Raw genomic sequence first — 144,179 nt, 5'->3', positions numbered from 1 at the left:
AATTATAATGTATTAAGGCAGGGATCCTTTTAATGTTTTGTGTGAAGCACTTTGAGCTCTATTATTACAGCTCAGCTGGGCCGGGTCAGTCATCCACAGGCAGGGAATGTTTCTGCAGGTTGGATAAAAACCTCCAGAATGCTTTCTTTCAGCGGGTCAGCAAGTGCCATTATATTTCTTTTTTTATTTGCTGATACAAGGAATTTTGTTGTTTCGTGTTTGTGTCGTGTTTGTGTCGTGTGTGTGCGTGCGTGCATGCGCCTGTGTGCGTGCGCCTGTGCGTGTGTGTGTGTGTGTGCGCGTGCGTGCGTGCGTGTGTGCGTTGCTTCAGCTGTCAGTTCTGCCACCAGGTTGTGAATCAGTTCCCCTCTTTCCTTAGCAGAGTGCCAAGGTGACAGTTCTCTTCTCACCCTGGCTAAGGTTAGCTGAGCGAGGAGACGACACAATAGACCGTTTGTCAGCCTTCTGATTGGTCCCTGAGACTCCCTGCCTGGCCAACCAGAAAAAAACATTCACTTTTTGCTATCGGGGGTGGAGTTTGTGCAGTGGAGAATGTTAAATGTGGCTTTCAAAACTGTCCGCAGTGCGCGACACGGCGATCGCCCGGTACGGCCGCGATCTCGGCCGTGATCTCGCTCATCATAATGAATAAGCTTCAACAAACTAGTTCACATGGACCATATCAATGGTCTAAGAGTCACGATTGGGTACATATATTTTAAATGGGCAGAATTACGAAAAGCCAGCCTATTATGTGAGGTTAGGATTATAGTTCTGTCCTCTTCCTACCCAGGATGCAATGCGCGGTCTATTCTCTTTCTGATCCAGAGGATTAAACTAATTAAAACATTTATTTTCGGGGGGAAAACTACTGTTTTGCTATGTAATTACTGTACCTTTTTCTTCCCTTTTTATTAATATCACGTAGATGTGTTTTTTGTGGTACTTTATATAGCTGTAATGAGGCTATGAAGGGGAAAAAAATCCCATCCACTACCACTATAAAAGAATCTGCAAAGAGGATTCTGTCCCACTGGGATTAAACAAATTAAAACATATATTTTCGGGTAAACCCCCTGTTTTGCAATGTAACTACTGTACCTTTGTCTTCCCTTTTTATTAATATCACCTAGATGTTTTTCCTTTGGTACTTTATATAGCTGTAATGAGGCTATGAAGGGAAAAAAAATCCCATTCACTGCCACTATAAAAACAATCTGCCCAGGGTCAAATGTCCTATCATAGTAACAGGGCAGAATGGGGCGGGATTTGCAAAAGGGCTTATTAACTGAACTGTGTGTGTGTTTGTGTGTGCGTGCGTGTGCGTGCGTGCGCGCGCGCATGTCAGTCCCTAGCTTGTATGCAGACAGGGTCCTTCCTGTTTCGATTGTCCCTCTGCCAAAACATTGTTGTTTGCGAGACACCCTAGCATACACAAACATACGCGCACTGCACACTCAACTCACTGTGACTTGAATAGACAGAAAGTCTTCTGAGCAGACTCCTTCCTCATTGCAGGCTTGGAGTCATCTCTCTTTTACAGAGTAGATTCCTCAGTGTTTAATTAAACAATTATGCCATATTTTCATGTCATACATACAAATTCATACATATACATATACAAATACATATTAACACTTTAATACATATTATACATATGTCAACATAGTTGATAGGAATTTGTCTTGGTTCACTCTCAGATGTAAAACATAAGACAGAACAAGGACAGTGTTGCAGCACACCATATACAAACACCCAGAAACACAAAAAACAATGGGAAACAATACCCAGTAGCACAGATATACATATCGTCACTGTCGGGCAGAAACCTTGTATCTCCAAGTTTCAAATTTGTAATTTTTTTCGCAAAGTAAACCCCTGCTTTAACATTGAAGGCCATCACACAAAAGTAGTGAAAACAGCAAATCTACAAGCGACGATATACATTATTGAATTGAATTGAATTGAATTGAATTGAATTGAATTGAATTGAATTGAAATACATGCATACATACATACATACATACTGTACATACATACATACATACATACATACATACATACATACATACATACATACAATAGGGAAGTTGTTAACAAAACTCTCAGGAACTGGGCCAACAGATAAAGGCCCTCCTCCTGCCTCCATCCTAATGCCCCCCTGGGGGCAGATATAGCAGAAGCCAAACGAGGGGACACAAAGGTAACAAAGGTTCTCGCAGGACAATGTGTCGGTGCTCATCAGGGTGACTGTAGCAATGGTAGATGCATGGCTGAATTCTACACAATGAATGGCCACCTTAGATCAGTTTCCAAATGTTTTATACCGCATGACTGCATGCACATGCAAGCTTGAAAAATCTAGTTTTTGTAAGTTGCATGTCTTTTTTTTCCTTTTTTTTTTAAAGCTTATATTTTTAATTGAATTGAATTGATCAGGGGCGGGGATCGACGTCTTTTTGCTGGGCTATTGAGGTGATCAATTCATTGATCAAAAACAACCATTAAGGCTTGATGGTGTGTGAATGTGAAACCCAACAATATGGCGCAGCGTAAATTAACATGAATGGCCCTGGCTGCATATCAGTGGGTTGTGTAACCTCATACTGATACTGCAGGGGTCTTCAACATTTTCAGGCCAAGGACCCCTTAGTTGAGAGAGAGAGATGAAGCAGGGACCCCCATAACCCTTTCATAGATTCCATATAGTTTAATCGTTTGACAGCACAATCATGAGTTTATTTTTGATTCATGTCAATTTCAGATATTTAACCACTTGAACCGTCAATACATAATAAACTTGACCTTTCACTCTGTACTTAGTCTGCTCTCCCCCCCCCCCCCCCCCCTCTACACCAAAGCTTCCCCCCCCACCTCTACACCAAAGCTCACAACGCCTCGCAGTGCGAGGCGTTGTGAGCTTGTAGATCTGCTATTTTTGGCTAAAGTTCTCAGAATATGGACACTATAGGGTTCAAGTGGTTAATATAAAAAAGGAGAAAAAAAAAAGTTTCTATCACACAAAGATTTGGAGGCCCCCGTGTAGTAACTCTGAGGACCCCCTAGAGGTCCCGGAACCCCTGTTGAAGACCCTTGTGATACTGCATAGGTCTAATAATAAACTACATAAGGTAATAGACAGAAGAGAGAGCAATAAAGAAGACAGCAGAATGGCAAGAAATGAATCTGGTCATATCGAAGGGAAAATGTATTGGTCTCATAAGTAACAACTAAAGTTAAAGCGACCACTGTCGCGTGTGTCTGTCACATTGTCACCAAACAAGTGAGAGACACTCTGCAGCAACAATGCGTTTGCATGACAAGCGGTGGCTGATTGATTTACATCCCCTTAGATCAAGGCCACGTCAGAAAGCCCTAAACGAATAAACAAAGACTGCAAACCGGTGCCACAGTGGTGACAACATGATTACATTGTCTTCTCTCCTAATATCAATAAATATAAGTGCATACTTATACAATTAAATTCAATTTAAAGGAGCTTTATTGGCATGAGAAAACATACATTTACATACAGTTGAAAATGGGGAACATAATACAGTATACAGTTGGAGGGGGTACAGCATTGTGTAAACAGAGATATGTAGCATTGTGTCATTTTATACAGGGTATAAAGCTTTTGGAACAATTAGCAGCATTGTTTTTTTCTCAATACAATTTAAATAGTATAAGAAAAAGAAAAACTCAGATTTAAAATGTGTTTAAAGGTAGCAGCTCTGTTTCATACTGTACAGTATACGAAGTAGGTCTAGATGTCAATCAATGGTTTGTAGTCCTTAGGGTGTTGTGGCTTATCAGGACGTGCCCGTTGTGTTCCAGTAGCCTGGCTCAGCTAGACAATCCACCCATGTTAAAGCAATGAGGGGATGTACTGCATTTAGTTAGCTGCATTAGTATACAGTAGTCTGGCCGAGCCAGTCTAGTTTTCCAGTGTCTAGCCTTCTTTTATCGCAACAGTTCACAAATCTTGCTGCTGTCATATACATACAGTACATACATCATCAATTAATGTATGAACGGACAAGACTTATACAGTGTCAAGCAGCCAGTGCAGCAAGTTCTCAATATTCTCATTCATTGCAACAAAACACAAACCCAAGCATTCCTGTCGGCACCGACACAGAGGAGAAATAGCCCAACACTCGCACTTATTCTGTTATCTCTGTGTACGCGTACAGCCCTGTTGCTATTACTAACAGCAGGCTGTCCACTGATCCACTTTCTTTGTGACAAGTGTTGATTATAACACAGAGCCAGCAGCCCATGCCTTTCAACACACATGTTTCAGATGCCTAACGCCTAAATGTTTAGCACGAGTCCAACAAATGGCAGCTGCTAGGTTTATCCTTGGTTGTACTACAGAGTATTTAAATTAAGCACTGCAGTCCTGTCTGATTACCTCTCCTCATGACTGTGAGTTAGACAACATGCAGCATGTGCTTTTTAAAGGTACAATAAGTTATAGAGATAAGCGACCGTCAGGTCGCATAGACAAACTTTAGAAGGCAATGGTAACCAAATAGGAGGGAATATGGGAAATGGGACAGATCCATGTTGATGACATGACTTTAGAGATACTGTGTACCGCTTTGTGTGGTTTTAGGGCAAAATCTGTAGGAGCAGTGTCCAAAGGTGTCTTGCAAGAATCGACCTCATGGTGGCGCTAGAAGAGGGCCATGTGAGAAATGAGAGGTTGTGGTTTGGCAGCCAAGGAATGTGTGTGCAAAGTTTGGCATGGATCGGGTCAACGGTGCTTGCTGGAGATGAGTTGGGCAAAAGTGTGACGTGATGGACAGACTGACTGACAGCCGGTGGAGGTTTTGATAGGCCTATATTGTGATAGTCATTGCTGTAGAGAGTTTGTTCCTGTTATTGCCCTATTTGGATGTGTGTGTGAATGCGTGCGTGCATGCATGCGTGTGTTTGTTTGTGTGCTTAGCACCCAACAAATACCTACTGTGCTGTTTTATTATTGACTTAACTCCAACTAACCACAACAGAAAAGAGAATGTCTGTTTTTCTACAAACAGTCAATATAATCCAGGGCTAATTGCTGTGTCATCAGATTGGTTTGGGATAAAGAACCTAAAGCTCAAGTGACCCCATGTTTAATGAGAGAGGTGGAAAGTAAGTACATTTACTCAAGTACGGGGGCGGATTGTTTCACTATTTCTGAAGACTTTTGTTCTTGAGCAGTAATGGGTTTGGACACCCAGCAGCGACCATATCCAATTTTCCAATTAACTACACTTGACATCTGACTGTGAGTGAACTTTGCACAGTTTCTGGGTTCTTCTGGTGTGCATGAAAAATGTAGGCAGTAGCTGGCACATTGCCTGCTACCGCCTACCCTTCTTGACATTAAGGCTTGTCCTGATAGTAAGAAGTTCGTAAGAAGTAAGAAATCCTTCCTGGCAAGATCATTAAAAAGTTACTTGTCGTGCCCGCTGGACTACTGGTCCAGGTGCATACCACTTAGGCATTGCCACATAGGCCCTATGTCCTATCATAAAAGCCCCAAAATAAATCTTCACTTTTCTAGCAGCTTTGTACTGTATGCAGATATGGACTGCCCAAACTATGGAGTGGAGGATGGTCAGTAACAGTCCTTTTGTTATTCATTCTCTCTCAATGTCTGACTCCTGGCATTTAATGGTGCCATTCACCTGGCAATCGATATGATAATTTGACCCGGGAGAGTGTTTTCTGCAGGTGATTCAGTCCGAGTGTATCAAAGGGTGCGTTCGGAAATGCGCACCGGGTGTGGTTAGGGTTAGGGGTAGGTTTATGCATAGTTTTACTGAGGTTAAGGTTAAGGTTAGGGTTAGGGTTAGGTTTAGGCATAGTTTTACTGAGGTTAAGGTTAAGGTTAGGGTTAGGGTTAGGTTTAGGCATAGTTTTACTGAGGTTAGGGTTGGGATTAGAGTTAGGTTTAGGCACTCACTACACCGAGCATACACCTGGTGCGCATTTCCGAACGCACCCTTTGATACACTCGGACTGAACGACCTGCAGAAAACACTCTCCCAATTTGACCCAGTAGTGATCGGCCATGTGACTTTTGTGCCCGGACAAGTGAATGGGAGATGTACTTGTCCAGACAAGTGCCTCAAGAAGTTAATGTCAAGCCCTGCCTTTGAGATCCAATATGAGTGTTTCTAGGACATTCCCACACTTTGTTATTGTTTGTAGACTATATTTGACTATGAAGCCTACTGTCTCAGTCATTACTCATGCACTTTCAAGGGAGAGTGTCGAAGAATGACCCTTGTTCAAAAATATACTTTCCTGTCTTTGTTAAGTGGGATAATAACCCACCAGCTCCTATCAGCTTTGAGGTTGACAGTACAATGACATCATGGTGTCCACGTTTAGAGAGATCTCTTTATAATAACCTGCTGACCTTGCACTATTTCTGCTCCCATGGAAGGAAGGAAGTTAGTCTGGGGAATAAGGAACTGCTACTCCAAGTCACAAATCTGAGGATCTGTTTCATACAGCATTTTAGACCGGGTACACACATATCTGTGTAACCACTTTAACCATTATTGTATGCTTTAAAAAGAATTGCAGATATACAAGCTTGTAGATCTGCTACTTTTGAGAAATCTCGAAAATGTGCATATCTTTGAATGTATTTGTTTTCAAAGCAGAGATTTGAAACGCAAATCCCTCTTTCTCTTGGTACCTGGAACTAAATATTTTCAGATGGAGGTCTGTGGTCAAACACATAGGCCTAATTCCTTCCTTGACGTGAAAAGGCTTGAGAACCACTGACATAGAAACATGGGTTTTTCAGAAAACTGTTAGGATTCAGAGGACTTTTTAGGTATTTTTCAGGCCTAAAATGGTTTGAATTACCCTGTTATGCTGTTTTATTTATTTAGGGAAGATGTTTGTTTACCAGGCCTGGGTCTTAAACCCTCACTCACAGTCCCTGTGAATCGCTCACAAAGCATTTTCTCATCTCTGCAGCTCTGCCTCAAACAAAACAAGCGTCTCAAGTCAAAGTATCATCAGCTCGAGTGTCACGATGGTCTGATAACACTCGGAACATGCACCGCGCATACTGTCAGCTTTTTGTCGTCAAAGGTCTGATTTCGAGGCCAAATCTCACCTTACCGTCAGTGTGAAAATCAGGAGGGTATTCTGTGCTTAACAGTGTGCTGTGATTTCTGCTTGGTTTTCTGAGTGTGAGATTTGACAGTTCCCATGATGGGTCAGGCAGGCGGTGCATGCATGCAGCCCACTCACACGCCATCTGAAGTAATACACAAGACCAGGGGTGTCGCACCAAATTCTGGGCCCCGGGTGCAAGGATTCACTGCGTTGTTTTGTGCTTTAACTGTTGAAAAATAGCTGATATACAAGCTCACAGCGCGGCACTGCGAGCTTGTAGATCTGCTATTTTTGAAAAATCGTGAAAATGTGTCTTTGAAATATTTCAAATCCCAAGGTTTTTTGAAAAGAAAAAACGTTTCTACAGAATGTCAGTGGTGCTCTAACTTTTTCATGTAAAGGACCCCCCAAAAATGATATGTTTTTGGCCACGGACCGGACCCCCATCTCAAAATATTTCGTTCCAGGGACCCCCCCCCCAATCTGCTATTTTTCACTAGCTAAAGCATAACATAATTAAGGCCCCTCCACCTTGGGCCCTAGTAACTCAGTCCCACTCCCCCCCCACCCTTGTGACGCCCCTGCACAAAACCCCCTCTTCCCCCCTCTCCAGATTATGCAATTCAACTGTGTTTATTCGCTCAATCATCCGCTTTTTATCCCGCAGCGGTTCCCACACTACATAAGCTACACCTTGAGTAACAGAACCTAGCCCCTTTTTGGCGGCCGTCCAACTTGGCATCCAGTCACAGAAACATACGGAGCATGTGTGCGTAGCTGTCTAATAAAATTATCTGCGCCCTCAGGCAGTGAAACTGCACTGTGTCCTCGCTGTCGGTTTCACTTGCCCTGGGAGACAGAAAAACGTTTTAAGTTTAGGCTATAATGAATATATGTTGTAGCTGAATGTAAAACATAACGTGAAATGGTGACTCACTGTCAACTATAATGCCTGTGGAAAGATTTTAATGTAGAACCACGTTATAATAGACCTAGTAATAATAATATTGATAATAATAAAACAAGCACCAGTATGGTAAATGGTGCATTTATATAGCGCTTTTATCCAAGGTGCATTACATTCACCCATTCATACACAGATGGCGGAGGAAGCCATGCAAGGCACCAACCTGCTCACCGGGAGCAACTGGGTTCAGAGTCTTGCTCAAGGACTCTTTGACATTAACTCAGGAGGAGCCTGGATTCGAACTGGGAATCCTTCGGGAACCCTTCGTGCCCTAATGACGATTTCTCTACCCCTGAGCTATGCCGCCCCCAAGTATGATCCTACTGACTCACCTACCAGCGGGTGCTTAAAGGTAGGGTAAGTGATTTCATTGAATTCAAATAATAACTAAATGGGTCTGTGTTCTGATAGTACCAGGGCCGGACTGGGACATGCACAAATTCAGCTCTGTCATGGCACAGACCAGCCCACCACAACCTGCACGAACCGAACGATCTACAAGCCCATAGGTCCACTTGTATAGTCGGCCCACCGGGCATATGCCCGGTATGCCAGAGGCCCAGTCCACCCCTGGATTGTACTAAATTTTCTCAGCCTTATCTCCTGTGAGGAGAAAAAACCTTCCTCCAATCTCCAATCATGGTCGGGTCACGGGTGGCCTTCGTCCTACTCCTTCCACCCAACACTCCCTGCTGACAGTTGTGGCCCCAGCCCGAAGCATTACGTGCAGTGACAATTATCACCTGCTTCTCTGCCCCGAAACACGGGACACAGTGTTCTTGTAGATGTCTTGATAAAGCTGGATGCACCACAGTGGATTCAATCCCACAACCTTCACAGTGGGGCCTTTTCCACCGGCAAAGAACCGGTTCTGGTTCTTTCTCCCGCCTATTGGATGAACCAGAGGTGAACTTTTCCACCGAGAACCGAGTTGGTTCCGAACCGTAAACGTTGGTTTGGAACTGGAACCACAAAATCCTTGGTTTTCCAGAGCCGTTTCAATCTGGTGGAAACGCAAGCCGGTTTGCAAGAACGAACCACGGTTCCCAAGAAAGTTGAAGCGGCACTGGTTCTGGAACCGGTTCTTTGGCGGTGGAAAAGGCCCCAGTGGTGGGTAGGCACTTTATGCCATCCGAGCGCCGTACTAGTGCACAAACAGCAGTGTTCCAAAGTAAACTTCTAGCGAAGTAAAATTAATAGCCTCGTAAAACAATGGCCCAGTATTATTTAGTGCACTGTTTCTCAACAACAGGTCTCGTCTGGGGACAACCTGGGGTCCAAAATGAACAAATGGAACCAAATGGACACTTACAGACAGACTCATTTGGTTCCATTTGTAAACTCGCAAAGAGTTAAAAAAACACTGAGTAGATTGGGGTCCCAAAGGGGGAAACATTTTATCAAACTGGGGGTCCACAGTCAGACATTTAAGGGTAAAAGGATAATACAAAAAAAGTCTGAGACTTTCCATTGTGGTCCCATGTATTCAATTCATCAACGTTCATTCATTTAGTCGCAATTAAAGCAACTTGCAGCTGCATGCCAAATTGATTAGTTGAATACTATATTAACATTGTGTAAAGTTTAAACAGTATAGGCTACAGTGGTAAGATTTACAGTGATTGTGTGGCTTGTTTCCATCGTCCTGGGTTCTCAAGACAAGGAATATCAATAAGACATCAAGGCTATAGAGAAGCAATGAACACAAATGTAGGTCATTTCTGGGGGTAAACTAGAACATATCATAGCGCCATACAGCATCTAAGTTTGCAGTCAATTAGCATTAATTTACAAACTTCATTTAATTCAAACTCAAAGGAGCTTTATGAGCATGAGAAAACATACATTTACTTTGCCAAAAAGCAAACTGTGATTTAAAAAATAATAATAGCCAAAACTGCAGCTTAGAAAAACTTTAATACAAGGCCACAAAACCTTTTCATCTGTACGTGGTTAGGAAAGGGTAGCTTGGTATAAAGCTTTTGAAACCAACAAATAAGCACTTTTTAGGTATTTTGTGGTCACTTTATAAAACGTTTTTGTGACAAATAGCAGCAATTTATTTATTTTAAGAATTTAAAATAGTAGACTACACAAATAGAAGCATGCCGTTTCCCAACTCATGCGGGACAGTGTTTTTTCTCACACATATGTGCAGAGAGAGAGCGTGTTTTATTGGCTTTGAGGAGCAGAAGGGGAGGGCCAGAGTGTGCCAGGAAGCTTCGGGTCTTTCTCTCTCCTTCATTGAGAATGCAGGAGTCACAGCGTCCACATCTATGAACCGAGAGAGAAGACGATTCAATCAAGTGGATTTATACCTGTTTTCACGGAGGAGAGGATAATAACTTTCTTTCTTTTTTTTGACGCTATCGTTTGGGGGATTTAAAGGGATTTGCGGATCTATGCAAACCCCACGTGTAGCCCTACTTTTGTCTAGCTGAAGAGGAGGAATGTATCGTTTCTTTGTGAAACTAACATTTCTGATTCCAGTCATCGTCGTCACCCAAGGTAGGATCAGAAGTTAATTTTGTATACATTTTTTTAAATTTAACTTTAATTCATGATTCATTTGTAAACTTCATAAAACGTATAGTTGACTTTGATTGGCGTAAAACATGATTAGAGCAAGGGCAGCTTTGTGATGGCATTGGGGGATGAAGGGTTTTTGGAAATTCTTTAGTGGCCAATAATCCTTTGAATAAGTGCTTAAATGTAGCCTAGTCTAGGCTGGCTAAACTTACCTATATGCCTGCTACTAATTGTGAATTCAATTCCTAGATTTAAGTGTAACTATTGTCTACAAAATATTCTAAATCTAAAGTAGCGCTTGTTGCTCATGGAGACAACTGTTGGAGCGCCTGTGTGCTGCAGCTTGCAGCGGGTCTACACCGTTTTTGCGCTCATGACTTTTTGTAGACTGGCTGCAAATATTGCAAAAAGAAAGTTAGTTAACTTAAAGCCTTATGTGTGCAGGGCAACAGGTTTAATGTATAGATTTAGCATGATGGGGAAACAGAAACGCTGTAGGCTAGTGCGTTTGTTTATTTACTTATCATTAAAGAGTTGCCTCTTTACGCACGGCGCGTAATTGCAGTTCAGCCTTATTTGTGGTACTTATTAACTGGTTGTGGAGCCCTATGCACGTAGCTGCTCTGTTCTAATGGTAGTAGTAGGCCTATTGCCTACTAGTCTAGTACAGTGGTTCTCAAAAAGTGGATTCCAGGGACTCTGTGGGTTCCTTTATGGTGGTCTAAATTGACCCATACAAGTCTGTAACTCTGACGGTGTACAAATGGACCCGTCAGGGTCCATTTGGTTCCACTTGTACACCGTCAGAGTTAAGAGGAGACCTTGAAATGTAAAGGTTTGAGAAATACTGCTCTAGTAGGGCTAAAAGAGAATGTTTGCCATCTAGAGATAATAGGATGAAGAAGTTTGTCGGCGGTGGAGGAGGGGTGGGATGGATGGATGGGGGACATTTGTCTCTGTGTGTGAGAGTGTGTGAATGCCCTGTGTGTGTGTGTGTGTGTGTGTGTGTGTGTGTGTGTGTGTGTGTGCGCGCGCGCGCGCGTGCGTGTGCGTTGGGGGCCTGGGGGGTTGTTATTCACGTCTGCTGGTAAACAATGCCACTAGGAGAGTGTTTTATGGCTCGTGCTGGACTCTGATTTCTTTTGTTCCCGCATCTGAGCCCGAGCAGCTGTTGCGCTTTTCCCCCCGCAAGCGTGCCCCCCCTCCTCCCTCCCTCCAAAAGCCACGCACCCACGCGCGCTGGGCCACGCAACACGCGCGCTGTGGGCCCACACGACACCACACCAGTGTCCAAGAAGCCTTTCCTCCTGTATCCCCCACGGGCATGCATGCATATATGCCCCCCATGCACGGTCTCAATTCAATTAACTTGTGTCAGGTGGTTTTCCAGTTCCGGGCTCTATATACAAATGTCATTGCAATGACATTGATAGTCTTGCATGAGTAGACAAGTCAAATGTCTTGCTGCTATCTTTTTAAAACCTGTTGCTCATTTGTTTCAGTGGTTCTCAAATATTTTCACATTACAATATGATACCCCATTTGAAACCATGTTGTGCCAATAAAGACCCCATAAAAGAATGTTTACACATCTTTCAAGATTTCCCACTAATATTCATAAATATAGCAGATCTACATGCTCACAATGCATTGGCTGCTGTTGTGAGCTTGTAGATCTGTTATTTTCGAATCTCCAAAATCTCGAATCTCCAAAATGGGATTAGTGGTTATACATATTTTGATGCTATATTAACACATTTTTGCTGGGGACCCCCTGGAACCCCACTGGGTCCCCTGGGAGTCCCCCAACCACACTTTGAGAACCACTGGCTTATATTTTATGGAGACTAGGCCTATTATTATTATTTTTTATTTATTTTTTTTGCATTATAGCCGACTAGACAGCCACACTCAATGACATGCGTTGTGTTATCGATTACATATCTGGTGTAAAATGTATTGTGAACCTTTCCCCTCTCCAGGTTTAAGATGTACTCTTCCCACTGAATCGTGCCTGAATGGAGGCTGGTGTGAGGCCTCCTCCAACAACCTAAATGGAGAATGCAAGTAAGTACAGCGTGCATTGCAAACAAGAAACAGCAGCGCTTGGTATGTTTAATTGTGACATTTGGTAAACTGGCATTCTGTTTTCTTTTTCTTGGGGGAGTGTTAAATGTTGTGGGCTGGTGGGCTAACTAGTCGTGGATAATTTCATGAGGTGTTTTGGCCTTGGTGGAGTGGTGTCTGGTAGTGTGCTACTCCAGAGTGTTCTTGTGTAGAGAGGCAAAGGGCCACCTACTCTCTCTCTCATTCCTGTCTTTGAGGCTCCCTGTGCCCAGCAACCAGAGGCCCTAGTGGCAGGGTGACCAATTATTCTCCAAACCCCCAGACCCTTAATCGCTTAAATCCGATTTCAGAAATGGCTCGCTGTGCAGCTACTTTCGACATGTTTTTTGAAATGTTTTTATTTTCACCTGGTGTGGGGGACAATTAAATTATGTTTGGCACTATAGTGACTGCACCTATTCAACAGAACGGTACAGATGGCTAAACGTGTACTGTACACACTCTAAACAAGTGTTGTTATTTTGACTGTGGTGAAAAGCGGGACAATTCAGTAGTGAATGTTGAGAAGCGGTTTTAGAGAGATTTCTCGGGACACTCTGCTTTGAAACCGGGCCAAACCGTCTGGTCACTGTTCCCAGCCAAGTGGTGGAAATAGTAGTCACATTCTTTACTTAAGTAAAAGTATCAATACTGCAATGTAGATGACTAGATGTACTCTGTTACAAGAAATAGTTCGGAATTCAGAATGTACTTGGAGCTACCAAAAGTAAAAGTACAAAATGTTTGAAAATAACCGATCTACAAGCTAATGATGCAACAGCGCGTTGTGAGCTTGTAGATCGACTATTCTCAAACATATAAAATGCGGCTAAAGTGGTTTATGTATGTTTTATAATGTATCGCATGAGGACAACACAAAGCCTTAGTGAACACAATTTTACTGTAAAATCATGAGGGTTGACCAGTAAAAGGGTAGTCCAAAAACAGTGTTAAATTAACCGCCAAGTATTTAATAGTATATGGTCTGAAAATGTCTCTTCAGACCCCTGAAGTTGTTCTGCCTTCAAATATTTGCATTTTTTGTGAATTAAAATCACTCCCTCATCTTTCAAACCAATTACATTTCACAACCATCTGGCTTTCAAATGGAGATCAGATCACAAGGGGTGAGGAGAGGACGAGGACGAGGAGGAGGGGTGTCCATTCATTTTGGAGGAGGGGGGCTATTAGAGTTGGAAGGGGTGGGGGTGGGTTTGTGGCGTAGGTTTTTTGGTGTGTGTTGTGGCGTTTTGGGGAGGGGGGGGGGGTGACCGTGGCGTTCTGGGAAGCCCAGCTCAGATTAGTCACACAGCGTTCCTCATGACTATGGGGACAATAGGTGGACGGACGGCGGGCGAGCCCCAGCTGTCGCCCGCATGAAAGACCAGAAAAACAAGATTTAGGACTGGACGCGTCCTCTCTCTGTGCTGGCAGAAAGGGCTCTTGCATTCATTAACGAGGGGGGGGGGGGGGAGGAGAGAGGGGGACCTTTTGTCTGGTCACCCTACTCTCACCTCTCCAGTGCTCTGGAATGAGGCTTCTCTCTCAAGGAGTCTTTTCTTTTGGGGGAATGTGTGTGCGCCGCGGTGCGGTGCGGTCACACAAGGTTCCGTATAGACTCTCCTAGGTGGGTATAGACTCTCTTGGGCGGGTACAGGCTCTCCTGGGCGGGTACAGGCTCTCCTGGGCGGGTACAGGAGAGCCACAGCAGCCCAGATGAAAACACCATACTTGGGAACAGTAGTGTAACTTGAGTACACTTTTGAGTTACTTCTACTCCACTATACATCTCGGATCCAAATATTGTAATTTTACTCCACTACATTTATTTGAAAACTTTAGTTACTAGTTACTTTGCAGGTATAAATTATAATAATTGGTATCCCCATTAGATGCACTTTCTGTGTGGAGTTTGCATGTTCTCCACGTGTCTCCTAGGAAAACATGCAGTAATCCTGGTCTCTATAATGCCTCCCCCTGGCCAGCCGGGGCGCCTGATGGAGGGGAAAGGAACAGGTTGGAATAACATGTTCCTTCCACACGCTACGTCCAAACCGGGGAATTCCCCCCTGTCAGGTGAAAAGAAGCAACTTGGACTCCTCATGCATAGAAGGAAGCATGAGGTCAGTCCGTTGTCTCCCCAGGCACGGCAGAGGGAGAGCAGAGCCCAGGATTACATAGGCAATTGGCGCTGGGTGAAAATGATCGTTACAAAATCGTGGGATAAAAAAGAAAAAAAAAGATGCACATGTATGAAGGCTTTAATTACAATGATATGACATACACAGTTTGTGTCATTTAATTACTTCAACCCTGCATGGTGTCCTTATTTTGGGACATTGTCTTAAATAGGTAAGCATTTTTTGTTGTCATTTTCAGTTGGGAAAATAGGGATAAAGTGGTTAAAAGTGTCTAAAGGGTGGTCTTCCCCTAAAGGGTGGTCTTCCCTGAGGGCATCTGCTCATGGCAGGTGCGTCTTTGTCCCGTGCCTCCCACAAGGGGGGCACGCACTGAAGGGACGCCCGCTCCCTAACCTTCATAGTGAAGATTAGTTTAACTCTTGACGGTGCAAGATGGACCCGAATTAACCAACCGGATCACTTTCACAGTTAAATTGAGCCGAGGAGGATTCTACTGCGTGGGTACAGGTCCACAACTCAATATCTGAACACCCCCCCCCCCTCCTCTTTCCATCACTCACGCACACGCCCAGCTCCTTTCCCTGTCTACAATGTTGTCATTGTATCTCTGGATATCTGCTCAGTCCAATTAAACACAGACAGGATGAGCATCACCCCTCCCTCCCTCCCCCCCAGTTCTTCCTCTCATTAATCATTGGTCGTCACCAAGCCAAGCAGCCGTCAGTCACAGCGTTGCTCTGGGGGGGGGGGGGGGGGGGGCTCGGTGACATTGCTTTAGGGGTCAGAGCGGAGCAGCGCGCGCCGCGCGGCCTTGCCTGGGCGGGACGTTCACAATGATCCTGCTACAGCAGTGTTGCCTCAACCTTTTTCCTGCCAGGGCACACTTTTCATTGCCACAAGATCCCAGGGCACACCTAGATATACGGTGTTTGTGGCTATTTTCGAAATCTTTGCCTCATTCTCGTATTATTTTACGATTTGGCCAATGTTTTACCAGTTTTTATATGGTTTGTTGATTACTTTTGATGCAGTATTGGCCCTTTTTCTTTTCTTTCTTGAGGTATTAGAAAGGTTTTAAAAGTCCTGAAATTGTGACGTCACTGTCAAATTTCAAAGGGAACACCAAAGGTCCGTGGCACAGTGGTTGAGAAACACTGCAAATCTACAGCACTGGTTCCAAAACAGTGGGTCTTGAACGCCAGACACATTTTTATCGGTCCTTTAATTTTTTTGTTTTTTAATTGTTGATTTACAGACCTGTAAGGCTCCATTTGGTTCCTAACTATCAAGGATTTAGCTGGGGACCCCCTCAAAGACCCCTGGACCCCACAATTGAGAACCACTGCTCTACAGCTATTCTCAGACTGTTTCATTTCAAGGATCCCCCCCAGTATCCATTATGCATAAGGATTTATTTGTCCCCTCTCAGACCCCAATCCTCGATCTACACTGTAAAATAATCCTCAGAGCTAATTTAACTCTGAGAGTGTTACCATCACACTGAGGAGCAGTGCTCTAGAAAACACACATACTGTATGTGGGCTACACGTGTGAAAAGTCCACATGGTGAAGAGAAGACAGGGTTTCGGTTGTGCAGCAGATTGGCACGCTGTAGTGAAAACAATTGATCAGATCCATGTCACGGTTTAGGCTGTTCTGCCATGTACATTATGTACAGTCTCCACCACAGGTGGGTGATTGATTGGAACGGCTGGGGCGGGGTGTGAAAGACAACATTTTACACACTGATGAATCATTTCTTAAAAGAAAAGAAAAACCCCAAACAGTTTCAATTCATTTGATGCAGTGTCATCTTGAGTATGAACCGACATAAATCTCGCTCATGTAGGTTACGTTTTTTATTAATGTCTAATATATCTAGGGCTGTCACAATTATGACATTTTATATGACGTTTAATTGTCACTCAAATAATTGCGATTAACGTTTTCGTCGTTGACGATTAGATTTCTGTTTGGCTTGTAGGCTTTGAAGTTGCACATGGCAGATATGACACATAAGACATAACCTAAATATACAAAGAAATGAAGGACATATTTGACAACTTTACACTTTAAAAAGAACATTGATATTGGAAATAGCCGATCTACAAGCTCAAAACGTGTGTGAAACTATATGTCTCAACATGGAAACGATTATACAAAATAATTGCGATTACCTCAAATAATTGCGATTAGACGATTATGTGTTTTTAATGATATATTTAAAATGTCTAATATATCAACGAATCGACTTTTGACAAATTCGAAATCTAATTGATTCCTTAGTCTGATTAACTACTTAATGTTGTACAATGATGGTGGCATGTGGAAATAGCCGATCTACAAGCTGACAAGAATGCGTCGCATCTCCACACGCTGTGAGCTTGTAGATCAGAGCCATTTTCATTATATTTTTCTTTCAAAAATAATTGCTAATCAATCATTCTCGAGGCACAAGTTTGACCTAAGCATGATATTGATTTGAGCCCCCGTGTGATGAGCTGTGATGATCTTGTGTGCGATCTGATGGTAACACAGATTTGGTGAGCAGCTAGATTTAAATCCCCTTTAAACACCGTTCCCACGGGTAGGAGAAACAGAAAGTGAAATCACATGTTTTGGCATATAAGAGCAATGTTATGCTTATTCTGAACATGGGTAACGATGTTATACAGATGGCTTAATGAGATAGGCTTGACCGTGATGCTGTGATCTGGACCAGTGCTACTCAAAGTAAAAACCTCCATCACCAACTTGTCCTGTTGAAAACTGATGCTGAAACTGAATTTCAAACAAAGGTCTCCCTCTATCCCTAGGGGTAGTAGTTCCAACACTTGAGAAAACCTGATCTGAACTAATTTCTCCCCCCCCCCTTCTTTTCCCCAGAAGTCATACTAGAGAACAAATTGTTTACGTAATAGGTTTTGAAAGAGTGTCAATTCAATTCAATACAAAGGGCTTTATTGGCATGAGAAAACATACGTTTATATTGCCAAAGCAGAAGTGTACTCAGTACAGCGCCCATCTTAGGAGTTTTTAGAACAGTTTCACTGTATTTGAGTTTGTTTACATCATGAAATTCTAACTTCTTTGCGAGCTGTTACAGTAATTTTTGCAGAGATGAACATGGCATCCCTCGCATGCTCATAGGTCACGGATTTCCCTACAGTCACAAGATGCACCGCGCAGTCAACAAGACACACTGCTGGGGAAGTTCTTATTAGTGATTCTGTGAAGAAAGAGGTTACATGGAGGTCTGGCTCTTCCTGTTTCCCATGCTACGCTCGCCGTCTTGTTACGAGGTGCTTCTTTGAACGCATAATTTAGGGCACAGCTATGTGTGAGTCAAATTTAGTTTCCATTTGTGAAACCGTGATGAGGGTATCGCAGGGTTGAGAGGTTGTTACCCTTCCACCTTTTAACCCTGCATGACTGTGCCGTTAGATTACTGAAATAGACTCTTTTGGTCTGAGCCGAGGTCACTGTTAATAATAGAACCCGGAAAACATCTCAACTGTCCCAGCTGAAAGTCCAAATTAATCACCTTTAGTCAAAGAAGCTTGTGGGTTGATTCTGTGGTGCCTGTTTGACCTTGGAGCAGAGTCGTCTGCTTGATAACATTCTTCATAAACGCTAGAGCAGGGGTCTTCAACGTTTTCAGGCCAAGGACCCTGTAGTTGAGAAACAGAGGTGAAGCAGGGACCCCCACAACCTGTTCATAGATTCCATATAGTTTCATTGTTTGACAGCACAATTATCAGTGTATGTTGGATTCATGTCAATTTATGTTTTCAGGTATTTAACCACTTGAACCGTCAATACTTACGAAACTTGACCTTTCACTCTTTACTTAGTCTGCTCTTTTTCCCCTCTACACCAAAGCTCTTTGCCAAAAATAGAAGATCTACAAGCTTGTAGATCTTCTATTTTTGGCTAAATTTCTCAGAATATAGACACTAGGGTTCAAGTGGTTAATATTAAAGATATATATATATACATATCACTCAAAGATTTGGAGGACCCCCTGTAGTAACTCTGAGGACCCACCAGGGGACCTGGACCCCCTAGGGGTCCCGGACCCCCTGTTTAAGACCCCTTAACGCTAGAGTAAAACCCCGCCACCATGAGAGGAGATGTTCCAACCCTCCCTGCAAAGGAAGGAATGCACGTTCTTCATTTGTCCTCCTCTAGGATTACTGGACAGGGGTCTGTTAAGGCTCAGCTCGTTGTGCGTCCGTCCGTCCGTCCGTCCGTCCGCCCAGGCGGTATCAGGAGGAGCATACAAGTGCAGGGCTGGGTTCAAGTTGTGCGTGATGGCGTTGTGTGGGGCTTTTATTGGGTTTTAAGCTGCGGGGCTGCCACTCCCCACCAGGGTCCATTCTCCACATGCCAGGGGGGCTTCTAATCTTCTCTGCTGCCCCATGCAGCTGAAGCAACATCTTGTTCTCTCAGGGTCAGCCCTGAGATGAGAGAAGTTTAAGAACAGGGGAGGCTGCTTTAAAGCCCCTTTTCCACTGGCCCAACACCACTCCACACCGCCCACTTGTGCTAGGTTTTCCACTACAAGGACCTGGGTAGAGAGTGGTGTGAAAGTGGTACTAAACGTGTTACAAAAAAGTATCCAATCTAGAGTAGGTCTGAGCTAGGCCAAACAGGGCCAAACACTGATGACTGATCACTCACTTACTTTTCATTTAGACCACCAGGATATAGTTGTAATACATAAGAGATTCTATTGTGTTATAATCACTGTCATCTATTATAGTGTATTATAATTATCATAGTAATATATTAGTACTTTATAGTGTATTATAATCACAGTTATAATCCATTATAGTGCATTATAATTAGGATAGCTGTAATACAAATGTATATTGTATTATTAATCACAGTTAAAAGGGTCAATTTGTTTCTTACCGATAGGGGTACTTTTGTGTAATGGAAAATGTAGATTTTTTAATGTGGTGCGGTCACTGCGGTGTGGTGTGGTGTGGTGCTAAAGCTGCAGTGGAAAAGGGTCTTTAAGCAACCACCAGGACCCCTGCCTGCACGTCTGGAGATCCTCAGAGCCCAGGGATCAAAGCCGTGCTGGTCAGAGCAGGGAGATAAGGAGCCATTTGGCCTCTAGTGGGTGATGAGAGTTCACATGCACCAGCAGCAGGCTGTCCAATGTACACATACCGGCTCTGCTTCTGACAGCAAGACATGTTTCCAAAAAAGTAACAGGGCAACGAGGCTAATGGCTTGTAATTTAGGTATGTAATTATTGATGTGCTCAAAAGGACCCCCCATAACTCTGAGAGTGTACAAACCCGTAAGTTCCAGACCCGTAAGGGTCCTTTTCCATGAGTGGCCCTGGCAGGGACGTGCAGAGAATGTTAGAGTGGCAGGGGCAAACATTTCTAAAAGGGCCTTTTGGTGAAAATATTGAAAATAGCAGACCTCCAAGCTCACAACGCGTCACGCTGAGACACGTTGTGAGCTTGGAGGTCGGCTTTTTTCAATAATTCTTTCAACATGAGAAGTTGCATTCAAGTTCAGGAGAGTTTGGACATGGTCATTTTCTTGAATGCTGCCTTCAGGTATGGCATGGAAAGAGGGGCATTTGGCATTTCTTTCACCATAGTAAAAACTGCATTCATGGTCTTGAGAGGGCACTTGGATAAAAGCCCCCTTTGATGTCTATTTGTGCACGTGGCCTGGCCAATGGGCCCCACATTGAGAACCGCTGATATAAAGTTATCCACAACAAGACACATATTATGAAATAGGATATTTCATCCCTGCACAATTTACTCTGGGCTCTGGGCTGTATGTGATTCGCCTGCAGGAGTTTGTCCAGCATTCATTCTCCCATTACTGTAATCTCTCCACATTAACCAGCATTCTCCGTCATATACATTACATTACTGTAATCTCTGCACATTACACACATAATTGTCATCAACCGCCGCCACCGTAAAGACGTGTTTCCCACTCCTGAAGTAAACACAACCACTAGCGTGCTCATTGGTCCTGTGGGGAATTTGTCCGACATATGAGGAGTCAGTAAACACACACACACACACACACACACACACACACACACACACACACACACACACACACACACACACACACACACACACACACACACGCTATAACTGCTGGTATTCCAGCCATACTATTTCAGCTATGGCCGCTGGTATTTGCGACCTGGTATTCAGCGTATGAAAGTGGCTTGCTATCATCAGTCAAGCAGGTGCTGAGTACTAGAGTACTACGCCGGCAAAAGGCTATAATTGACATGTTTTCTTCTTGCGCTTTAAAACGTGTGATGATGCAGAGTGGGACAACCTTAATAGCCCTCGACTCACCGTTTCTTATTACTAGTAGTAGAGCTATAACCTGTGGTGGTAGTAGTGATGTAGCAGTGATTGTGTATCTTCATAGTAACCACAGCTAGGTTTTTCACGGTAGTTTCAGTAGAGCTACTTCCCGTGTTTGTTGTTTGGGGTCTCTGAAAGGCAGACAGGAAGTATCTTGAACGTGGCATAGGCTATTGGCTGCTGAACTCAGGTCATATTTGGGATTCCCCCACTCTAGTGTTTGTCCACTGAGTAATTCAACTTTATTGTCTCCACCAGCCGAAGGCTGAGGGAGAGTATGTTTTCCCGTCCGTCCGTCCGTCCGTCCGTCCGTCCGTCCGTCCGTCCGTCCGTGCGTCCTCGCAGTTTGTGAGCAGCTAATCTCCGGCGCCGTTGGCCCGGTCGCTGCCAAAATTAGCACACACACTCCCTGGATGCCAATTCAGAACCTCTGCCCCACATTTTTCAAATCAGCCTCATGGTGGCGCTATAACAGGCCGATTTGTGTGGCCTGGTTGTTACCAGCTAATCCCCGGGCCACTTGGCCCGATCGCTGCCAAACTGAGCACACACACTCCCTGGATGCCAAATCAGAACCTCTGCCCCACATTTTTCAAATCAGCCTCATGGTGGCGCTATAACAGGCCAATTTGTGTGGCCTGGTGGAGACCTTTGCTCGGAAGAGCACTGCTTCTAGTTTATAGTATGTATTACACTAAGAATACTACTTCATTATTTGTTTGTTCTTTCACTAAATGGTGTTAATCACATTCAATCTGGGGTCCTTGTTTTGGTTAAGTCAGTGTTTTTCAAATTTCAAGGTCTCCCCTTAACTCTGACAGAGTACAAATGGAACCAAATGGACTCGTTAGGGTTCATTTGGTTCCCACAGAGTCCCTGGAATCCACTTTGAGAACCACTGTGGTATAGGTGAAACCCTTTCTAAAAAGCGTAATCTATAGTGGAAATAGACAATCTACGAGTTCACAGTTGTGAGCTTGTAGATCGGCTGTCTCCCGCCGTTCGTCATTACGACCAAATATGTATTACATAAAGCGTACAGTACATTCGGCTGTGTTAGTGTTGCGTGTGCCAATCATCATTTTGTGGGTGTTTAGAACATGCATTCCAGGCGGCGGGACATCGCTCACTTCCTCCAGGGCAGAACTGTTATGTTTGGGCTCCGTTCTGGGTTTTATAACAGATGTGGACCCCAGGGGTCAAGCCTTGGCTAATGATTAGACGGATCCACGGGAACATTGACTAGACTGAAAGAGTGACGAAGGGGAGGATGAAAAAAAACCAACGAGGTCGGAGACAAAAGATTGGGGGGAGTGAAAAGGGTGATGAACCCAAACTGTCCTTTTTCAACCTGGCATCTCTATTTCTGGGGATGGATAGATCGATTGATAGATTGTTACCTTTATTGTCCCAAGGGGGAAAATCAGTTGCCCCCAGAGGCAGCACAGCAGTTTTGAGGTTACAAGTTAACGAGAAGTAAGAAAAAGAAAAAAAGTACTGTTGTGAACAGTCATATAAAAAGCAAGGAACAATAAAATCAATCAAAAAAGCTATCACAACAAAAGAAGAATATTTACATAAGTTTCCAAAAAACAACATTCAACGCTCATAAGTGCCACATCACACACAAATATAGTAATGATGGGGATGGGATGTCATTATATAGGCGAAGGTTTTCAAAGAAATCAACATTTCCCTGTCATTGCCCTGTTTTGGGGCATATGTCATTATAGGTGAAAGTTAAAAAAAAGAAGAAATTAAAGATGTCCACGCAAAAATTGAAAAATAGGCGATACGCGCACGCACGTACACACACACACCCACTGTAATATGCTGTTCATCTTCATAACCATCATGACCACATAGCGGTGGCATTTCCATGCACAGTGAGAGTGTGGGGTTGGCTTTGTGCGTGTGTGTATGTGTGTGTGTAAGGCTAAAGTCACCCCTAGAGTGACAGATGGCAGATCAGGGCTATAGCGGGGGTGAAGAGAGAGAGAGAGGAGAGAGAGAGAGGGCTGTTCCACCACAGTCACAAAAGTGTTTGGGGGGCGGGGGGGTTGGAGGTCAAAGGTTGGGGAAGCATCTGCTCTGGCCTAAGGGGACATTTCACTGCTCCGAGAGACCTGTTGCCAGGGTGTGTGTGGCTGAGTCTTTTTTTTTTCAGGGTATATGGGAGGGATCTTTGTCCCAAAGTGGAATGATTTCACCAAACAAAGAGTCATTACTGTTCTACTAAGCAGGGGTGACCAAAGATACACTCACACGCATATCATCGTTGTCTTTGTCCAAAAAACGTTCGTTTTGTATTTATCATTTTAAAAAAATGATACAAAAGTAGTGAAAACAGCCGATCTAGAAGCACACACGCGGCGTGAGGCGTTGTGTGCTTTAAATCAGCTGTTTTCAGTACTTTTGTGCGACGGCCTTGTATGATGAAGCAGGGCTTTAGTTTCACGGAAAAACGTACAAATTTGAAACTTGGAGATATAACGAGGTTTCTGCCCGACAGTGACGATATGCACTATTTCTGATTCATCTATTAGATAGATAATAATACATAATATGATCTCCACTCCTTTGGGGTGCTTTTCTTTGTCACATAGTACAATTGGCACGTAATGTGAAATCTGTCATCTGCCACTTACCCATCCTAACTGTTAGGAACAGTGAGAGCTATTAATACAGCAACCCAGCGAGTGGTTAGGGGGTTAAGTGTCTTGCTCAAGGACACTTCGGCACACCGGCGAACAGGCGCCTTCTGTTTCATTCAGCTATGGCTGCCCCCGACAGACAGACAGACAGACAGACAGTCAGGGCCGATTCTTACTCCACTTTTAGAGCCGAATTTATTTCGGTTCGGTTCGGGGAGTCACAAGATCTCGGTGGCAGAGAACAGCCGAATTAATGACGGTACCCGCCCCCACCTGAACCTCTGAATGACGTCATATTGTAGTTTAGACAGAGCCGAACCGAAATAAATTCTAAAAGTGGAGTATGAATCGGCCCTCAGACAGACCTTTATTGATCCAGAGAGGGAAAGTCAGTTAGTTGTCATAGCAGCATGACACACAGACACAGGTAGGAGTATAGACATAAGGAATAACTAATAAGGTTATATAAAATGCTAATAAAAAAAAAAGAAGAAATAAAAGAAACTGTACAAAAGAAGAATATAAACTCTGACATGGCCATCTGCACTGTGGCCGGCCAGATTTGCATTATTTAGACCATTAGTAGATATACATCTTGAAAAATTACAACTATACACTTTTACCACGTTTGCCTCATGTAACATTGTAACATTGCATCTCATGTTACAATGAAAACGTAAGTAGGGGGCCAACACTTTCCAAGTGCCTGTTCAAACAAGCTGCATGGACTCCCTGTGGGGAAGAAGAGCAGTTGGTCTCACGACGACTCTCACCTAAAAAAGTCAACCTCGGAGGTTTTCATCTATAGCCCCATTTCCACTGTAGGGCAGACACAGAACTAGAATCAGAACATTCCAGAGCCAAGAACTTTCAAGAACCCGTGAAGTATGGGGACCAAGTTCTGCTTTTGTTTCCATATAACCGGGGTCCGAGCAGCAGCGCTGCTGGCCCCGCCCATAGGTTCCCAGAACTCAACTTTAGTTCTACTTCAGGAGCAGGGCTGAAAAAAGGTTCCAGGAACCTCGTCTGGAACTGGGCCGTGCACAATGGAAACAAAACCAGAACCAAAAAAAATAGGTTCAGGTTCTGGAAAGTTCTGGTTCCACCTTGCAGTGGAAGGGGGGCTCATGTCACATCATGTCTAAAGAGATCCCTATAAAACGAGCGACAGAGTGAGAAAATGGCGCGAAAAAAGGTCTAGAATATGATGGCGGCAGACAGGACATGTTCAGTACAATGGCTGGAAAAAGGAAAAGAGGGGACAGGTAAAAAGGGGACTGGAGAGGACCGTGGTGGGGGAGGGGAGGGAGAGACAGAAGTTGCAACAGCTGACTTCACATGGGTTCTTTGTGTCCCCAGAGGAGGGGGACCCCCTCCCCCCATCTGACAAGGGGACCGAGAGGGGAGAGGAGGAGGAGGAGGGATGAAGGGAAGAGGGGAGGAGAGAAAGAAGCAGGGAAAGGGAGAGGTGGGGGGAGCTCTGTACAACAGCTGCCCCCATTAACATGCACACCTGCTCCCTGTGGAGAGCCTAGGAGGCCGACAGATGCTGTCTCTTCACACGCACACACACGTGCGCGCACACACGCTCACGCATCAATTCAAATGTAAACAGTTATCCCTGTGACTTTAAGATGTTCTTTCTGCACGCGTTGGATTGGATGGATAGTGGCGTGTGTGTGAGCTAAGCTGTCTGTACGTCGCTGGTTCTCAAAGTGGGGTGTACGTGGGGCCTCCCGTGGGGGTCCTCCTCCAACAGCTCTTTAATTTGTTCAGCTATATTCGAAATGCGTGCTCAGCTTGTATATCGGCTATTTTAAAATGTCCTTGGCCGATCTTGGAGGTCTTTTTGAAAAGGTACAAACGGGGGTCCAAAAATACCTATCAATTTTAGGGGTCTGACATGAAAATGTTTGAGAAAATGTCTGTACATCAGGCACGCTAGATCATCATTTTACTTAGGGTTAGGGTTACTTAGGGTTAGAGCATCCACCTTAAAATAGATGGTTTTGTCACTTTGGGACAGACGGCATTAGCCTAGCACAGCTAAACTATCCACCCATGTTAACACAAGATGTATACTGCAGTTAGTTAACTGCATGAGTATATTATAGTCTGGCTACGCCAGGCTAAGACGGCATTGCCAGAGCAGACATAACCCCGCTGTAATCGCTGGGAATGATGGCCGTGTCTGTCCTGTGAAAAGCAAGGCCTTTTTCTCATAATGAGCCGAGGCTGAAGCAGGTGACTGAAGCGGTGTCTGTCCTTGGTGGTATTATTGCGGGTGTGTGTGTGGGTGTGTGTGTGTGGGTGTGGGTGTGGGTGGGAGTCGGGGGGGACGACGAACCGGGGGCTTAGGGGCCTGAATGCGGTGCTTGATATGTGGACAGTCGGAGCCGGCGTGGTCCCCTTGATCTCCTGGTTCATGTAGGATGAGTGTGGACAGCCTGTGGGAGAAAGGTAGCTGGGAACAGGCCCCTGCGGCTCGCCTGTTTTTGCGTGGCATGTTGTCCCAGCAAGAGTGTGTTTGCAAAGTTCTGAGGGCTGTGTAATCCAGAGACACACACACTAGAACAACAGGCCTCCGCTCACTCACTCACTCACTCACTCACTCACTCACCGCCTTTTGGAAGCTCTCTCTAGTGAGACTCTGCTGGGCGGGAATAGTTGTTGAGCCCTCTCTGTCTGTCTACATCCCCCGGCCCCCCCTCCTCTTTCCTTTGCCTCGTTAGATAATTGTTCCAGAGGATTAAAAAACAAACCGATTCTGGATAAATAAAATGGAGAGTTTCACTGCTGGCGACGACTTAAACCAGCAATAAGCGCGATGTGATGAATACTAGTGAGAATAATAGACAATCTGCAAGCTCGCAACACACATCAAACTGTGGCCAAAATAGGAACACCGGGTATAATGTGGTATGAGACCATTTTGATAAATGATAAGTACGTTTGTCATTGCACAGTTATATTTCAGCTTGTTTCCGTCCAATGCTGTGCTCATTCTCAGTACTTCTGATCAACCTCTAATGCACTGTTTCCCAAACAGTGGGTCGAGACCCATTTTTTTGGGTCACGAGTGCCAAGTAATTTCGAGTAATTTCATGGATAAATACAAATAAAATCTATGAAATTTCCATCTGCTGTTTTCACTAGCTTGGGTCCCGGGCAAACGTCAAATTTCTCTTTTGGGTCTCGAGCTAAAACGTTTGGGAACCACTCAGGGCTTTAACTTTTTGAGGCACTTGTCCTTGGGACAAGTAACATTTCCCATTCACTTGTGCGGGCACAAAGTCACTTTTAGACACAATTTTGACATTTCACAGTAATTTCTTTTTTTAAATGCATGCATAGGAGTCAGACATTGAAATAGAATAAATGACAAAAGGACTGCTAAGGACTTGCTTCTCCAACGGACAAGTACATTTTTAATGAGCTTGTCCGGAAGGATTTATAACTTGTCACGGACAACAGGACAAGCCTTAATGTCAAGCCCTGCACTGGTCTAACAGTTCCATGTGTGTTTTTCGTCTGCTCCTCTCTCCAGGTGCCCCGGTGACTTCGTGGGCAGTCGCTGCCAGTTCCCCAGCCCGTGCAGCCCGTCGCCGTGCCGCAACGGCGGCGAGTGCCGCGCCGTCTCCCACGGCAACACGGTGGACTTCCGCTGCGTGTGCCGCCTGGGCTTCAGCGACCGGCTGTGCCTGACGCCCACCAACCACGCCTGCATGAGCTCGCCCTGCCGCAACGGGGGCACCTGTGACCTCACCACGCTCTCCTCCTACCGCTGCCGCTGCCCGCCCGGATGGTCAGGTATGTGGGAGGAGTGTTTGATCTGTTGATTCTCAACCGTCTTTTAATTTCAAGAACCCTCCTCCAGTTTCGATATTGTGCATTAGGCCGGTGGTTTTCAACAATTTTTCATATATAGGTATCATTATTTATTTGCCACTTGAGCCGCAGAGGCGCAGACCACTGTTTGATGAGATCTAGACTCTCAGAACCAAAACTTTATCGTTGTCGTTGGATACGATTTGTGTCTACAATTCCATGTTGGTACCATAGGAGAGATAACAGGGAAACGTTAAAAAAATAATAGATTTTCTGCATTCTCTAATTGAGTAGACCTCTTGTAAATTAACTAGTAATGCATATGTTTCACAATAATTGAACTATTGAGAGCGTAAAATGAAACCAAATGGACCCGTTAGGGTCCATTTGGTTTCATTTCTCTAATTGTGTAGACTTCTTGTAAATATTAACTAGTGATGCATAAGTTTCACAATAATTTAACTATTGAGAGCATAAAATGAAACCGAATGGACCCATAAGGGTCCATTTGGTTTCATTTCACACTCAAGAGTTGAGGATCTATAAGGGTCCATTTGGTTACCGACTCTCCGTCATTTAGCTGGGGACCACCTGGGATCCCTTCAAGGACCACTGGTGGTCCCCGGACCACTGGCTGAAAACAACTTTATTAGGCCACGGACTCACAATATACCAACTACATCCCCTTTTAAAAAACAGTTATGACACAGTCAAGCTTACATAGAAGTACTGATTGATTGATTGATTGATTGATCGTGTGTCCATTTCTATGGTCCAGGTAAGACCTGCCAGCTGGCCAACCCGTGCGCCTCCAACCCCTGCGCCAATGGAGGACAGTGCTCGGCGGTGGACTCCCACTACATCTGCACCTGCCCCCCCGCCTTCCACGGGCAGACCTGCAAGCAGGACGTCAACGAGTGCGCCCAGGTGCCCTCGCCGTGCCGCAACGGGGGCGTGTGTGTCAACGAGGTGGGCTCGTACCACTGCCGCTGCCCCCAGGAGTACGCCGGCCAGCACTGCGAGACCCCCTATATGCCCTGCAGCCCCTCGCCCTGTCACAACGGTGGCACCTGCGTCCAGAAAGGAGAGACCATCTATGACTGCAGCTGCCTGCCGGGTAAGAAGTGACTCATGATAAGCTCTTAAGCCCTATATATATATATATATATATATATATATACAGTACTTCTATACCAGTGTTTCTCAAACTTTCAAATTTCAAGGTCTCCCCTTAACTCTGACAGTGTACAAATGGAACCAAATGGACCCGTTATAGACTTGTAAGGGTCAATTTAGACGCCCATAAAGGAACCTACAGAGTCCCTAGAATCCACTTTGAGAACCACTGTTCTATACTACGATAAATAGCAAACAAAAACTAAAAAAATAGTTCACAGATTTGTAAATAAGTAAGAATTGTTACAGATTTCTTTCTTTGAAAATGTGCCCCAAAAATACGGACGCCAGGGTTAATATGGTTGACATAATAATATACAATTCAGATAAAGACCCGTGGCGGGTTGAAACATTAATAAACACCATTTCCATGTTTTCAAAATTAGGCATGTCATTGTAGATTTTTTTTTCTTCTTTAAATTAAAAGCACAATTGTCAAAAGGTTAGCAGATATACATGCTCACAATGCATAGTATTGCGATTTGTTGTGTTTTGCGTTGTAAAATCTGTGTTCTGCTCCCAGTCAGGGAGCAGATCACAGATCGTTCCAGTTTGTGGACTCTTTAACATCTACTGTTGCTCAAGGAGAATTGTTGGCTTTTTAATATGTGTGTGCGTTTGTGTCCGTATGACCATTGAAATAACAACAAAAATCACACTTTCTATACATAGTGTGGTTGAGCCAGTAATAATGAGTCTGTTGTTGTAGATCCTGTGGCAGCCCTCTCTCTCTCTGTGCCAGGTCTCCCTGGCAGGATGTGGGTGCACAGATATTTCATATAGATAACCACCAGTATGCTCTGAATGCTACACAGCCATACACAAAACAGACAGACAGACATGTGCACACATAGACACCCAAGGGGGCTTGAGCCCCTGCCCTTTTATCTGTCTGTAAAAAGTGCCCTCTCCAGATCATGAATGCAGCTTTTACTATGGTGAAAGAAATGCAAATGCCTCCTTTCCATGACATACTTGAATTCCATGCCATTACGCCACATTTCCAGTATTGACTTGATTATGCTATTAGTTCAGTGTGGTGTCACGCATCGAAAATATTTTCGATATTTCCATCAAAAGGCCCCTTTGGAAATTGCAGCCCCTGCCTCTCTAACATTCCCTGCATGTCCCTGCACAGGCATACACAAAATATAGACAGAGCGACAGACAGACAGACAGACAGACAGACAGACAGACAGACAGACAGACAGACAGACAGACAGACAGACAGACAGACAGACAGACAGACAGACAGACAGACAGACAGACAGACAGACAGACAGACAGACAGACAGACAGACAGACAGACAGACAGACAGACAGACAGACAGACAGACAGACAGACAGACAGACAGACGCACGCACGCACGCACGCACGCACGCACACACACACACACACACACACACACACACACGCATGTCTCAGGTTATTGTCAGGTAAATATTGCTGGGTTTGTTTGGCATCCCAAAGCCGTTACAATGATGTGGGTGACTGTGGTTAGTGCAGTTATAGTGTTGTGAGTGCAGCTGGCGAGCTTTTCCCAGCCAGGTAAACCAACGGTATGTCTTCTCCTCAGTGGAAACAATGTGCATTAATAATGGTTCTGTCCTCATCATAACTGGCCACCAGTTTAGTTTATATTGATATTTGACGGCTTGGAAACGAAATATTTCTTTGCAGCTGCTTCTGTTATTCATGTCTTCAGTAAAATCACCAGTAAAAGAGCGGGTGATTTATACATGAAGATTAATGAGGGGTATTTTGTGGACTGTTAAAGTTTAACCAGCACACCACGCCGCTCTCGTGGGTGTCGTGAAGGAATGCAGATTCACCACGGCCACCTGCAGAGCCGTGGGTTGATAATTAATCATCATCATTATCATCATGGCTGTTAAAAACACACCCACTCAAACAAAGGCCTCGCTAACTCGATTCAAACGCAGGAATTGGAGTTTACGTTTTTCATTTTGGTGTTGTTGGGAGGACTGGACATATTGTACAGTATTAAACTTCCAATGGGTCCATTGTAGTTATTATTTAGTCACACACTTTTGTACACTTTTGCTTTCAAATGTTTCTAAAAGAGCGACGCTGCTTTTAGATCAGACATTTTTGCAACTTTTGTGTGACAGTGGTTCTCAACCTTTTCAGGCCGCGACCCCCAAAATAATCATATTTTAACTGGGGACCCCCCCACCACGCTGATGAGCACTAAGAGTTGAGGCATTACATTGATTTAGTATAACACGGTTCTACATGCTCACAACGCCTCGCGTTGCGAGGCGTTGTGAGCAAATAGATCTGCTATTTTCACAATTTCTGCCTCTAATATTTGACAATTTGGCCAATGTTTAATTTGTCATCTTATAGGTATTAAAAAGGCCTTACATTTTTCTTTCTTTATGTAAGTTAATCATCTGGGGACCCCCACAGGTTGAGAACCACTGTAGTATGACAACGTGGAGACGTATTAACAGTTTAAATATAAAGATGCATAGTTTCTGCCCGACAGCAGCCATTTACTTTCTGTCTGTCTCTTCTTTCCCGCCTTCCAGGCTTTACAGGACAGAACTGTGAGCACAACATCGATGACTGTCCAGGACACAACTGCCAGTTTGGTGGCGTGTGTGTGGACGGTGTGAACACCTACAACTGTCAGTGTCCACCTCACTACACAGGTGAGTGTGTGTGTGGACGGTGTGAACACCTACAACTGTCAGTGTCCACCTCACTACACAGGTGAGTGTGTGTGTGGACGGTGTGAACACCTACAACTGTCAGTGTCCACCTCACTATACAGGTGAGTGTGTGTGTGTGGACGGTGTGAACACCTACAACTGTCAGTGTCCACCTCACTACACAGGTGAGTGTGTGTGTGTGTGTGGACGGTGTGAACACCTCAACTGTCAGTGTCCACCTCACTACACAGGTGAACAAGAGCTCACTTTACTTTACTGCCCGATTGTCAAGGAAATCAAGAGCCTCTTTGAATAGAGTAAATAATGCTTAAAAACAGTGCCCATGTTATAAATAGATAGATGTCAAAGATGTCAGGAGTGGAAGAAGTCCAACCTAGTAAACTCTGTATACTGTAAACAAATACAAACAAAGTATATCTTATATCTTATGTACATTTAATTTCTTATTGAAGCATTTTTTTCGGCAGTTATGGAGAACTTTTCTCATTTAAAGTAATTTCTGTATGATTATATTTAGAACGCGACTGATATTATTGTCTAGATATGGACTAGCATATACATATCTGAAATTGCCTACCTTATACTGTAAGTACCTTGAAGAAAAATATAATAGTGTGAAAGACACGTCATTCACCCACTCTCTGTTCTCTTGCTTGTGTTTCAGGCCAGTACTGCACGGAGAACGTGGACGAGTGCGAGCTGATGCCCAACGCGTGTCAGAACGGAGGGACGTGCCACGACACGCACGGCGGCTACCACTGCGTCTGCGTCAACGGCTGGACGGGAGACGACTGCAGTGAGAACATCGACGACTGCGCCAGCGCCGCGTGCTACCACGGTGCCACCTGCCACGACCGCGTGGCTTCCTTCTTCTGCGAGTGTCCGCACGGGCGCACAGGTGCGACGACAACCTCTGACTATTTCACACTATAGCACACAAAATGAACATGCCTTCACACTTCCTGTACTTCTTGTTCAATGAATAGCAAAAATAGCCGATCTGCAAGTTCACAATGTGTCACAACAACGCAACGTCAGGGCTTGACGTTGAGGCACTTGTCCTTATGGACAAGTACATTTCCCATTCACTTGTACGGGCGCAAAAAGTCACTTGTCCAGATAAAAATTAGACATGTCACAGTAATTCCTTTCTTAAATGCATGCATGCATAGGATAGACATTGAAATAGAATGAATAACAAAAGGACTGCTAACGACCCTCCTTGCTCCCTCCACCCTCCACTCATAGTCTGCATAACAGCACAAAGCTGCTAGGAGCATCACAGAAAAACTGAAACCAAGAGCCACTTGTCCAACGGACAAGTACATTTTTAATGAGCTTGTCCGGAAGGATTTATGACTTGTCCCGGACAACAGGACAAGCCTTAAAGGAGTAGTTCACCCCCAAAAAGATTTTTTTTCTATTGATTACTCATGCCATGGAGACTAGAGTTCAATAATATTTTTAGTTTTTTGTCGCATTCCTAAGACAAAAATGTGATAACAATAAATTTACCCCCATTCATTTCGGATGGTGACCCGTTTCGAAACGGGTCACCATCCGGAATCAATGGGGGTAAATTTACTCAAATCAAAGTTTTATCTTAGGAATGTGACAAAAACCAAAAAATATTATTGAACTCTACTCTCCATGGCATGAGTAATCAATAGAAAAAAAGTCATTTTGGGGGTGAACTACTCCTTTAATGTCAAGCCCTGAACGTCATTAAAGTAGTCACAGCATATCTATCTCAAGCTAGGGTACTACTGTTATAGAGAATCTCAGTTACACAAGTAAAATATACTGCTACAGATGCAGAGATTCAGTTGTATCTTGTTGTCTTCCTCTCAGGGCTGCTCTGTCACCTTGACGACGCCTGCATCAGCAACCCGTGCCAGAAGGGCTCAAACTGTGACACCAACCCGGTCAACGGCAAGGCCATCTGCACGTGTCCCCCCGGCTACACCGGCTCAGCCTGCAACCTGGACATCGACGAGTGCTCTCTGGGTGAGTGCTTACTCTATCCTCTGGGAAACCTCTTCATCTCCATATTCTAACTTTGTGTGTATATCTTTCGTCATTTTGTGTTTTTATTACATATTTTTATGACCCATTAAGACCTGGAATTATTTTATGCTTTCGTGCTGGTCCCTGGAACAACATATTTCTGAGATGGGTGGTCCGCGGCCAAATTGATGTAATTTTGGGGGTCCTTGACATGGAAAAAGTTTGAGAACCATTGATTTTTTAAGAAGGATTTAGAAGACATTTATAGAATCGGGGCAATACATTCAAAGGCTTTTTACACATTTCATTGATTTTTCAAAAATAAAGCATAACATTTTTACAATAATGGTTAAAACAGTCTTAACGCGACACAGAGATGCGTTCCAGGTCGCGTAACATAAAAAATGACAGCACTTTCTTGTATGGATGTTTTCAGGTGCCAATCCGTGCGAGCACGGCGGGCGCTGCCTGAACACCAAGGGGTCCTTCCAGTGTAAATGTCTCCAGGGCTACGAGGGTCCTCGCTGTGAGATGGACGTCAACGAGTGCATGTCCAACCCCTGCCACAACGACGCCACCTGTCTGGACCAGATCGGAGGCTTCCACTGCATCTGCATGCCAGGTACAAACCACCTGATGGCACTGTCGTGTGTGTGTGTGTGTGTGTGTGTGTGTGTGTGTGTGTGTGTGTGTGTGTGTGTGTGTGTGTGTGTGTGTGTGTGTGTGTGTGTGTGTGTGTGTGTGTGTGTGTGTGTGTGTGTGTGTGTGTGTGTGTGTGTGTGTGTGTGTGTGTGTGTGTGTGTGTGTGTGTGTGTGTGTGTGTGTGTTAGGGATGGGACGATATGAAAATGCCATATCACGATTATTGTGACAAAGGAGATTTACAATATTATCGCGATAATCAAAAGCCGTTATCTTGGGGCGGAACATTTGTTACAAGCTCACAACGCGTTGATTTTTTGGCAAAGACATTTGATAGAGAGTGAAAAAAAAGACTATCAAGTACGTACATTATAAGTACCTTTTACCAATTATAGAGGGTTTAAGTGGTACCGGCTATGCAGCTCGGCAAATAAAAGGTGAATTGATCCCAGTGCATGACGGAGGACTCACGATACGTTTTTTTTATCACAATAAACGATAATATCGCTTAGCGTCCCATCCCTTGTGTGTGTGCGTCTACTATACTATACTAGTAGAGGGAATAGAGGGTCTACGAGCTCAACAAGCTCACCCACTGTGAGCTTCTAGATTTTCTTTCATCAAAGGATGAAGTACGAAACAATAGGGCATTTATTTATGAAAGGGGGGAAAAAGGAAATAAATACATGAGATACAAGGTTTCCTGCCTGACAGTGTCAATATTGAAGGAAAGAATCATATTTATATTATGATCGGATCGGTGTTTGACTCCTCTGTCTTTTTGTGGGATCTTAGGATACGAAGGAGTGTTCTGCCACATCAACACAGATGAGTGTGCCAGCTCGCCCTGCCTTAACAGCGGCAATTGCATCGACAAGATCAACTCCTTCCACTGCGAGTGTGCTAAAGGTGAGTCCACTGCAGTGAATGGGGGTTAAGGGAGGAGATGGGGGTCTTCGATCCGTGTGGGTTGATTGATTGTGGAGAGGATTACATGGGATTAGTGAGTAGATCACTTATGGTTAATGAGTATAAGTCATATATGGTTCAGAAGAAATACATATGTTAATGATTTTCTAGTTGCAACAGTTGTACTGCGATATCCAATTCCAGGGAACTAGGATACTTTCTTAACCACTTACACCGTATATATTTTGTAGTGCATTGAATAGCAAAAATAGCACATCTGCAAGCTCACAACACATTGCAATACAATGTATTGTGAGCATGTAGATCTGCTAACTTAGATATTTTTGACAATTGTGCTTTTATTTAAAAAATATCCTATCTACAATGACATGACAGATTTTTAAACTGAAATGGTGTCCTATGACTTCATTCATGATTTAAATAGATTTAAATGTATTACTATTTACGTGATTTATTTATATTATTTGGCGTGAAAATTTGACGTTTCTTTCCCTGTTTGCTCCAGGTTTCTCGGGCAGTCTGTGTCAGGTGGACATTGATGAGTGTGCGAGCACGCCTTGCAAGAACGGAGCCAAGTGTACGGACGGTCCCAACAAGTACACCTGCGAATGCGCCGAAGGTAAACTCTTTTCTTTTCTTACCAGTACGTTTACAGTTGTTTATCTTTATTAATCACGCAGCATCGTTGGATGTCGCGCTGATGATGGCGTCTTTGTGCTAGACATGTAGGTAGGGACCTCCAAGGGGGTCCCCAAATTATTTTGGAGGGGGTCCCCAGATGATTAACTTAATGTGCAACCTTGTTTTCTCAATCAACATAAACAACATAAAGTTTGAGTGTATAGACATTGGCCAAATTGTCAAATATTAAAGGCAGACATTTTGAAAATAGCCGGCGATCTACATGCTCACAAGGCATCGTGTTACGAGGCGTTTTGAGCATGTAGATCTGCTATTTTCACAATAGAAACGTGTTATACAAAATGTAATGCCTCAACTCCTCAACGGTCCCTTTCGTACAACGGATTCTAAACGAAGCATTGTTCTCTCTCCTCCTGTCTAGGCTACACGGGGCAGCACTGCGAGGCAGACATCAACGAGTGCTACTCTGACCCCTGTCACTACGGCACCTGTAAGGACGGCCTGGCCTCCTTCACGTGCTACTGTCGCCCCGGGTACGCCGGCCGGCTGTGCGAGACCAACATCAACGAGTGTCTGAGCCAGCCTTGCAGGAACGGAGGCACCTGCCAGGACCGGGAGAACACCTACATCTGTGCCTGTCCCAAAGGCACCGCAGGTGAGAAACACAACATGGGCGTTATTATGCATAGGACTTGCATTCAAATGATGTTTTTGAGCGGTGGTCACAACCTCTCCATAGCGTGACCGTGTGTGTATGCGTGCGTCTGAGTACCGCTGGGTGACACCGCTCAGTTCACACTGGTGTGATTTTTGTAACCGACTAAACAACTAGTCAACAAGGGAATATTTAAAACTGAGCACATTGTGGTCTATAACACCAGTCTTCATTGGAAAAAAAGGAGTTTGATATATAAAAGCCATTTGGAAATGCTTAATACAACATGCTCATAACTGCAGTTCTGCCTTAAAGTAATTCTGGGAAATAAGACACCTTGATCACTTCAGGAAGTTGAGGGAGAGCGGCGATTGCTGTGGGTCAACTAAAAAAGCAGAAAATAAAGTGATTTAGGCGATAGATAATACTTTCAATGGCTAGTAATTAGTAAACGATTACGGACAGCACCGTTTAATATACTAGTGGTCGACTAGCTTGCACATCCCCAATGTCATCATATTTTAAAACACTTTTATATCCCCTCTTTGTATGGTGTTTACATGACATGGTTGAATGTTTCTGCTCTCCAGGTTTTAACTGTGAGGTGAACCTGGATGACTGCAAGAGTAAACCCTGCGACTACGGCAGATGCATCGACAAAATCAACGGCTATGAGTGTGCATGTGAGCCAGGCTACACAGGTGAGTGGCAGGGTTATTATGGCAATTTTTCATTTTGATTACAATTTCATTTTAGTTTTGATTAGTTTTCATAACGAGTTTGTTAGTTTATTTCATATATTTTTAAAAGGCTTACTTTAAGAAAAAAAATTAAAAGTCTTGTACACCGGCTCAATTCTTTTGACAACAGGGCTTATAACTGGCACAACTAAAAGAATATCATATCCACCCAAATGGTGATATTGGCAGACTAAAGAACATTTTCTCTGTGATTTTAGTTTGGCTCGGTTAGTTTTTTGTGCACAGTTTTCAGTTACAAGAGGGCTACACAGGTGAGGGCTGGGCGGGGTCTACAGGTGCAGGGGGGGGCGGGGCGGTCCCCTGGGCACGGGGGCGAGGGGCAGGTGGGACAGGTGGCCGGCGGGTCCACTCCTGACTCAACAATGGTGTCACATTGCTCACATGGACTGGGAGGAGACCGCGGTCCTAAACCTGATACACACACATCACCCACACGCACACAAACACCCACTTTGTTTGCCGGTTTGAAAAGACTTTGGTGACGTCATCGGACCTTGAGAGAATCTGTAAAGGGGGGGGGGGGGGGATTTTTAAAAGGGAAAGCGTCTGTACTTTAAACACTGCCGTTTAACCGGTGTTGCTGCTGCAGTCCCAGTAAAGGCAGTTTTTAAACCTCACAGATTCGGCCCACGATTTGCCGTCCTAAACGGTTGGAAAGCGTTTCTCCCGCCGACAGGGAGCCATCGGGAGCTTGTCGACAAGAGACGCTTGCCGTCGATAAAGCCGTCGGAACCCGTCGATAAAGAACTGGACATGTTCTTTTTTTTCCGTTCCTGTTTCGTAGAAAGGACCTCTCGTGCAGAAACGAGCCTAAATAAGCCAGTGACGTTTTCCTGTCGCACATTTTAACTAGATACATCTCGACTATCAATTCCTGTACCAATCGATCAACTCCTAGCGAAGCTAGCTAGTAGCAGCAGTGTTTTGTTTTGGTAAGAGAAAAAAACTCTCCCGTTTGCCAGATTCTGTGAGTGAAACATGCAACCAGGTCTATGAAAACAAGTCCAAAATAAGTGACCATTTTCACGACATTAGCCCTATAACATCAAAAAACAACGTTCTTTCTGCCGACTAGAGTTAGTTTGTGCTTAATCTGTGCCAACAAAATGCCACAGACTGTCAGACTGGAGCAGTTGGAAAGAGTTTCTCCTAATCTCTTTGGTGTGGAGTCACCGTAATCCAGGTCTGTAGTGTGGCATAGCAGTTTTATCTGCCTTTTCCCATGAGGATCCTCTTTCTCTCATGGCCCAGTAGAGCCGGTTCTGACTGGCAGCTGTGTGTGTGTGTGTGTGTGTGTGTGTGTGTGTGTGTGTGTGTGTGTGTGTGTGTGTGTGTGTGTGTGTGTGTGTGTGTGTGTGTGTGTGTGTGTGTGTGTGTGTGTGTGTGTGTGTGTGTGTGTGTGTGTGTGTGTGTGTGTGTGTGTGTGTGTGTGTGTGTGTGTGTGTGTGTGTGTGGTTTAATTCGGTCCCAACGTGGGGTCCATTTCCCCCCAGGCGTCCTTGATGGAGTTCCAGCCAGGGTCCCCAGTTCAACCACTAGTTTAACCACTTTAACCCTGTTTTAAACTGATTTTCTTTTTTTAAATAAACAATAAACATTTTGAAAACTCATGGTCAATTTTGGAATAATTTAGCAAATCTTTTTAACAACATAAACCTTTATTGGGGGGGGGGTCCTTGATGGCGCAACATCTTTTCAGATGGGGGCCTAGTGTGTGCCTAAATACATATAACTTTAGGGGGTTAGATGCTAATGTCTGGGAACCACTTGTTTAATGAAGCCAGAGACGGGGGCAAGATGGAGTGTGCGCGTTTGGGTGTGTGTGTGCGTGCGCGGGCAGGCAGGCTGCTGTGTATCCCACTATGTTTTGTGTTTTTCTTTTGTGGGAGTGCAGTGGCGTCAGTTCAGCAAAAGCTAAGGTATGGCAAACATGTCTGATAGATAGATAGATAGATAGATAGATAGATACCTTTATTATCCCAAGGGGGGAAATCAGTTGCCCAGAGGCAACACAGCAGTATAAGGTTATTTACAAAGTTACAGAGAAGTAAGAAAAAGAAAAACAAGAACAGAGTACAGTAAAGAGCAAGGTACATCAAGAGAGGGAACAAATAATATATAAATATATATATACATAAAGTGTCCTTAAAGTGATAGTTCACCTATTTTTGACATAAAGCTGTGTGAATTACTTGCCATTAAAATAGTGGTTACAAATGTATTAATCCATTACCAGAGTCCCGTAGTCAGAGTTCTAGTCAGTTTTAGATGAATATAAAGTAGTTCCGGTGATTTGGCAGGGGCTCATGGCCCAATCATTAAAAATAGATGAATCCACAAAACTAGCTTCATTTGTATTGTTGACCTATTTCTACCAAATAGACCAACTTTCGTTCAACTTTGACCCCTCTGTCACATGGTACTATTTATTGTGTCCAGTATCACTACGCCGCTGCAACGTATTTCCCCAAAACAAGGTGCTTTGCAGGCAGCTGATCAGAACGAAACCTCGCTCTATATGGTAGAAATAGGCCAACAATACAAATGACGCTAGTTTTTTTGGATTCATCTATTTTCAATGATTGGGCCACGCCAAATGGCCCCCACTCCATTGGAACTACTTAATATTCAGTAGAAACTGATTCTGACCGATTAATACATTTTTAACCACTGTTTTAATGGCAAGTATTTCACACAGCTTTATGTCAAAAATAGGTGAACTATCACTTTAAGCACAACAATCAAAATAGTACAGTGTCCCCAGTCATGTTTGCCATACCTTAGCAACAGGCATGATGAATTTATGTTAACAAGTACATTTCATTACATTTTTTCCCCCCCTGTTGCCAAGGTACGGCAGCTTGCCATACCTTGCCATACCCAATTGACGCCTCTGGTGGAGTGCTCAGGGCGAGGCCTAGGCTGAGACACACAGAGGGACAGACAGAGAGCTCTATTGTCATGGCAGAGCAGGCCGTTGGGCACCTCCTCTTTGTGATTGATGAACACTGGAATAGGAGGAAGGGGGAGGGGGATCGGAGGGGGGTTAATTGTTGCTCGGCTGCGTGTGAAACAGTGTGGGGGGGGGGGGGGGGGGGGTCTTCAGGGTCCTTCTGTCCCTCCATAAAGTCTTCTAAGGTTAGGTCCATAGACTCCATACTGGGACTGGGGGGTTGGGGAAGTTTTTTTTGGAGGGGGGGATGTGAGGTGCTATGAATATCCCCCAGCCAGCACAACCCACCCCCAACCACCCCCCCTTTCAGCTCAAAGCTAAAAACGGGCTTCCTAATAAACCTTTTCAGCTCGAAAACCCCAAAAAACTTTCCCAGTACCCCAACCTACAAAAATACAGTATGAATTGATTATTATTTAAAAAAATAATAATAGTAGAGGTTTGGGCCACCTGCCGGCTCCCGTTAGCCAATTTTAATATAGGATGAAATTGTTTTAGTTAATATCTTGAGGAAAAATATATATGGTTTGAAATAATAATAAGCAAATCGTCGTTGTCGGGTGGAAACCTTGTATGTCAAAAATGAATGTCATTTTTTGATATTATAAAAAAAACTATTTAAATAGTGAAAATAGACGATGCGAGGCGTTGTGTGCTTGCTTGTAGATCGTCCATTTTCACTACTTTTGTGCGACACTTTTGTATGATGTAGGGCTTTCATTTATGAAAAAAACACACACAAATTTGGAACTTGGAGATACAAGGTTTCTGCCTGACCGTGACGAGATGTTAATCACTTAAGTTGCGACCCATAAAAATGGGTCGCCCGTGCCCCTCGACAACCGGGTTCCCTGAGCCATTGTTTGTTTGTGAGACGCAGTCAGAGCTGAGATGCAGTGAACAGTCAACCTACATTCAGTGAATGGAGGAGAGGTGATAAGACACCGGGAGGGCCGCTCCCTCAGGTGTGCTGCGCTCGGGGAGGATTCAGTGTCAGCTGCTTCTATTGTCCACACAGCTCCTACATGATGCACCCACTCAGACCTCCACCAGGGACACTGTGAACAACACTGTCCAGATGTGGGTTGTAAACAGCCACTATTAAGTGGTAAAATCTCAATATTTTCGACGTCCCATTAGTCCGACTAAGGGTTAGGTTTTGGGGGGGACTGCCCATAAGTCTGAAGGTTCATTAGTCCGAATTTAGTTAGGGTTACTGAGGTTAAGGTTAGGGTTAGGGTTAGAGTTAGGCATAGTATTCTTAACAAATTCAGACTAATGAACCTTCGGACCAATGCCATGGCACCAAGTTTAGGCATAGTTTTACTGTGGTTAGGGTAAGGGTTAGGTTTAGCCATAGCAGCATTCAGCAGGTTAACATTCACCAGCGTCGGCAGGTTAGCATTTTACCAGGTTAGCATTCACCAGCGTCGGACGAATGTAATGACGAACTTCATAATAACGCTACGCTCCCCTATAAGGAGTATCCAACAACTTACTTATTGTTTTGAGCGGTGCAAACCGCTCCTACGTTTGACTCGGTGTGTGTCTAACGTCATGGAACGTACGCAGAGAATGACATCGCCACAGCTGATGTCACGGACAGAACGGCCCCACCGCACACTTCACATGGGTGTTATTTTTATAGAATAGTTTTAACAACTCACTTTAATAGCTTCAACCCCATCTAAATTCTAGGGGGAACGTTAGCCAAAAATAGCAGATCAACAAGCCCACAACAACGCGGCACGGTAGATGGGCTATTGTTTGAGGTAGACATTTGGTGTAGTAGTACAGAGCCAACTCGGGTCTGTTTTTCCCATGTCTAGACTGTGAGGGTGGTTAAGTGATTAAATGGAACTATCTTCCTTTTTGTTTGGTGTGGAAAAAACGACAGAAAAAAGTATTCGAATTTCTTCTTGAACAACTTGGAAACCGCTTTGGCGATGACGACAACATGCCCAACACGCATTTATGATTGATTGATTGATGGATTTTGTTCTCGCCTGGTCCTTTAGGAACGATGTGCAACATCAACATCGACGACTGTGCGATCAACCCCTGCCACAACGGCGGCACGTGCATCGACGGCGTCAACAGCTACACCTGCCTGTGTCCCGTGGGCTACAACGACCCCACCTGCCTGTCACAGGTGGACGAGTGTGGCAGCAACCCCTGCATCCACGGCCGATGCCACGATCTCGTCAACGGGTGAGAAAATATCCCTTTCTAAGCGTATTATGATCCGCAAGGCCAAGGGCAGTGTTCTGCCCTTAACTCTGGCAGTGTACAAATGGAACCAAATGAACCCCTTAGGGTTCATTGGGTTTATTTGGTTCCATTTGTACACTGTCAGAGTTACCGACTTGAGTGGGTCAATTTGAACCCCCCTAAAGGATCCCACAGAGTCACTTTGAGAACCACTGCGCAAGGGGATGCAAAAATTACAAAGAACCACTTAACGGTGGAGTAAGTGATATTAGTTTTTTGTTGAAATAATTGTTAAATAGCTCTATATTCTGATAGTAGCCATTGATATGCTTTGTTCAGTAACCAGAGGGGGAGAAAAATCTATTGAGTCAGGATGCCTATTTTATCCAATCTTGAGAGAGAACTCATATAAGATACATGAACCAAACCAACATTCAGATTTCATCTCCTTTTAACGGAGAGTTAATAAAAATCTGATAAATGATCTTTGGGGGACATAGCAAATAAACTTTTTCTTCTCATCCCCTTTGTCTCGCAGGTACAAGTGCTTCTGTGACTCTGGCTGGAGCGGAACCAACTGTGACCTCAACAACAACGAGTGCGAGTCCAACCCGTGCATGAACGGCGGAACGTGCAAGGACATGACCAGCGGCTACCACTGTACCTGCAGGCCTGGCTTCACTGGTCAGTGCTCCTAAAGTCTTCCTTTATTTAACCCTCTGTCACCATTCTTCAGTGTGTGTTTGTGGTGGGCAAAACCGTTCATGACGTTCACAGCAACGTTCAGTGGTGCTTCTCTACCGGGTCTCATGCAAAGCTAACATTTTGACTATTTGAAAATAGCAGATCTACAAGCTCGCATTGTGTGCGGCTATTTTCTAAAGATTTTGAAACATTTGAAAACTTCAAATGTTGATGCTTTAAGTCCATTTTGATACCTAATTACCTATACTTTTGTACTTTTACTCAAGTAAATTTGGAATATTTCTACGTTGCCGTATTGATACTTTTACGTAAGTAAAACATTTGAGTACTTTTCCCACCACTGGACTCAGGGAGGCGGAAGGGGAGGAGAGTTGAACGAAAGCGTGAACGTTACATTTTAAGGAAATTAACGAATCGTTCACGTTTTTTTCTTGTGATTGGTTTTCATGAACGAATCACTCATGAACGTGTGTGTGTCTGTGTGGTATTACTGTCATCATCATGTAACACTAACCACAGTGTGTTTTACATCATCATCATCATCATATAGGGCCTAACTGCCAGACTAACATCAACGAGTGCGCGTCCAACCCCTGCCTCAACCAGGGCACCTGCATCGACGACGTGGCCGGATACAAATGCAACTGTCAGCTGCCCTACACTGGTATGACACTTTATTCATTTGCAAAGGCAGCGATTTACCCTCTGGCATTCCAGGGGGTCTCCAGCTAAATGAATGGTCAAATGGAATATATAGCCAATGGAAACTCTGAACAAATGGAAACTCTGCACTCTCAGGCCCCTTTTCCGCCAAAATAACTTTGGTTCTAGAACTGGTTCCGTTCTAGAGTCTTGGAACTGTGGCGCTTTCACAGAACCAGCGGCCATTTTTTTTGTTTCCAGTTCCGAACCAACTTTTAGGGTTGTGAACCAATTCATTTTCAGTGGAAAACACTCTGAACTGGTTCAATATTAGGCAGAGGAGAACAGAACTGAACCCGTTCAACCCTGGTGGAAAAGGGGGGTTTTGGCAGTGTAATTAATGGTGGGTCCTTAAAAAAATAAAAATAAAAAGATCACTGGTCTAGATAACTGCTGACTCGCTTCTTCTATAAAACCAGGCAGGATCTTCCAAAGGTACAATTACCAACACTTATCCTACAGCATGTTATTCTAGAAAACATCTTAGCACCTATAATGGCCATGATGTGCTGTGCTGCAGGGATACATAACACTGTGTGTGTTTTGGAATAACAGGCTCCCCATGCTCTCCATTCCCTAAACTCAGTGGCGTCCTGTTTCCTGTCTGTGATCGCACAATGGCAGGAAACTGGAAGGCCCTTCCTGCTTAGCCAGGTTGCCTTGGAAACGGATAAGGAAGTTGGATGGAAACTGTGGGCTTTAAAAAATCTGTGTCACTACTCTGAAAGATAGGGAAATAGAAACAAATTGAGCCTAGTTGCTGACTCATGTTATTTGTGTTGTGAAGGATACAATTCTTCTCAGCAGTGATTCGTGCTCCACCCAGTGGACATACTGTGTAACAGCAGCAGGTGTTGACCCGTTTACTGTTTGCGTCCCCAGGTGAGAACTGTGAGGTTCTGTTGGCACCATGCAGTCCCAGACCCTGTAAGAACGGAGGAGTTTGTAAGGAGGCTGAGGACTACCAGAGCTTCTCCTGCATCTGTCCAGAGGGCTGGCAAGGTTAGTGAAATCAGTAATGTAAAATTGTATTATTTTTTTGTGTTCATTCACTATGAACCTTTATATTAAATGGAAATGTTAATTGTTATGTAGAAAGGATGGGCATAAATAAGCATTGAGCTTCAGCCTATGCCTTTTCGATCAGCCAGAAATCATTGGATTGAAGTGTGGAATGAACTAAACTAAACTAAAAACTAAGGTATCCATTTATCCATCAACATGTTAGTCCCCACTGTCTGGCTCTTCATATTGTATAATAACAATGCATTCATACAAAAGAAGTCTGACCGATCTCGTGGCTCTCTTTCACGTCTCCAGGTCAAACCTGTGAGATCGACATCAACGAGTGCGTGAAGAGCCCGTGCCGTAACGGCGCCACCTGCCTCAACACCGTGGGCAGCTACCAATGCAGGTGCATGCTGGGATACACGGGACAGAAGTGCGAGACGGACGTCGACGACTGCAGACCAAGTAAGCCATCGATGAGATCTGCGTACAACACTGCTGCATACTATGTTTGGAACGGCCTCGTTTTTACCTCTGACCTAATGTCTAGAATCATAACTTATTCCACTCTTTTCACTCCTTCAGACCCTTGCAGCAACGGAGGCCTGTGCAGGGACAGCGTGAACGGCTTTGTGTGCTCCTGCCCGCCGGGCTTCCGTGGAGACCGCTGTGAGCAGGACATCAACGAGTGCGAGAGCGACCCCTGCAAGAACGGAGCCAACTGCACAGACTGTGTCAACAGCTACACCTGCACCTGCACCCCCGGGTTCAGCGGGATCAACTGTGAGATCAACACCAACGACTGCACCGAAAGGTACTAGTGCATCTCGTCTAGACTAATGCTTACCGTGTGTCGGATTAAATGCTCCGGCACGGTGGATGTTTAGAGCCTGGTCGATGGCAGATCCTTGGGTCCGATGCCAATTGTGATTTTGGAGAGTCCTAATGGGAGGAGGAGGGGAATCAGTAGTGCTAGTCGGATGTTTGTCACTGCTGGAGTGAGGGCTTTTAAAGCACTTTTAAGAAATGTGATGTTCAAGTTCATGCAACGGCTGGATGTATCGGCAAACAGTGTCATTGTGGCGCTCTCAAGCAAGCCCCGTAATGAGTAGTTCACGCTATACATCCAGACTACGGGTGCACTGGCTAAAACAATGTTAAATTTTCGTAATGATTTGTATTGCCTATCGTAGTGTTTCTTTCTCCGCTAATAAAGATCGAATTTGAGAATAATTCACTTAAAAGCAAAAGATGACAACTTACAAAATGCCCAAAAGAGAGATCCCCACTTGAAAGTAGTTAGACACTTCAGGCTGCATAATTGCTGATACTGGTGTCATCAAAAAAGCCAAATAAATGGCCGATATACCGACCAGACCAAAATATCAGCCAGGCTCTACATTAGATTATGCTCAGCACAGTGGTTATTGCCAGTGTTCGTGGAGGCTGAATTGTCAACCATGGACTAACAATCGCTGTATGTGTATTCTTGTCTTGGTGTTTCTGTAGCTCTTGCTTCAACGGTGGCACCTGTGTGGACGGCATCAATGCCTTCACCTGCCTCTGTCTGCCTGGTTTCACCGGCAGCCATTGCCAAGATGACATCAACGAGTGTGACTCTCATCCCTGCATCAACGGAGGGACCTGCCTGGACAGCTATGGGACCTACAAGTGCACCTGTCCTCACGGTTACACCGGAGTCAACTGCCAGGTAGGAGAATAGTCTGCCATGAGAGCCTTCAGCAATGTCATTATGGCGAAATGTCAGTGGTGGAAAGCATCTATAGGTGCATTTACTCCAAGTGCTGCACCTGGGTACCATTTTTGATGCATTTTTACTTCACTGGAGTATTTCTAATTTTCTATACTTTTACTTCTACTCCACTACACGTCAGAGAGGCACATATTGTACTTTTACTACACTTCAGTTATTTTAACAGGCTAGTTACTTTGTAGATTAGGATTATTATTACGAAACATAAACTAACCACTATTTTAAGTATTTGTAACTTACAAAATGGGACATTTCTGTGTAATGAGCACTTTTACTTTTGGTACTCTTCAGTATATTTGCCAATTTTTACTTCTACGTATTTCTAAATTGTGGTATTGATACTTTCACTTAAGTGAAGAAAAAAAAGTGATTACTTCTTACATCACTGCGAAATGCAGGTATTCGTCCATGACCTGAGTTGTTGTAGTGGAAATAGCTGATCTACAAGCTCACAACGCACCGCATCGCTACACGTTGTGAGCTTGTAGATCTGCTATTTCCACTATGCTTCTCTGTGAAAAGCAGGCACAGGGAGGCTGTGCGGCTCTGTGTTGATGTTCTAGTGGATTTTTTTTAACATGTGTTTGCGGGATCTTCCACAGAACCTTGTGCGCTGGTGTGATTCGTCCCCCTGTAAGAACGGAGGTTCTTGCTGGCAGCAGGGCGCCTCCTACACCTGCCAGTGCCAGACGGGTTGGACCGGTCTCTACTGCGACGTCCCCAGTGTGTCCTGCGAGGTGGCTGCCAAACGGCAAGGTACGGAAAACTCACCTCAAACACTTTGTCTGCAATGTGGTGTTAAGTTCTCTACACCAGTGTTTCTCAAACGTTCACATTTCAAGGTCTCCCCTTAACTCTGACAGTGTACAAATGGAACCTAATGGACCTGTTAGGGTCCATTTGTACACGGTCAGAGTTATAGACTTGTATGGTTACATTTAGACCCCCTAAAGGAACCCACAGAGTCCCTGGAATCCACTTTGAGAACCACTGCTCTACACACACAACCTAGTTCCAAATGAACATTTCTCACTTTATCACAGAGGAATAATAATAACTTGGGGATGTACTCATGATACAAACAAATATATATAAATATAAAAATATAAAAAAACAGATACAATAAACATATATTTTCAGGCGAATTAATTGCACACAATAAAACACAAGTAATATTAGTCACATCCATGTATCGTATGGGTTGTAGCCAGGTGGGGTAAAGGAAATTAATTCTGTGCGTCTCCAGTATATTTATGTCACTGGTTCTCAAAGTGTTGCCCTATTTTATACCTTGGCTATTGTTTTCTAGTATTGCTATTGAACATTTTAAACAATGATCCTCAGCCATATACAATTAGCCTATACACATCAAATTATTGGGTCCTTAAAAAAAGAAAAACGTCTTTGAGGGCTACCGATCTATGTACCTAACTCCTACATCTTGGTCTTGGTTCTTCTATAGGAGTGGAGGTGGTTCATCTGTGCAGGAACTCAGGACAGTGCCTGGACGCTGGGAACACCCACTACTGCCGCTGCCAGGCGGGCTACACGGGCAGCTACTGTCAGGAGCAGGTGGACGAGTGTTCGCCCAACCCCTGCCAGAACGGAGCCACCTGCACCGACTACCTGGGAGGCTACAGCTGTGAGGTACGTCGCACGCTTGGCCGCAAACCGACTAAATCTGAAAATGTTTCGTGCCAGGGGAAAAATATTTGCCACATTTTCAAACACTTCAAATATGTTAAAATATGTGCATGTCCCTATGTGCAACATATTAATGCTCTTGTCTTCACCCCCCCATCAGTGTGTCCCCGGCTATCATGGTGTGAACTGTTCCAAGGAGATCAACGAGTGTCACTCCCAGCCGTGCCAGAACGGAGGCACCTGCATCGACCTGGTCAACACCTACAAGTGCTCCTGTCCCCGAGGAACACAAGGTAGGCCCATACTGTACACACAGCACACGTTAGGCATGGAACCATTCACCCTAAAACCATTCAAATCCATTCAAACTGGTGCCAATTGAAATCGATTGAGGGGTGAATTGTTAAAAAGAAGAGTTTTCAGTAATTTGCTACTGTATTGAAAAGAGAATAAGCTAAAACACAGTATTGTAAAAAAAAATAATAATAATAAAAGCGAAGACAATACTGGATTTGTGTAAGAGAAATAATAAATAATAGTTTTTTCAGGTCATTTGTCTGGAAAATGTAATAATAAATTGTATCGTGAACCCAGTATCGTGAACTGTTACATGCCTAGTAACAATGCTATCTTCACTGTAGTGTCATAGAGCTATCATAGCATCATAATAACGTAGAGCATTAATTTACGCTTCCCCCAGGTGTCCACTGTGAGATCAACCTCGACGACTGCAACCCCTCCACGGACCCGCAGACCAACGAGCCCAAGTGTTTCAACAACGGCCGCTGCGTGGACCGCCTTGGCGGCTACCAGTGCGTGTGCCCGCCGGGCTACGTGGGCGAGCGCTGCGAGGGCGACGTCAACGAGTGCCTCTCGGACCCCTGCGACCCCCGGGGCTCCTACAACTGCATCCAGCTGACAAACAGCTACCGCTGCGAGTGCCGCGCCGGATATACGGGTACGCACTGCTGTCTCAGACTTGTTACAGAGTTGACAATTAATTCTCACACTTAATAACTGCGACTATGGATTTTTATTGTGTATTGAACATTAGGAACATATGAATGCAAAATACATTTTTGTTTGTCTTTTAGGCTTTGTAAAAGGAAAAAATGTATGGGGGAGATATGTCAAATAACAGAAATTTACAAAGAAATTACTGACATTGATTTTTTCCAAAAAAGATGCGTTAGATAGCTTTATTGAAGTTTATTGAAAAAAGTCTGGCACAGGATAAAATCCTCTACGCCAGACTCACAATATAAATATTTATTTAAAAAGATTCGACATGCTTTCACAATAGCTATTTAATGCTTTTTTATGTACCAGTATGTACATTTTACAACATAGAAAAGATTATGACGATTATAGCAACTACATAGGGATGCACCATGACCATCTACAACACGCACATGTACGTAAACACCTTGATTTTGTTTACCACACTTACCTGACATTATGTGACGTCTCTCTAGGTCAACGCTGTGATAAAGTGTTTGATGGGTGTAAAGGCAGACCCTGTCGAAATGGAGGAACTTGTGCTGTCGCCGGTAACACACCTCACGGTTTCATCTGCAAATGTCCACCCGTAAGTAATTTAACCTGTAACCCTAAACTGTATAACGTATTCATGCACCCGTTGTTGTTTTATATATCATCGCTGGATTGTTGATGTCCAAAACCTGTATTTTTTTTAGGAAATCCAGCAGATCCATCGTAGTTATTATTTAGTCACAAGCTTGTTGATACTTTGGCGTCAATATTTTAGGCATAATTATGTGAAAATCTAACAATTTCTAAATCTTACAAAAGTATAAAAAAATAGTCTATCTACAAGCTCACAACATGTCACGATGCAACATGTTTTGAATTGCCTATTTTCACTACTTTTGTTCGACACTTGTAATGACAAAGTTATAAAAATAGGGCATTCATTTATGGAGAAAGAAACAACACAGACATATAAATAGAAGGTACTTTAGAAGGTAGAATGTACCACAACTTAATTCTGCTTGACTGCAACCATATTTAAATAGGGCCTGTGTGTGTATTTGACCATGTTTAAACATCCGAACCGACAACTAACCACTGTACACTCCTCCACTGTCTTGTTTCTTTAGGGTTTCACTGGCTCGTCGTGCGAGTACGACTCTCGCTCCTGCGGCAGCCTGAGCTGCCGGAACGGAGGGACGTGCGTGTCGGGCCACCTGAGCTCGCGCTGCCTGTGTCCCGCCGCCTTCACCGGGCCCGAGTGCCAGACCCCCACGGACAGCCCCTGCAACTCCAGCCCCTGCTACAACGGAGGCACCTGTCAGGTCATACCGGACGCGCCCTTCTTCCACTGCGGCTGCCCCAGCAACTTCAACGGCCTGCTCTGTCACATCCTGGACTACTCCTTCCCCGGAGGGTTCGGCCGCGACATCACCCCGCCCCCGGAGGTTGAGGTGAGCTGCGAGATAGCCCAGTGCGACGAGTGGGCGGGCAACCACATCTGCGACTCGCTGTGCAACAACCACGCCTGCGGCTGGGACGGCGGCGACTGCTCGCTCAACTTCGACGACCCGTGGCAGAACTGCTCGGCGGCGCTGCAGTGCTGGCGCTACTTCAACGACGGCAAGTGCGACGAGCAGTGCAACAACCCCGGCTGCCTGTACGACGGCTTCGACTGCCAGGGACAGGAGGGACAGTGCAAGTAAGTTTACACTTCTACCGAAATCAGAGCAGAACGAACGACTGGTTGTTCACCCCAAAATGCCTTCTATTGATTACTCACGCCATGGCATGGAGACTTGAGTTCAATAATATTTTTTTGAATTTGTTGCATTCCTTAGACAAAAAAATATATTTTAGTAAATGTATCCCCATTGATTCCGGATGGGAACCCAAATGCATTACTCCCCATCCGGGTCCCCATCCAGAAACAATGTGGGTACATTTACTAGGAATGCGACAAATACAAAAACATATTATTGAACCAAAGTCTCCATGTGCGTGAGTTATCAATATCAAAATCATTTTGGGGGTAAACTACTCCTTTAAGACCTGAGCATTTGTTTTCTAATTTATGGATTTTATTTGATTTTCATTTTATTTCTTCATGAAATTACTGAATTAGTGCATTTTTAATTCATGAAAATCTTAGCTTTTTTGGGAATGTTTTTTTTTTGTTTTGAAATAAATAAAAACAAAGAATTAGGGGACCCATGCATAAAAATGCATCCGCCTCGACCCAGTGTTTGGGAGCCAGTGGTTTAACATAGTCTTTGTGTTCCCCTCAGCCCACTGTACGACCAGTACTGCAAGGACCACTACGCCGACGGCCACTGCGACCAGGGCTGCAACAACGCCGAGTGCGAGTGGGACGGCCTGGACTGCGCCGACAACATGCCGGAGAAGCTGGCGGACGGACACCTGGTGCTGGTGGTCCACATCCCGCCGGAGACCCTCCGCAACGGCTCCGCCTCCTTCCTGCGCGAGCTCAGCAGCGTGCTGCACACCAACGTGGTGTTCCGCCGCGACGCCAAGGGCGAGCCCATGATCTTCCCCTACTACGGCAGCGAGCAGGAGCTGGCCAAGCACAACGTCAAGCGCTCCACGGAGGGATGGCCCGAGTGGGCGGCCATGCCCTCCAGCCTCATGGGTCAGGTGACGGAGGGAGTGTCGTCCATGATCTCCGCCCCGCGGAAGCGCAGAGAGCTGGAGGTTAAAGGGTAGGTTACCACTGTTGGCTCAACTCAACTAGATAACTCTATTACCTTATGATATTTCTAACCGAGTTTAATATATATATATTTTTTGTATTTGTCGAATTCCTAAGACAATATATATATATATATATAGATTGATTCCGGATGGAGACCCAAATGCATTTGGGTACCCATCCGGAATCAATGGGGGTAAATTTATTGTAATCAAATTATTGTGATTTGTCTCAAATAAAAAAAAATATATTATTGAACTCAAGTCTCCATGGCGTGAGTAATCAATAGAAAAAAGGTCATTTAGGGGGAACTACTCCTTTAACCATATTAGCCCTGGCAACCCTGTTTTGGACAGGAAACATTTCAAGGTTTTTCAGGAATGTTTCAAAATCTTCAAAGTTTATTTATTTTCTTTAACAGTAGATTTACATGTGCAACAGACCTCGCACATTGACTATTTCTAAATAGCCTAAGTATAAAAAGTATAGAATGGGGCTCAAGTAGCTGTAACCGTAGCTGTAACCGTGTCCCAAGGAATCGGGACTGCACAGCAAGAAGACTTGGATGATAACCAGTGTTTTATGTTTTTTCCTTGGACAGGTCTGTGGTCTACCTGGAGATCGACAACCGCCAGTGTTACCAACAGTCCACCGAGTGCTTCCAGAGTGCCACGGACGTGGCCGCGTTCCTCGGAGCGCTGGCCTCCAGTGGGAACCTCAACGTCCCCTACATCGAAGCCGTCACCAGTAAGTCCCCTCATTCATCCTCTTACTTATTATTAACCCCATTGAGACCTGAGGCCCATTCCACAGATGCCTTCTATATCGCTAGTTCACACACTGGTACAAAAATGGCAGATGTACAAGCTCGTAGCGTGGCTGCTATTTTTGAATAGCCAGTGCAAAAATCGAAAAATTACACAGCTGCTTTCCTGGTTTTAATGGGGTTTAACGACAGGTCACTAAGACAGGGATCAATCTAAATGCTGGAAATTGTTCAAAACAGTATCGATGTTATAATTTGGCATTCTCACACATAATAAACCAGTTATATAAAATGTTTTAAGCAACTGGTATTGTCTAGTATGGACTAGTATGTAAATATCTAAAAAAAAACGTTGTTGTCCCTTATCTGTTGCCCTACCTTCCAACATTTGACGTGTGATATACAGTATATTTATATAAAGTGATTCTATGCAACCCATTCTGACACTGGGTTCTTCTCCAGGTGTGCGGCCTCCTACGACCTCCCACGAGCTCTATCCCATGTACGTGGTGTTCCTCGGCCTGGCCGCCCTGGGCTTCGTTTGTCTCGGTGTCCTCGTGAACCGCAAGCGGCGCCGCGAGCAAGGCCAGCTCTGGTTCCCCGAGGGATTCAAAGTGTCCGAGCCCAGCAAGAAGAAACGCAGAGAGCCCGTGGGAGAGGATTCCGTCGGACTGAAGTAAGCACCAAAGACTTGTTGGTTTGACTAGTGTTTAAAGTTACGGTCAGTTTGGTTGTTCTCAAAATGTACGAGGACTGAGGCGAATGTTGTATGTATGACTTACCTTTCATCTCCTATCGTCATCAGGCCTATGAAAATCTCTGATATTAACCTGATGGACGACAATCAAAACGAGTGGGGTGAAGAGGACCCGGAATCTAGACGCTTTAGGGTAAGATTGATGAGATTCCGTATGCTTGCAGGGGTTGACACTAAGGTCTCAGAGGCACTTGCCCGTCGGGCAAGTACAGGTCATGTTCTACTTGCCCAAAGATCATGCCCACGCTTGAAAAGTAAATCGAATTGTCCATTATAAAATGATAGGTAAAATTTGAATTACTGTTCAAATTAACACTTATTTTGTTTTACTTTCTGAGACTGCGATATAAAAATGTCATACCTACATTTTTCTCTCCAAATTCCTACATATCTGATTGAATATGACTATGGGTTCACACCTATTTTATATTTTTAAGTGTAGCAACAGTGAAAAACAGCACATTAGAGGGTAAACAGTGCTCTTATTTTATATTCCACAGATCAGAAAACAGAGCGCTCTGGCCACGTTCAGGTGTTTAGACAGATATCTCGTCTTGTGTTTATAGACGGTTGCACACCCGCTATCGGGCAATCTGAAAGTAAACTCCACCTGCCAGAAAGTTTTATTTACCTGCCGGGGGCCGGTGGGCAAGCCTTCGTGTCAATGCCTGTGCTTGAATATACAGTGATTCACCCCGAGGGGAGCCATCAATCCTCACATTTCTTGTACTGACAGGAGATTTGCTTGACGTTTCAGTTTGAGGAGCAGGCCATGTTGGACCTGCGGGACCACAAGGACCACAGGAAATGGACTCAGCAGCATCTGGACGCGGCGGATCTTCGCCTAGCGTCCATCGCGCCCACCCCGCCTCAGGGAGAGATCGAAAACGACTGCATGGACGTGAATGTCAGAGGACCTGGTGAGTTAGGCTACACCACCTCCTCCATATTTCCAAAAGACGTCTTTTTTCTGCCTATAATGACATGCCCAAAATACTGGTACGTATGCCAGAGTGAAAGTGGTTAATGTGGTACTTTCGTGGCTGTACGTATCACCAAACCAAATACTGAAACAATATTCCTTACTGTCATACAGAGACTGCCACCGTAGTAGATATTATGAAGCAATGCTAATAAACAAACCTCCTGTAATGGGATGCAGCAAGTATAGATGTTATTTATGAATGACTTCTACATTGTGTTTATGTTGTGTACACAATGGTGGCCCAGTCAGTGTTCCAAACTGACACTGTCCACAGTAGGGATTGGATGATATGAAAATGTCATATCACGATTATTGTGACAAAAGAAATCGCGATAATCTAAATCCATTATCCTGGGGCAGGAACATTTGCCAAAAAATAGCCGATCTACAAGCTTGCAACTCGTCGACGTGCATTGAGCTTGTAGATCGGCTATTTTTTGGCAAAGACAATTGATAGAGAGTGAAAAAAAGACTAGCAAGTACGTATATTATAAGTACCTTTTTTACCAATAATAGAGGCTTTAAGTGGTACCGGATATGCAGCTCGGCAAATAAAAGGTGAATTGATCCCAGTGCATGACGGAGGACGATATCACGATACTATTATCGTGAGTGTTTTTTTTATCACGATAAACGATAACATCGCTTATCGTCCCATCCCTAGTCCACAGTTTTCCTAACACAGATCTGTCCTTTTCTTCTTCCCTCGTTCAGACGGTTTCACTCCCCTGATGATCGCGTCGTGCAGCGGCGGCGGGCTGGAGACGGGCCACAGCGAGGAGGAGGAGGACCCCTCGGCGGAGATCATCTCGGACTTCATCTACCAGGGCGCCAACCTGCACAACCAGACGGACCGCACAGGCGAGACCGCGCTGCACCTGGCTGCCCGCTACGCCCGCTCCGACGCCGCCAAGCGCCTGCTGGAGTCCAGCGCCGACGCCAACGTCCAGGACAACATGGGCCGCACGCCGCTGCACGCCGCCGTGGCCGCCGACGCACAGGGAGTCTTCCAGGTAATTACATTTCACTACCAGGCCCAAGAAACATACTCGTGTCAACTGAAACTAAACTAATACAAAACGTACAGGGTGGGTTTGTACGCTTTCTTTTCTTTTTCCTTTCGATTTTTTTACCCATTTAGACCTGAAAAGATCTTCTAGATCCTAACAGTTTTCTGAAAAACCTATGTTTCTATGTCAGTGGTTCGCAAACGTATTCATGTCAAGGACCCCCTATAATTATATGTATTTGACCACGGACCCCTGTCTGAAAATATTTAGTTCCAGGGACCAAGAGAAAGGAGGATTTGCGTTACAAATGTCTGCTTTAAAAAATATATATACATTTAAGATTTAAGATTTTTCAAAAATGAAGAAATCTGATCATATTGGAACTGGAACAGTATAACATTGGAGCAGATGATTGCTCTGGGCAGGGTTCTCTCCCATGATTGGATAAAAGTGGTATCCCTTCCTGAAAAAAACTAAAAGTTTAAAGTGCTAAAGGCCTTGCATTTATAAAACCTACTCAACATACATGTTGTGCATGCATACATTTTTGAGCCTGTTAAACAAAACCGTCGTGATTTTTACAGATTTTGATCCGGAACCGTGCCACCGACCTTGACGCCCGAATGCATGACGGGACGACGCCACTGATTCTAGCCGCCCGATTGGCTGTTGAAGGCATGGAGGAGGAGCTGCTCAACTGTCACGCTGATGCTAACGCCGTCGACGACTCTGGTAGGCTGCAGTTCTGGCTCACTTCCACTCGTCTTATCTACCATCGATCCATGAAAGTGCCTCAAACACAGGAATGTGCTGCATTGTTTATATTAACCCGTATGTTGTACATTTCTCTTCCTCAGGTAAATCTGCACTTCACTGGGCAGCGGCTGTAAACAACGTGGAGGCTGCCGTGGTGTTATTGAAGAACGGCGCCAACAAGGACATGCAAAACAACAAGGTGAGGATAGCTGTCACATCACTGACCGCATGCCACACACAGTGGTCTAGTGGGTATTTTGTACTGGAGTATTTTTACTTCTACTCCACTACCATCTCAGAGGCAAATATTGTAATTTTACTCTACTGCAATTATTTGCAAACTTTAGTTACTACAGTATGTAGATTTGTATTATCATTACAAAACATAAACTAACCACGTCAGCCCTATATACAAAACAATTATAATACAGAAAATAGCAGATCTACAAGCTCATGACGCATTGTGAGCTTGTAGATCTGAAAATTTGAAATGGCATGTTCTGCACACTGGTACTTCCAAGTGACTTTTGACACCAATACTTTTGTAATTTTACTCAAGTAAATTTTGATTACCCGACTTTTACTTGTAACAGATGATTTCCATATTGCAGTATTGATACTTTTACTTTAGTAAAGAATGTGAGTTATTTTAGCTCACAGCAGTGTCTCTGGTGTACTCATCACGTTGTCTTGTCTGTCGTTTTTCAGGAGGAGACGCCGCTGTTCTTGGCCGCCCGGGAAGGCAGCTACGAGACGGCCAAGGTCCTGCTGGAGCACTTTGCCAACCGCGAGATCACTGACCACCTGGACCGGCTGCCCCGGGACATCGCCCAGGAGCGCATGCACCACGACATCGTGCGCCTGCTGGACGAATACAACCTGGTGAGGAGCCCCGGGCTCCACAGCGGCATCCTGAGCTCCTCCAGCCTCTCCCCTCCCCTCTGCTCCCCCAACGGCTACCTCGGCAACCTCAAGCCCACCCTCGCCGCCAAGAAGGTCCGCGGGAAAGGAGGCAAGGACGGAGGCAAGGAGATCCGGGTGAAGAAGAAGAAGTCTCTGGACGGGGGGAAGGGGAATAACCTGTTGGACACCTCGGGCGTTCTCTCTCCCGTCGACTCCCTGGAGTCCCCCCACGGGTACATGTCGGACGTGGCTTCCCCGCAGATGACGTCGCCCTTCCAGCAGTCCCCGCCGCCCATGTCTCTCAATCATTTGCAGGGCAACGGGGACTCCCATAACATGAGCCAGATGAGTATGGGCAAAGGTATGTCCTTCGATCCCAACCCGCCCCGGCTCTCCCACCTGCCGGTGTCCACCAGCCCGGGCAGCCAGCAGGGCACCACGTCCATCGGAGGCCAGTGCGACTGGATATCCAGGCTGCACGCGGGTCTCGGACAGCACGGCACCTTCAACCAGGGCCCGTCCATGGGCCACAACATGATGGGCCCGCTCCACGGCGTCCCCACCGCCACGCTGTCCCAGATCATGGGCTACCAGGGCCTGCAGACCAGCCACCTGGGCACGTCTCCGCACCTGATCCAGCAGCAACAGGCTCACAGCAGGCAGCTCCAGCACCAGAGCTCCAACTCGGCGACCGCCGGACAGCAGACCCTGAACCAGAGTTACCTCAGCATGGAGCTGAGTGGCTCTGACATGCAGCAGAACGGCTCGGGCCACCATCACCAGTCCATTCACACCATCATGCCCCAAGAGACTCAGATCCTCGGCAACCAGTTCCTCACCCCGCCCTCCCAACACAGTTACTCAGGACCCATGGACAGCAACACGCCCAATCATCAGCTACAGATTCCCGACCACCCTTTTCTAACTCCCTCCCCCGGCTCCCCTGACCAATGGTCCAGCTCGTCCCCACATTCCAACATGTCCGATTGGTCAGAAGGGATTTCCAGTCCTCCCACTAGCATCCATTCTCAGATGAATCTCATCCCGGACCAGTTCAAGTAAAGACATAACAGAGGAATGGAAGAACTATAATTCAATGAAAAGGAATATATGTAAAAAAAAACTGACTTTATAAAGAGGACAAGAGCGACAAACCTGACTGAAGATTTTCCAGTTTATCATCAATATTGTTTTCTCTCTTTTTTCTTTTTTTTACTAACGAAAAGAAAATGTTTTAGTAATTTTGTATTTATTTATGTACTGTTTTTTGACATGGAAGTTTAAGAAAGATGCTTTTATATTTATGTTATTTTTTTATTTTCGGTTGTGTATGGGGAGATTAGTAATGGGTTGACCGGAGTGTATATCACAAAGAGGCTCCAAGATGTGTAAACACTGGCTATTTAAGTTTAACGTTTTAAATTGGGATTGCGTTGTCTGTATTATTGTTTGTACAAAGATTTTTTTTTCTCCCCAAAAAACTTTTATAGATTGTTTTGTTATTAAAAGTTTCAGTATTAAGCGATTAGATTTTTAACATTTATCTTCTTGATTGAAGCTGGTTTGTTATTGAACAACATTTCACAGAGTCTTATCACTGGGTCTGTTAAAGAGGATAATGGCATTCCCAAAATGTCTTTAATGTAATGTTGCTTGCTACACCCTTTATGCATAATGTATGCCCTGTCATATATATGCACCGAAAATAGCAGATCTACATGCTCAACTTGTACATCTGCTATTTTCACCCATGTCACGCGTTACTCTCTTGACGTAATTGGGCAAAAAGGTAACAGGGTTCAAGGTTTTTACACTGGGAATGTGGGACCAGATTTCACAATCAGTTTTATTATTATTATTTTTATTTTATCAAAACACACAGCATATTATGCAATGTCCCTCATTATTTAAGAGTTCCTCTAAATAGAAATAAACAGAGGGTGCATGCAAAATCACAACATGGTTACCAATCTTCAAGTTGCCAAGTCTTATACTACGGTCCTTGTCAAAAGATGTTAAATGTTACATACTGTACACACAGTTTACAAAAGTGCCAGTGTATTTTTTCCTAAGACAAAATGATGTCTTTTTGAAGATTTCCTGTTTAAAGTATTCTCCAAGTGGAGGCGTGTGCAGGAAGAAATAGGGATATTCTTCATGCGTTTTCAATAGGGATGGGGCGATATGAAAATTACATGTCACGATTATTGTGGCAAACATTATTGGTATTAACGATATTATCGCAATAGAAAGAAGAAACGAGGATGATTATCGTCCCATCCCTAGTTTCCGACGACATCTCCTGTACTGTGCCTAAAAGTGTAGTAGGTTGTATGATATCTAAAAGTGATGTTTTATAAACGAAACCAGAGACGAGGAAAATGTATCGATAAAAGATGTAATTCAGATTTGATATGGATGCAAAGTTGTATTTTGCTAAATGATTTGTAATACGTCCTCTTGATTAAATAAAGGCCACTGTTACAATTTAAATGACTTGTTTGTTCGTTAGTGGGTCATTGGAGTGACTCGTGATTTTCTTCTTGTGTCCATATGATTTAGTTAAATGAGTGGTGGACAAAGTAGTCAACCGCAGAACAGTCAAAGTAACTCCAGGTCAAATATTACTCAAACAATGATTATCGATTACTTACTCCATGGAGACTTGAATTCATGGATATTTGTTTTGTTTTTGTCGCAAGCCAAATAGAAAATAATTTGAAGAGACATTTTCTGTCTCCATAGGTAACAAAGCAGGCTCTTTTTGTCTCCATATTCAAGGAACCACTGCTGCACTAGCCTGACGGGCCAGCCTCTATCACATACTTCGTTTTGGGATGTTATGCAGTCTATTTTTTTAACCAGGCTACTGCTTGCTGCACACCCTTCGGCTGAGAGAAGGGTACAACGGTGCCTCCGTGTGGCGGACAGACCACACTACGCCTACCAGAGCTAAACCATACCATCCATGCCTGAGTCTCCTGACCTCTGAGTTGTTTGGCCGGTCAGTTGCTGTGCTTGAGTGAGAGAAGACAAGGTGACAGAGAGAAACACTGTGAGGAATGTACACGAACAGGGAAGATGACAGATATACTTATAGGCCTATATATCCAAGGTTCTGGCCGCTATGCAGCCATCACATCTAGAGTTCGGGACGTAAACGCATCCCTCACAACTAAGTTGCACCGTTGATCTGACTCATATGCCATATATGGAGATCTCTGTATCTGTCTATCCTTGTCCCTTTAATGCCCATATATGAAGATCCATGGTGTCATGTAAATGCTGATATGCCTATATGGAGATCTCAGTATCTATCAGTCCTTTGTCCTTGTCCATTTATATGCTCATATATGGAGATATCTGAATCTGTCTGGCCTTGTCCCTTTTATGGCCATATATGGAGATCCCTGATGTCATCAGTATAATGTCCATATGGGAATGCTGATATGCTCATATATGGAGATCTCTGTATCAGTCTTTGTCCTTTTTATGCTGATTTGTTTGCGCCTGATGCCATGACAAAACATTGAGGTAATGAGGTTAGACAAACTGCATTGGGAACTCTTGAGTCCTTATACAGTATAGTTATGGCTGAGTCATGTTTTTTTTTCTCCTTTTTTGAGCGGTGGTAAATCGCTCCATAGAGTGGCTGTGCGTGTGTCTGTAGCCTTTTTCCTCAGCGTTTTGCCATAACAAAATGTGTGTATGTAGCATCATGTTTGTCTAGTGATGTCATATGTCGTATGTCTGTAGCCTTTTTCCTCAGCGTTTTGCCATAGCAAAACGTGTGTGTGTAGCATAGCCTGTACATCCTAGACTCAAATCCTAGTCTGAAGACGTTATGCAAGCACGACCACCGCTCACTTCACATTGGGTGTGATTCGTTCATTTTTTTCAGCTAATAGACAGGACCGGCTCTCAACTATCAGGAGCAAGTCGGAAATAATGCAAGTTGGAAATAATTTCTGTAGCCTATCTGTCTGTCGGTGTCCCTGTTATGCCTGTATATGGAGTTCTGTGTCAGGCATGCCCAAATATGGAGACTAGGCCTCTGTGTTTCTCTTCACCAGTGGTTCCCGAACATTTTAGACCCAAAAGAGAAATAAGAAATTAGATGGGACCCAAATTAGTGAAAATAACATCTACAATCTCACAACATGTCGTTTCACGCTGCATTGTAAGCTTGTAGATCGGCTATTCTCACTACTTCTTAATACACCTACACCTTCTCCCCTTCCTTTCCTCTGTCCATCTATGCTCCAGCCTTCAGGCCTCTCTTGCCCTCTTGTCTGTTTACCTCTGTCTGTGACCTTGATGCGAAGGTCAGTCAAGACATCAGAGGCTACAGACTGAGAGAACACAGACATGCTGGTGAGTGGTGGCAAGGCAACTCTCAAATGACAATTTACTTCCAACAGAAACCTGTTAATTGTGTGTTTGATTAGTTAAACAAGATGATGAGCCTATGTATCACATCTTTCAGTTCATTTGAATGTTTTGCGTTTAACCCCCACATTCCTTTTGAAGCAGAATGGTGTGTGCATAGTAGCCTATACCCAAACCGCATATAGCCTAACCGGTCATGTTAAACCAAGCAGGGAACCTTTCTGTACAGAAATCAGCCTAGCTGTTTTTTTTCTGAATGACTGTCATTCTGATCAAGCTCATGGTGGAGCCTTTGTCTGTATTGAACGAGAGCAGTAGGCTAGTAGCTGCACTGCAGATGTTTGATAATGGCATATAATTCATATTTGGGTTATTTTTCATTCATACCAGATCAATTAGGCTATTGCTCACAAACAATGAACTATTTTGAGCCTATATATACAAACACCACCTACAGAACCCCCCACAATGCCGCACGGCGCGACGTACCGTACGTAACAGGTGTTTGTTTTTTGTTTTGTTTGCACCGTTGCGCACACCGAATTTCCCTCAATGCAACGCGAGGCAAAATCGCGTCCTCCCCATGCGTCCTCCACAGTTTGTTTGGTTTGTGTACGTTTCCATGGTTTTGCGTGTCTCGCGGCTGTTGCGCGCAAACCCCCCCCCCCCCCCGTTTGTTTGTGTACGTTGCCATGGTTGCGCGTCTCTCGGCTTGCGTAGCAGTGACGTCACGTCACTGACGTGGCAGTGACTTGGCAGTGAATTTGGCAATGAACCTGCCTGCAATGTCACAAACATCTCAGTGTGAGCACAGCAACAGACCAGAGCAGCAGAATCACAGAACAGCAGAGCAATGAGCAACAGCAGAGAACATTCAGAGAACATTCAGAGAACATCAGAGAAGGGAAGAGAAGAGAGAAAAACAATGGCCATGATCAAAGATATTTGCCTGAAGCCGTGTTGGGAAATGGCAAATCTTTCCCTTGTTGGCCAACCTCCAGGAATGAAGCGACAGAGAGCTGATCAAATGACTGACCGTGGCTGTGCACATGGTGACAAGACTGACAAGAAGGAGGCAGGGAATGCGAGTGCAGAAGTGATAGTGATTAGTGATTCAGAGGATGAAGTCAGTTATCGACGGGAGAAACGCAGCTACGAACTAGATGACGATGATTTCGACCTCATTGAGGAGAACTTGGGTGTTAAAATTAAAAGGAGGGAAAATAAATACAAACGTGTGAAGACAATGGACGACGATGAAGAGGACAGTGATTTGAAGAACTTGATCGCCGATGAGATCTTTGCTGGTGACGGGGGTGATGAGATCGAGCTGGAAGAGGGAGAGATTGTTGATATGCCTGTTCGCCAAGGCTTCAGTGATGAAGAGGAAGATGATGATGATGAGGAGGAGGAGTCCGACATAGATGACTTCATTGTGGACAATGATGATGACCAACCTGTTACCAAAAAGAGTGGGGAGACATTCTCAGCATACACCACGGATGCAGCCCTGCGGGAGGCCCAGGAGTTCTTTGGTGGGGACTTCGACTTTTCTGACACCTATGACCAGGAAGAATACGAGGAAGAGGAGGAGGGGGATGAGCAGACCAAGAGGCGGCAGGGCAGGCAGAGCGTGTTCGAGTTCTATGAGCCCAGTGAGCTGGAGAGAAACTACATGACCCATCAGGACAAAGAGATCTGCAACACCAACATGCCGGAGAGGTTCCAGCTACGGCCAGTTCCTGTGAAATCTGCGACGGATGACGAGCTGGAGGAGGAAGCGAAATGGATCTTTAGACATGGCTTCTCCACCATCAGCAGGAAGGAAAAAGGCTTGAACAAAATTGCCAAGATTAAGGACGCCCTTGACTTCATGAGGAACCAGCACTTTGAGGTTCCATTCATAGCGTTCTACAGGAAGGAGTATGTGGAGCCAGAACTAAACATCAATGACCTGTGGAAGGTGTGGCAATTGGACGAGAAGTGGACTCAGCTGAGGAACCGCAAGCAGAACCTGATGAGGCTCTTCCAGAGGATGCAGTCCTACCAGTGTGAGCAGACCTCTGCTAACCCTGACAAATCCCTGACCGATGGCATCCGTCCCCTGGATACCGACGACATGGAGAGGCTCAACGATGTCCAGACCCTTGACGAACTGAGGGATGTGTACAACCACTTCCTGCTGTACTACAGCCGAGACATCCCCAACATGCAGAACTCTGAGAAAGTAGACAAGAAATGCCTCAAGAAGGTGAATGATCTGAAGAAGGCCTCACACAGGGACATGTACAACCTCTGCCAGAGTGTGGGACTTCATAGTTTGGCCAAAGAATTTGGCTTAACACCAGAGCAGTTTGGAGAGAATTTGCGAGACCAATACCAGCGCCACGAGATGGAGCAATTCCCAGATGAGCCGATGGAGTTGGCCAAGGGTTATGTCTGCAGACAGTTCACAACTCCTGAGGCAGTGCTTGAAGGGACCAGGTACATGGTGGCAGTGCAGATAGCCCGGGAGCCCTTAATTCGACATGTTCTCAGGCAGACTTTCCAGGAGAGGGCAAAGATCAATATCAAGCCGACCAAGAAAGGCAAGAAAGAGATTGACGAGGCTCACTTTGCCTACTCTTTCAAGTACCTTAAGAACAAGCCTGTTACACAGCTGAAAGGGGATGAGTTCCTTAAGATGTGTTTGGCTGAGGAGGAGGGGCTGCTCGCCATTGATATCTGTATTGATATGATTGGTGTCAAAGGGCATCCTCCTCAGACATATTCTGATGAGATCAAACAGTTCTATTACAGGGAGGAGTTCAGTCACCAAGTGCAAGAATGGAACAGGCAGTGGGCCTTGACCATAGACAGAGCCCTTACCCAGTTCCTCTACCCTCAGTTGTCGAAGGAACTTAAGAACAAGCTTGTTGCAGAGGCCAAGGAAAACATTATCCGGTCATGCAGTAGGCGGTTGTACAACTGGCTGAAGGTGGCTCCATACAGGCCAGATCAGCAGGTGGAGAAAGACCTGATGGATGAGAGCCAAGGCAAAGGCTTCCGAGTCCTGGGAGTCGCCTATGCCCCTAGCAGGGACACACCAGTGTTCTGTGCTCTCATCGACGGTGAGGGAGAGGTGATTGATTTCCTGCGTCTGCCCTACTTCATGAAGAGGAAGAACTCCTTTAGAGAAGATGAGCGGGTTAAAAAGGCTAATGATGTTGAAAAGCTGAAGAAGTTTCTGAAGAGCAAGAAACCTCATGTGGTTGCAGTTGCTGGAGAGAATAGAGATGCGTACATGATAATGGAGGACATCAAGAGGACCATCAGTGACCTTGAAGAAGAATCCTCTCTGACCCCTGTGCGGGTGGAGCTGGTTGACAATGAACTGGCTACACTGTACATGAACAGCAAGAGGTCTGAGACTGATTTCAGAGACTTCCCACCATTCCTGCGACAGGCTGTGTCCTTAGCCAGGAAGATCCAAGATCCTCTATCAGAGTATGCCCAGGTCTGCAGCAGTGACGAGGACATCCTCTGCCTCAAACTGCACCCACTACAGGAGAACGTAGGGAAAGAGGAACTGCTCAACGCTCTGCACTGTGAATTCATTAACCGTGTCAACGAGGTGGGAGTGGACGTAAACAGGGCCATCGCCCATCCTTACACCCAGAGCCTCGTTCAGTATGTGTGTGGCCTTGGACCCAGGAAGGGCTCTCACCTCCTCAAGATTCTGAGACAGAAAAACACTAATTTGGAAAACAGAACCCAGCTGGACACCATGTGTCATATGGGGTCCACAGTCTTCATCAACTGTGCCGGTTTCATCAAGATTGACACTGCGTCCCTTGGAGACAGCACAGATATTATGGTTCTGGACAGTTCCAGGGTCCACCCAGAGACATACGGGTTGGCTCTGAAGATGGCTGCAGATGCCATGGAGTATGACGGGCCGGATGCTAACTTGGCTGGAGCACTGGAGGAGATCCTGAAGAACCCAGGGCATCTCAAAGATTTAGATCTGGACACATTTGCAGAGGAGCTGGAGCGACAGGGTTATGGCAAGAAAGGAATCACTCTTTATGACATCCGTGCTGAGCTGAGCTGCAGGTACAAAGACATGAGAGTTCCCTACAGAAGCCCCAACACTGAGCAGATATTTAACATGCTCACAAAGGAGACACCAGAGACCCTCTATATAGGGAAGCTGATCACCAGTGTGGTAACAGGCATCGCTCACCACCGTCACCGGTTGCCACGAGAGAGAAATGACCAGGTCAATCGTAACAAGGTCACAGGCCTGTGGCAGTGCCCCGACTGCCTGCAAGACAACTTCCCTGAACTCAGCCAGGTGTGGAACCACTTTGACAACCGGTCCTGTCCAGGCCAGGCCATTGGTGTTCGGACCAGGTTGGAAAATGGCATCGAGGGGTTCATTCGCACCAATTCCCTCAGCGACAAGGTGATCAAACACCCGGAGGAGAGGGTCAAGGTGGGCATGATGGTCTACTCTCGCATCATGAGAATCAACATCGAGAGGTTCAGCGTTGAGCTGACGTGCCGCACCTCCGACCTGATGGACAAGAGCAACAAGTTGAAGCTCCCCAAGGACAGCTACTATGACTTTGACATGGAGACAAAGGACGAGAAGGGTGAGGGACAACTCAAGAAGAAAGAACAACAAACGCCCTATTTAGAGCGTATGATCGACCACCGCAACTTCCACAATATTGGTTTCAAGCAGGCAGAGGAGCTGATGGAGTCGATGGACCAGGGAGACTTGGTAATCAGGCCCAGCAGCAAAGGAAGGAATTACCTCACTGTGACCTGGAAGGTGGCGGAAGGTATTCACCAGCATGCGCTTGTGAGAGAGGAGGGCAAGGACAACGCCTCAAGCTTGGGACGCAAGCTCTGGATCAACACTGAGGAGTTTGAAGATCTGGAGGAGATCACAGTTCGCTACATTCAGCCGATGGCAGAGTTTGCTCGGGATCTACTGCGGCACGATCACTTCCAGGAGTGCAATGGAGGAGACAGGAAGAAAATGGAGGAGCTGTTGACGAAGACGAAAAGGGAGCAGCCCAGGTTTATTCCATATATTATTTCGGCTTGTAAAAATCTGCCAGGGAAGTTCATACTGGGCTACCAGCCTCATCGGATACCACTGGTAGAATACGTGACCATCACCCCAAGCGGCTTGCGGTATCGCTCTCGGATGTTCCGTACAGTTAAGGAACTGTTCCAATGGTTCAAGAACCAGTACCACCAAGAGCCCTTACCGGGCATGCCCCCAAACAGCAGTAGCAGAACAAGGACACCTGCACCTACATTAGACCAACACCTTGTCCAGGGAACACGAGCCGTTGATGCCACATCAGCTGCTTAAGTCCAGTCCAGCGTTAGCAAGCTCAGCTGTTAACATAATGACTCCTGTACATATTCTGTAATATTGTTTTGTCTTGTCAACATAAGCGTAACATTTTTGTCAAAAAACTTCGGTTATCATTTTCTTTGTTATATCTGATGTTGTACTGCTTGACCTTTTATACCTTTGATCCCTTTAATAAAAGTATTATTAATATGGAATTCTAAGGCTTGTTCACTGTTCCTATCAACAAACATTGCAGCACTGATGTTGGAATATTTTTATGGTAAACTATGTCAAAAAGCGCCAAGCACAGAATATGTAATTTCTCTCTCTCTCTCTCGCTCTCTCTCTCTCTCTCTCTTTACAAGTCTCTTTCTCTCTCTGACTCTCAATTATTTATTTTTTCAATTTTCAATTCAACAGGCTTTATTGGCACTACATTTGACAAGTGTTGCCAAAGCACAATTACATTTCTGACATAAACAACAAACAGCATAACAACATAAAGTCAATTAAATGAAATAAATAAAGCAGATGGTGCAGTAAGTGAAACATGGTATAAATCGTGTCCTATTGGTTGTCCCTTTTCTTGACATATTTTCAGCCAAAACTGCACATTCTTTCTGTTCCCCCAGAAGGAGTGGTTATTTCTCCCTTTCTGTCTTATACTTCGGAATTCTGGGCCATTTATTTCGAATTTTAGAGAGAACATCTCCCTAATATGTGTGTAGTTGGTTTGTTGCTTTGTGTGTCCCACGCCCATATATGGTCATTTCAGTCCAGAATGAACAGGTTTTTTCAAAAACAAAATGTGTGTTTCATGTCCATATATGGTCATCCCAGTCCAGAATGAACAGGTTTTATCAAAAACAAAATGTCTGTCACCTCATGTCCATATATGGTCATTCCAGTCCAGAATGAACAGGTTTATGTCCAGAATATCAGTCCAGAATGAATAGGGTTTTTCAAAAACAAAATGTGTGTCCCATGTCCATATATGGTCATATCAGTCCAGAATGAACAGGTTTTATCTGTCCCGTCCGTCCGTCCGTCCGTCCGTCCGTCCGTCCGTCCGTCCGTCCGTCCGTCCGTACATATGTGTGTAGTGTCCGTCCCGGTCTGATGATTGGATACTTTGAGGATTGGTCAAGCTTCACATGACAATTCGGCCCTCCAGATAAAATCATTAATTCATTCAGAATATAAAGAATGTATAGATCACAGAGTTCATAACTCTAGAACACATAGAATAAAAGTTCACCGCTTCACTTCGAACCAAGGTTTGATTTTTACATTTTGTTGGGAAATTTAATTATGTCTCTACAGCTCCCTCATCACAATGACAGCACAGCCTCTCCTCTCTGGACAGCCAAAATATTCACCACCGTTACCCAAATTATGTCTGAGTTATACCCTGTTGCTAATAATAATAGCTTTAACTTACAGTATACCTTAGTCCCAAGGACGCTTTACAACAACAAATAAAAACAAACTAGCTGCCAACACCTATGTGAACAAGACTGTCTCTATGTTGGCATTGCTATGGCTGCCTCTGCCTTTGAGGAATTTCTGACTTCATGGTGCCCATATTTGGGCATGTCTGACCAGACCTGGAATTCCATAATTGGGCATGGCTGACTCATCGTGATGACAATTGTGTCACTGTCAGAAAGCTTATAAGCTACTGCCGTCCCAGTGAAAGATCAGAGTGCCAATACCAAGCCCAAGGTTTAGAGGTTCTACAAAATCACGGTGAAAAACGTCTTGAGGGTCAAGTGAAAAAAGAATGCTGCCTATCAGAGCACTTCGCGGTATTGGCCGCCGTGCCATCTCCACATCCATTTGTGTACAAGGGCCAGGGGGACATGGTGTTGCTGCTGCTAAAATAGAAGACTACACTCTCCCAGCCTACTTTGACAGCCGGTTTAACCCCCTCCCTGACATTCGACATGTCCAGGACCTGAGTCCAGAGCAGAGGTCCCTGAAGGAGAAAGAGAAAGGGTCATGGGCAGCGCTCTCTAATGAGGAGAAGATTGCATTGTACAACATCAGCTTCAAGCAAAGCTTTGCTGAGATGAACCAAGGATCCGGAGAGTGGAAGACGGTGATTGCAGGCATGCTGTTCTTCGTTGGCCTGGGTGGTCTGATTGTGTTATGGCAGAGGAAGTTTGTGTATGGGCCTGTCCCTCACACCTTGGAGGCGGAATATAAACAAAAGGAGCTGCAGAGAATGCTGGACATGAGGATGAACCCAGTCGAGGGCTTCTCGTCCAAGTGGGACTATGAGAACAAGCAATGGAAGAAATAGACTCTACCGAGATGTGGTTCATTTCTCAACCCTTTCAATATCAGGGGCCACTTGAAAATCTTGCAGCTCCAGTGCATGGATCTCCATATGTGAAGATCACGGCACTGACCTCACCAAAACCTGGATAACCATACATGGAAAGTTTTGGAAACGACTTGATAGATCCCTGATGTCATCAATATTAAGCCCATATGTGGGAATGCCCACATATGGATATATGTGTTTCAGTCTCGTGATAACCAGTGGGGTTGTCGCAGGGTTGTCGTGATGCGAGTCACACTTGCAAATGAATGAATTACGTCCTTGTCCTTTTATGCCCATATATGGAGATCCCTTATCAATATTAAGCCCATATCTGGGAATGCCCATATTTGGACATATTGTGTCAGTCTCTGTTCTTTCAGTGTAACCTTGCCCTTTAGAGCGAGGTCGCCTCTCGCCCTTAGGGTGTCTTACCGGTTTTAATCAATGGTTCTCAAACTGTAGACTAGGGCAGTCCCCAAATGATTTGTGCCTTTCTGTTTTCTCACTCAACAGTACACAAACCAACATAGCCTATATGTGTAGGGTACCTGCACATGTCTAAAGTGTCAATTGATTCATTGATTGAATCGTTATTAACAGTTTGCAAATAGCACAGTGGTACCATCATGATAATACAATGGTGCTAAATGTTAACACAAGAAGCTCTACAGGCTTGTTTCCATTGTGGGCCTGTATTTTAAGGGCTTTGAAGACTTTTTTAATACCTAAAAAAATAAATAATAGGCCTAATCAACAAATTGGCCAAATTGTCAAACATTACCCATAAGAAAGAATTTGTGAAAATGAAAAGAAAAGTAAATGCCTCAACTACAATTCCAAGTGCTTGTCTGGGTGGGGGGCCCCCAGTTCAAATGGTTGTTTTGGGGGGTCTCAGCCTGGAGAACAACTGATTTGTCTTGCGGATTGGGTCAACATAGTATATATATATATATATATATATATATATATATATATATATATATATATATATAGATGGAACATAGTATACCGATAAAAAGTTCATTTGTATGTATCACAATGAAAACTCATTATTTCAAGGTCTTTCAAACAATTCCATGTCATTCTATATATTATTATTCTTGGAAAATCGTAGTTTTTGCCAATTAATTGGGGGGCCACTTGCAATATCCTCACGGCCCACCAATGGAACCTGGCCCACAGGTTGTGAATCGTTGGTCTATAGACGGGTTTCTGGTCCACGTACACTGATAAAACTAGATGCGTGCGCAGGGTCCGTACCAAAATTAGCTAATGAAACCAACGCTCCCCAAAACAACAGGTTTGGGGATTGGACGGAATTGATTACATGATACAGTCAGCTGTGCATTTAGTCTCAATGTTTGTAAACAAGAAACCCGTCTATAAGACTAGAGCATGTTCTCAAAGTGGGGTACAGGGACTCCCAGGGGTCCTATCACACAAAAATATGGCGATCCCCCTGTAGTAACTCGGACACTCTCCCCTGAAGACCCCTGCCCTTGTTTATACTTTGGAAATTCAGAAACAGCCGAATATAGTAAATATAAAAACATATGTAAGCTGATGTATTTGTAAAGATGCCATGCTCTGTAAGATGCCTAAGCTTAATAAATATAACATTTGGAGGTCCTTGACATGAAAATGACCACAACTGGTGTATAACGGCCGGACTACACCAAGCCGTTTCGCGCGCGTCAGTGCGTATGCGTGCGTATGCGGGGCGCGCAAGCGTATGTGCGTTTTGGATAGATCCAATGTATATCAATTCAGCCGGCTACACCGGGCGTACGGATAGCGCGAACCACGGATACGCATTCCCTAAAAATAGGATCGGTTCTATTTTTTAAGCACGCCTATGCATTTTGTACATATAGGTCTACTATCTGGTCTTCCTCACATATACTCCCTCCTTGGTGTAGCCTGGAGCGTTTACGCATACGCGAGCCTCTTCACGGACAGTACGCGCGTATGTGCACATTTCTTGGTGTAGTCCGGCCGTAAGGTAAGGTAAGGTAAGGTAAATTTATTTATATAGCGCTTTTCAAAACAGATGTTACAAAGTGCTGTACAATAAAAGAGCAAGTCAAACAAAACATCACAATAAAATGAAACACAACAACAAAGTGAATAACAAACAAGGTAGAGAAAATGTACATAGAAATCATTCAGCAATAAAAACAACTATTTATAAATTAAAATGTTTACGAAACAACAGACTGACACACGCACACGCACACGCACACGCGCACACACACACACACACACACACACACACACACACACACACACACACACACACACACACACACACACACACAAAACCTAAACAAAAGAATGCAGGGGTCTTCAACAGGGGGTCCTCAGAGTTACTACAGGGGGTCCTCCAAATCTTTGTGTGATAGAAACTTTTTTTTTCTCAGAAAACTTAAGCCTAAAATAGCCTCGCACTGCGAGGTGTTGTGAGCTTGTAGATCCGCTATCTTAGGCAAAGCCAGGGGTTTAGTGTAGAGGGGAAAAGTAGAGTGAAAGGTCAAGTTTATTAAGTATTGAGGTTTAAGTGGTTAAATATCTGAAAACACAACTTGACATTGATGCGTGCTGTCAATATAAATATGACGCGTGCTGTCAAACGATGACACTATATAGAATCTATGAACAGGTTATGGGGGTCCCTCATAGAGTATAGGCTATAGGGGGCCCTGCTCTTCTCCTTACAGCCTGGAAACGTTGAAGACCCCTGAATGAATGTCTTAAGAAGGGGGTGGAGTCGACCACTCAACAATGACGCAACAGTTGTTTGGTGCTGTGACGTCGTTGGTACACGTATGGCCTAGACGGATGTGACGTCACTTGTACACGTAGCCTCCTAGCAGGATGTGTTCATTGAAGATGGTGACAGATCAGCTTCACTGTCCTGCTGCACACTTGTAAGAATTTATCATTTATTATACATTATTCAAACAACAATGTGTTTTTGTCTTTAAATTTAGAACGCGAGAAATATAAAAACCCATTCGCGAGCAAAACCAGTAATAAGCAGTGTGCTCTGGCGCGTTTAGAACGGTTTTAAACAAAATATGTGTCATATCTTAGTTAGCGTTAGCTAGAGATGGGATTTATGGCTCTATGAAGTGAGCACGTCCTCTGGGATCCGTTCCTGTCAAAGAGCCGTTCAAAAGACTGGCTCATTTTAGTTACTTTGTAGATTTTGTTTATAATTTCAAATCATTTCAACCCTATATTTTGGAAATAGCCGATCTACAGGCTCAAAATGCATTGTGAGCTTGTAGATCTGCTATTTTCAATTTTTTTTTCCTACATTTAATTCACTGGCAAACCTGTGAAATGGAACATTCTGCATTATATATTTTCTACTATTGGTACTTTAAGTGCATTTTGATACCAATACTTTTGCACTTTTACTTATAGCCTATATTAATTCCAAACTTGTACTTGTTTCAGAGAATTTCGACATTGCAGTACATTGATGCTTTTACTTGAGTAAAGCATGTTTATACTTTTGCCACCACTGTTCACTTAGAAAGGAACGGCTCCCTACTGCGAACCGGATCCCGTCGTTCATGTCAAAAAGAGCCGTTCAAAAGACTCGACTCGTTCACGGACGTCCCATCTCTAGCATTAGCCCCAGATGTCAATGCTAAAGTGAGCTAACGTTAGCCGATCGATTATTAGTCAGGTTAAAAACCTGTTACAGATTAACCGACCGTTCGATAGACCCGCCTGACAGCATTGGATGTGCACCACAAACACACGTCTCGTTGACATTCAGTGGTTTAAGTGTTGTTTGGTCAACGTTTGCCTCTTTAGAAAGCGGCGTTTTGTGCTGACATGGCCAAGTCAAGTGTCCGGCATGCTAATAATACGTTCATGACATGTTTTTGTGGGGCTTATGTTCGTGTCGCCAGACAGACCTATCGCTCGACCACATTATGACGTCTTTTATCATCTGGGGGGGAAAGAGTGTCATGTTGTAGATGTAGTTATAATTGTAACATTTAAATGAGCCTTTTAACTCCGCTTCCCCAAACCGTTAGCTCTAGAGATGGACAGTAGTATTATAGTTCCTTATGGTGTCAGTGAAGCCTGTGATATTGATTGATGATGTATTGATTGATTGATTGCCATGGTTTTGATATTGATCGATTGATTGAAGACTTTATTAGAAGTTTGCCTAGGAAAAAGGTACAGTGTCATGACGGTACAGTTCACTGGTACAAGGTCAACTAAAAGGAGATCCTAGTTAGTAAGCTCTTCAGCTTTTTTTTATTACACTGGAAACCTGTTATGCATCTCACATAAGTAACATTGAATGACAGACGGATAGAACACAGTATGCTATGAAGAGGTTAACATAGGCCTATAGCAAAAGAAAAAGAAGGAAGAGGAGAATAAAAAAACAATATTTACAGTGGATATGGATAACAATGTTGAATGTAATACAAGTGATTATACTTATTCCTCATTCCTCATTTGTCGTTAAAGTCTGTTAAACACAGGTCTGCAATCTGTCAAATGCTGGATGATGATAATAACAACAACTATCTCTACCACACATGATGCTATTTGATTTTGGTGTTGACGGCTGGCTCTAACACAGCAGCATTAGCTGGTTGTTGGTTAATGTTATTATCCCTTTGCTAAGGAGCTTTTGTCTGGTATCTAGTCTACACCGTCAAATCCCCAGATTCCCCACTATTCATTTAACTATGGCCCATGGGACTGTAATGATCATTGCTGAATGTTTTTTAACCCTCTGTGCTTAAAACAGCTGGGAGAAAAATGTGGGTGTATGCTACATATCCTCCTGTCAAAATGAACCGGACACTGTCACTGTTAATCCTCTCACATACTGACATTACATCTGTGCCTATCAGCAGTAGATTTCATGCTCCATAGCTTCTGACTGGAAAGGCAACTAATTATACAGCAAGCAGGTACAACTTGTGTTAACAATGGTATGAATAATCACGAGTAGGCTGTTTGTGGCATTGCTTATTGCCTTTTAGAAAATGCTGTCCCAATTCCAAAGTTCATGTATATAAGATTAGCATCCCCTTTTACCTCCAACATGTTGATAGGTCTCTCGCCTCTGCTAAAGACTCTGAATGTCTGGTACTGTACTTAGTTTCTGGTACATATCAATCACTTCTCTTGCAAAGATTGTCCCCTTGATTGAATAGCCGTTTGAAAAGGTTTTCACAGAATATTTCGATAATTTGTGATTTTGTGTAGGATTATCTGATTTTACCATGCCACAAGTAGATTTTCTTTAACCTTGGGGTTAAGCAGATTTGAAATCAAGTGTGTGTGATCTTTTTAATTTATGAGATGTGTTTCCACTGAATGCTTCTATTAGTAGGCTATTTCCCATTATTTGTCACATGGCATTAACATATCAGAAGCTATTGTAGTGGATATAATTGCAGTTTGATTATGCTGTCAGCTGTGAGCTGTCCTTGCAGTGTGTGTGTAAACTACAATATCACAATGTGCGTTGGAAGTTGCCACGTTGTACACTTAGTTAAATAGGAACACAAACTTAACACAAATAAAGGTGTGGTGAAGTCTAAACTGCATAGTTGTGACCGTAGGTCGCACTTACTACAGAAAGCTCCACCAGGTGTCCGTGCGTCAGTCAGTCCGTCCGTCACACGTCAGACGTCACACTTTTGCCCTGCTCATATCTCCGCAACCGTTGCCCCGATCCATGCCAGATTTTGCACACACACTCCTTACCTGCCAAACTACAACCTCCAAGGACCCCCGGAGCTCCAGGGACCCCCAGCTCCCTCGGGGACCCCCAAGTGTAAAAAATGAGCACATGTGCAAAAATTACCAAATGACCACCCCAACGGGGCTGCTCACGGGGAATTCCTGGGGACCACCCACTCCTGGTGCTCCAGAACGGATGCAAAAGTGGTGACGCCCCCAGTGGAGGACCCCCTCCACTGCAGCTCACATAAAATGCCGTAACTCGGCCTAGGAGCGTCCGGGAGAGCCGGGGCCGGTACCTATTCGTCCGCCAAGGCAACGCGGAGACCCCACCCCTCATTTCTCACATGGCCCTCTTCTAGCGCCACCTTCAGGCCGATTTTTACAACACATTTTTGCCCACTACTCCTACAGTTTTGGCCCTAAAATCACGCAAATTGCTACACAATATGTCTACACTCATCCCATCAACATGAATCTGTCCCATATAGCGCCACCTTCAGGCCCATTTTTAAAAACACATTTTTGGACACTGCTCCTACAGATGTTGCCCTAAAATCACGAAAATCACTACACAGTATGTCTACACTCATGTCATCAACATGGCTCAGGCAGATTTTGGAAAAACACATTTTTGCCCTATTTGTGGAGATAAGTGACCTACGGTCGCTTATCTCCCGATTAGGGAGTCTTACTGGTAGCATATCTGTCTTTTACAATCCACTCTATTGTGTTCTTTATTTTTCCCTCTTTCTCTGTCTCTTACACATGCACAGACGCATGAGGACACGAACGCACGCACACTCTGCCTCTCTCACACAGCCCTTCCCATCTCACAATAATTAAACACCGTGATGACGTAGGTTTTCTCTCTCTGTCTCCAGCTACATCTGAGTTAACCTTCAGTGGCATCACCAGAGTGGCTTGGTCCTTGGACCCGGACCTGTCCTAATCTGCGGCCATGCAGCCTCCACCTCGGGCCGGACCCCCTGGAGCCTCGGGCCCCCCTCCCCCTGGGGGAGGGCCCAACGCCTTCCGCAGGACGAGGCCTCACAAGCACACGGCAGCAGCAGCGACTGCCATGATGGGTCCTCCGCCGCCTGCCCAGCCCATGACTGACCCCTTTGCTTTTGGCAGACAAGCTCCTCCCCCGATGGCTGCGGGTGGTCCCCCTCCGGCGTCCAATAGCAGCCCTTCACCCATGCAAGGTCCGCCCAATAGTGTGTACTCTGGGGCGGCGGGACCAGGGCTGCCTCCACAATCTCAAACATCTGGGGGTGCAGCTTTTGGTCCGCCTCCATCATCCACCCCAGGGGTGAATCTTTTTACCCCTCACCCCAGTACGACGATGTCCCCTGTCCTTTACCCAGGTCAGCAGCTACCAGGCGCTGCCGGATACCCTCCTCCTAATGCAGAACAGGGCTATTTTAATTCGATGGGGCAGGCACCGCCAGTGACCACCGTGGGGTCTCCTCCTCCCATGGCCACGGCTCCCACGCCTGTCCAGGCACCTTTCGGCCAGGACCCCCGCGGAGAGCCTCCTCCATCTCAGCCCGTGCCCTTCCAGCCAGTGCCTCCAAACTCCTCCTCTGCCCCGTGGGCACCTGATCATGGAAGCCGCCCTCCGTCAGTTCAGAACTATTTTCAGCCCACTAGTGACCCCCCACCGCAGCCTTTTAATGCCCATCCCCAGCCACAGTCTTACCCTCCGCACACGCCCTCACCCCATCACCAGTACCCTCCACACACACCCTCGCCCCATCACAATACCACCACGCCACCAACACACCCTGGCCATCCGCCAGCCATGGCACCTTACCCCCCTCCTCAGAACCCCGAAAGGCCCCCTAGCAGTCAATGGTTTGATCAAAGTGCACCCCAGCAGCATAATTCCCACTTCCAGGCTCAGAGCTATTTCAGTCAGAGTTCAGGCCCACAGGACTCCTGGTTCGGCCAACCCCCACAGGACCCAGGCTACCATCAGATGGGAGCTGGCCCGGGCTCTAGTCCTGCCCATTTTGATTCAGCTGGATCTCAGCATGGAGCCTCCACTGGTCCTGCCCCACCTCCCGCCACGGCCCCATACTCACAGGAGTCTGGTGCGCTCTCCATGTTCTTCAAAGGCAATGACGTGGAAAATGAGGAAACGTTGTTTGGAGAGGGAAGCAAAGCTGTGAACGGTATTCAGGGATCCTTCCAGCCTCACGGCCATCCCCAATCATCACCTCCACAAGCCCAACCACCCCCACAGGCCCAACAACATCCACAGGCCCATAGCCACTCCCAATCACCTCCACAGGCCCATAGCCACTCCCAACCACCTCCACAGGCCCATAGCCACTCCCAACCACCACCACCACAGGCCCATAGCCACTCCCAATCACCTCCACAGGCCCATAGCCATCCCCAGCCACCTCAACAAGGCTACAGCCACCCCCAGCCACCTCAACAGGGTTACAGCCACCCACAGCCACCACCAACAGTTCACAGCCACTCCCAACCACCTCCACAGGCCCAACAGGCCCATAGTCACCCCCAGCCACCTCAACAGGTCCACAGCCCCCAGCCCCAGCCACCTCCACAGGCCCACAGTGGCTACACAGACTCTCACAATGATTACCAAGGAGCTCCTCTGTCGGGTCATCCTCCAATACCTTACATGAACGATGGTAATTATGCAACGGCAAACAGCCAGAATGCCCCGGAGCCCCAGTTTGACCACGTTGAGAACCTAGAGTGTGTGCCCAACCAGGAGGTGTTGCCCAGCGGGTCACACAATAGCCCCGCTGTCGCCTTGGCGCACGGAGTCGACCGATACGAGGCAGGGCCTAATCTGGAGACGCCAGACTCTGTCCCCAGACCAATGAGATCCGCCAGTGTGTCATCAAGCTACAGCAATGTGAGCCATAGTAGCGGAACTGGATCTCGACGGCACCATGGTGTGGTGGGTACCTTCATCCAGCAGGAGAGCCCTCGTCTTTCTGACGACCCAAACTTCTCTGCTGCCGCCGGAGGATACTTCGAGCAGATTGACACTTCTCCAGCTGCGGGTGGCGTGGGCGCTCGTCAGAGCTCCCAGGAGCGGATATACCACAGCCAGCCACCGACACCCAGTCCTCCCAAACCGACCGGCATCTTTCAGGCCAGTGCTAACAGCTCTTTCGAGCCTGTACGCTCACATGGTGTTGGGGTGCGTCCTGCTGAAGTCGACAGGGCAAAAATGGTGGCAGAGGGTAGCGCTGATTCTATTCCTGGCAACCTGGAACAGCCCCCCGATAACCTGGAGAATATCCATGGACCGAGGCAGCCCGTAGCAGCTGCACCTGGAAGTGGGGCGCCTCAGCTGACACACCCCGTCGCTCTCTTTCACTCCCGGCCTTCGTCCCGTGCTTACGGAGCCACTCGCCCCTGTGAGAGCCCTGCCACTACCCTTTGGGCTCCGCACGACCCGTCGACCTTTGGAGCCAGCATCCTCCTGGCCCCGGCTGCTCCCCCTGTCCACGCCCCTGTCCGAGAACCCAGCGCCGACGTCATCCAGCCGCCGGAGGACGGCCCCCTGGACCTCCAGCCCCCGCAGAGAGCCCAGTCGGCGTCCCAGCACCACTCGGAGAACCTGGAGAACCCGCCGATGGTGAGCGAAGGGGAGATGTGTGACTCTCAAGGCAACCTGGGCTACGCGTCTCTACTGGTGTCCGAGTCGCTCCACCAACCTGTTCTCATTGCTCCGCCGGTGTCCAATTACAGCGTGATTCCGCCTAGCAGCTTCGCTCAACCGGCTGGTCAAAGTGCACACGGGGAGACGACTACCTCGCCTGTGAGACCACCCTCACAGGGGCAGGGTAGCAATGCTTCCCAGGCAGGGCAGCCGCCAGTAGCCTCTAATCAGAACCCATTATTTATGCCTGGGCCAATAAGCTTCAGTTTGTCTGCCTCTAGTCAGATCCCACTGAACCTGGCTCGAGAGAACACAGAAGGGGTTAAATCTGAAATCACGTTTCCTCTGCCACAGTCTCAGCCAGCCCGTCCCCCTCTGTCTAGGGGCCAGTCGATGGCTGGAGACGTCCACTCTGCCCCGCCCGTCAATTCACAGGCTCCTCCCGCACCTGCTGCTGCCACCTCCAATCATAGTCAACCATCGAATTATGAACTGCTTGACTTCTCTATGCACCAACCGCAGAACCAAAACCAAGCCTCCGGCCATCCGTCCTCTCTTCAGGGGTCGCCACACACTAGTAACGCGCCGGGATTCTACCTGCAGGTCACCAAAGATGCTCAGCAAGGGGCGAGAGCCGAAGGGGAATCCAGTAACGTTAGGCAGACGAACACAGCCGCCTCTTCTACGACCCCACAGGCTCCTCCTGAAAATGCACCTGCACACGCCCCGTCGGCTTCAAACATCCAGCAGCTTCCGGCCGAGCCCCCCAAGTTGCCGGAGTCTCGATCAATGCAGGAGCCTGCGATGCACGGACAAGGTCCTGCTCCTCCTCCGCTGCCAGCCAGTGGAGCCCCTCCCCCAGGCCAGTACCCCCCTCCTCATCCTCCTCCCCCCGGCCAGTACCCCCCTCCTCCAGCACAACATGGAGCTCCTCCCCCAGGCCAGTACCCCCCTCCTCCAGCACAACCAGGGCCTGCCGTAGGGAACCACTCTACCGCTGCTTACCCTCCTCCTCCTGGGGCTCCTCGGGGGCCGGCGCCTCCAGGTAGGGATGGGACGATTTGAAAATTTCATATCACGATTATGGCAAAAGATTTACGATATTATCACGACAATCAAAATCTATTATCCTGGGGCGGAACGTTTGCCAAAAAAATAGCAGATCTACAAGCTCACAACGCGTCACGTTGTGACGCGTTGTGAGCTTGTAGATCGGCTATTTTTTGGCAAAGACGTTTGATAGAGTGAAAACAAGACTATTAAGTACGTATATTATTATAAGTACCTTTTACCAATTATTGAGGGTTTAAGTGGTACCGGATATGCAGCTCGGCAAATAAAAGGTGAATTTATCCCAGTGCATGACGGAGGACGAAATCACGATAAATCTAATCTCCGCGATACGATTATTGTGTTTTTATCACGATAAACGATAATTTCTCTTATCGCCCCATCCCTACCTCCAGGTGCAGTCCAACAAGCTCCCTCAGAACCCCCCCGGCCACCCTCCTCCCTGGGCAGCCAACAGAGCTATGGCCCCACTCCTCCAGCACCCGGCCAGATGTATGGAGGCTACTACGGAGGAGGCGCCTATGGAGAATACCCGGACAACAGAGCCCCGTACCCTCCTCCCGGCCAGTTCCAGCCTCCTCCACCTCCTGGAGACCCCAGGGCACAGCAATATTATCCTGTATGTGAATATTTCATTCTTCTCCATTTATTTACATATGTACACACATAGGGCTGTCACGACATTTTACATGACGATTAATTGTCACTCAAATAATTGTGATTAACGATTTAAGTGTTACATTTCTGTTTGGCTTGTAGGCTTTGAAGTTGGCAGATATGACACAACCTAAATATACAAAGAAATGACATATAAAAAAGAACATTGATAGTGGAAAAGGCCGATCTACAAGCTTGAACTATTTTTGAAAATGTTTGCAAATATATGAACCTCTTCCAACCTGGAAAAGATTATAACGATTAGGACAAAATAATTGTGAAAATGTCAAATAATTGCGATTACCGGTAGACGATTATGTAATAATTGTGACAGGCCTAATGTACACCTAACAATCACTAACACCTTTTCTATGATGAATCAGATTATTACGATTTATGTGTAAAAACGATATTTGGCAAATGCTTTACAGTTTTATCTTGTTTTCCAGGATGACCCCTATAGGAGACCACCTACAGATCCCTGGTATGGCAGATACCCAGAAGGACACAACCCCAACCCGGCTTACAGAGACCCAAACTACCCTTACAGAGAGCCTCAGGCTGAGCGGCCCAACTCCAGGGCCAGCCAGTACTCCGACAGACCCTCGTCCAGGTCAGAAGAATGGTTTCTAACTATCTGTAATGACCATATCAATTTGACGTTCCCATCATTATTCATTGTTTATCAATGAAATGTAAAGCCGTGTATACTCTTAACAAAGACGTTTGAGAACTAAGATACATATTGTTTATTTTCATCCATAGGCAAGGCCATCCTGACGACTACAACAGACCTAACCGAAGTGCCTATGAGGAATATTATGCAGATTATTACAAGAAACAATATGAACAATATGGTAAGAGCTGCTTCAGCATTTGATGTTTTTTTTTTGTTTTGGCATGGCTCGGTAGAAGACAATAAGCTCATCCCCAAGATGCACCGTAATCTTTCATGGACAGATGTGACTTATGGGTGCTAGTAGTGTTACAGTAAATAGTAATAAAGAAATCGCTGGCTTATTGTGTCTCAAAATACATATTTAGCTACTTGTACGCATGCCCCCACCCACTGATATCAAAATCGCTAAAACGATTGAAAGCAGTAAATGAAAACAATTTAACACTCATCTTTTGTTTTCTCTAATTACAAACTAAAATATGAACCATTGAAAAAAAGTTCTCCTTCAATGGGTTAAATCACTTCATTAGTTTACCTAAATGTTCTGTTCTTTTCCTGTTTTTTTCGACACTAACCTGAAGGCTACAATGCAGGAGCGTACGACCCTCGCTACAGAGGATACTACGACCAGTCCTACTGGTATAACTACGACGAGGCCTACAGAGGCAGAGACCCTTACTACAACCAACAGCAGCCCCTGAATCAGACCTATCCTACCAGCGCTGCCAGTACCAGGTACACACACTCACTGAGCTCATGAAACTGTAATGAAGTAATCTGATGCTTAGTGTGGTCTTTCTATTTATGTATTGTTGTACCACAGTTGTATGGTTGCAGCGGTACTCAGTGTTACCGGTGTTACCGGTGAGCGAGCACAACACAGAGTACTTTACTTGCACACCGATAACACCATTAAATAAAAATAAAACGCAGCCGCTGCTCTTCTCTGCCCCGAGGAGCACAGTAGAGATGTGACGTTCGCCCGCTCTTTTGAACAGCTCTTTTAAATGAACGATGGGATTAGGTTCTCAATCGCGGGCCGCCGGGAGCTGTTCCTTGTGTGGGAGTGTCGAGAACAGATCCAGAATCAACGGATCATCCACGGGGCGAGGCACAGCCCATCAGACTGCATGATGTCTCGTCCCCACTCGCAGGGCAAGTTCGGAGACAAGTTGTGGCTTTATAATGTCACAGCGCGCAGTAGGCAGAAAAACAACGATTAGCCAAACAAGAAAACGCGGGGCTGTTGTAACAGTGTTGTTGCTTTTTTACAAAGCTGAATTTTTAATCGAGTCGGAATACTACCTACAATTTAACGATTGAATAACGACCGAATCACGGGAGCGTGCCTCGACTTTATTACGACTGAGAAATCTTTTCAAAGTTGTTAGATGTAAGAGGGACTTAACAGTGTTGTTGCTTTTTTACAAAGCCGAATTTTTAATATGGTCGGATGGTTGTTGTTGTTGTTGTTGTAGCTTGAGGTAGCATTGGCTGCTACTGAGTGCTCACAAGACGACAAGACACGCAATGGTGGTTGAAACAGTGTTACCGATAACCGCGGTGTTGGCACGGACGCGGTTTTCGGTGTTAAAAATCTCATACCGTTGCAACCCTACACAGTAGCCACACTGTAAAATTACTTGAGGCTGTGGAACCAAATGGACCTGTTATTTTCTTTTCTTTTTTCTGGATAATTATAGATTGTAGATCTGTTATTTTCACTAGTTAGGGTCACAGGCAAACACTGTATCTCTCTTTTGGGTCTCGACCTGAAAAGTTTGGGAACCACTGGTGTAGAGATACATGGGGCGCTTTTCGACTGGCAAAGAACCGGTTCTGGTTCTTTCTCCCGCCTATGGGATGAACCAGAGGTGAGCTTTTACACAGAGAACAGAGTTGGTTTCTGAACCGTAAAAATTGCTTCGGAACGGGAACCACAAAATCCTTGGTTCCTCTGGTTCAATCTGGTGGAAATGCAAGCCGGTTCGCAAGAACGAACCAAGGTTCCAAGAAAGTTGAACGGCACTGGTTCTTGAACCAGGGTTCTTTAGGTGGAAAAGGCCCCAGGGAGAGTCTTAAGTTGGGAATAACCTGCATTAAAGGTCTGCCGGGCTTGGGAATCAAACCGAGTACTCTCCTCAGATGCACCCTCATCAGCGTCTCCGGCCATCTCCATTCTCCATACATCTGGCCAGCTCGGTTGACAGCCGTTGTGTGCTTGTAAAACAGCCGATCTACAAGCACACAACGCCTCGCATCGCGAGGCGTTGTGTGCTTGTAGATCAGCTGTTTTCACTAGTTTTAGTGCGACAGCCTTGTATGATGAAGCAGTGCTTCACTTTACAAAAAGAACATACACATTTGAAACCCGACAGAAACGATTCTAAGTAATTATTATAATCCAGTGCATTTGTATCTCTCTCCATCCTCAGGAGAGAAGGCTACGATGACCAGTGGAAGTACTACCCTGGATACGACGCCAGCTTCGACGACGACTACCGTCGGCGCGGAGATCCGTACGGAGACGAGTTTGACCGGCGCAGCGTCCACAGTGAGCAGTCAGCCCACAGCCTGCACAGCAGCTCCCACAGCCACCACAGCAGACGCAGCAGCTTCAGCTCCCGTTCACAACAGGTACTGTGATGCACTGGTTCCAGGGATAAACTGTAGCATCAAAGTCAGTTTAACCACTTTAACCCAAACATTTAATGGTTTCCTGTGGAAATAAGCTTAGTCTTTTCTAGGATCTCCTTTTTAGTAGACCTTGTACCAGTGAACTGTACCGTCATGAAACTGTACCTTTTCCTATGCAAACTTCTAATAAAGTCTTCAATCAATCAATCAAACCCCATTTAATACTAAATAAATATGTTGATCGGCCAATTATGTACGACACCTTTGTACGCCGAAGTATGAAGATATATAGGGCCTAAGTGGTTTATTAAACAAGTTATCCACAAGTTACCAGCGTCCCATGGTGCATTGCACAGAACGTGGGTGGCAGTTCCTGCGTCGAGGCCAAGCCGAGTGTGATCTACAAGCTGACAGTCTGCTGTTCTCAGCTGTTCTCTACGCTCTTGCCGGAAATTCCAGCAGAAAAAGTATCCCCCCCCCCCCCCCCATGTTGATTCGTTTTCTGTATGTATAAAAAAAATCAAACCCAGTTTGAAGTGACCGGTGGATTTGAGCACCTCCCCTCCGCGGGGACTAAGTGTGTGTGTGTGTGTGTGTGCGAGTGTGTGTGTGACTGAGTGCGTGTGTGTGTGTGTGTGGGCGCCTGGGCTGCTACAACAGCGACACTTGGTCACCGAGGCCTGCACTGGTCACCCAGCGCTATTACAGCTCATGCTACAGACAAAGTTACATACATATTTAGCTAAACATGCAGTCACGCATAGGAGACTGTGTGCCACCGCTCATAAAAGGATGTGTTTGTTGAGAATGTGCTTGTACGTATAAGACAAGAGTATAGCTCAGGGGTATAGCTCAGGGATAGAGAAACCGCCATTAGAGCACGAAGGGTTCCCAGTTCGAATCCGGGCTCCCCCTGAGTGAGTGTCGAAGAGTCCTTGAGCAAGACTCTGAACCCCTAGTTGCTCCCGGTGAGCAGGTTGGTGCCTTGCATGGTTTCCTCCGCCATCGGTGTATGAATGTGTGTGTGAATGGGTGAATGTAATGCACAGTCTATGTAAAGCGCCTTGGATAAAAGCGCTATATAAATGCACCATTTACAATTTTTTAAGATAACGTGATTGCAAATTGGCTGCAATTTCATAACTTCTTTTAATTTGTGTCCATTGTGCAGAGCCAGGTGTACAGGAGTCAACCTGACCTGGTGTCAGCGGTCTATGACCCCACGGCGTCCACCCTGCCTGTGGACTACTCCTACAGACAGTACCCAGACCAGACGGACGCTTCGCTACACACTAACTACAGCCAGTACCCCTACTCCTCAGAGTACAACGCAGAGAACACCTGGATCGCCCCCGAACAGCGTAAGTCACTTACCGTAGCATGCCGTGTGTTCAGCGATCCTCAAAACGAGTCACCAGTCGTTGCAATCATTTATTTAAAAATCATATATAGTATGCAGGTTGTATGCGTTTACCCAATGAACTTGCACAGCAATTAAAAAAATGTCCCAAGTTCTTTGGATTTTGAGTAATGAAGAAGTGTTACATATTGTTGCATTTGATGTTGTACATAGTTCGAGCATAAGAGACGACGGAGTGGTTGTTGCTTTTTATTATTATTATTATATTTCTGCTCGCTTTGCTTTGAAGACTTGTACCAGTTTGAACATGGTTCTTAGGGTGGGGTACTCTGCTACACACAGAAATTTCAAACATAATACGATTAAAAGAAGAAACATGGTTAAAAGAAGAAATATATACTTTATTGTCACTAAATCAATACATTCAGACAGAAAATTACATCCTTTTTGTCGTTTTGTCCTCCCAGCTCCTCCTCGTCCGGCCACGCCAGAGAAGTTCTCCATACCTCACCGTTGTGCCCGGTTTGGACCCGGGGGTCATCTGGTCCAGGTTCTACCCAATCTGCCGTCAGCCGGACAGCCTGCCCTGGTTGACATCTACAACTTGGAGGTACGAACCGATGCTTAAACCCAGCAGCATTTCAAGAACATTGAATAGGCCATGTTTTTATTGCAGGGAGCTTGATAATTGTGGTCACAACGTGAATATTGAATAAATGTTCAATAGTTGGTAAGCTTCGTTTTAGTATTGCCATTTAAACGGAACTATACCAATGAAGACTAATTGTGAATTGGTACTTTAACTTAATACATCATTCTTAACTGTCTTTTGTTGTACAGACGATGCTGCAGGACACTCCTGATCAGTCAGAATTGCGATCCTTCCCTGGGCCTCTTGTCAAGTAAGACTACCCTTATTTTTTGGGCAGTAACATACATTACCGTATTATTATTTTGCCCAGTAATGGGTAACGTGTAAGGTATTACTATACCAAAACAGATTTTGTTACCATATTACTATGTAAACCTCAGTAAAACTAGTACATGTATACATGTGTATGAGTCATAACGTGATGGTTGTTTGGGGCAACCATTTGATAAATTGTCTGCGGTACAATAGAGCTTTGGATGTTGTGTATATCAATTACAATCTATTCTGCATACTGTATGGTGTTGCCTGGTGTCAACGGCCTATCTGGCATTCTGTGTTGTGTCTATTAGAGAGGAAACCCACAAGGTCGACGTGATCAAGTTCTCCCAAAATAAAGGCTTGGAATGTTCCCGCAACAATGACCTCCTGGACAAAGACTCTGCTTGCTTGCTTTGGGACTTCATCGTTCTGCTTTGTAGACAGAATGGGGTAAGACCGGGAAGAGAAGAGAAGAGTTGTTTGATTTAGTTTTAGTCATAGTCCTTTGAATACAATTTAATTTAGTTTTAGTCATATTTTAGTCATCTGAAAAGTTTTAGTCTTTAAAATCTCGATATTTCGACGTCCCATTATTTCGACTAAGGGTTAGGGTTAGGGTTAGGTTTTAGGGTTAGGTTTAGGCATAGTTTTACTGAGGTTAGGGTTGGAGTTTAGGCATAGTAGCATTCACCTGGTTAACATTCACCAGCGTTGAACTAATGGGAAGTCGAACAAATGTTATGTCGTAATATCACCACGCTCCCGTTTTAGACGGTTTTATTTTACTAAATCTACAGTTGATGTTGTCGACAATGATGCGTCGTAATAGTTGATTTTACACTTGGTTGCATGCTGAAAATAGACAATCTACAAGCTCACAATGAGTCGCAGTGTGACGCATTGTGAGCCATGAGTCCAGTTGTTATTTGCTGACAAAATTGTCAATACATTTAGTCATAGTGTTTGTCGTCATAGCTTGGTTTTTATTTTGTTTCGACAGTGAAAAAAGATAGTTGAAGAATATTTTTCATCATAGTTTTTGTCGACGAAATCAACACTGGTGTGATATATCAGTGGTTCTCAACCTTTCCAGGCCGCGACCCCCAAAATAATCATATTTTAACTGGGGACCTCCGGGTACCTCCCCCACCCTGATGAGCACTAAGAGTTGAGGCATTACATTTTGCATAACACGGTTCTATTGTGAAAATAGCAGATCTTCATGCTTGCAGATCGGCTATTTTCACAATTTCAGCCTCTAATATTTGACAATTTGGCCAATGTTTAATTGGTCATTTTATAGGTATTAAAATGTCCTCAAACTGTCACTTTAGAAATGTTCAGATACCCTCTATACACTTTAACTTTATGTTGGTTTGTTTACTGTTGAGTGAGAAAACGTTAATCATCTGGGGGACCCCCCAAAATAATTCGGGGACCCCCCTGGGGGTCGCGACCCACAGGTTGAGATTATTATATATAATAATATTAATAATAATATGAGTCTTATCACTCTCCTTCCTCTAGACCGTGGTGGGTACAGACATAGCGGATCTGTTGCTGAAGGAGCATCGGTCGGTGTGGCTGCCGGGCAAGTGTCCCAACGAAGCCAACCTGATAGACTTTAACAACGAGCCACTAGCGAGGGCCGAGGAGGAGCCCGGAGCCGGACCTCTATCCCTCCTCTCTGACACCTTCATGACGGTCCCAGAGAACGTGGGCAAGGAGACGGAGCGCTTCAGGGAACTTCTACTGTTTGGTCGCAAAAAGGCAAGACACCCACTGGGCCTGTGTTCAGATTGGCAGCCCCAAACCCATCTGATTCCAATTTGGAATCTATTTGGAATCGCATAGATTTTTCCTAGGTGGGTTTGGAAAGCAATTCAAATCAGATTTCTGAAGATGTGTCTCAGTCTGGACACTTGGACGCTGAAGCCTGATGTTTACATGGTGCGACAGTCACTGAAAAAAGCAGATCTACACTAAGGCTGGGCGATATTAGGAACACTTTCGATATTCGATAACCCTGTTGAATACCTCGATATCAATATTACTCACGATATTAGTAAAAACAATTGCATTCGTTTTAATGTTTTTCTGCTTTAGGTCCACTGCCTGCCTAACCCAGATAATGAATAGCATATCCATGCATGCACACTGCACAGTACACATAGAATAAAGAAATGGAATGCCTTATTTCTTTTTCCCAACAATGGTTTTATTGGAAATAACCACACCTGGTTACAGATGGACTACTTTTTTGCATGTGCTATGTGCATGCATAGTGTGTCTGGTAATTCATTTGACACATACACTACACCAATACCTCATTTCAAGCTGTCTTTGTTGATATGTATACCTTGCATGTTGATAGCTCGATATCGCTACATTTTTGATATATTGCCCAGCCTTAATCTACAAGCTCACACTGGGTAAAAATATGACACGTTGTGACTACTGCTATTTTCGACGAGTGAGTATAAAGTAAAATATCAAAGTTGTATGTCGTGCGACAGGGTATGAATTGCGCATTACTCTCACCTATGTTACTTGTGACCAGCAACAGCGCAGATAGATTGATGTCTGTTACTTACAAGTGATCAGATCAGTCCTAAAGAGATTTGAGAAATGAATCTGATTTTCCTGCAACCCTGAACAAAGGCCGGAGGTCTCGATTGATTGGTTCCCTGGTGATGATTAAATGTGATAAACATATTGTACACTTATTATGTGACAGGATGCACTGGAGGCAGCTATGAAGGGAGGTCTCTGGGGCCATGCCTTACTCCTGGCCAGTAAGATGGACAACAGGACACATGCACGGGTCATGACCAGGTAACGATAGAACAGCCATCCTGGTTTTAGGGAGCCCTAGCCCACAGATTCCACATGTTTTGACTGATATTTTCTATTTAAAGGAGAATTCCGGACTAGCCTTTTTTCTCCCCTCGGCAGCGGTGGGATTTTACGCGAAATCGCTTATTTGTATCGCTTGACAATTCCTTTTTCTTATTTAAATCTGTCCTTCGTGATGGCAGAGACATCTCCACTTAGTGTTGTCAATAATGGGCTGCTGCAAAAATACGACCGCTAATCCCACCCTCTCCGGTCAGAGCTAACTCGCTAGATTATTATTCTTTTTTTGTCTCTACCACTGGTTAATGGATGGAATAACATCAGATTATCTAAGCAAAGCAATCGTCCGGAATTCTCCTTTAAAGAATTGCAAGCTGTGTTCTAATTTGAAAAACTTTGATTTGATTCACACAAAATACAAACCTACCCCATCTTCAAGCTCACAATGCGTCATTCGTAATGCGATGTGAGTTTGTCGGTGTGCTATACTTTGAACACTATTGAAGACCTGAAAATGTTCACCTCTACCGGACACCGGGTTGAAAGTGGTCAAACATCGGGGCACATTTGCTTGGATGTCCTGAAAAAAAAGGTCAAATAATGGATGATAGATTGATCTAGCTCTAAAGCAGTGGTTCTCAACCTTTGGGTTGGGACCCCTAGGGGGGTCCCCAAATTATTTTGGGATTATTAGCTTAATGTGCAACATTGTTTGCTCACTCAACAGTAAACAAACCAACCTAAAGTTTTAAGTGTATAGAAGGTATATGCACATTTCTAAAGTGACAATAAGGACTTTTTAATACCTCTAAAATGACAACTTAAACATTTGCCAAATTATTAAATATTAGAGACAGAAATCGTGGAAATAGCAGATCTTCATGCTCACAACGCCTCGTCGAAATAGCAGATCTACATGCTCACAACGCCTCGCGTTACGCCTCATGGAAATATTTTTTCAATAGATATTTTCAATAGATAATGTCATACAAAATGTAATGCCTCAGTCTTAGTGCTCGTCAGTGTGGTAAAATATGATTATTTTGGGGGTCGCGGCTTGAAAAGGTTGAGAACCACTGCTCTAAAGAATAGGCAGTGTGATGTTTTTTTTCTTCTTTATTCACAGTAACAGAAGGTTACAGGAACAGGTGATCATGTCTTGTCTTTGTTGCTTAGGTTTGCTAACAGTTTGCCCATCAACGATCCTCTCCAGACGGTATACCAGCTGATGTCTGGGCGAATGCCTGCCTCAGCCACTGTACGTATGACCATGTCCTCCTCTGCTTTAATACAAATTAATATGCTATAACAGGGCATAACATCTGAAAAGGTATTAAAATAAATCAAACGGTATCAACATTAAGGCCTTAAAAAATATTTTTATTTGTAGTATTGTATATGATTTATTTATTTTCGAGGGGGCGCGAAACCTTTATCCTCCTGTAGTTTTTAATCTGAGCTGTAAAACAAACTACAGCTTTTTCTCAAAAAATAAATATAAATATATATATGTATATATATATTGTGGAAAAGTTATTTTCAGTAATTCTGTAAAAAAAAAGTGTTTCTCATGGAGAGCTCTTTGTGCCCCTAGTGCTGTGGAGAGGAGAAGTGGGGAGACTGGCGCCCTCACCTGGCCATGGTGTTGTCCAACCTCACGCACACCCTGGACCTGGATACACGCACCATCGCCACCATGGGTGACACTCTGGGTACGATCACATGCTTTTAACCTTATTTACCACCATGGTTGACACTTTGAGTATGTTCACACCAGTGAAAACAGGCTTTTAACACATACTCTGCCATGAATAGAAATCTTCTTTTGGATCAGACTGCCATACTTTTCTTACATTTTAACGTGGGCGTGTCCATTGTGCACGGATCGTGCACCAGCGTGTGCATGCCGCTCACAGCTTATAAACAAAAAAATCTGCTTGCAAAATGATGCATCCATTGCCGAGCTAGCTTTATCCATGTTTACACAGTAAGCAAACGGTCCCATTTGACAGAGGCATCCCGTTCCATTTCCGACCGAAAACGTAAATGTCCGTCCGTCAAATGGGACCGGAAGCAACCAAAAAGCAAAACACCGTCTTTTTCTCAGGATTCTCGGGTTGGGACAGCAAACGAGTTAACCTTATTGCAACCGTAGGTCGCATTTACTACCAAAACCTCCACCGGCCGTCCGTCCGTCCCTGAGTCAGTCAGTCAGTCACACGTCACACGTCACACTTTTGCCCTGCTCATATCTCCACAACCGTTGCCCCCATCCATGCCAAATTTTGCACACACACTCCTTACCTGCCAAACTACAACCTCCAAGGACCCCCGCAGCTCCAGGGACCCCCAGGTCCCTGGGGGACCCCCAGGTGTAAAAAATGTCTGTCCGTGAGTCACGTCACACGTCACACTTTAGCCCTGCTCATATCTCCACAACCGTTGCCCCCATCCATGCCACTTTTTGCACACACACTCCTTACCTGCCAAACTACAACCTCCAAGGACCCCCGGAGCTACAGGGACCCCCAGGTCCCTGGGGGACCCCCAGATGTAAAAAATGACCAAATGTGCAAAAATGACCAAATAACCACCCCAACGGGGCTGCTCACGGGGAATTCCCGGGGACCACCGACTCCTGGTGCTCCAGAATGGATGCAAAAGTGGTGGTGCCCCCAGTGGAGGACCCCCTACACTGCAGCTCACATAAAATGCCGTAACTCCGGCTAGGAGCGACCGAAAGAGCCGGGGCCGGTACCTATTCGTCCGCCTCGCCGCGCGGAGACCCCACCCCTCATTTCTCACATGGCCCTCTTCTAGCGCCACCATGAGGCCGATTCTTGCAAAACACATTTTTGGACACTGCTCCTAACGTTTTGCCCTAAAATCACGCAAATCGGTACACAGTATGTCTACACTCATCCCATCAACATGAATCTGTCCCATATAGCGCCACCTTCAGGACGATTTTTAAAAACACATTTTTGGACACTGCTCCTACAGATTTTGCCCTAAAATCACGAAAATCACTACACACTATGTCTACACTCATGTCATCAACATGGATCAGGAAGATTTTGGAAAAACACATTTTTGCCCTATTTGTGGAGATAAGCGACCTATGGTCGCTTATCCGATTAGGGAGTCTTACTGGTTTACCACATACCACCAGAACTGCTACTAGGCAGGCTGACAGACCTAGTTCAATGTCTAATAACGAACGTAATCTTCATTGCCCGTTGATAATTGCTGCAATCTACTGTAACGGGTTGTGAGCTTATAGAATAGAAGCATTTTCAGAAGCACATGTTCAAGCCCTAGTGTTTCTTGTGTTCTGCCAGCCTCCAAGGGACTCGTCGATGCCGCCCATTTCTGTTACTTGATGGCTCAAGTTGGACTGGGAGTGTTTACCAAGAAGAGCACCAAGATGGTTCTGATCGGCTCCAACCACAGGTGAGACACTGGCTCATGCTTTGGCATGGATTATTATTACGTTTTGGCCATTTGAAAATAGCCGATCTACAAGTTCAGAATGAGCCGCGATGCGACGCATTGTAAGCTTGCAGATCTCCTTTTTTCCCCCTAAAATTTTACATTTTATACATCTGAAAACTTGTGAAATGGGACATTCTTAAAGTGCTTTTGGTACTTTAAGTACATTTTGATACCACTTTTGTTCTTTGAATTCCAGACATTGACTTGCAACAGTTATTTTTGCACCACTGATCCTATCTGTCTTGTATGTCTACTTCAGTTTAAGCTTCTACCAGTTTGCCACCAATGAAGCGATCCAGAGGACGGAGGCCTATGAGTACGCCCAGTCTTTAGGCAACCAGGCTCCCTGCTCTCTGCCCAACTTCCAGGTCAGTTCTCAGCCACTGAACATGCTTAGGACCCTCAGCCCTTTATCGTCACTGTCGGGCATAGACCTCGCATCTCCCCTCTTTTCGCAAAATAAAGCCCTGCTTCATCACACAAGGCCATCGCACAAAAGTAGTGAAAACAGCTGATCTACAAGCACACAACGCCTCGCACCGCAAGGCGTTGTTCACTAGTTTAAATCATTTTTTAAATGATAAATACAAAACGAAGGGTTTTGGACATACAAGGTTTCCACCCGACAATGACGATATACTACTTTGTTGTGATTATGTGATTTGTTGTGTTAGCGAAAATAGCCAATCTACATTACCGTAAGTTACATATACATTTACTGATACTGTACAGCCATATAATCTGAGATGTTCCAGCAGAATATGATCTACCATTTTTAAACATAGCAAGCCTTTGCTATTTGCTGCTATTTGTTGTACAACAAATGTATGTGTATATCACGTATAACGAATGACCGTTACATACTGGACCATACATACCTTTTCAGGTGTTCAAGTTGATCTATGCGTGTCGACTGGCTGAGGCAGGGTTGAGTGCGCAGGCCTTCCACTACTGTGAAGTCATCGCTAAGAATGTCCTCATGCAGCCTTCCTATCACTCACCTGTCTTCATTAGCCAGCTCATACAGGTACGCACGCACACACTCGCACACACACACACTCGCACACACACACACACACACACACACACACACACACACACACACACACACACACACACACACACACACACACACTCTTGCACGCACACAGACACACACACACACACACACACACACACACACACACACACACACACACACACACACACACACACACACACACACACACACAATTGACCCCTAATTCTCTCTCCCACTCTCTCTTTGTTGAATATAATTTATAATTTTAAGTGGGATTAATCAAAAAAATAATAAAAAGTAAATATAGCTCCATAGCAGCAAGCCATGGAAGTATCACCACAGCTATACGTATGTTTTATATTTTTGGAAGTATTAACTAAATTAATTTAATGAAGTGAAGGGCGGACTGAAACCTTGCCCAAATATGGACTCTCACGCAGTGGTGTAATTGTGTTTTTTATTTCTTCTCCCCGTGGTAATGGTAATGTACGCGCATGTATGAGGACAATCACCCGTAAACCTACATTGTAAAAAATACTGTGGGATTGCCGAGGTGTCTCGTGTAGCGAACAAAACACCCTTGCTCACAGGTCATAGATATGTCACAGCTGACTGACTTTCCATCTTAACACATGTTTATCTCTGATGTTTGGGCACAGATGTCTGAGAAGCTGCGATTCTTCGACCCCCAGCTGAAGGAAAAACCAGAACAGGAGCTGTTCAATGAGCCGGAGTGGTTATACCACCTCAGACACCTGGATGGACAGTTCAGGGTGAGTGGGAATTGGTGGCTAAATAGTTTTTATGGGGAACTATAATGTAAAACCTTTATATATTATGTACACAATAAAAAGCACTTGGATGGGGAGTAATGCATTTTGGTCCCCATCTGGAATCAATGAGGGTACATTTATTATAATATTTCTTTTTGTCTTAGGAATGCAACAAAAACAAAAAAATATTATTGGACTCAAGTCTCCATGGCGTGAGTAATCAATAGAAAAAGAGTCATTTTGGGGCTGAACTACTCCTTTAAAGCAAGATGTAAAATCATAGAATTTTGTGAACTAACTCATTTAAAGGACCATTTCACCTCTGGGACAACCAGATCTTATTTTATTGTTGTTTGGGACACAATCAACACAATCCTGAGTTATTATTTGTGTTCAATCTGTGTTTTGAGATATTTTAGTATTTTAGCATGACTAGTGATGCATTTTGCATCATATGATGCAGCATGATGCATCATGTGTTCATCAAAATAAGATCTGGTTGTCCCAGAGGTGAAGTGGGCCTTTAAAGCCCCAGACGTAGATTGGCGAGAGTCATTAACGCCCTAGACGTAGATTGGCGTAGATTGAGTCATTGATTAGGCATTTATGCCAGCGACGAAGGTTGACAAGAATAGGCATTTTTTGGTTATATATAAAAAAAAAAGTAAAAAAAAAGAATTGTTTGCCGAAATTATAAAACGGTTGTTTCATCCGAAACACATGTTTGCCTCCAGCGACAGATCATGTGATTGAACGTGAACCCAGACGTCGTGCACGATCCGTTCTGGGTTGCGTTTGTTATGATTCTAGTTATATTCTATTATAAATATAAACACACATTTCTCCTCACCCATAAGTCGCAGCTTCGATCCGAGAAAAGATCTGAGCAGCGTGGGGCAACCCGCTTCCTATCATTACCATCACATGCACGGAGTGCGTGCATGGAGCGCCTGACGCGAATGTAGTTGACATGTGCTATTTGCTAATTGTGTTGGCATGATTGGATCAGTGTAATGATGGTGGCTTTTCGTCTCACCCAGGCCATAGAAAAGACTGGACAGAACTTGTAGACAGGGCTCTCTTGTGGTCGTAAAAAAACACTGAAATGGGCTGGCATGAAAAGTGTTAACACTTCTGGTGCCAACCCAGAGTTTCCCGAGTTTGTATTGGTACCACCCCTGTGCCAACCCCGAGTTTCCAGAGTTTGGGCCGTTTTTGAAGATTCTTTTTTTTTTTTTTACATTTTTTTTTTTAATTTTTTTTTTCTCAAAAATGTTTTTGGACCTCCAGAAATGTAATAGGCATGATCGCGATCGCGAAATTGCATGTTTAACCCCCATACCAACCCATTCTTTCAAACATGGCAGCCATGTTTGTTTACATCTGAAGAAAACATAATGGCTGCTAAATCATGAATGCCTGAACGGATTTCCAAGCGGATGTTTTTGTTTGAAAGCTGTGAACAGCGTGCACACATGTGGTGCATTATCTAGGCATGGGCGTGCACGATCCGTGCACTATGAATTACATGGAAGTCTATGGAGACCATGGCATCTTGGACCTTCAAAGAGATTTAATTGACTGCAACTTAAGTGTTAACATTGTTTGCTATGACTCTGCCAGACGGGGTTGATAGCCTACAATGCAGACAGGGCGACTCCAGCGCAGTACGACTGCAGCAGCACCCCCAGCTCTGAGATGGACCACCCCAGTCCCAGTGAGATGGACGTCCCCCCCAGCACAGACAACCCTCTGATGACATCACTGTTACCTGGACCACCACCACAGGGCGTGCAACTCATGCCTCCAGGTGTGTGCATGTGTGTGTGTGTGTTTGTGTGTGTGTGTGTGTGTGTGTGTGTGTGTGTGTGTGTGCGTGTGCGTGTGCGTGTGCGCATGAGAGAGAGAGAGACATCTCCCTCTCTTTCATACCAAACCAGATTAAGCTATTAATACCTGGGAGTGATTATAGAAATGTCATCTAAAACCTTATGGGTTTCTGAAAAACCTATATTTCTATATCAGTGGTGCTCAAACTTCTTAATGTCAAGGACCCCTAGAAATTATATGTATTTGACCACGGACCCTCATCTCAAAATATTGAGTTCCAAGGGACCCTGAGAAAGAAAGATTAAATGTTCGCTTTAAGAAATATATATTCAAAGATTTGCACACTACACATTTTCAGGATTTCTTCTCCAAAAATAGCACGTCTTAACTGGGTTAGAAATTCATGTGGTTTATTCCGTCCTCCCCTCTCTCTCTCTCTCTGCGTATTTACTCATAGCTCCCACTACCATTCTGCACGACGGCTTGGGCCCACCCTCGCACCACGCGCCCCACGCCGACAGCGTCCTGTTCTACCCGGTGCCCCCCAGCCAGGGACCCCCGGGACCGGGGGGCTACCTTCCACAGCAGGACCACCCCGGCTTCCACAGCCCCGCTCCCTTCCAGCCTCAGGCCCAGCAGCCTGAGCAGCAGCAGCCCCAGGGTCCCCCGCCTCCGCAGATGGGCCACACGTCGCCTCACAACATGCCCCCTCAGACGCATCATCATCAACCGCCGCCGCAGATGAACCAGCCGCCGCCGCATATGAACCAGCAGCCGCCGCAGATGAACCAGCAGCCGCCGCCCCAGATGTCCCCCCACGTCATGCCTCCTTCTCCCCCGCACATGCCCTACGGGGAGCAGCCCTCCTATGGCCCTCCGGAGACGCAGCAGCAGCAGCAGCCCCCTCTTCCTCCAATGACCGCCTCCCCAGCCAGGAGCTCGCTCACGCCTCAGATGGACTTCTACGACCAGATGGCTAATATGGTTCGTTTCGCGTCTTGACAAATTTACATGTACAAGACGTTTTTAATTTCTTTCTTCATTTAGAAACTCTTGATGGTCCGCTAAAATCACTGTTGTTTTCCAAACACTGGGCCGGGACCCACTTGTGGGTCGCAGACATATTTTTGTCTTTTGTTTCCTATATTTTGATTCGTAATTATTATTATTCCAAATATTTCAGAATGTTTTCATGAATTCCAAACAAAAATCCAATGATTTCTTTCAGTAATTTCATGAAGAAATACAAGAAAAACCCAACACCCAAAAACCCATTAATTAGGAAACGGATGTTTTAAGAAGTAGTGAAAATAGCCGGTCTGCAAGCGCACAACACGGTGCGAAGCGTCGCGTGCTTGCAGATCTGCTGTTTTCACTAGTTTGGGTCGCGGGGATACATCAAATTTCTCTTTTGGCTAAAAATATATATAACTGTCAGTGCTCACAAACTGTCAAGATCTGGTTTGCATCCAGGTAACCTAAACAAATCTGCAGTGTCCGCAGACACCCCTAGAACACTCACACCACATGCTATGCCTACTGTAAGCATAGGTCTAAACTTAGTTTGATTTTGCATTGTGACCTTGACCTTTCAACTGATTTGTCAAAATCAACAGGGCAGGTCTTGACCCTAATTCCAACTCATCTGTAAAGTTTGATCTAAATGTGATTAAAATGGCCTTAGTTGTTGCTGCAACAGGCAAACAAAAAAGTGAATACAGGTGTAATCATAAAAAGGTGTTTATAATAAGTTTCAGTAAACCTTTAATGGCACCTATTTTAGGTTAAAACACCATGTAAAAATAATAATAATGTACTGATATATCTGTACATTGTGAAAAAACACAATAGACACAATCAACTTGAAAGGAGGGAGTGGATGAGCTGATTGAAGATATTAATCCAAAGTAACTGCTTTGTTATCATTACAAAGCCATTAAAGCTAACAGTTTGTGTCCTGTTGTTACAGGGCCCTGGAAGGAGATCGAGGACAACTTCGCAGTCCTCAATGCACATGGTATGATATTTGTGTTATTTGACATCTAACTCAAACAATGTTGCTTGTATTGCTGTTGTATTGTTTTTAGGATCTTGCTTCAGCATTTCCTTATGTGTTCCCAAAAGGTACCTAAACTTGCAATGTGCAGCTAATTATAATAATTTCCAAGAAGCTTAAGGTATATGATCATATGCTCATTGACTGGTGTGCAACTAGTTTTTCTGGCCCTTTGTTTCTGCAGGTTCCAGGTCGTCGCTCTCGAACCACATCGGAGTCGTCCACTCACTCTGGGGGGCGAGAGAGGAGCAACTCGTCCATCAAACACCCTTCCCCGCCTCCACCATCCATCCCAGAGCAGCCCCGCAAAGAGGAGCCCAAAAAGAACAAGAATGCCTCTCCTAAAAAGGTAGGGTATCTGTGTGAATGCATACACCAGGGCTGCAACTATCTATTATTGTAAGTATTTGATTATATCTTGGTAATCTATTTAATCGATTAGTTGTATTAATTGTTGCACACTTAGTATGTGTTTACCTTACCATTGGGGTTTCAAACTTTCCTTTCCTCTCTCTCTCTCTCTCTCTCTCTCTCTTAGAGTTAAGGGCCGAAGATTTTGGTCAAAAGGTCCTTTTCGACGATAAATGTATGTCCCTCTGGACTTCTGAAAAGCATTAGACCGAATGAGAGTTCGGAAATGTGCACGTCGGAAAACACAACTCACCGAATATTTCGGTCGAAGTATATACTGTAGACAGGCCTTTAGTTGATTTATTTGAATTGCAAATATCCCACACATCAAAACGTTGTTGTTTATTGAAGATTTAGTATAAAACACATTCAGGACAGTATTGCTATTGTGATCCTGTCATAATGCTCTTGGATATTTGATAAAAAGCAAAGGTTAACGCCTCAGTATGTAGAGCAGCATAAACAATTTGACTAAAACAGCATAAGTCTTGTGTAAATTAATTGTTCAGGAAACAGTGCTATTGTGTTGGGCTACTTTCACACCGTTTCACAAATAATCGCACATCAGGACCTGGCCATAAAGAATGTTAGCTTTAATCCACACATCTTTGTTTTGTTTTTCAGGGTGGAGGAGGTGGAGGTGGCGGCTGGCTGGGCTGGTTCAGAAAGGGGAAGAATGAAGCTCACTTGCCGGACGACAAAAATAAATCTGTGAGTTACGTTAGCTTACCGGTGATGTTATTTCAGATTCACAGTTTTTCACCTGTGAATGCTACTCATGGTAATGATTGTTCTCCTTTTTTTTAGATTGTGTGGGACGAGAAGAAGCAGAAATGGGTGGACCAGAATGAGCCTGAGGAGGAGGTCAGTTATTTTCCTGATTTAAAAACTGTGGAATAAACTCCCTGACCTCGCACTTAGAACAACAGACTCACTCCATAGCTTCCGCCGTGGCCTGAAGACTCACCTCTTCAGACTCCACCTAAGCCCATAGCACTTACCCTAGCACTCGCCTACCCTCAATGAACATACATGAAAGCTAGATAAAGATGGCATTATATAAAGTTTTTACTGATTAGGTGCTTTGCCTACTTACGTTATTTTCTTTTCTAGATTGATATTTCTATGCATTTGATGTATTGATTTGATGTATTACCTTGCTATTGTATTGATGTATTTTATTGTCTTGTAATTGTAACTGCTAAATGCCTAAATCGTAAAAACTGAGCAAATCTGTTTTCTTATGTTTGGTGAACAGTGCAAGTCTTCAGTGATATTTAGATGGACCATGTGTGATGTCTCTGTTTGAACTAACTCCCCCAGAAAGCGCCCCCTCCGCCCCCTCCCTCCTTCCCCAAGATGGCTCCCATGATGATGCCTGGAGGACCGGGAGCGCCACCTGGTGGTGGTGTCAACATGTTCTCTAGAAAAGCAGGTATTATTTGCAACCGTCAGGGAGCAGTTTACTATGAAAACCTCCACCGGCCGTCCGTCCGTCCGTCCGTCCGTCCGTCCGTCCGTCCGTCCGTCACACGTCACACGTGACCATCAACAAACGTCACACCTTTGTTGATGTTTAAATCGAAGAGTCTTGGTCAAATACTTCTGTTGGTTTCTGCACTGATCATTTATACAATTCAGCTGTGTTTGCTCGTGTCATCATGATGAGGTCATAAATCAGCCATGCCCAAATATAGATTTTACGGGTTTACATGCTTACTCAGTTATTCGTTATGTGAAAGTCCTATGACGTCTATGATATCTGACATCATCATACATACATTCCCTTTTATGCCCATAAATGGAGATCCCCTCTGTAGAACCAGCCACTGACATCACTGTAATGTCAGGGGAACCACATCCCTTTTATGCCCATATATGGAGATCCCTGTGATGCCAGGGGAACCAAATCCCTTTTATGCCCATATATGGAGATATGGAGATCCCCGTGTTGCCAGGGTAACCAAATCCATTTTATGCCCATATATGGAGATCCCTGTGATGCCAGGGGAACCAAATCCCTTTTACGCCCATATATGGAGATCCCTTATGTCATCAATATTAAGCCCATATCTGTGAATATCTTTGGGTACCAGATGTCTCCATATATGGTTAAATGGTCCGATATACATCACTGGCCAGAAGACCAAGAAATGGTGCAACCTCGCCCTTTGCTTTTCTCCCTTAGGCATCTTACTGGTAGGTAGTTTAATGAGGAATGCAGTATGGTGGTAGGTAGGTAGTTATGGCCTTTGATGTAAGATTTTCACTTTCTAGGATAACTATATTTGCTATTCCCAGATGATGCCCTTTTAGGGTACCCCTCATGCCCATATATGGAGATCCCCAGGCTTTACTAATTAACATAAGTTTTATGCCCATATATGGAGATCATTGTCCCAATGTCATCAGATATATGGGCATAAATGGACACAGGCAAACTAGATGGGCTGTATGGATATCCAGATGTGTGATGTAAGTGTTTTATTCCAAATGTGGCACCCCACAGACATATTTCCAGAAACAAAATCCCTTTCATGCCCATATATGGAGATTTCTGATGTCATCAATCCCAGGCCCTGTAAAAAACATGGTTGCTATGGTAAACAGTTGGTTGCTAGGGTAAACAGTTGGTTGCTAGGGTAAGAAAACATGGTTGCTATGGTAAACAATTGGTTGCTAGGGTAAACAGTTGGTTGCTAGGGTAAAAAAAACATGGTTGCTGTGGTAAAAAGTTGGTTGCTAGGGTAAACAGTTGGTTGCTAAGGTAAAAAACATGGTTGCTATGGTAAACAGTTGGTTAGTAGGGTAAACCTTCAATGATTTTGACATCTTGTTACTAATCTGTCGGTAGATAATGCCGGTCTTATTGCGACCGTCAGGGAGCAGTTTACTATGAAAACCTCCACCGGCCGTCCGTCCGTCCGTCCGTCCGTCACACGTCACACCTTTGTTTGTGTACGGTGTGATGTCATATATCTTCAGTATGACATCACACCACATGTGTACACAAACCTTTGTGTACGTTGCTGTGGCAACAGTCTGTTGTTGCTGGTCTGTTAGTGTACGTTAGCAACCACCTTAGCAACCATGGTTTTACCCTAGCAACCAACTGTTTACCCTAGCAACCAACTGTTTACCATAGCAACCATGTTTTTTTTACCCTAGCAACCAACTGGGCATAAAAGGGATTCTGTTAGGGATCTCCATATATGGGCATAAAAGGGATTCTGTTAGGGATCTCCATATATGGGCATAAAAGGGATTCTGTTAGGGATCTCCATATATGGGCATAAAAGGGATTCTGTTAGGGATCTCCATATATGGGCATAAAAGGGATTCTGTTAGCTGTTAGTGATCTCCATATATGGGCATAAAAGGGATGCTGTTAGGGATCTCCATATATGGGCATAAAAGGGATTCTGTTAGGGATCTCCATATATGGGCATGAAAGGGATTATGTTAGGGATCTCCATATATGGGCATAAAAGGGATTGTATCCCAGATGATGCCCTGTTAGGAGATCCACACTAACAGAATCCATATATGGTCCTACCGACAGCTGCTTCCAGAGGATCAACAACAACAAAAAGCAGCAAGAACACAAAGCCATTGACAAGGCCCTGCAGAAAATGCATGACACGCTGCTGCGCCACACTCAGCACCCCTAAAAACCAGTACTTGGGATTTGTTGATGTAAATGTTCACATAGAGTGTAATAATTGGTAAAACAAACTTTTGGCCTATTTGTGGAGATAAGCGACCAACGGTCGCTTATCTCCCGATTAGGGAGTCTTACTGGTATAAGGGTCATTTGTGTACGGTGTGATGTCATACTGATGTCAGCAGTGTGACAGGAGATAAGCGACCAACGGTCGCTTATCTCCCGATTAGGGAGTCTTACTGGTGCGACCGTGCTCGAGGTGTCCGTCTGTCTGTCCGTCCGTCCGTCACACACGTCACACGTCACACTTTTGCCCTGCTCATATCTCCGCAACCGTTGCCCCGATCCATGCCAGATTTTGCACACACACTCCTTACCTGCCAAACTACAACCTCCAAGGACCCCCGGAGCTCCAGGGACCCCCAGCTCCCTCGGGGACCCCCAAGTGTAAAAAATGAGCACATGTGCAAAAATTACCAAATGACCACCCCAACGGGGCTGCTCACGGGGCATTCCCGGGGACCACCCACTCCTGGTGCTCCAGAACGGATGCAAAAGTGGTGGCGCCCCCAGTGGAGGACCCCCTGCCACTGCAGCTCACATAAAATGCCGTAACTCGGGCTAGGAGCGACCGGGAGAGCCGGGGCCGGTACCTATTCGTCCGCCTTGGCGGCGCGGAGACCCCACCCCTCATTTCTCACATGGCCCTCTAGCGCCACCATGAGGCCGATTCAGATTTTGCCCTAAAATCACGAAAATCACTACACAGTATGTCTACACTCATGTCATCAACATGCTCAGGAAGATTTTGGAAAAACACATTTTTGCTCTATTTGTGGAGATAAGTGACCTACGGTCGCTTATCTCCCGATTAGGGAGTCTTACTGGTATAGATCAGGGCTTCTCAAACGTGTTGATCTCACGACCCCATATTATTAGCCAACCCCATTAACAGTGATGTGGAGATGCAAGGTCTGTGCCTGACGGTGCTGCCATGTGTGTGATTATCCAGGTACTAAGGGCAGATACGTGGACGTACTGAACCCCAGCAGAACGACTAGGCCTGCTGGACTGGCACCTGTTGCCCCCGCCGACCTGTTTGCCCCTCTGGCACCCATGGCCATGCCAGCCAATCTGTTTGTGCCTGGTGCAGGTATGTATTATATTAAGAGCTATAAGGTGCCATTCAAAGATGTATGTCAGCCAAATAAGCTTTTTATGGTGTCCCATGTCAATATGGTGGTTGTGTACATTTTACCTATTTCGAATATTAACCTTAAGAACCTAGTTGAGCCACTTCAGCACCCCTTGAGCTTGGGGGCCTAATCTCAATGTCCACTCTATGCCTTGTGAACACTGACTTCAGAACAGACTTCAATTAACTCTGCATGTGTTAATGTTATCATGTCATTGTAGGTGGGATATCTACACACAATAAGTGGTGCTACTGCTATGATTCACCAGTCCATTGGTTTACATTGGCATGTAAACCTTTTCTTGATAGTTTATTTTTTGTTTACACGTCCTTGCTTCCCACTGGTTTTAACATCACACAACAGAATTGTGGGCTATTGACTCGAGCAAAGTCTGCTGCAGTGCAGACAGACTTATTAAGGGTTCAGTGGGACACCCCTGAGCCCTTTGTGGAATGACCTGGAACAGGAATCAAAAGTCCAGCCAGTGCAGGCTGCATTCACTGACTGACTGACATACACTCTCACAATAAGACTCACACATAAGTGGGTGGCTGATGCAGATTACAGACGGAGTCTTACAATAAAGTGCTGCTTATTCTTTGGTGTGTCCTTAGCTCCAGATGATCAGCAGCCCATGGAAGGAAGTGTTCCCGAAGGAGCAAACCAGGAGCAGAATGCACCCAACCCCAGTGCTGTTCCCCAGGTGCTTCATTGGTCTCTTCATTGTAACCACAGAATATCACATCACCAGGGGTCACCGCCATGCTGGCTTGTGGTGGACATTTTTGTCAAAACTACATTTTTGCCACGGACATACAAAATGAGTAGACAATAATATTACCAGAAACGCATTAAGAGATAGCCCAACATTTTTCATGTCAAGGATCCCCCAGAATTATATGTATTTGGCCGCTGACCCCCATCTCAAAAGGTTTTGTTCCAGGGACCCCCCAGAAGCAAAGATTTGAGTTAAAAATGTTGGCTTCAAAGGTTGTGCTTTAGATAGATAGAAACCTTTATTAGCCCACAGGGGAAATTCAGTCGCCCAGAGACGGCACAGCAGTTAAGGATACAAGTTACAGGTATGAAAAAGAAAAAGTACTGTTGTGAACAGCGAGAAAACAAACAAGGAAGAAGAAACTACATTCATTCATACATTGGGAACTAGCTACTTATCATTGCAGTGCCATAAACATAAGTGTCTTATGTAATTTAATCTAATGTAATTGAATGCTCTTGTCATTGATGTCCCTGTAGATGTTCAACCCAACGTTGCTACCCCCTGGTTCAGAGGGTCCTCCGGTACCCGATGGATCGCAGTCTGGAGAGGTAAGGACCACCACGCTCCACGCAACAGGCAGTGAGGTTCGCCTGTTTGCGAGGAGTGGAATCGTCTTGGGTTGTTGCCAAAGTTCATGCCCCTCGCGGCTTGGGAGCTTTTGTGTGCATGGGTAAAGGTAGTACAGTTTCATGATGGTACACTTCACTGGTACAAGGTCAACTAAAATGAAACCTCAAAAAAGCTTTTGTGCTCGTTTTGTTTCAATTTAGGTCCTTTTTAACTCATATAACATAGAATGACAGACAAATAAAACACAGTACTTGCAGAAAAAGAAGAGGAAGAAAACAAAAACAGTCGTAAAACACAATGCAAAATAAATGGTTTAGTCTGTGTTTGCATAAGAAGTGTTTCATTTTCTTTATTGAGTGTAGCGAAAATAGAGTTTTTAGTGTAGCAACATTTTCAGAAAATACCAAAAAAGTGTTTTTATTTTGTATTTACACTACTTCTGTGCTGTCTGTGGAGATGCGCTTGACACAAGAGGTCTTCCTTCGTCTCCCTTCTGCATCGCGCAGTGACTGGGGGACGTGAACGTTGGCAACAAGCCGAGATGATTCCACTGCTCGCTCGCCTGCTCCCATACTGTAGTACCATCACGCCTCCATTGAAACATGACACTTATTAGCTCCTAACATAGTGGTTCTCAAAGAGGGGTCCTTGAGAGGGGGTTCCAGGGGGTCCCCCCAGCTAAATGATTGATCCCTGAATGATTGGTCCCTTATTACCAGGTGAGAGCTGTATCTTTGAGAGTGTACAAATGGACCCTTTGGTTCCATTAAAACACTGTCAGTTATGGGGGGTCCGTGACCGTGGCCTAATGCATACCATACCAGGTCCTTGAAATTAAAATGTTTGAGAACCACTGTCCTAACAAGACTGAGAGAGAATGAGAGTGATTGTAAGGGAAATTTGATTGTGTGAATGCTTGCATGATCACTTGAAATCTTTACTCATAATCATGAAAATGCATGGGAATAACAAAGGATATAATACATGCAGTAAAAAAAAAAAGAAGAAAATCTGATTCTCTTCATCTGTGTCCATTTGGCCCAAATCATTATTTTGCTCATGCTGATTTTAATTGGTTTTCAATGTGAAGTGGTGGAGAGAGAGTGGAGGCAGGCTCTAATCCGGTGCATGGGAGATGATTTATAATCTGGCTTTGTGGTTTTTTGTGCTTATTTCCCCTCCTACTGTGTGTAGCTGTCTCGTTCTAGCTCAATGAGCTCTTTATCACGTGAAGTGAGTCAGCATTTAAACCAGGTACCTGCTCTAGCTGGGCCCCATCGCCCCACCTCCGCTCTCACACACCCACATGTCAATCACAGCCCACCAAACACCCCAAGGAGCATGCTTCACATTCACCCCTCCCCCCCTCCCCCAGCACAAGAAGCATGCTTCACCCTCGTCCCCCCCATCCAACCGCGACCTAGTGTTTGCCAACGAATCTGTGCCCCTAAACTAGATGCAAAATAGATATTCCAAGACCCAAATCTAGAGTGAACATTTTTAACTCATATCTTTGCTTCTTGGGGTCCCTGGAACAAACTATTTTGAGATGGGGGTCCGCAGCCACATACATCATTTTGGGTGTCCTTGACATGAAAAAGTTTGAGAACCACTGATATAGGCCGTTTCTAGATATGTCTTCTAAATACTAACAGTTTTCTGAGATTTTTTTTTCTTTTTGCTTGTGGTTCTCAAACTTTGTCATGTCAATCTATTCTGCATCTAGCTTAGGGGCACAGACTCGTTGGCAAATGCTAGGTCGCATCCCAACCTCCAGCACAGGAAGCATACTTCACCTCCGCTCATAAATGACAATCGTGCGTATCTATTCTGATATCTAGCATTTGGCAAGACCCAAATTCTGGGGGTCCGTGGAACAAACTATTTTGAGATGGGGGTCGGCTGCCAAATACACATAATTCTGGGGGTCCTTAGCATGACAAAGTTTGAGAACCACTGGTATAACAACTTATACGTTTTTTAGTATTAGAAGACATTTGTAGAATCTGCCTATTTCAGTGGTTCTCAAGTCATACATCCACATAATAATTGTTTCAGGTGATCAAAAGGAATAGGCTGAAGCTGAAAGCTTATGAATGCCTATCCTACGTATTTGTCACGTGAAGGACCTCCAAAATTATATGTATTTAGCCGCGGGCCCCCATCTAAAAATATTTAGTTCCACGGACCCCCAGAAGCAAAGATTTGAGTTAAAAATGCTAGATGCAGAATAGATACACACATATCAATCACAGCCCACAAACACCCCAAGAAGCATGTTTCACACCCCCACCACAAGAAGCATGCTTCACTCTCGACCCCAACATAAGAAGTATGCTTCACCTTCAACCCCAGTACAAGAAGCATGCTTCAGCCCCACCCCCAACATAAGAAGTATGCTTCACCTTCAACCCCAGTACAAGAAGCATGCTTCAGCCCCACCCCCAACATAAGAAGTATGCTTCACCCTCAACCCCAGCACAAGAAGCATGCTTCATCTTCGACCCCAGAAGAAGAAGCATGTTTTAACTTCACCCCCAGCACAAGAAGCATGCTTCAACTTCAACACCAAGAAGAAGCATGCTTCACCCTCCCAGTTCAGCCAAAGAAACCTGCCTGAAGCCATGTTTGTCTCCAGCGCTACTCTCAGTACTCTATTCCTGGTCTTTATGATTATGATTATTTCTTAAACCACTTAAGCCCCATTACATCTTCTTTGTAGGACGGTGTCAGATGGAAATAGCTGGTCTGCAATCTTGTACATCGGCTATTTTCAAAATGGGCATTTCAGGTTAATCCATTGAGTCCATAGTGAAGTGTGCTGGAGACTTTTGCAGGACCACCGCTTTGCCATTCGTCATGCTTAACCCATATTAACCCTCCACAGTGCTTTGCATGCTTACTAAAACACAAGTGAACACTGCCCCCTAGAGGATCCAACAGCTCCCTGCCGTGTCACTTCATTTGTCTATGCACAGTGATTCTCAAAGCGAGGCCCAGGGACCCTCAGGAGTCCTTGAGGAAGCTCCAAATGGACTGTAACTCTTGAGAGTGTGCGAGAGTGCAAATGGAACCAAAATGGTCCCGGGTCCATTCGGTTCCATTTGTACACCCTTGAGTGTTGGGGGTCCTTGAAATTAACAAGTTTGAGAATCACTGTATAAGATATTTATGTCACATCAGACAGTGGGTTGGCAAAATAATTATTTCTTCTGGGTGCATTCATAAATACGCTCTGTGAACCTGCTCCCATTTCACAGCACTGGTTTTGATGTCATAGAACACTCTGATATCTATATAATACATTTACGTTTAACTAATGTCGCCATTTTCAGTCTAGACAACCGCAACCATCACATTTGACATTCACATTGATATTCTCTTTGTCCCGAGTCCCGACGCTCTGGACAACCTGGCTTTACACTCAGAGCGATCATTGTGTGCTCTTGAGAGCTCAATTGTCAATTTAAGCATTTAGTAGCTTTTATCCAAAGTGTGAAATCAGTAAGCATGAGCCCTAGTCAAGAAACAACACGGCAAATAGTCACACATGTAGAGTGCAAATACATAGATTTAGTGCTTCAATGAAGCTAGGATACCAGTTATACATCAAACCTTGCATAGCTACTCCAACATGTTGCTTGTTCAACAAGCAACATGCTATCTAAAAAAAACATTTAAACAGCAAAAGAAACCGAAATTCAGCGCAGTGCTCAAGACTTTCTGAACAACCAGGTGCACTCCAGCGCTGACGGAGCATATTTACGGAGGCAACCCTCAGTCTCTCATTACTGTACTTGCACCATGGGCAGAGTGTGGAGGCGGTCACCCTGGCTCTTCATCCACAGATGCACTTAGATGGCTAGGTAACTCTGTAACACTCTCCACCATGTTGTTTTTTACAGAGTCAACCTGCCCAGGTAGCTCCTCCTGCTGGAGGCGTGACCTTCTATAACCCTGCCCAATTTGCACAGGTAAGGAATCGATCAGAAAACAACACTGACCCTCCTTACCTCACAGACGTATTCATTTTGTTGACTAAAAAAACGTGTTTCTCAAACTTTCAGATTTCAAGGTCTTCCCTTAACTCTGACAAATGTGTACAAATGGAACCAAATGAACCCGTCAGGGTTCATTTGGTTCCGTTTGTACACTGTTAGTTACAGACTTGTATGGGTCAATTTAGACAATTTAGATAAAGGATTCCACAGAGTCCCTGGAATGCACTTTGAGAAACACTGGACTAAATCTAAAGTGGTTTAGGTTGTTCCTTTTGCATTGCATAACTTATGTGTCGTCTGTGGTTTCTCTCTCTTGGCTAGACGAGTGCCCCGTCGGGAGGAGGAGGAGTGCGGACAGGGCGGCTGGGCGGTCAGAGGCAGTACCCAGCGCTGAAATGAGACCACCTCCTCTGAGGGTGCGGTCACACAGTCAGCTGCAAGCGTCGTAACCCCCCCATCCACTCCCATGTTAAAGGAAATAACCTGGAAGTTATTGCCTTAACCATGGGAGTGGATGGGGGGCTGACAGTGTGACTGTACCCTGACAGACAGACAAACTGTAAAACAGACTGAATGAATGAACTATCCTGCCTGGGAGGAAGTGAAGCACATGGACATACAGCTTTCTCTCTGAAGGCCACTTCCTGCCCCCCCACCCCCCCCCCCCCCCCCACCCCATCTTACACAACCATATTGGTCTTCATTATCAAACAGCAACATCATCATCTTTTCGTTGGGTATTATACATCGCATTTAGGTTTCTTTTCTTTCTTCTTTCTTTTTTTTTTTTTTTACAGGTAAGGTGTTGTCGTAGATAGAAAGGGCTTATTCCCCCATTTGTATCATGGATGCATTTACAAGTATACACAAATGGTCATAACTAGAATACTATACAACAGGGGTCTTCAACTGGGGGTCCGGGACCCCTAGGGGGTCCTCAGAGTTACTACAGGGGGTCCTCCAAATCTTTGTGTTATAGAAACCTTTTTTTTCTCCTTTTTTATATTAACCACTTGAACCCTAGTGTCCTTATGCTGAGAACTTTAGCCAAAAATAGCAGATCTACAAGCTCACAAGGCCTCGCGCTGCGAGGCGTGGTGAGCTTGTAGATCGGCTATTTTCGGCAAAGCGCTTTGGTGTAGAAGGGGAAAAGAGCAGACCAAGTACAGAGTGAAAGGTCAAGTGTATTAAGTATTGACAGTTCAAGTGGTTAAATACGTATCTGAAAACACAAATTGACATGAATCCAAAATACACTGACGATTGTGCTGTCAAACAATGAAACTATATGGAATCTATGAACAGGTTGTGGGGCTCCCTGCTTCATCTCTCTCTCAACTAAGAGGTCCTTGGCCTAAAAACGTTGAAGACCCCTGCTATACAATAATGTATTTCTGAGATTGAGTTCCTCCCCCCCAAATCTCAAAATGTTAATTGATGAAGATCTTCCTCTTGTCCTAATTTAGTTATCCTCGTGTTGTGTCTTTAAGGCCCTTAGTTTTACTTTTGTATGACTGTGAATTAAAACAAAATATACAGTGGCGCCTGATGAAATTCCTATTGTACAATAATGTGTACATGCATTTGTGGTTCTTACGTGTTCCCTTGTCAACTGGATATAGCCTTGTTGTGTCCAGTTGAATGGACTTTTTAATAGTGCAGTGTCTGCTGTGTTCCCTTCTCCCGACATGGCCTCCAACCTGTCAAACAAAGCATCTCCATCACAAACGGGGGGGAGAGAAGACGACGACGACACGCTTTGTGGTGTTTGTTTGTTTTGTTCATTTAAGATATTTATTGTCCATCAGCGAACCTTCACCGTCATTATCCGTTCGGGGTCTTCTTCTCCCAGTTCACTCTGTTTTTCCCCTCTTTGCGAAGCGCGTGCGAGTTCATCCACACAAGGAGTGGGTTTTACAGAACCGCAGGATAAAGGACTAAATAATCATCATCTGAAACGTCATTAAAAATAAATCTATCCAAATATTTGTATATCTGATTGATTGTATTTATGAGTTGTAGTCATGCAAGTGTGTGTGGAGAGCAACTAATTTTTATCTGATTAGCTTTGATGAAATTGCAAGTAATCATAATAGATGTGTTGGATTCACTTTACGATATTTTGTAACGATCGCTTCTGCCGGTAGTCCTTCATCTAAGTTGTGAAAAGATAGCTAACTGTACACATATTGCCATTTCCCTGTCATTTTATTTTGCAGACACTTGATTTATTGTTTGTCTCTTCCAGAGATTTAAACCTTTGTTATCTCATTTCACTTGGCTCTTAATGTTTGTGTAGATTACCAGATCATTTTCAGTGGTCCCCAATTTGAAGAGAAACTGTTGATTTTCACTAGAATTCCTCTTGTAAGATTGACAAAACTAATAATAAAAAAATATATAATAAAGATATTTTTGCGCTCTTTAGCACTTTGAAAGATGTCTGGGGGATTTATTCTTAACGCAATTTTGCAAGTCAGTACTTTGTTGTGAATATAATTGCATCTGCTGTGTCTGTTTGATTTTGTTGTATATAGTCTTGACATTTAAAATCCAATACATATCCTTTTGCCACAACATCACAATTTTGTATTCATAGATACTTTTTTTGCACGAATTTAAAACCATGCAAGGTTGAAATGCTGAGTGAAGGAGCATACAGTGTTGTCACTGACCGGCACTTCATAAATGAATGCCCTACTTTATATTTGGTCGCATCTCATATGTTGTATGTTTGTACTTTTACTTTTGGTACTTTAAGTACGTCTTGACACCAGTGTCTTGTTGAGTCCCCATTTTTAAACCATGAATCCATATCTTTGATTTGTGCAGGGCTGAGCATCAGATTGTAATTACCCATTTATTTATTTCACAGCAGATATTCTACATATGACATTTTACCCTTAAATTAAATTAATTATTTAAATGGAGAAAAATCTTGTTTTATTTGATGGCCCTCCTGCCCTGGCATTTGTGCCCTCAAAAAATGGACAATCCCAAAAGCCAATTGGCCTTGCCCCTAAAATTGTGAAATTCCAGACCCATTTGTACCTGTGTTGAATATAAAACAATAGCATTTTGATAGGCAGTCTGTTTATTTTTGTAAAACACAATCAAACTGATGATCCAATCTGAGAAAAACGGTTCATGAGATTACTTAATCCACATTGTCAGACAGAAGAACCCGGCCTCCTTGACTCCACCTTGGATCCCGGTTAAAGCCCCTTTCAGAGGGGAAGCGGTTGACGCGCCCTAGTAATTCATTTTCAATGAGAGACGGGCACTTATTTGGGCCGCGCGGAGAAGTTGAGGGGCGGAAAGGAAAGGCGTCTGAAAGGCGCTTTAGGCTAGGTTTACACTTCACAGAACAAATGATCCACAGAAAACAAATGAAAATACTAATAGTCCTGATATTTCCATTGGTCGTAGTAATAGCTGCAGTGATTGCTGCTGTTCTTCTTTGTCAGCAGCAAGATGCCTTTGTTTGTGCTTCGATTTCATGTCGTCAACAGTGTTTGCCATTCAGGAGGACGTAGCATTTCTGAGTCCACTACGGCACAAATAGTTCCTTCGCCACCAGACTGCTCACTTCAGGCTGCTCAGTGCTGCTTGTGCTTTTTGAACCGCAGCCTTCAGCATGGCGTTGGTTTGGTCTGAAACCATCTGTCGGAGAACATCCTGATCCATCTCCAGTAACATACCTGAGGAGAAAGCACATAACACAATACAAGAACCGTTCAACCTTCAACAGAAAGGTTTGTGGAAATCACTGTGATCCAAGAGTAACAATGGTTTTCCAACATTTGTGAAATCCATTACCTCAAAATAATTATTAATATTAATATACATTTCTGTACATGCTGAAAACATTTAAAGGCATAAGGAAACAAATGATAACAATTAAATAGATAATATAAAACATCACCCTTAATTTAACCCTAACAGCTTCCATATATTAGTGAACGTAATTATGATTTTAAATAACTACTATGTAGTGTAAACTAACCAGTGATGTCATTAGCATGTACTGGATCCAGCTCCTCCACCAATGAGAAGATCTTCTCACCCAGTCGCTCGGTGACCTCATCAACATCTGACGAGTCACTGATGTCCTCCACGTTCTGCCTGAAACATTTATTATTACATCATCATCATCATTATTACATCATTAATTCAATTCATTTAATCTAGGGCAGTGGTTCTCAAACTTTGCATCTGAAGGTCTCCCCTTAACTTTGACAGTGTACAAATGGAAACAAATGGACCCTTTAGGGGCCATTTGGTTCCATGTGTACTCTGTCAAAGTTTCAAACTTGTAAGGGTCAATTTAGAAAAAGGAACCTTGAGTCCTTGAAATCCACTTTGAGAAACACTGATCTAGGGGCACAACTTGAACTAGAAATACTGTTCCTTCGAAACAGTGTGGGCTCGATTCCAACCCAACAAATAGGATACTTTAAGGTACTGTAAGGTACAGTACCTTACAGTATTGTACTGTACCTTACTATACTGTACTGCACCTTACTGTACTGTACTGTACTGTACTGTACTGTACTGTACTGTAACTTACTGTACTTTACTGTACTCTACTGTACTGTACTTTACTGTATTCTACTGTAACTTACTGTACTTTACTGTACTCTACTGTACCTTACTGTACTGTACTCTACTGTACCTTACTGTACTGTACTGTACCTTACTGTACTATACTATACTGTACTCTACTGTACCGTACTGTACCTTACTGTACTGTACTCTACTGTACCTTACTATACTGTACTTTACTGTACTCTACTGTACTTTACTGTACTCCACTGTACCTTACTGTACTTTATTCTACTTTACTGTACTTTATTGTACTTTACTGTACTCTACTGTACCTTACTGTACTGTATTGTACTTTACTGTACTGTACTGTACTCTACTGTACCTTTCTGTACAGTACCTTTCTGTACCTTACTGTACTTTACTGTACTCTACTGAACCTTACTGTACTTTTACTGTACTCTACTGAACCTTACTGTACTGTACATATTCTATGTGTTCTAGATCTACATTTTTGATTCTGTGTTTGGGAACCAGCAACTGTCAAATGGACTCCACTAGGAGTATATTGAGTGCATATACTGTAGGCTAACAATCCCAGATCACATCTGTCCTCCACTATGTCTATAAGTCTATAACCAAGGCGTTCTTCTATGTGGCCACTCCAGACTGAGGAGTGGAGCATGGCTTTTATTGTGTTGTGGATCTGACTTGGAAATGCATTGGTTTTGATATCTCCCTGACAACCAACAACAACCACTAATATGGCTGACTGTCCCTGCGGGCTCTAGGATATATGGCTATGGGATTTACATCCCATCGCCCGGACTTGATTCTTGATCACAGCTGTGCAATCAGTAGAGTGGAGAGGGACATTTATTTATAGTTTTAACTATAACTATAGTTTTATACATCACACAGCTTAGACATTTGGATCAAATCAGAGAGCAGACCTGTGTGAACGCAATGATATAGATAGCATATCTGAAGTGTGAACACTGCAGCCACAGCGCCTTAACATAAACATGGGTCTATTATCCTTCTCTCCACTCAGTAAACCCATTGGAAATGCATTGGGTGCTTAAAGTTAAACATTTTTATTTTTTTATAATTAAACTACAAAACATTTCAAAACCAAAAGTACAAGCACACGTGTCCTCAGTAAGCTGAACACATAAAAATTTGAATGGTGTTGAAAGGTGTAAGCGTTTAAGAGATGAATCGCGCCAAAGTTTTGAGGATACTGACTGACTGATAGATAAATAACTAGAAAAATATTGTTCCTTCGAAACAATTGTGGGCTCGCTTCAAGCCGGAAAACAATGGCTATAAAAGTACAAAACGTCAAGATCGCAGGCAGTGCTCTCTTTGACGTTACTGAGGTCAAAGATTGGTCCATTTTGTTCCAAAAATGTGTTGTGCAAAAGTTGACCCGCTGGTGGCGCTATAACAGGCCAATGTAAGAAGGGTGATATCTGTTCCTTGACCTATTGGGAATGTGCTTGCAAGATTTCACGCACATTGCAGGCTGTGTTCATGATTTGAGGTGTTTTTGGCTTTGGCCACTTTATCGCTGCTTGCAGCTATATTTATTATTATTATTTTATAACTTTTTTGTGTGCACTTCATAGGCATATTAGATAAAGTTCCTTAGATTGTGTGTAGAATGTTTCATGCAAATTGCAAAAAAAATCCTAGAATAAAAACGGGTTTAAGCGTTTTACAAACTGCTCAAAATTATATAGCGCCCCCCTTTGGCCATTTGGGGTAAGATTGGTTTCAGTGATATTTGAACTAACCCTCTACACTATTTTGTCATGAAAATGTGACTTTGCTTGTATGTTTTAGAGGCAGAAGAATAATTTGCATAAAAATGCAATATTGTTTGAATTATTTAAAAAAGCATGTTTCAATGTTAAAGAAATCCGATCTGACAGATCTTTAGATATCGGTCCAAAGTTCACGTAAAAAAAGTTTTGTGCACGTGACGCGAAAATTCCAGAATAAAAGCGGGTTTACGCGTTTTACAAACTGCTCAAAGTGGCGGAAAATCGAAGGGCGGAGCTTACTTAACAACGACACAGATGTCTTCCGCTTGAGTCAAAGCACGCGTGTAACAAGTTGCATGTCTTCAAACGAAACGAGTCATGACTTAAGCCCGTTTGAAGTTTGAATTTTCAGACGCTTCGTATAGCGCCCCCCTTTGGCCGATTGGAATAAAATTGGTTTCAGTGATACTTTGACTAACCCTCCACATCTTTGCCAAATGCCATGAACGTGTAACTTTGCATGTATGATTTAGAGGCCGAAGAATAATTTGCATAAAACCGCAATATATATTGAATTATTAAAAAATTATATTTCACTTTAAAAGAAATCCGCCGAGATCAGTTTGACCGTATTGGTCCAAAGTTCATGTGAAAAAAGTTTCGTGCACTTGACGCGAAAATCCCAGGAGGAGATAGATTTTTACTGTTTTTCATATAATTCCGAATTGTGGGAGACCTAAAGGTCAGAGGTCAAAAGTTAGAGGGTAAAAGTTGTTCGGCATGAGGAGACGCATAAGTGTATACAGGTTTCATGGCTGTATGTATAACACAGCATGAGCTATACCTGTTCAAAGATCGCACTTTCGAAGGCTTCCTACAGCGCCACCATTTGGCCGATTGCTATAAAAAATAATAGCACACTTCGCCACTGTAAACTGAACACATTGATGTTTTTATTTTCATTTTCTCACTAAGTATGTAGGAGTAGAAAGGAACCGAAGTTTTTTGATACTTGCACTGACTGCCTAGTATGCCTAGTATAGAAATAACTAGAAAAATATTGTTCCTTCGAAACAATTGTGGGCTCGCTTCAAGCCAGAAAACAATGGCTATAAAAGTACAAAATGTCAAGATCGCAGGCAGTGCTCTCTTTGACGTTACTGACGTCAAAGATTGGTCCATTTTGTTCCAAAAATGTGTTGTGCAAAAGTTGACCCGCTGGTGGCGCTATAACAGGCCAATGTAAGAAGGGTGGTATCTGTTCCTTGACCTATTGGGAATGTGCTTGCAAGATTTCACGCACATTGCAGGCTGTGTTCATGATTTGAGGTGTTTTTGGCTTTGGCCACTTTATCGCTGCTTGCAGCTATATTCATTATTATTATTTTTTTTGTGTGTGTGCACTTCATAGGCATATTAGATAAAGGTCCTTAGATTGTGTGTAGAATGTTTCATGCAAATTGCAAAAAAAAATCCTAACGGGTTTAAGTGTTTCACAAACTGCTCAAAATGATATAGCGCCCCCCTTTGGCCAATTGGGGTAAGATTGGTTTTAGTGATATTTGGACTAACACTCTACATCTTTGCCAAATGCCATGAACATGTTACTTTGCATGTATGATTTAGAGGCAGAAGAATAATTTGCATAAAACTGCAATATTCATTGAATTTATTTTAAAAAGCATGTTTCAATTTTAAAGAAATCCGATCTGACAGATCTTTAGATATCGGTCCAAAGTTCACGTAAAAAAAGTTTTGTGCACGTGGAGCGAAAATTCCAGAATAAAAGCGGGTTTACGCGTTTTACAAACTGCTCAAAATGGCGGAAAATCAAAGGGCGGAGCTTACTTAACAACGACACAGATGTCTTCCGCTTGAGTCAAAGCACGCGTGTAACAAGTTGCATGTCTTCAAACGAAACGAGTCATGACTTATGCCCGTTTGAAGTTTGAATTTTCAAACGCTTCGTATAGCGCCCCCCTTTGGCCGATTGGAATAAAATTGGTTTCAGTGATACTTTGACTAACCCTCCACATCTTTGCCAAATGCCATGAACGTGTAACTTTGCATGTATGATTTAGAGGCAGAAGAATAATTTGCATAAAACCGCAATATTGATAGAATTATTAAAAAATTATATTTCACTTTAAAAGAAATCCGCCGAGATTAGTTTGACCGTATTGGTCCAAAGTTTATGTGAAAAAAGTTTTGTGCGCGTATCGAAAAAAACCCAGGAGGAGATAGATTTTTACTGTTTTTCATATAATTCCGAATTGTGGGAGACCTAAAGGTCAGAGGTCAAAAGTTAGAGGGTAAAAGTTGTTCGGCATGAGGAGACGCATACGTGTATACAGGTTTCATGACTGTAACTCAAACACAGCATGAGCTATACCTGTTCAAAGTTCGCACTTTCGAAGGCTTCCTACAGCGCCACCATTTGGCCGATTGCTATAGAAAATAATAGCACACTTCGCCACTGTAAACTGAACACATTGATGTTTTTATTTTCATTTTCTCACTAAGTATGTAGGAGTAGAAAGGAACCGAAGTTCCCGTCTACAGTATGATATGACTGATAGATAAATAACTAGAAAAATATTGTTCCTTCGAAACAATTGTGGGCTCGCTTCAAGCCGGAAAACAATGGCTATAAAAGCACAAAATGTCAAGATCGCAGGCAGTGCTCTCTTTGACGTTACTGACGTCAAAGATTGGTCCATTTTGTTCCAAAAATGTGTTGTGCAAAAGTTGACCCGCTGGTGGCGCTATAACAGGCCAATGTGAGAAGGTTGGTATCTGTTCCTTGACCTATTGGGAATGTGCTTGCAAGATTTCACGCACATCCCAGGCTGTGTTCATGATTTGAGGTGTTTTTGGCTTTGGACACTTTATCGCTGCTTGCAGCTATATTTATTATTATTATTTTATAATTTTTTTGTGTGCACTTCATAGGCATGTTAGATAAAGGTCCTTAGATTGCGTGTAGAATGTTTCATGCAAATTGCAAAAAAAATCCTAGAATAAAAACGGGTTTAAGCGTTTTACAAACTGCTCAAAATTATATAGCGCCCCCCTTTGGCCATTTGGGGTAAGATTGGTTTCAGTGATATTTGAACTAACCCTCTACACTATTTTGTCATGAAAATGTGACTTTGCTTGTATGTTTTAGAGGCAGAAGAATAATTTGCATAAAAATGCAATATTGTTTGAATTATTTAAAAAAGCATGTTTCAATGTTAAAGAAATCCGATCTGACAGATCTTTAGATATCGGTCCAAAGTTCACGTAAAAAAAGTTTTGTGCACGTGACGCGAAAATTCCAGAATAAAAGCGGGTTTACGCGTTTTACAAACTGCTCAAAGTGGCGGAAAATCGAAGGGCGGAGCTTACTTAACAACGACACAGATGTCTTCCGCTTGAGTCAAAGCACGCGTGTAACAAGTTGCATGTCTTCAAACGAAACGAGTCATGACTTATGCCCGTTTGAAGTTTGAATTTTCAGACGCTTCGTATAGCGCCCCCCTTTGGCCGATTGGAATAAAATTGGTTTCAGTGATACTTTGACTAACCCTCCACATCTTTGCCAAATGCCATGAACGTGTAACTTTGCATGTATGATTTAGAGGCAGAAGAATAATTTGCACAAAACCGCAATATTGATAGAATTATAAAAAAATTATATTTCACTTTAAAAGAAATCCGCCGAGATTAGTTTGACCGTATTGGTCCAAAGTTCATGTGAAAAAAGTTTTGTGCGCGTATCGAAAAAATCCCAGGAGGAGATAGATTTTTACTTTTTTTCATATAATTCCAAATTGTGTGAGACCTAAAGGTCAGAGGTCAAAAGTTAGAGGGTAAAAGTTGTTCGGCATGAGGAGACGCATAAGTGTATACAGGTTTCATGGCTGGACCTCAAACACAGCATGAGCTATACCTGTTCAAAGTTCGCACTTTCGAAGGCTTCCTACAGCGCCACCATTTGGCCGATTGCTGTAAAAAGTAATAGCACACTTCGCCACTGTAAACTGAACACATTGATGTTTTTATTTTCATTTTCTCACTAAGTATGTAGGAGTAGAAAGGAACCGAAGTTTTTTGATACTTGATATGACTGCCTGCCTGATAGATAAATAATGACAATATCTAAAGTGTGCTCGCCAGGTACTGGCGAGCCCACAACTAGAAAAATATTGTTCCTTCGAAACAATTGTGGGCTCGCTTCAAGCCGGAAAACAATGGCTATAAAAGCACAAAATGTCAAGATCGCAGGCAGTGCTCTCTTTGACGTTACTGACGTCAAAGATTGGTCCATTTTGTTCCAAAAATGTGTTGTGCAAAAGTTGACCCGCTGGTGGCGCTATAACAGGCCAATGTGAGAAGGTTGGTATCTGTTCCTTGACCTATTGGGAATGTGCTTGCAAGATTTCACGCACATCCCAGGCTGTGTTCATGATTTGAGGTGTTTTTGGCTTTGGACACTTTATCGCTGCTTGCAGCTATATTTATTATTATTATTTTATAATTTTTTTGTGTGCACTTCATAGGCATGTTAGATAAAGGTCCTTAGATTGCGTGTAGAATGTTTCATGCAAATTGCGAAAAAAATCCTAGAATAAAAACGGGTTTAAGCGTTTTACAAACTGCTCAAAATTATATAGCGCCCCCCTTTGGCCATTTGGGGTAAGATTGGTTTCAGTGATATTTGAACTAACCCTCTACACTATTTTGTCATGAAAATGTGACTTTGCTTGTATGTTTTAGAGGCAGAAGAATAATTTGCATAAAAATGCAATATTGTTTGAATTATTTAAAATAGCATGTTTCAATGTTAAAGAAATCCGATCTGACAGATCTTTAGATATCGGTCCAAAGTTCACGTAAAAAAAGTTTTGTGCACGTGACGCGAAAATTCCAGAATAAAAGCGGGTTTACGCGTTTTACAAACTGCTCAAAGTGGCGGAAAATCGAAGGGCGGAGCTTACTTAACAACGACACAGATGTCTTCCGCTCGAGTCAAAGCACGCGTGTAACAAGTTGCATGTCTTCAAACGAAACGAGTCATGACTTATGCCCGTTTGAAGTTTGAATTTTCAAACGCTTCGTATAGCGCCCCCCTTTGGCCGATTGGAATAAAATTGGTTTCAGTGATACTTTGACTAACCCTCCACATCTTTGCCAAATGCCATGAACGTGTAACTTTGCATGTATGTTTTAGAGGCAGAAGAATAATTTGCATAAAACCGCAATATTGATAGAATTATTAAAAAATTATATTTCACTTTAAAAGAAATCCGCCGAGATAAATCTGACCGTATTGGTCCAAAGTTCATGTAAAAAAAGTTTTGTGCGCGTAACGAAAAAAACCCAGGAGGAGATAGATTTTTACTGTTTTTCATATTATTCTGAATTGTGGGAGACCTAAAGGTCAGAGGTCAAAAGTTAGAGGGTAAAAGTTGTTCGGCATGAGGAGACGCATAAGTGTATACAGGTTTCATGGCTGTACCTCAAACACAGCATGAGCTATACCTGTTCAAAGATCGCACTTTCGAAGGCTTCCTACAGCGCCACCATTTGGCCGATTGCTATATAAAATAATAGCACACTTCGCCACTGTAAACTGAACACATTGATGTTTTTATTTTCATTTTCTCACTAAGTATGTAGGAGTAGAAAGGAACCGAAGTTTTTTGATACTTGATATGACTGCCTGCCTGATAGATAAACTAGAAAATATTGTTCCTTCGAAACAATTGTGGGCTCGCTTCAAGCCAGAAAACAATGGCTATAAAAGTACAAAATGTCAAGATCGCAGGCAGTGCTCTCTTTGACGTTACTGACGCAATCGGACGCTGCATGCGTGATTTGAGGCATTTTGTTCCAAAAATGTGTTATGCAAAAGTTGACCCGCTGGTGGCGCTATAACCGGCCAATGTGAGAAGGGCGGCATCTGTTCCTTGACCTAGTGGGAATGTGCTTGCAAAATTTCACGCACATCGCAGGCTGTGTTCATGATTTGAGGTGTTTTTGGCCACTTTATCGCTGCTTGCAGCTATATTTATTATTATTAATATTATTTAAAAAAAATTGTGCACTTCATAGGCATGTTAGATAAAGGTCCTTCGATTGTGTGTAGAATGTTTCATGCAAATTGCAAAAAAGAACCCTAGAATAAAAACAGGTTTAAGCTTTTCACAAACTGCTCAAAATGATATAGCGCACCCCTTTGGCCAATTGGGGTAAGATTGGTTTTAGTGATATTTGGAATAACACTACATCTTTGCCCAATGCCATGAATATGTTACTTTGCATGTATGATTTAGAGGCAGAAGAATAATTTGCATAAAACTGCAATATTCATTGAATTTATTAAAAAAGCATGTTTAAATTTAAAAAAAAAAATCCGATCTGACAGATCTTTAGATATTGGTCCAAAGTTCACGTAAAAAAAGTTTTGTGCACGTGACGCGAACATTCCAGAATAAAAGTGGGTTTAAGTGTTTTACAAACTGCTCAAAATGGCAGAAAATCTAAGGGCGGAGCTTACTCAACAAAGACACAGATGTCTTCCGCTTGAGTCAAAGCACGCGTGTAAGCAAGTTGCATGTCTTCAAACGAAACAAAGCATGACTTATGCCCGTTTAAAGTTTGAATTTTCAAACGCTTCGTATAGCGCCCCCCCTTTGGCCGATTGGAATAAAATTGGTTTCAGTGATACTTTGACTAACCCTCTACATCTTTGCCAAATGCCATGAACGTGTAACTTTGCATGTATGATTTAGAGGCCGAAGAATAATTTGCATAAAACCGCAATATTGATTGAATTATTAAAAAATTATATTTCACTTTAAAAGAAATCCGACCAGACTAGTTTGACCGTATTGGTCCAAAGTTCATGTGAAAAAAGTTTTGTGCGCGTAACGCAAAAATCCCAGGAGGAGATAGATTTTTACTGTTTTTTATATAATTCAAAATTCTGGGGGATCTAAAGGTCAGAGGTCAAAAGTCAGAGCGTAAAAGTTGTTCGGCATGAGGAGACGCATACGTGTATACAGGTTTCATGACTGTACGTATAACAGAGCATGAGCTCTATCTGTTCAAATTTCGCACTTTCGAAGGCTTCCTACAGCGCCACCATTTGGCCGATTGCTGTAAAAAATAATAGCACACTTCGCCACTGTAAGCTGAACACATTGATGTTTTTATTTTCATTTTCTGTCTAAGTATGTAGGAGTAGAAAGGAACCGAAGTTTTGAGGAGAACTTGATATGACGGTTAGATATTGTCACTAGAAAAATATTGTTCCTTCGAAACAATTGTGGGCTCGCTTCAAGCCAGAAAACAATGGCTATAAAAGCACAAAATGTCAAGATCGCAGGCAGTGCTCTCTTTGACGTTACTGACGTCAAAGATTGGTCCATTTTGTTCCAAAAATGTGTTGTGCAAAAGTTGACCCGCTGGTGGCGCTATAACAGGCCAATGTGAGAAGGTTGGTATCTGTTCCTTGACCTATTGGGAATGTGCTTGCAAGATTTCACGCACATCCCAGGCTGTGTTCATGATTTGAGGTGTTTTTGGCTTTGGACACTTTATCGCTGCTTGCAGCTATATTTATTATTATTATTTTATAATTTTTTGTGTGCACTTCATAGGCATGTTAGATAAAGGTCCTTAGATTGCGTGTAGAATGTTTCATGCAAATTGCAAAAAAAATCCTAGAATAAAAACGGGTTTAAGCGTTTTACAAACTGCTCAAAATTATATAGCGCCCCCCTTTGGCCATTTGGGGTAAGATTGGTTTCAGTGATATTTGAACTAACCCTCTACACTATTTTGTCATGAAAATGTGACTTTGCTTGTATGTTTTAGAGGCAGAAGAATAATTTGCATAAAAATGCAATATTGTTTGAATTATTTAAAAAAGCATGTTTCAATGTTAAAGAAATCCGATCTGACAGATCTTTAGATATCGGTCCAAAGTTCATGTAAAAAAAAGTTTTGTGCACGTGACGCGAAAATTCCAGAATAAAAGCGGGTTTACGCGTTTTACAAACTGCTCAAAGTGGCGGAAAATCGAAGGGCGGAGCTTACTTAACAACGACACAGATGTCTTCCGCTTGAGTCAAAGCACGCGTGTAACAAGTTGCATGTCTTCAAACGAAACGAGTCATGACTTATGCCCGTTTGAAGTTTGAATTTTCAAACGCTTCGTATAGCGCCCCCCTTTGGCCGATTGGAATAAAATTGGTTTCAGTGATACTTTGACTAACCCTCCACATCTTTGCCAAATGCCATGAACGTGTAACTTTGCATGCATGATTTAGAGGCAGAAGAATAATTTGCATAAAACCGCAATATTGATTGAATTATTAAAAAATGATATTTCACTTTAAAAGAAATCCGCCGAGATAAATCTGACCGTATTGGTCCAAAGTTCATGTGAAAAAAGTTTCGTGCGCGTATCGAAAAAAACCCAGGAGGAGATAGATTTTTACTGTTTTTCATATAATTCCGAATTGTGGGAGACCTAAAGGTCAGAGGTCAAAAGTTAGAGGGTAAAAGTTGTTCGGCATGAGGAGACGCATAAGTGTATACAGGTTTCATGGCTGTATGTATAACACAGCATGAGCTATACCTGTTCAAAGATCGCACTTTCGAAGGCTTCCTACAGCGCCACCATTTGGCCGATTGCTGTAAAAAGTAATAGCACACTTCGCCACAGTAAGCTGAACACATTGATGTTTTTATTTTCATTTTCTCACTAAGTATGTAGGAGTAGAAAGGAACCGAAGTTCCCGTCTACTATATGACTGCCTGATAGATAAATAAATAATGACAATATCTAAAGTGTGCTCGCCTTATAGGCGAGCCCACAATAATGACAATATCTAAAGTGTGCTCGCCAGGTACTGGCGAGCCCACAATGAAGATAACATACGTGTGCTCGCCTTCCAGGCGAGCCCACAATTAGTTCAACTTGATTTAACAAAAAAAAAAGAATGATAATTGAACTTAATCATTGATGAATAATTGTTCCATATTTATAAGTCATTATAGGCGAAATGTTTAAAAAGCTTTCAAAAATAGTGAAAATAGCCGAGCTTGTAGATACGGTTGGCTATTTTCACAGTTTTTGCACGACACCATTTGTGTGCAGAAGAATATAATAACGCTTAAGTTGTTAATCATTTAGTTGATATATACTGCATATCAATTATTCGATTACTTGAAAATCTGTTTAATCGCTGAATAATCGCTAGAAAATAATCAATAGTTTCAGCCCTAATTTCATCAGCCTATCTCTTGATTAGTCACTTGTTATGTCCTTTTGATGAGATGAACATGGTTAATGAGTTACATACTCATTGAGAGTCTTCAGGGCTACCATCACTTGCTCTTCCAAGAGTGCGGGGTCGGAAAAAAGGTTCAAAACGACGTCTTTGTCCTGCTCCAGCAACATACCTGTAGTAAAGTGTGTATTTGTTAATGACATACTGTATACTATACAGTGTCAGTGTGTGGTATGTTTAGGTATAGAGGTGTGTATGTGTGTGCGCGTGCGTGCGTGTGTGTGTAGTAGCCCCTGTGGGAGTTCACAATTCTTACCAGTAATCTTCTGTGAGTGACCAGTGTTGAAGACATCTACGAGCTCAAATAACTGCTCTCCCAGTGAATCTTCATCCTCGTCCTTACAAGTCACCTCGCTGTGAAAATGTAAATATATAATATATGGTATAATACATAATATTCATTCACTTTGATGTTAGTAATTCAGTATTAATGTAAACAGACTTTCAGATCTCAAATGACCCTAATACTGAGTAAAGCAGTTCAACTTATGATGATGATGATGCAATGTGATTCAAACAGTTTGACACTACTGTACATTAGGAGTCCACTAGCATAGTGGTCTCTCAAACCACTAAAAGAGAGTGAGAGTCCACAAATGGAACCAACACCGACCTGTAGGGTCCATTTCATTGGGTACTTCCACTACACTCAGACCTGGAATTTGGACCACCTCACAAAATCCCAGAGGTCCCTCTCGACCTCCCAAAGGTCCCTCTCGACCCACTTTGAGAACCACTGCGCTAGTATAGAGGGTATGTGCGTGACATCATCATCATCATCATAACCGGAAGTTAGGCAGGAATGCCTACTGGGTGGCAAAACAATACTTTCTAGCCTTGACAGCCCATACATTAAAACACAAAAGTCCTATCTGATTGTGTTAAACAATGTTAAACTCACTTTGCCACTCAATTTGCCATTCACTTTATGCATGTGCATACCCTCTATACAGTTAGGGCTGGCTCTTGTCTTGGTGTGTTTCTGGTAACATTGCTGTCCGCTCATTCGTATGTTCAATGGCAACAAATGTCATGTTGAGGGAAATGTTCATGCATGGTGATGTTAAACAGCATACTCACTCAGTGAGTGGATGTGGCTGCAGGTGCAGGGCAGTGAGAGCTTTGGTCAGAGCCCCAGTCAGCAAGGCCTCATCCTGCAGCATCTGAGTCAGGACAGCAGGGGGCAGCTCTAGCAACATGCCTGACACACACACACACACACACACACACACACACACACTTGTCAGAGGGTACAAATGGACCAAAGAAGGAGCCATTTCATTTGTATTGTATCCTCCTGTTACACATTAACGCAGGATTTGTGTCGTATCTGCAGTATATGCTACTATTTACCTGTAAGTTTCCCGGCGATTTCAGCATGTTTCGGGTAAATCCGATGATACAGTTGTTCACCAAGAGTCTCCAGATCTTCGTCTTCTTCCATTTGGGACTAAAGTGATGATGTTAAACCACTCCGAAATGGAAGATAAGAGCTATAGTTACGGTGGTGTCACCCACCTATCCAATATTAATTTCAGAGCTTTTCAGCATGATCAATCAGGCCATCCCATGAACAACAACAGCACCACTGTTTACTAGTACACAGGAACAGGATGCCCAAACGTGGGATAATTATAATACATTGTCCTCTACAATACTGCCAACAATGACAATGTTTTCCCCATATAGTTGTATTAACAGATAGATAAATAGTCCACAGATTTGATTCGTTTGAATAATTATATAAAAAACGATGGGGTTTCCACTAGTTCCATTCTTCCCTAGCTAGCTCTGTGTGTGTGAGATTCAAAGTATTGTTGTCTTGGATGTAAATAAACTACAAACTAAAGTCGCGCGTCGATGACGCACATCCTTATGTCTAAAAATGGTGACGCTTCCGTTTCCGGTCCTTTTCGATCCCTCTTCTCCGCTAGAAGGTAACGTGGTCTCATCGCGTGCGAACAAACCTCTATGAAATGTCAACTTATTGGCTCATATCTGTCACATAGCTCGTTCGGAGAACTTTATTATTGTCAAGCGGTTTATTTCCCACTCGTTGAGACGTTTGCTGTGGCGTTATAGCGTGTCATTAGTGTAAAAACAACGGCTTGTACATTTAGGCCTAGTCGGTCCCGTATGTGAAGCTAGCAGCTTGTTAGCATTGATCGGGCTGAACTGAACGAGACAACGTTTGGCTGTTTTTAAGCCAGTGTTTCTCAAAAGGTTTCAAGGTCTCCCCTTAACTCTGGCAGTGTACAAATGGAACCAAATGGACCCGTTAGGGTTCATTTGTTTCCATTTATACAGTTACAGATTTGTATAGGTCCATTTAGACCTCCCTAAAGGAACCCACAGAGTCCCTGGAATCCTCATTGAGAACCACTGGTTTAAGTATTTTAATGTTTAATGTGGACTGAAACGTTTTGAGTTGATTGGGAACCTGAACTATTTGAAGCTGCTGTTTGTTTTCGGTTTGTGTTTGTCTGTTTGCAAGCTGTTGTGTTATGGATAGACATAATTGGTGACAGGAGGATGCACAAAACATGATACAATTATGCATGTCTGTAAAAAAATAAGAACACAATATACAGCTACAGAGCTTGTTTCCCCTCCACTGTGGCCCTTTTAAAATATTCCAAGAGCTTTATTTTTTCACTTTTATACAATTACAAACAGCTAAATGTTGGTGTTACATTCACATGCTGCAGTATGACAGTTACTGAAAATATAAGGCTGATCTTATACTGAGTATGAAATAGAATGCAGATAAAAAGTAGACAACTAAACATAGAACCTTTAGCAGATGGGGGGTTTTATCCCAAAGGGTTAGGGTTAGTTATGTGACAGCAACGTTTTTATTATTTATTTGTATTTGTATTAAGTGTTGATCTGGCCTTGGATCCGAGCTCTTAAATAGTGAAACGGTTCAATGTTTTTAACTAATGCTGTTTTGTGTAGGTTTGCCAAGATGTCTGCTCATCTGCAGTGGATGGTCATTAGGAACTGCTCCAGCTTCCTGCTCAAGAGGAACGGACAGACCTACAGCACCGTACGTATTCGTGTATACAGACAAAGCACTGTTCGTGTACATGTACCCAGACCCACAGCACTATGTATGCATATTAATGTACTACTGATAGGCTTGTCCATATGTGACAAATGTTATCCCTGTCTGATGAGGGTATGATCTCTAGTTCCACTGTTAATTCACATATTAGATAAAAGGCCGGGGACGCATTGTTCATAGCTTCAGAACATTAATGTTGTGAAATGTTGATGGTCATTTGTGTGTGTGTGTGTGTGTGTGTGTGTGTGTGTTTGGTACCGAGTACCACGCTATGAGCTTGTAGATCTCCTATTTTTGAAAAAGCGTGAAAAAAGACAGATCTTTGAATATACTTTTTTTTTTTTTTTTTGCAACTTATTGTTTTATTATATCAATATTCATCACAAAACATTTTCTGGAATACATAACAAATTATAGAATACTGTACATTGAATATATATTCTTTTAAAGCGAACTCGAATCTTTTCTTCTGAGGGGTCCCTGAAACAAAATAATTTGAGATGGGTTCGGTGATCAAATACATATAGTTTTAATAAAAACTTTGAGCACCGTAGATAAAGAAACATACGTTTCTCTGAAAACAAGGATTTAGAAGACATTTTTAGATATTTTTCAGGTCTTAATGGGTTGATTCTTCTCTACAACAGGAAGCCAACAACTTGAAGTCGAAGAACTCCTTCCGCTTCAATGGACTGGTGCACAAGAAGACTGTGGGAGTGCAGCCTGCAGCTGATGGCAAGGGTGTTGTCGTCGTGTTGAAGAAACGTGCAGGTAAATATCAAAATAGTCCTGTGATATTTTGTATGATTCACAAAGAAATCAGTGGAAATGGATGTTGATGAAAAAATTCAGTTTGGAAACACTTTGGAAAGGCTGGAAGTGAAGTGACCAATGTTCTTGTGCCAGTGTCGGACTTCTTTCACTCCCCTTCTTCTTTTCTGAATGACGTCTTATGTTGAAAATGCATTTATGTCCAGTTTTGTTTATAATTAGGTGACCAATATTTTTTGCCCCTAAAATATTGGCAGATATATACAGATAATCTATATGACCAATAAAGGTTTCATGGTCGCTTAATCTCTTACATGTTCCTACTGTAGTGGAGATGGTAGAGATGGTAGAAATCATCATGTGTATTGGGGCACCCGCTGGCCTAGCGGTCCAGGCGCATAACACACAGGTTCTAATGCCTGACACAGTGTTGTGGGTTCAAGTCCCGATCCCAATGACCTTTGCTGCATGTCACTCCCCATCTCTCCCTGTTTACTGTCTACCTACTACTGCACTATCAATAAAGGCAGAAAATCCCCCCAACAATATCTTTAAAATAATGATAATCATGTGGATCTAGTAATATTTCCGCATGATTGAATATGGGCCAGATTTAAGGGTGTCTAATTGAGGGAGGATGTATTTGAAGTATCATTGATATGATATGATATGATATGATATAGTACTCAGTTCACACTGAAATTTGTCTTACGACACAGCAGTCATGTATTCAAAACATATATACAAACATTTGTAACACATCAAGGCATACGTGACACGCTGAGTCGCGGTGCAGCCCCTGTACCAGCGCACCAATATCATTAGACAAAGTATAGTCTTTATGAATACGATTGCTCTTAACAAGTCACTGATACAATCTTAATCTTTTGTTTTGCAGGTCAGCGCAAACCTGGAAAGCAATACGAGAAGATCACCATCAACAAGAACTCCCGTGCCACCCTGAACAGCCTGAGGCACATCATCAGCAAGAACAAGTACAGGAAGGACCTGCGCATGGTAGGCTGCTCAGAACATCTTACTGGATCAGATCAATGTAGTTAGATTATTTCTTCCTGCCGATTGTTATTGAGCAAATTTATTTTATGTCTACTCAAGAGCTGGTGGACCTAAGTAGCCTATAGGCCACATGGCTCAGTGACCAGGGCGGCAGTGGCTCAGAGGTAGTCTTAGTTGCTGTCTTAAAACATGAAGGGTTCCCGAAAGGTTCCCAGTTTGATCCCGGGCTCCCCCAGAGTTAGTGTTGAAGAGTCCTTGAGCAAGACTCTGAACCCCTAGTTGCTCCCGGTGAGCAACTATTTAATGTTGGTTCCCAAAGGCTACTAAGAGGTAGAGAGCCATGTAAACCCCAATTGAACGCTATAGCAATTTACTTTTGTACCTTTGTAACCTAAAACTAGAACAATCACTCAATGCACCTTCTGTGTTGGCTGAATAGTCTGGGGATCATGTTAAAATATTCTTTTTAATAAGTTAAAATTTGAAAGGCCACAAGTGGCTCCACAAATCATGGAATGTGGAAGCAGTTCAAATTCTAACCAAGTTGCAATTCCTTTTTATTTCTTTTTTTATTCTTCAGGCTGCTCTGCGTCGTGCCAGTGCCATCCTGAAGAGCCAGAAACCCGTTGTGGTGAAAAAGAAGCGCACCAGGGCTACCAAGAGCGCATAATATGGGGCAATTTAAATGTGTTGCTAAATAAAAGTTTTTTGTTTGGAAAACACTTGTCGGATCCTTCTGTAGCAGGGTCATGTAGAAACCAGGTTTTAAAATCTGAATGATGCTCTTTTGGTTTGCTAATTGGTAAACATTGAATTGGTGTAAGTCAACTTAACAATGGTATTTATTGGAATGGAATTTGGTTTAGCTTGGTCTGCAGTGACTACCATAACAAGTGGTTATAATGTAAAACGTAGACAAAACTTATACCGGTGATACATTTTATAAATATGATAGTTAATAACTCATGGAAACTCAGAACCCTATATAATGCATTGCACAACAAATAATGGAAATCGCTGACATGTTGCATTGACACAAGCTTGTAGATTGGCCATTTTTGACTAATTATGTCATGAATAGAATAAGGAGGCCAATTTGAAAGCGGTCAAAATGCCACTTTCAGGGTTGTGGAGATGGATGCTGAGCTGTAGCTGTACTGCAGCATGAAACTAGCTTTATGGTTTGAAGTAAGCTGCTTAAATTTTCATTGAGCCCAATGCCCGGCCTGACTAATAGCATACATTTCAGGCCCTGCCCTAAATGTCGGGTCGGGTTCAGGCAGAGTTTGAGACCGTTTAACTGCAGTTGGCACCAGTGTTGCAACCCATGCAATGGGGACAAGGTAACTGATGGTGTTGGGCAAGAGCGTCTTGGTTAGTTAAAGAAGATATGCAACTATTTAAACAAAACAATATTTGTCTTAAAAATAAAAGAACATATCTACATCAGGCATTGACACTAAGGCTTGCCCACCTGCCCCCGGCAGGTAAATAAAACCTTCGGGCAGGTGAAGTTCGCTTTCAGGTTGCCCGACCGGGCAAGTGCTCATTTGAAAGGGGAAAGAACCGTCTATAAACACAACACAGGATATCTGTCTAAACACCTGAACGTGGCCAGCATCTTCTGGTCTGCGGAAAGTAAAATAAAAGCACTAATTGCCTATAATGTGCTGTTTTTACTGTTGCTACCCTTAAACATAAATAACACGTGTGAAAACATAGACATATTCAATCATAGCTACGGTATGTAGGTATTTGGTATTTGGGTTTGTAAGTATTGAGGTAGAGTATGACATTTTTATCGTACAGCCCCAGAAAGTAAAGAAATAATTGTTAAATTGAGCAGTAATTAAAATCTTACATATCATTTTATAACAGACAATTTACTTTTCGGGCAAGTGGGCATGACCTTCGGGCAAGTAGAACATGACCTGTACTTGCCCGACGGGCAAGTGCCTCTGAGACCTTAGTGTCAACCCCTGCTACATATTTACACAGCATATCCATCCAAACATGAGATTTATAAACAAGGCGCATGAGCATAGCAGCTGGTTCATGGACATTAGGGCAAGAAGATTATCTACATATACGTACATAGGTTAAAGTGCATAGTATCAGCAAGTGTGTTACTGTGAAGCATTAAAGGGACATGTTTAATGTTTATTTGTTCAACAGATGCATATCGTTTTCTAATGTCAACCAGAGATGAAGTAGAGGCCTCTGCCTCTGCGGTTAGAAACTGCCCAGTGGTCTGGAAACATCAATGGATTTTTTTTAAACTAGCCCACTGGCAGCTTTCCACCTCTGGTTAGAGAGTTGATCAGTTGATCAAGTCAACTGTGTCATTTTTGCCATGAAGCACGGTGCTCCCACAAAGGATTTCTGGGTTTTCCTGAAAGAGATGTTTTGGTGACTGAAGATGTGGAAGATTTCTTCCTCTTTGAAAGGCTCGGTACTATGGATGGTATGAGTGGGTTTAGGCCAGTGCTGCTGTTTCTGCCCCTGGCTCTGCTGGTTCTAGGAATTCAGTGCTTTGAACTGCAGGATACCATTCATGCTCTGATAGAAGAGAACATCCACCTTCATGACCAGCTGGAGAACCTCACCCAAGCCCTCAGAGAACTGAAACGATTGCTCTTGCACCACACAAATGGTACTTTGCTTTCTTCTATCTTTGAAACCAAATATAGAGCTTTTAAATTGGGCATTTGTCTTTCACAAGGTCAAAACCACCCACTGCATTACTCTTGTATTCATTCACCATCCTTCTGCTGGTGTTTGTCTCTCCTCTGCACATTCTCTACAAAGACTTTATTTTCTGCATTTACTTAAAATAGAAATAAACAGAGGATGTTAATGATGTAGTGTTCGTTTCGGTGTTGTGACAAATGCATGCATTCAGACATTTCAGAGATAAACCTCTTTATCTCTTAACATCATATTTTGTGTATTTTGGTTCAGACCCAGATCACGATCATCACCATGATCATCATGACGATGACGTTCACCATCTGTGGGATGAATGGTCAACACATGGTGAGGATAATATCTTACCTCCTCTTAACTAATAATGAGATTAAATCCAACTCTTAAATTTGTATGAAACACGCTGTGTCGCTTACATCATGGTGTACTTACTGTAAGGTTAGCCTTATGTATCCTTTTGTTGTTTTACCTTATGTATCCTTTTGTTGTTTTTACTCGGATGGCATGCTCAAAACATGGATGCCAGGTTGGTCAATGTGGTCAATAGAGACACCAGCTGTTAATATGGTGATTCTGTGGTATAGAGATGATGAACAGAAAACATTTCATTAACCCATGACCCTCCAGTGCCAACGTGTAACGCCAACTCTAGTCCGATATCTGCTTAAAAATCAATGCCAACTAATGGTATGGCCTCTGTGTAACATTTTGAACACTTCTGTGATGCTCAGTGGATCAGATACCCAAGGATGCTTAAATCTATGTATGGATTAGAATAGGTTTAGGCTTCTGGTGGGAAATAAATAGTGCACGGCTCACTGCTGATAATTGTCTCATGTCTTCCTCTGGCAGGTATCAGTGCAGAAGCTCAAGTCATGTTGGAGCGTGTGCTATGTGAACATGGCCCCCACAACGCAGCTAGTCCCCTCCATGAAGGCACAGCGCTCTTTCTACTGGCACTACCATATCTCACCTTGTACCTGGTGTGCTATTTGTAATTCTACATTAGCCAGGTTTCCACTGAAGAGCTAAACAGGTCTACACCTGTTAGAACTGTTACCTGATGTGTGCCCCAAGTAAAGATAGATCCATTGAAAAGATGTTTTTAATCTTGTTATGAACATTAGCACAATCTCTACTCTGTCAATTCCTGTACAGCGATGCAGTGAGGAAAGTGGTTATTGACTGGGATAGATTGGACAAATTGATCCGTCCACCAATGCTGTGCTGACTCTGATGACAAATCTCCACTGGGATGTCTGCTGAACTGGAATGGAGGTTGATTGAACTGGAGTAGAGTACAATGTGACAGAGTTGTAGTATCGTTTAAATGATGGCTGTCACGGGGCAGCAGTGCCCTATACACACAATGAGTGAGGACAAGGTAAACTAAACACCTAACTATAATCCAATGCATTTTAATGTTTGCCTGTTTATTGAATGATTGGGGTGGTGGTAATAAGGGTGGTGTTCAGTTCTGTGTCTCTCCTGCACTGCTGGGGCAGTTCCTTGATTAATAGGAAGGTGCTGTGGAGGAGAGGGGTGTTTCCTAGGTTTCGGAGTAGTGTTTATTTAAATTGTCAATGAGTTTCCCCCAAATCATATTTGTTTAATAGTAACACATCTTTAAGAATGTTTAGGTTACTGCAAAAAGTATTTTTATGGAAGTATTGTTACTAATCGGTGCTGTGTCCTGTGGTAGGATTCACTCCTATTAGTCGGGGGCGTTAGGGAGATAACATGGCCAAATTTTGCACAGAATATAGCCCAGGGCATGCTCTAATGATTTAGCTAGGGTGCCCGAGTCGCAGCCAAATCAAGTTGGTCTCCCATCAACTTTCTATACAGGAGGAAAATACCCAGAAAAACATTTTTTCTGGGTATTTAAGTAGGATGTGAGGGGTCTAACTAGGGGTTTGTCATGATGCTGAATCCATTGCAAGCATTTGTTTTGCACAAAAAACATTCCTTGGGCTATAAATGGCCCCAGAAAACTTTTGTGGGTGTTTTCTTGGGACATTTATCCCAAGGAATGTTTTTTGTGCAAAACAAATGCTTGCAATGGATTCAGCATCATGACAAACCCCCTAGTTAGGTGTCACATCCTACTTGAAGCAAATTCTTTTTCTCTGTATTTTCCTCCTGTATAGAAGGGAGGGAGCCCAACTTGATTTGGCCGCTGTGGCGACCCCAAAGGTCGCCGACTCGGGCGCCCAAGCTAAATCATTAGAGCATGCCCTGGGCAACATCTGTGCAAAATTTGGCGCTTTTAGACTAATATAGCACGAAATATCCCTAACGCTCCAGACTATATTTAAAGGAGGTTGTCAGACAGGTTGGATGTGGGCAAGAATTCAGATAACATCCCTGAGGGAGAGCTGCGGGGCCTTGCTGTGATCAAGGTGTATCCTGAAGAGAGTTCTTATCCGGTTGGGTTTTGTTTTGTTAGTTTGCCTAAGTAGGCCTATTAATTTAATTTTCGCTTTACTTTATTTTTGTATTTTGACCAGTATTATTTTGGCTACCTGAAATCATTGTGAAACTGCATTGATGTGAAAAGAGGAGTTTTTGGAGAAATAAAACCCCTGAAAATACAACTTGGACTGTTTTTGGAGCCTTGGCCAGTCGGGCAACTTTACAATGGCAAAAATATCTGAGCTTTGTGCCTTTGTTTATTGTAACTACTCTACCTATTCAACACACACATTTCAGAATCTGCTTTTACTTGTATTAGCTGGATAGCTGTTATAGTTGGATAGCTGTTCTAAATTGAGAACCAGCAGTGGTCCAAGTTATTAAATGTCTTTTTTTTTTTTTATGTTTCCTGACCTCAATTACAAAAACTGTTGTGGTTTTTAATGTAATCTGTTGTTTTTTGAATTACTAGGCTCAGAAAAGTGAGTTCATTTGCCTTTGGACTGCATCATCATCCAGGGGAGGGTGTGATTGTAGGGGAGGGTGAACTCAACAACCAAATTGATGAATGGTAAATGGTGCATTAGACCGATGCAAACACAATGTAAAGTAACAGCAAAGGTGAATGTGTACAGTCAAACCCAACCACGCACGCACACACACACACACACACACACACGCGCACACGCGCGCGCGCGCGCGCACACACACACACACACACACACACACACACACACACACACACACACACACACACACCTCCCAAGGAGTGATGCCCCATTACACACGATGCAGGTCATCCACAGGATTAAGCTTATTTCTGTATTTCAACCTTTCAGAAAGGAGAGCAAATGCTTCCAAATCTTTTTGAAATCTTGCAATCTATCTTTGTGTAGGCCTACACACTGGGTGGATTTGAAGTGGCAGTGTTTGCAGACTTTTGCACTCTGATGGCAGTTTCACGTCAGGAAAAACATTTGGGCAATGTGAGGAAAGTGCGTCATCTTGTGATGAAGCAGAGGTATTACACATACATGTTGCCGTTTCTGTGTACAGCTGCAGTTAAATGTTTTACTGGATATGTCATCGGTTTTAAACAAATACCTACATTCTAGATGTGTGTTAGACAGACAGACAGACAGACAGACAGACAGACAGACAGACAGACAGACAGACAGACAGACAGACAGACAGATATATATATAGATAGTTTATTAGTGTTTGTTGTTTAACTAGAACAGTCAGGTTTGTGTATGCTGTCATAGCGACCGCATTGTACCGTGTCCATTTGCCGAAATTAATGCATTTACGTACATCAGACATAAGACCCCGTGGTGACGTCACACAGCCAGGATCAACCGTCGCGCGTTCTTAGCAACGGTTGCTAGGTTTTGCTTGTCACCACACCATAATTGGTCATCATAAACAAATCAGAACGTGTCACAAATTGTGACGTGGAGGTGACGTTGCAGAATATAAAAGGCAGACCACAGCCACACACCTATCACTAATCAGTGTGTTGTGTTTATTAAGCAGTGAGTCATTGTGCATTTATATGAACACAGTCAATATGTCCCAACTTGGCGACAAAGGACCTTCATGCAGCGACTCAGGAAATGATTCCAACTGTACAGCAGATGAATATGACTCCATGGGTTCAACTGGAGACAGCATCAATAGGAGGATGAGAGGAGGGGTGAAGCTTGAGGCAGGCCAGAAGGAGGAGGCAGCAGCCATCCCACTGCAAATACCCAACAAGAAGTCACGTGGTTGTGTGAAGATGGACATTGGATTCATTGGTCCTTTTCAGTGCAAACAGTGTGACAGGAGTTTCCGTCAGTCGAGTCACCTGAAGACACACCAGCGTGTTCAGACCACTGGTGGAAAACCTTTCCACTGTAACCAATGTGAAAAGAGTTTCAGTCAGCCAAGTCACTTGAAGAAACACAGACGTTGTTGCCATATTGGAAGAATAGTTTACACTATAAACAATGTGGCAAGGGTTTTAACGAAGTAGGTAGTTCTGAACTAACGAACCAGTAAGACGCCTAAGGGGCGAAAAGCGACCTCGCATCACATGGATCTCTATATATGGCAATAAAAGGGATTTGGTTCCCCTGACATCACAGTGATTATTGGCATCCACAGACATGGGCTTAATATTGATGACATTAGGGATCTCCATATATGGGCATGAAAGGGATTTGGTTCCCCTGGCATCACACTTGCAAATTAATTCTGTCCCTTTTATGCCCATATATGGAGATCTCTGAGGTCATCAATATTAAGCCCATATCTGCCTTTTATGCCCATATATGGAGATCCCTGATGTCATCAATATTAAGCCCATATCTGCCTTTTATGCCCATATACTGTATGGGGATCCCTGATGTCATCAAGACACCGTGGTCCAGGATCTACCGTCGCACGTTCTTGCAACGGTTGCTAGGTTTTGTGTGTCACCACACCATATATGGTCATCATAAACAAATCAGAACGTGTCACAAGTCGTGATGTGGAGGTGACGTCGCATAATTTGTCTCTATAAAAGGCATTCACAGCCACACATCTACTGTATCACTAATCATTGTGTTTGTTGAGCAGTTTGTCATTTTGCAATTATATGAACACAGTCAATATGTCCCAACTTGGAGATAAAAGACCTTCATGCAACTGTACAGCAGATGAATATGACACCATGGGTTCAACTGGAGACAGCAGCAGGAGGAGGATGAGAGGAGGGGTGAAGCTTGAGGCAGGGCAGAAGAAGAAGGAGACCGCAGCCATCCCACTGCAAAAACCCAAGAAGAAGTCACGTGGTCGTGTGAAGATAGACATTAAATTCATTGAGAACGCGTTACAGCGGCGGAAAATCTTCTACAAGCGCAAGAAAGGTGTAATAAACAAGGTCAAAGAGCTCGCAGCGCTGACAGGAAGCCAGGTTCTCTTGCTGGTGGCCAGTAAAACGGGAAGTGTCCATGAATTTGCCTCCGACAAGCTCCAGCCCGTGTTCACTAGTAAGATGGTCAAAGCCCTGATTCAATCGTGCCTCAAGTCACCACTGGACTCAACACCACCACCCCATGATGATGATGCACCCATGGATTTGAGCACCCGTCCACGAGATGTGAGTGCCACTGCTGCCACTGGCTTCGAAGAGAAGATGGACCTCACCTTCCAAGCTTCTGAGTCGGAGAGCCTGAGCAACACTAATGAAGGATTGAAACCATCTTTGGACAACGTGGCCAGTCTATCTGGCACCACCAGCAGTAGCAGTGCCCAGTCCATGGTACCCACCATCTCCAACGTGCAGGAGAGCAGCGGACCGCAGGTACAACAGCACAGCCAGCAGCACCAGCGCACGCCAGCAGCGCCACGTTCCAAGCAGCCACCCGTGCCTGCACGTGCCCAGGTGCCGGAGGAGGAGACTGCCGACGAGCGGCGCCGGCGTCTGCGCAGGGAGCGCCGCCATCGCCACCGCCAGAGTCTCACGGAGGAAGCTGCCGCCAACCTGCGCCGTCTTTACAGAGAGCAGAAGCAGCGCTACCGCCAGAGTCTCAAGGAGGAGGCCGCCGCCCACCAGCGCCGCCTGGACAGAGCGCGGAAGCAGCGATACCACCAGAGTCTCACGGAGGAGGCCGCCGCTGAACAGCGCAGCCTGAACAGAGAGCGGTACCAGCGCCGTTGCCAGAGAGCAGCAGCACAGACTAGCAGCAGCAGCAACAATTAATTCACTGGGGTGCCCGCTGGCCTACTGGTCCAGGCGCATACCACTTAGGCATTGCCTCATAGGCATGGATGCCTGGCGGCGTCGCCAGTTCGATTCCACATCCGGATGACCTTTGCCACATGTCACTCCCCGTCTCTCCCCCCATTTCCTGTCAGTCTACTGTCCTATCAATAAAGGCATAAAAGCCCCAAAACAAATCTAAAAAAAACAAACAATGAATTCACTAATAAATGAATGGCCAGGGAGCGTGACATGAGTTGTAACTGACTCACTCGCTGACAAGGTTTTGATACTAACTTCTTCGCAAGTGTGACTTGCGTCAAGGCAACCACACTTGCAAATTAATTCTGTCCTTGCCCCTTTTATGCACATATATGGAGATCCCTGATGTCATCAATATTAAGCCCATATCTGGGAATGCCCATATATGCACATCTTGTGTCAGGCTCATGATAACCAGTGTGATTGCTGCAACGCACACTTGCAAATTAATTCCATCCATGTCCCTGTTATGCACATAAAATATGGAGATTTTATGCCCATATACCGGTATGGAGATTGTGACCTCGCCCTTAGGTCGCTTCAAGAATTACTCGAAAATTCACACATTTTGGGAAATTGCAAGTGCGATTGCACCTACACAAGTCTAAGGTTGGGCTGCCGGACCTGCGGAAAACCCTGGGACCTGAGGAAAACGTTGGGAGGAATACCGTTGGAGGCCATATGACGTGCGATTCAAAATGCGGCTGATCGGATCCTCAAGCCAAATATATTGTTCTACCCCTTTTTTGTGGTCACATGTTCAGATACTGGATTCTGATTGGCTTAAAACAGTGGTAAATCAGTCAACAACCTTGAGTTGGCTCATGGACCCCGCCCACTGTTGTGTTGCAGAACAGAAACCAGTAAGACTCCCTAATCGGGAGATAAGCGACCGTTGGTCGCTTATCTCCACAAATATCACAACCTCCACCTCTCACGTCATACGGGTAGCCATAGTTACACCTGGAATGTTGAATCTCCATATATGGAGATAACCTACGCATCACACAAAGTCTGACCTCACCAGCCCATACTTGGGCATGGACGACTTATATCTCCATATACGGAGATGGCCATATATGGAGATACGATGACATCACAGAGTCCACAGCTGATGATGTGGCGTGATGTCATACAATACACAAACAAGCCCTATATAAAAGGGGCAATTCTCACCAGGGAAGAGAGCATTGCCTGGAATGTTGAATCTCCATATATGGAGATAACCTACGCATCACACAAAGTCTGACCTCACCAGCCCATACTTGGGCATGGACGACTTATATCTCCATATACGGAGATGGCCATATATGGAGATACGATGACATCACAGAGTCCACAGCTGATGATGTGGCGTGATGTCATACAATAAACAAACAAGCCCTATATACTGATGCGATACGATGACATCACAGAGTCCACAGCTGATGATGTGGCGTGATGTCATACAATAAACAAACAAGCCCTATATACTGATGCGGAGATATGAGCAGGGCAAAGGTGTGACGTGTGACGTGTGACCGACCGACCGACCGACCGACCGACCGACCGACCGACCGACGGCCGGTGGAGGTTTTCATAGTAAACTGCTCCCTGACGGTCGCAATTAATGATTGTAACTAAATAACCTTACAAGTTACAACTGTGTTTTCTTTCTTTTATATGGTAGAAGTGGTAGAAAAGCAATTTACCACTCGAGGGTCGTGGGTTGTTGGCTGATTTACCACTGTTCACAACCCATGAGAGGGTAAGCCATTTACCCTCTCATGGTAAATGGCATACTCACGTCACGCCTGAGATCACTTTTATTTCATTTTGAGAGGATTGTTCCCCCAAAAATCTAGTTTAGCATCAAACGGTTACATTTTTCCTGCTTTTTCATATTCCATACGGATTGACTAAGATTGTGTCTAAAGTTTTCAAGGTGTGCATCACCTGTCCGTTTTATTTGATTTTTTTCATCCTGATTTGCTAGATTGACTTCTACTACCTGGCCTGTGCTCCAAGGAGCACATTTTTCCAGTTTGGCTTTATTCAGTGGTGGAAATAGGGATCTCCATATATGGGCATAAAAGGGATTGTATGTGGCCGATGTGGCCTCCATATATGGGCATCCCCAAATGAAGTCCTGTTAGGGGAACCACAATAACAGAATCCCTTTTATGCCCATATATGGAGATCCCTGATGTCATCAATATTAAGCCTGTATCTGTGAATGCCAATATATATATACAGTACATGACAGTCTAACCCATAGACTATACATGTCCATGACCAATATGCCCATATCTCCATATACATGGATCTCCATATATGGGTATCAGGGATTTCCATATATGCGTAACTGATCCGATATATTGATGAACTATTGATTTAGCGAATGTCTGTCTGTCCGTCTGTCCGTCCGTCTGACCATCTGCATGCCGACATCACTGATATTACCCAGTTTCGCCACCATGGTAACCGTCTGTCTGCATGCTGACATCACGTCGTACTCTGACGTCATACAGACTGGCCTGGACACGGAACACCATGTATGGGCATAAAGATCTGCCCAACAGGCACTCCAACATGGAACACCATATATGGGCATAAAGATCTGCCCAATGGCTACTCCAACATTACTTCTGAGACTCCTACATTCAGTCCCCTCCGGTCAATTTTTCTCCAGGGGGGGTCGCTAGCCACACTATAAAAAAAGAATACTCTAAAGCAAACATGCACAAAGCCTAAGGTATCATCACTCTCAGCTGCAAATTGCAACACTAGATCTTTTCTACAAGTGCTTCCAAACTCCAATACATAGAAAAAATAATCAATCAATCAATCAGAAATAATCACATTTCTTGACAGAAAGTACCTCATAACATGTCTATGGTGGATTTCTCTGAAACAAACACTTTGCAGATAGAAAGAGCATAATTCAGGCTTTCCATAGAGCTGGAATATTGGTTAGTTTGATGTTGTCTAATACAATCAGATAGCAAAAAATAAAATAAAATTAAAATTAAACTGCAATCTGATAAATACATGATGATGACATTCATTGTAAGGCTTTTCTTTTGTAAATAAAATACAAAATACACAAATAATGCATGCATCATAATAAACAAGCCTTCATAACCTGAGACAATGGCAGAAAATGTACCCTCAAAGCCATGACTCTTATCACTTTGGCTTAATTTTAACTCAGTGGTCGAAAAACAATCACATTCTTTACTGCAGTATCAAAAGCCTACTGCAATGTAGAAATACTATGTTACAAGTAGAAGTATTGTATCAAATGTAAAATAACAAAAGTATTGGTACCAACATAATCAAATGTATTGTTTTGGTATGAAAGCCAGCATTGTTAATCCTGTATCATACAAACGGTGACGTCATAATACCGAGGCATAATAAGGGCCACGAGAGGGGCCGTCTAAGCCCAGGTGGGCATAAACGGGCATATGTTTGATAAGCTTGAGCCTTTACTTCCGGGTTTGGTCATCAACTTGATTCAATGGTTCAACTAAATTCACAGATGGATGAATTGCAACTGTCAGATGTGCAAATCGGTGTTATTAGGAATTATGCCAATGGTTTGTGTTGTGTGACGTCAGACCAGAGCTCTGGTCAACCTGAATAAGATGTGACGCAGTTTCTAAACGCCACATTTAGTCTGAGTACGACGGTGAGCAACCCTTTACAAATATAGTGTACTGTGAGAGTCAGATAGTCAGGCAGTCGGGACATAGAGACATACACAAAGGGATTGACAGAGAATTTCCAACCCGCAAGCGACAAAGAAACGCCTTCCAACTTACAGTACTTTACAGTAAAGTAGCAGAAGCGGTGTCCATGAACCAATCTTCCAAGACACAGGTGACCTTTTCTGAGTATCCATACGCCTTCACGTCTCAGGTCCTCCTCCATGAAGACATGAAGAGGAGCCACAACAACCTCTACTGTCCAATGATGAGCAATGGACAGCTGCCCTTGTCTTCCTGTCCGACGATCACCAGCTGTGTAACCAGCCACCAACAAGGAGACACAGACAAACCGAGATCTTGCGAGGACTTCAACGCAGCCAGGAGAAGCAAAGAAAAATGTGATGACTTACACAGGGAAGAAAACCTCTTATGTGATAAGAGTTTCATTGAGGTATCGACACAGCATGTCCACCATGTCCGCAACAAAGAAGAACCTTTCCAGTGCAAACACTGTGACAAGGGTTTCAGTCTGTTAGGTAACCTGAAGAGGCACCAGCGTGTCCACAGTGGAGAAAAACCCTTTGTGTGTAAACAGTGTGACAAGGGTTTCAGTCAGTTTGAAAACCTGAAGACACACCAGCGTGTCCACAGTGGAGAAAAACCGTTTGTGTGTAAACAGTGTGAAAAGAGTTTCAGTTTTTTAGGTCACCTGAAAACACACCAGCGTGTCCACAGTGGAGAAAAACCCTTTGTGTGTAAACAGTGTGACAAGGGTTTCAGTCAGTTTGAAAACCTGAAGACACACCAGCGTGTCCACAGTGGAGAAAAACCGTTTGTGTGTAAACAGTGTGAAAAGAGTTTCAGTTTTTTAGGTCACCTGAAGACACACCAGCGTGTCCACAGTGGAGAAAAACCGTTTGTGTGTAAAGAGTGTGAAAAGTGTTTCAGTGTGTTAGGTCACCTGAAGATACATCAGCGTGTCCACAGTGGAGAAAAACCCTTTGTGTGTAAAGAGTGTGACAAGAGTTTCAGTGAGTTAGGTCACCTGAAGACACACCAGCGTGTCCACAGTGGAGAAAAACCCTTTGTGTGTAAACAGTGTGAAAAGAGTTTCAGTGTGTTAGGGACTCTGAAGACACACCAGCGTGTCCACAGTGGAGAAAAACCCTTTGTGTGTAAACAGTGTGAAAAGAGTTTCAGTGTGTTAGCGACTCTGAAGACACACCAGCGTGTCCACAGTGGAGAAAGACCCTTTGTGTGTAAACAGTGTGACAAGGGTTTCAGTCAGTCGAGTGATCTGAAGAAGCACCAGCGTGTCCACAGTGGAGAAAAACCCTTTGTGTGTAAACGGTGTGACAAGGGTTTCAGTAGGTTAGAGCACCTGAAGACACACCAGCGTGTCCACACTGGAGAAAAACCCTTCGTCTGTAAACAGTGTGACAAGGGTTTCAGTCAGTTAAGTAACCTGAAGACGCACCAGCGTGTCCACACCACATAATAGCATCAATCAGTTACATATTCTGATGACAAACCATCATCTCCACACGTCACCCTACGCGATGATCCAGGCAACTCGCGTTATGCACAACTCCAGTGTTTTCAAATGGGAGTCTGTGGGCTAATAAGTGCTTTTCGCCATTAGTAGTCTTACTGGGGGTATGGGAGAACAGGGCTGAGGGAACATTGGAGTCTATTTTGGGATGAGGGAACAGGCTGATAGTCCAGTAATTTTAGGCCAAAATTAGGCTAAACCTAAAACAAATTGCAATAGTAGCAAACTCAACTGATTTTGTATCCTCAATATGTCCTTGGTGAGAGAAAAAAAGTCCCAAGGAATCCCATCAGGGCAAAGTTTTGAAAACGACCTACCTACCTTCACTTACTATACACTACACTATAAAGGAAAAAATGACTCCCAAAAAATCTGCTTTAAGTGGGATGTGAGGGGTCAAACTAGGGATTTTTAATTATTCTGAATCCATTGCAAGCATTTGTTTTGCACGAAAAACATTCCTTGGGCAAGAAATGGCCACTCAAAACGATGGTTTAGTGATGAATCATCAATTGTCACAGTCTTTTGGGGTCTGTTTTTAGCCCAAGGAATGTTTTTCATGCAAAACAAATGCTTGAAATGGATTCAGAATAATTAAAAACCCCTAGTTTGACCCCTCACATCCCACTTAAAGCAGATTTTTTGGGAGTCATATTTTCCTTTATAGTGTAGTGTATAGTAAGTGAAGGTAGGTAGGTCGTTTTCAAAACTTTGCCCCGATGGGATTCCTTGGGACTTTTTTTCCCTCACTAAGGACATAATGAGGATACAGAATCAGTTGAGTTTGCTACTATTGCAATTTGTTTTAGGTTTCTTCATATAATGACTGGACTATGAGGGAACATAGGGCCGAAGGAACAGGGGTCTATTTTGGTCTGAGGGAACATAGGGCTGAGGGAACATGGGGCTGAGGGAACATGGGGATGAGGGAACATTGGGCTGAGGGAACATAGAGCTGAGGGAACTTGAGCATGGACCC

At 43.9% G+C, this 144,179-nt stretch overlaps 6 protein-coding genes across 6 annotated transcripts; 5 read left to right on the top strand and 1 right to left on the bottom strand.

Moving 5' to 3' along the window:
* The first annotated feature begins 10,493 nt into the window (after window positions 1-10,493).
* LOC308298920 (neurogenic locus notch homolog protein 1-like) lies at window positions 10,494-58,267 on the top strand. Its single transcript, XM_080742613.1, has 35 exons — window positions 10,494-10,612; window positions 12,616-12,700; window positions 27,450-27,712; window positions 28,509-28,847; window positions 31,463-31,525; window positions 31,708-31,770; window positions 32,271-32,504; window positions 33,458-33,613; window positions 34,050-34,235; window positions 35,051-35,164; window positions 35,691-35,804; window positions 36,249-36,482; window positions 37,073-37,183; window positions 42,215-42,407; window positions 42,946-43,091; window positions 43,663-43,776; window positions 44,697-44,816; window positions 45,135-45,287; window positions 45,408-45,636; window positions 46,332-46,533; window positions 47,199-47,352; window positions 48,059-48,243; window positions 48,401-48,533; window positions 48,941-49,198; window positions 49,716-49,828; window positions 50,361-50,932; window positions 51,519-51,950; window positions 52,542-52,687; window positions 53,169-53,382; window positions 53,512-53,596; window positions 54,221-54,383; window positions 55,163-55,461; window positions 56,043-56,190; window positions 56,316-56,413; window positions 56,923-58,267. The coding sequence occupies exons 1-35, from the start codon at window positions 10,555-10,557 to the stop codon at window positions 58,177-58,179; spliced, it is 7,434 nt and encodes a 2,477-aa protein (XP_080598739.1). The 5' UTR covers window positions 10,494-10,554; the 3' UTR covers window positions 58,180-58,267.
* A 4,266-nt stretch (window positions 58,268-62,533) lies between these two features.
* LOC308299801 (transcription elongation factor SPT6-like) lies at window positions 62,534-66,877 on the top strand (the record flags this gene model as incomplete). Its single annotated transcript, XM_080743587.1, has 1 exon — window positions 62,534-66,877. The coding sequence occupies one exon, from the start codon at window positions 62,534-62,536 to the stop codon at window positions 66,875-66,877; it is 4,344 nt and encodes a 1,447-aa protein (XP_080599713.1).
* A 1,768-nt stretch (window positions 66,878-68,645) lies between these two features.
* On the top strand, window positions 68,646-69,167 carry LOC308299342 (cytochrome c oxidase subunit 4 isoform 1, mitochondrial-like; the record flags this gene model as incomplete). The annotated part of the gene is made up of 1 exon (XM_080743115.1): window positions 68,646-69,167. The coding sequence occupies one exon, from the start codon at window positions 68,646-68,648 to the stop codon at window positions 69,165-69,167; it is 522 nt and encodes a 173-aa protein (XP_080599241.1).
* Window positions 69,168-72,060: 2,893 nt separating this feature from the next.
* sec16a (SEC16 homolog A, endoplasmic reticulum export factor) lies at window positions 72,061-110,926 on the top strand. The gene is made up of 31 exons (XM_080743896.1): window positions 72,061-72,118; window positions 75,809-79,624; window positions 80,046-80,269; window positions 80,757-80,920; window positions 81,073-81,164; window positions 81,568-81,721; window positions 83,422-83,623; window positions 84,795-84,984; window positions 85,451-85,593; window positions 85,824-85,885; window positions 86,205-86,343; window positions 87,421-87,663; window positions 88,631-88,728; window positions 89,926-90,007; window positions 90,344-90,461; window positions 92,091-92,202; window positions 92,504-92,612; window positions 93,131-93,271; window positions 93,925-94,038; window positions 95,662-95,848; window positions 96,326-96,852; window positions 97,838-97,885; window positions 98,109-98,273; window positions 98,960-99,046; window positions 99,143-99,199; window positions 99,659-99,770; window positions 103,012-103,152; window positions 103,810-103,898; window positions 104,453-104,524; window positions 108,452-108,520; window positions 108,869-110,926. The coding sequence occupies exons 2-31, from the start codon at window positions 75,886-75,888 to the stop codon at window positions 108,944-108,946; spliced, it is 7,758 nt and encodes a 2,585-aa protein (XP_080600022.1). The 5' UTR covers window positions 72,061-72,118; window positions 75,809-75,885; the 3' UTR covers window positions 108,947-110,926.
* Window positions 110,927-111,692: 766 nt separating this feature from the next.
* LOC308298937 (uncharacterized protein) lies at window positions 111,693-125,982 on the bottom strand. Its single transcript, XM_080742635.1, has 6 exons — window positions 125,562-125,982; window positions 125,289-125,409; window positions 124,465-124,562; window positions 124,221-124,320; window positions 112,554-112,672; window positions 111,693-112,248 (listed from the first exon to the last, which is right to left on the bottom strand). The coding sequence occupies exons 1-6, from the start codon at window positions 125,650-125,652 to the stop codon at window positions 112,133-112,135; spliced, it is 645 nt and encodes a 214-aa protein (XP_080598761.1). The 5' UTR covers window positions 125,653-125,982; the 3' UTR covers window positions 111,693-112,132.
* A 142-nt stretch (window positions 125,983-126,124) lies between these two features.
* rpl28 (ribosomal protein L28) lies at window positions 126,125-129,783 on the top strand. Its single transcript, XM_080743848.1, has 5 exons — window positions 126,125-126,145; window positions 127,167-127,257; window positions 127,923-128,046; window positions 128,945-129,063; window positions 129,644-129,783. Exons 2-5 carry the CDS (start codon window positions 127,177-127,179, stop codon window positions 129,731-129,733), a joined length of 414 nt encoding a protein of 137 aa, XP_080599974.1. The 5' UTR covers window positions 126,125-126,145; window positions 127,167-127,176; the 3' UTR covers window positions 129,734-129,783.
* Window positions 129,784-144,179: the final 14,396 nt, after the last annotated feature.

The sequence above is a fragment of the Nannobrachium achirus genome, assembly GCF_963921795.1.
Source record: "Nannobrachium achirus genome assembly, chromosome: 15".
NCBI lineage: Eukaryota > Metazoa > Chordata > Actinopteri > Myctophiformes > Myctophidae > Nannobrachium > Nannobrachium achirus.
This window is presented reverse-complemented; position numbering and strand designations above follow the sequence as displayed.

What these genes read in the sequence shown, in the direction of transcription:
- LOC308298920 (XM_080742613.1), top strand. Translation starts at nt 10,555, where the DNA reads ATGTATCGTTTCTTTGTGAAACTAACATTTCTGATTCCAGTCATCGTC. An exon ending in TGACTGCAGCTGCCTGCCGG is followed by an intron (nt 28,848 to 31,462) that starts GTAAGAAGTGAC and finishes CCCGCCTTCCAG; the next exon opens with GCTTTACAGGACAGAACTGT. An exon ending in AGAGAGCTGGAGGTTAAAGG is followed by an intron (nt 51,951 to 52,541) that starts GTAGGTTACCAC and finishes TTCCTTGGACAG; the next exon opens with GTCTGTGGTCTACCTGGAGA.
- sec16a (XM_080743896.1), top strand. Translation starts at nt 75,886, where the DNA reads ATGCAGCCTCCACCTCGGGCCGGACCCCCTGGAGCCTCGGGCCCCCCT. An exon ending in GGGCACAGCAATATTATCCT is followed by an intron (nt 80,270 to 80,756) that starts GTATGTGAATAT and finishes CTTGTTTTCCAG; the next exon opens with GATGACCCCTATAGGAGACC. An exon ending in TCCGACAGACCCTCGTCCAG is followed by an intron (nt 80,921 to 81,072) that starts GTCAGAAGAATG and finishes TTTCATCCATAG; the next exon opens with GCAAGGCCATCCTGACGACT.
- LOC308298937 (XM_080742635.1), bottom strand. Translation starts at nt 125,652, where the DNA reads ATGGAAGAAGACGAAGATCTGGAGACTCTTGGTGAACAACTGTATCAT. An exon ending in AATCGCCGGGAAACTTACAG is followed by an intron (nt 125,410 to 125,561) that starts GTAAATAGTAGC and finishes TGTGTGTGTCAG; the next exon opens with GCATGTTGCTAGAGCTGCCC. An exon ending in TCACTCACAGAAGATTACTG is followed by an intron (nt 124,321 to 124,464) that starts GTAAGAATTGTG and finishes ACTTTACTACAG; the next exon opens with GTATGTTGCTGGAGCAGGAC.
- rpl28 (XM_080743848.1), top strand. Translation starts at nt 127,177, where the DNA reads ATGTCTGCTCATCTGCAGTGGATGGTCATTAGGAACTGCTCCAGCTTC. An exon ending in ACGGACAGACCTACAGCACC is followed by an intron (nt 127,258 to 127,922) that starts GTACGTATTCGT and finishes TCTCTACAACAG; the next exon opens with GAAGCCAACAACTTGAAGTC. An exon ending in ACAGGAAGGACCTGCGCATG is followed by an intron (nt 129,064 to 129,643) that starts GTAGGCTGCTCA and finishes TTTATTCTTCAG; the next exon opens with GCTGCTCTGCGTCGTGCCAG.